Consider the following 144,179-nt stretch of genomic DNA (forward strand, 5'->3'; position numbering starts at 1 on the left):
TTGGAGTTCTACGAGTCCGTTGACAAGTGTTGTAGCAGCTACAAACACCCTCCAAAATTTTTCCTTAGCCTATTTTGGAGCCTCCCTACCAATCTTTCACACCACCTTGTCTTGCTTCATTAAGTACACAAGATTTGGTGTTTCTATGCACAAAGGCAGCCCGTCGATCACAGCTTGATGCATTTCCCTCACTGGCTATTCACTCGGACTTGGTCCAGCTACAGGTTGAGCAACTTCCCCAATAAATTTGTGCATTTATGGACAACAACTAACCTTCCCTCCAGAAATTGTGCAATTATTTCTGGAAGCCTGCTGGGCTCCAGAATTATGCAATTTTCCCAACCAACACTCCTAGCAGGAATTGCACAAATTTCCCCAGCAAGAACTGTGCAAACCTACTGGGTAGTAAGCCCAACTCCCAACCAAAAATGCGCATTTTTCTCAAGCAGTTGAGTAGCTGCATGCATGAACAATCTGATTGACAAGTTCCACCTAAGACCAAGGAAACTTGAATTTCATGTATGCATGACCTTCTCTTCCTACAACAGAAAAAGGCAACATGCAAAAGGAATCCCATGATTCAGGGATCTATTTTTAGCAGCCGGGGGTTACATACAAAGTTGTTTTAGAAACTTCCCTCCAAGTGTTGCTTTTTCCTATATTTGTGGCATGCACGTCATGAGCCAAAACTTTTTTATTTGATGAATTAGAGCTCATTCTTTCACATCGATCTTGGAGATCTGACATCCCATAGAATATCTATGACTCTTCGACACATCCAAAATAGCTATTCATGGGTAAGTGGCCTCAACTTGTATTTTTTAGAATTTCTATCGTTTTTTGTGTATTTTCTTGTGTGAATGTTGTTTTCTTGATTTATTTGAATGCTTGCTTTCATTTACATGCATACTAGCTCATCCTAGCTCTGCTTAAGTTTTCGTTGCTATCTCGTTGTTGTTGCATGCATGAAACTGTTTTGAACGAATGTTCGCCGAACTGGCGAACCACTTCACCCACATGCATGTTGATCTGTTTGATGAATATTTCATTCATGTTTTGCATACATTGTCAATCACTTCTACTATCACTCAGTGTCTCCATGCATTCACTATGTTATTTTCTTTTAGTTGCCCGTCGGCGAGTCGGGCCAACCTCGGCCCAGACTCTGCCTTCACTGAGATTGCATTGCATAATCTGGGGAAGGAAGGCTCTGACTTCCTCTCCAAATGAACATTTATGCCTAGAACTTCCCTCCTGGATAGTTTTGCACATTTCTGAATGGGAGTGACTGTTGGCCCAAAAAACTGCACAATGCAGTCCCTGAGTCAGCAGTCACTCCCTGCTTGAATTGCGCATTGTGAAATCCCAATAGCCAGCAACCAGTCTGGATTACGTATTATGCAGATCCAATAACCAGTATTTCCTCTGAGACAACCCATGCTACCTTTTGCGTAGTTTTGGAAGGTAGTCACCCAGCCTCCCAGAATAAATTGTGCAATCTTGCGCATTAGTTTCCTAGGTATGTGTTGTCTCATTCCCCGAATTTGCTTTGGTTCCACTAACAGATTTCTTTCCATGCATGTTGCTTTTCTCTGGACATTTAGGTGTTCATTTGTCTCAATGGATTCCATGAGAATAGGATCTCAGGACACTGATGGGAATGCAGATGGAGTAGTAGTTGACCAACTGTCCTCTAGTCTACCAATATATGAAGATACAAAGTTGTATCTAGACAAGGACAACAAACTAAGGTGGGAAGAGGTAAATGAAACATTTGTAGGAACCTTTTGGGAACACCTCAAATACTGTCAAGTGTATGTGAACATTCACAAGTCCATCTTGCACTGGATTGCATGTAGATATCTCGTGTTCCCATGCCTAGACATGATACACTAGATCATCTCCCACACTGATCCTGAGACAATGACCTTGAGTAGTCTTAGTGGGACGAAGCTTGCGACCTTCTGGGAATGGGATTATGATGAGATATATCAGATGTCAGAGCCTTAGACTATCATGGAGACTCCTTTCAACTTACCCAACAATAGTGCTAGCTCCAGAGACATTATGAAGAATTGTGTAAAGGAGCCAACTCGATTCAGGTTGACACCCAACCAGGTCTACAAGACAAAGATACTAAGGAAGGCATACCAATACTTGATCATATTGTATTGTCAACTGTATGGCAAAGCAAGGATGGAAACTATTATCACTCAGGTTGTTCCCCAAAATCTATAGAAAAGGGAATACGGCGGAGGTAACCATAGACCAATCTTTTAAATGCAGGTTCTAGCCAATCTGCATCCAAAGAGGGCTCTCTCTTTATGACTTAGCTTTGTTTTAAGGTATATTAGGCTAGTTATGAAGTGCAAGGGTTTGTTTGATTTTTGGATGGTGACATTCAATAGAACAGGGGTGCCAATCTGAAAAGTTCAGTCTATTGGGCTACTGGAGTCTATGATGATGAACTGCTAGATATGGTGTCTTTGACAGAAGGTGGTACTACAGAGCAAGGTAATTAATCATAGAACAATTTATAAGCTGGAATCGGATGGGATGGAGTTAGTGGGTGAAGGGAAATTAAGAATCCTTCATCATGTTGACAGAGGGAAGGTGGATGATTATTGCTAGGGAGCAGTTAAGAATTCCTTATCTAATATTCAAGATATACGAACCAGGGGAAACAGGAGTAGTTAAGAATTCCTGTTTATGCTAATTCTAAAGAAAACATTAATAATAATAGAGATTGAACTCAGAGTGCATGCAAAAAAATTCTGATTTATTCTTTTTTCCCTATTATTCAGATCATGAAACATATACGATATAGTAAACACAGAAAATTGAAAACACAAGTAAGAGAGACTTATTGATCCACAAAATGATTCAGGAATTCTGTAACATAGTCCTTTGCCATCAATTCCACATCCAGAGAGTCCAACAACAATGGATTCCAATAGCTTTTGTATTCAGAAGGTTTTCAGAGTTACAACGCAGTCTAAGAAATGTATCACCAACCCCTAATACTTCGCTTGGGGAGGTATTTGTACAAAAATGTTTACAAAATATCTCAATGAGATAATATCTAGCAATAACTCATTCTACCTACTTAAAAGGAGAAATAAATGATCTTGGAAACAATGAGAAATAAATGAAGAAGTAAATGCTGTTGTGCTGGCTGCTCAGTTGGTGAGATGTGTTGACTGTAAGCTCGGTGAGTCAGCTGGTGGCTGCTTCCACTAATATTCTGTGTTGCTGCCCCATCTTCCTCGGGTGCATTTAATTTTGATTTTATACACTGTTACCCCACGTAACTCTCATTCGTTTCCTCCCTCTGCTTTACGGTATCTGTTGTATCCTAGGTAAAATAAAAGTTGAAACATGCCTATAGGATTTCCAACATGCTTTGCCACCACTGCTCTTCTGGTAACTGATGTCTTTGTATCTTTCTAAAATTCTCATCAGCGTCTGTGTACCTATAGAAGTTAGGTTGGACTGTAAAAAGATGTTTCACTTCATGCTCAATATAGAAGATATTTTCCAAGTTGTTGTAGAGAGTTTGGCCAGACGGAAGGGTTTTCTCTACTGAAGTACTTGATGATGCATTTACTTGATCAGCAACATATTTATTCAACATGTGCGCGTACTCAACTTGTCTCAACAAGCATTCATTGTTTCCCACCAGACTTGGCAAGCCCCTTTCATGCAAAACTGCAAATCTTTCTACAAAAGAATTTACCTCCACTTGCATGTCCTGGCTCTTCCTCTCCAAATTCTGCATCAGGGTTCTCATGGTCAGAACTCTTTTGATTGTTAGAATGGTGCCTATCCTATCTCTGATGTCCAGTGCTGCTAGTTCTTCACTAGTCTTATTGTTCAAAAAATGTATTAACCTGTCGTCTTGTTCGGGCATATGTCCTAATAAATTTATGGCCTTTTGAATTTCCACCTGGGCTGCTGCTATCAAGTCAATTTGCTCATATATAATTTCAATAGATATCCACACATTACTAATGGATTGATGTTAGCCCACAAAATTCCTTTGATTTCTCCCAGAGGCTTATCTAAAGAGAGGTCCCTTTCCAATGTTTTTACCTTGTTCTCTAATGCTTTCACCTGTCTTGTCTTTTCTGCCACAGTCATTTTAGATTTGTCATAACTCACTTCTAATTTTTCCAATTTCTCTTTGGCCTCTTTTAATTCTGATACTTGGAGTTTTAATTCCTCCATAGCTTTTATTAACTCCTTAGTGGTCATGGTAGTGCTGCTGCCTGCTGCTGTTGTTGTTGCTGAAGTACCTGTTGCTGATGTTGGGCCAGTGGGAGGCACTACTGTTGTAACTATGGGAGGAGCAGTTGTGACTGTTGGAGCTATTTGAGATGGCTGGGAGGTCGACTCTCCCTGCTTATCTTGTAGTGCTTTCTCCAAGGCCTGCTCTGTCTCGCTTAATCTTTGATTCATTCTCATCAGCAAGTCCATCATGTCCTCCTCTGCTTTTTGTTGTACAAGCTCTGTAGTTTGTGGATGCATGGTAGTAGGCAGCTTCAATTGTTTACTGAGGGTGGCAATGTCCTGTTCCTTCCTCTTAATCAATGCTTTTATTCCTTTGGCATCCTTGGGATCATGTCCCAGCTCAATGATAATATCCTCCAAGGACTTTATCCTGTTGTCCTTGGCTAAAGAAGATGCCTTCTCCAAATCTAGTTGGGCAGATGTGTTGTTCAATGAGTTCTGCAATTTGTGAGCTAACATTGCCTTATCTGCCAATGTAGAGTAGACCATCTCTCCAGTTTGCTTATGCAGCTCAATCTGGTCCATAGGATGAATGTCTTTGGCAAGGACCTCCAGATTTGTTCTAATGTAGTCAACTGCTGACTGTGGCTGCTGCACTTTAGGCCTAAAGTGGCTCAAGATCATTTTTCCTTCTTTAATGTCATATGTAGACATTAGACTTTTCTAGTTGGCGGGGATCATCTTGAGAAATTGGTCATAAAGCTACAGCCTCAATGGATCACTTCTAGCCTTAATCTCTATGAATGTTCTTTTGACATCTGAGGCCCACCTGCTTGATGGTTTTGTGGATGAAACTTCCACACTATGTTGCCTTTCTAGGTCCTACCTATGAGAGTTGGTGGATGTTTCTATTACCGAGGAGATCTGTGGGCTGGTTGCCCTCTCACCTCTTGGGATTTCTATGGTTTCCTCAATAATTTCCTCTTTAGGTAGAGGATTAATTCTTTGTTTTTTTGCCCCTGGTTGCTCTGCTGGTCCACTTACACACGTGGCTTCTTCTCCCTCTCTTTTCCTACCCTTTTCCTCATTTAGAGGAGTCTGTAATGCTGGTGTCTCTGGTGCTTTGGTCTGGACAGGAGGAATTTGCCCTTGGCCCCATTCCTTTGATGATGCTGGCTGATATGTCATTATGTGCTGCTCTGTATCTAGCACTTCTTTTCCCTTTGATGTCCCTACAGCTGGTGTAGTGCTTTCTTGGGCAGGTTGTTGTGAAGTTCCAGCAGATGATGTACCCACTCCGGTCTGCTGAGGCAGCTCGAAAAATGCCTGTCCAAAAGAGTCCAGGTCAAGAGTCTTTTCTAGATTTTTCATAGCTTGTTCCATTTTTTCTTCCTCAGTGAGTTCTTCAATTAATGTGCCCTCTACCCACTCATCCTGATTAGAAAATTGCTCTATTTCAGGGATCCTACAATGTTTATAGGTTGATAGCCTATTTTTTACTTTTCTTTCAGTGATAAAGCCATTTGGGTCATAGGGTACCCACCAAAAGCTCCTCTTTAATTTGAGTTGTTCCCCCAATATTTTATCAGCATCTTGCCATGCTTCCTTTTTGTTAATGATAAAAGGGCCTAACTGGTTTCTTAATTTCAGCTGAGCTTTTTTCTTTGCACTGTAAAAGTGAGTCAAATATGAGTTGATAAATTCCCTGAAATATTATAGAGAAAACAATCTCATAGGCACATATTTGGGCAGCTTATAAGGGCATAGCTCACAACCATATATTCTGATTTCAGTGTGATTCTAGTAGAAGTACTAGTCACCTATTTTGTAGCTTTTGGAGAGCTGTGAAATTTTCTGCCTATCACCAGAGAGTCTAGGAGGAGGAGTTCTCATCAGTAGAGAGAAGACCAGATGTATAAAAAAATCAATGAATTCATAGTAAGTGTAAGGAGAGTTATGGACTTCATGGAAGACTGAGGTCCAAAAGATCACAGACCTCCTTTCTCCTTTAGAATCCAATTTTCTGATGGGAAACTGAAAACTGTCTATTTGGAAATACAGGAACAGATGATATATATAAGAGGTATACTTGAAGACTCCTTCTCTATCTAGATTCAAGAGTTGGTCATGGATCTTGTTGGCAATGAAAGTAGCATAGTCATATTTGATAGCAGGGGGCTGTCCTGGAGTAAATGTGGACAACAAAACTAGGGTGGTCTCATCAACATATTCACTTGTCTTGAATCCCAAGACATAGGATATCATATCAATGATGAATCTTCCAGCTTTATTGAACCAGACATGTAGAAAGGGAGGTGGGAATTTGGGCTAGCAATCTGGTTTCATGAATGTTTGAGCAATGCGGGTTATCTCTAAGTTTGGTATTTTAGGGCCCTGCTCAAGCAAGAATCCCATAGAAAGAGGAGCCAGAGGCAGAATGGGTTTGAAGTGCAACATTTCATTTATGGACTCAGGAGTTATATAAAAGAGGACAGTTCTAGATGGACTCTTGACTGCTCTTTGTACAGGTTCATAATTGGCACAGCATAAGCGGACTATATCAGGAAAAACATTGACTGAGGGGAGGTAGTACCTGGGTAGGTTGGATTCTCATATTCCAAATAAATCAGAGTTACTTCTGTGACTATTTCTAATTTCACAAAATGCTTGGAGGTGGTTTTCATTACTAGTTAAGTCTTGGATTTGAAAATCTCTATCGGCCAGGGGTAACCACTCCAGGTCTTTATGAGGTGCATTGAGGGGAGAAATGTTCAGGGCCACCAGAGCTTCCATTGCTCAATTTTTTGTGATTTTTAAATTGGAATTTGGGTTTTTGTAGCAAAAGTAGGCAAGAAAACAGTTCTGAGGCTTTCCTCTAGGAATTACAGACCAAAGTCGATTTCAATTTAGCTCACTGGGTGAAATTTGCAAAGGAAAACGAAATTTGCAAGGTTTTTGGCAAAAATGGGTAAAGAGCAGTGGTTCTGGTGTGCTTATTGGAAGACAGTACAATGAATTCAACTAGAATTTGGCTTCTTTGAAAACATTTGCAGAGAAAACTAAAATTCACAGGGTTTGGAAATCGAATTCAGGTAAATATTTGTCTATGAAGACGAAATGTGCAGTTTGCAGGTTGCGGGACAAGCTAGAGAACAGGACTGTGTATTTTGTTTGGCTGGGTGGAAGACTGTATAGTCAAGCAACTAATTTGGACGTGGTCTACATGCACTAGTTTTCACGGAAGAACGAATACAAAATGAGCGAAAATGACATTTCGGGGCTTTTTAACAAAAATTGACTTTACGGGGCTTTTTGGCACTTTTTAGTTGGGTGACGTCAGCATGACGAAATATTTTGTCACATAGCGGGGTGACGTGGCAGTGAAGCGAAGGTGATGTCAGTGGATGAGGTGGTGATCACGTCAGCAGGGGGGTCAGCAAGGTGGTAAGCAGTTTGGGCCCACACTGCTTTTGGGCCAAGCTGGTATTGAGTGGAGGGGGCGCGAGCATTGCGGGAGGGCGCCACGCGTCCCATGGTACGGGTGCGATATCGTCGTTCCCCAGGCGGTAAACATTGACAACGGAGAGGGTTGCGATATCGATCTGGGCCATTGGATGGGTGGGCCCAGATCCGACGGCTGGCGGTCAAAGGGATATGGTGGAGGACTATGGCGTGGGCCCAACACAATTTACAATAATTCTTAAACATATCGGGGCATGCGCTATTGGCTATGGGGGGGATTAATAGTTAAATAACCAAATGTTAATTAATGTGCAATATTCGCACGGGGAGGGTTATTACATGGTTCCGGTTGAACCATTAATTCCAAAAAATATAATGATATGGTTGATATTTCAATCGAGGCAGGGAATATTAAACATTTTGGGGTTTTTTATATATTAATAACATACGGGAAAGGGGAAATAGCCATAGGGAGTTAAATAATAAAGTTAAAATGTAATTAATGTGATTCATGAAATGGGAAGCGCTAAGTGATGATCTTAGGCTATAGGGAAAGTAAGGATTTTACACAAGAAATGTGTCTTTTTTATCCTAAGTAAAAACGGAGTTTCACTTAATCTTTCTCATGAAATGGAATGATTTAAGAGCATTGAGTAGATCCCAATATCTTTAGGGGGGAGGTTAGTAAGTGTTTTTGGGAGAAGAGTGAGGAGAAGTTAGACATGCTTCATTTGATCTGTCATCACATAGTTGCAATGGTACTTATGTTTAGAAATAAGATGAATCACCTTTGAGAGACAAAATTACTGATAACCCTACTTCTGCAATACCAAAACTGCCTACCCAGCCTATTATACCTAACATTTTTTCTTCCTTTTCCCTGGGTGCATTTAAACTAGCAAACCCTTACTCTCTTCTTTTCTTTTAACTACCATCCTATCTAAGTCTGCCCTTATTTCTTCTAGGGGCTCAAATTTAGCTGTTGAGCACCTTTGCTTCTCTACCTAACTACTTATCTGGCAAGCTTTAACTGTTTGGATAGATTTTTCTCTCTATCTCTAAAACAAGAAATTAAAACATGAACTGTAGAAGATTAACCTATTTGACCATCCATCAATTGTGACAAAAGTCAACTAAGTAGTGGCATTTTGAACTAGCTGTTATAGACATTTTTGTGCCCTACAACCCCAAGCATGAAATGTCCATAAACCAAGGGCTCCTAAGTCCCTAAAAGTGTTTTTCTAACCCCTAAAGGAACAAGGTCAACAGATTACAGCTTCTCCCAGAAGTTCTCCATGAGAAACTACTCAGAATTGGTCAAAACAGGATCATTGCAGCTGCTCCACTGGCTAAGTGCGTTGCATCTCACCTAAATACACTATGAGGGTGTGTTGCATTTCAAAAGTCCCTTCTGTGGGGTGCAATGGGCGAGAAATGACAAATTGCAGTTTCATTCCGCGAGGTGGAGAGGCAATGGAAGCTTCCAGAATCTTCTCCTATGACACTTGCCTCACTGAATTCGACCAAGTGGAAGCAAGAACTGTCAGAGAGAAGACACTAATCAAATCACAAGCTGACTCATCCCCCTTACAGATATCTATATATGGATCCCTCATCCCAGAGATCCAGAGGCTGGAATTTTGGATATTGTAAGGAATTGCTGTTGGTTTCTAGAGACAAACATCATATTGTTGGGTGATCTAAGCTTTGTTTGAGGTGAAGAGGGGCTTCTTTGCTGGGAGGTTGATGCTGGGTCGGAACAACTGGTTGTAACTCCTCCTGGATCTTTTCTTGTTTATCAATAAAAGCTATTTGAGTTTTCCTCCATGCTTTTGTATCATTGATGCTTGTTACATTTGTATGGTCAATTTACATCTGATCCTAGATTGTTTATGATTATAGATCCATGTCTTTGTATAGTGCTATGCTTCTATGATCTTACAGGTACTTTGTGAAGCTGGGCATGCAGGGGAGCAGGTAGCTGGGGACTATCAAGGAAGAGAGGGATCGAATCGAAGGATTAGCGCAAGACAGAGGTTGGTCTTTCTGTTCCTCTCTATCTATAATTCATAAAGGAAAAACAAAAGTAGTTTTTCTCTGTTTGTTTCTAAGGCAACTGTCACACCTTAGTGGGATAGAGCAGTTATAAATAGACACTTTTCCCTGTAACAAAATGGCGACTCCACTGGGGAACTAATTAGTTTGTTTGTTTATCATTCTTTGTTGTTTGTTTCATAAACTTACGAATAGCATTCAAACTGCATTTGCCATAACAAATGCAAAGTAGACAACTGCTACTTCAATCCATCTACTGGATCTGTTTATGATTTAAACAACTAATTCACAAACTATCTGATTGCCCTTGTGATAGCTCTTAGATCCTCCTTAGATCTACCCCTGATTGTTGCATTACTGATTGCTTTTTACTCGGCCAAAACCCAAGAACTGAACTGCAAACTGTGACCCGGAACCCAAACAGAGTCTCGTTTCTGGCCCAGCGCAGGTGTTGGAGAGGTAAATCCCCTCTACGGATAGAGGTGATCCCTACTAGCCCAGAATGGGTCTAGCAACAATCAATCAATGCTACTGTGCAAGTTCCTAATTGCAATGAAAAGAGAGGCAAAGAAACACCTACTTGGAGTCCAACGCTATTGTTTGACGAAGAGATGCCGCTCTCGCTCCCTCGCTTTGGCTGGTCACGATCTTCCGCGATCTCCGCGAATAGATACCTGCACACACGAAGAGAGAGACAAACAAAAGCGTGAAATATAATAAAAGCAATTATACATCAGTCAGAAAGGATGTAATTCACATTAACCATCACAAGACAAATGAGAATGGAACCATAACAGTAGTCATCTATTATTAAATCAATAACAGAGAAAGGTACAACCAATGTTCTGACGCTGAGTCCTTCTCTTGAGGGTCCAGCCAGCAAGTCTCTTAAGCATTCACCCTTGGAGGTAGATTCTCCCAACACAAAAAGCTCTCTCTCACACAAGCAATACTCACAACCTTCCTTAAGCTTCTTCTAGCAAAACCACACTTGTCACACCAACTACCTACTAGCAGCAGCAATCCAAGCACTATGAATTCCACACTATCCAAACTAGCTGCTCATGGTAATGGTGGAGGTTTAAGTAGAGAAGGAGTCTCCATGAATGGTGGGAAGACAAGCTTATCTTCAAGGAAGGTGGTTCCAAATGACGAACAGACATGCCATAGAAGGGAGGGCGATACTCACAAGGCTAACAACCAGGCCTGGAACCATCTGGAAGGCTGGCTGTTGGAACAAATTCGCCCAAATTAGATCAGCGCGGGTGCAACACTGAACTGATGCGCTGACAGCGCATCACAATAACAGTGGAGGCTGTGTCAGCGCGGCTTGATACTTTCATAGGATGCGCTGGCGCACAAAATTCGACCAGCGCGGGAAACCCGTGTGCTTCCGCGCTGGCAGCGCACCAGTAACACTATAAGCCGCCCGTCAGCGCGGTTATTTTAATAACAGACGCGCTGATGCAGTAAACTTTGGAAAAGTGGGTCATTTGGCCAGTTTAGAGAGCATGAGCATGGTGCATTTGGTTCCATGAGACATTAGGGAGACTGACAGGGAGACAGTGACAAATTACTGCGTAACAGATGCCCCCTAAAGCATGAGACCCGAGAGAGTGGGAGGGGTGAAATGCTTTACAAAACTACTGAACTGGAACACCGCCAGGAAGGACCTGCATGAATGTACAACTGATATCTCGATCACATGTAGTCTAGGCATGGGCGCAGCCATCCAAAAGACATACGAAGAAGGTCTGTGGTATGGACACAGCCACCCAGCTGAAGAGACCATAAAGATAAAAGGGTATGGTTGCAGCCATCCCGAAGACTCAGGTATGGGCGCAGCCATCCATCAATGATTCATGTAATAACAATCCACAAAATCACAGCCTGGTTCATAACAGACAAAAACCAGGGTCTTGCGCTCCATCCCAACCCGAACAAAGTACAAGTTCAAGCATGTGAATACATGAGCTGAAGTCGAACATGCAAGAACATCGTCTGATTACCAGTCAATGATGAAAACCGTTAACAAACGCGAAAGGTACCACCAATAATGACAATGGTCCTCAAGGTACTTATAGGTACAGTCCGCGGCGTGTGAATCAATGAGCTGGTGTCGAACACCCGCAGAATCATCTGATCGGAGGCCAATGATGAAAACCTCACGTCGAACACGAAGAACCTGCCATTGAGGCATGCAGGCTCTAAGGCACCTGAGGGGAGTCTCTAGGTCACTTTCCTAGATAATGAGCTGACGTCGACAGGAAGCAACCTTGATCGAAGGTGGGCCATGATGTTTCCCACATCATCGACACGAGACAGAGAAGGATAAAATATTTTGTGTGAGACATCAGAGGGAGGTGGTAATCTTGCAGAGGCCAACTTCTCTTGAACATATCGGCGGCACAAAAGCGGATTTGGCAGTATCTGACATCAAATGAGCAGAGGTCATGGTGACAAGGCAATGAGCAGATGAGAGGTCAAATAGGATAACCCAAACCCATGGAGGCTAGTGTAAAACAAGATGAGAAGTCCCCACCCAGACACGAATGCAGATGAGTGCCATGTTCAAGAGCGACATACTGCCGACACGACCATTATTACAGTTTCATTTTCCCCACCATCTCTGACAGTTACCCCATTTATTTTTGGATGACAAGCTTGACGGGGATAGCATATGCTTAGAGAGGTGTCATTTCGAAGATGTCCGATGTCATTAAGTTTTAACGAGCCTGACAAAGGAGGAGCTCGACGTCTTTTCTTGTTTAGAGAGTCTGAAAAGACAGCGGAAAAGGAGACTCCAGGGGGGTCCTTTTTCGTAAAGTTGTGTCTCTCGAGCCCGAAAAAGTATAAAACGATGCCCGAAAGAACCGCTCAACCATTACACTCGAGGAGTACTTTTCGTAAATAGTAGCTTCGACCCGAAAAAGTAAAAAAACGGCCGAAAGCACGTCGTTTTAGAGCCAGTAACGAGTGCGAAACGACAAACACCCGGCAATCTTTTTAAGTCACACGGTCGGAAAAAGAGCTTAAAACGACCGCCTCTCATTCCCTTTAACGAGCCGAAAGGAAGCTCGGCCATCTTTTCTTGATTCATGTCGGAAAAGAGCTTAAAGACGACATTTTTTGGGACCAAGTGCACGAAGAATCGTTATGACCACGCCAGTTACTAGTACCTGCACAAGAACACCACCTGCATAAATCCGTTCGATATGCATAAAAACATAGTAAAACATGCTTAAAGGCATAATTTAGTGACATTAGAGCTAAATCCATGGTGAAAATATGAAAAAAACCCACATTGACAGCAAATTATGAGTTTTTTACCATAAATAGGGGGGTAAAAGTCATTTTTTACCATTGTTACCATTTTGAGTTGTGAAGAACGTTGAGGAGCTGCAAGGTTGATGGAGCGATTTCCAGCCCGTACAGACACCATTCATCCGGCAGCTTGATCCAGGTAGGTTCTCCTCCTCCTACGCTTTAATTTAAGTCTTTTTGGGAGCAATTCCACGGTGGGAAGTGGCCCTTTGGGCAAATTTTTTGAGTGTTGGTTCGCTCTCGGTCAGCGCGGATTTCCCGCTCAGGTCCGCGCTGATCGATTTATATTTACACGTACCACCACATGGGTCAGCGGGGAAAACATGTGTGCTTCCGTGCTGACCCAGTGAAAAAACAACGATGCACCATTTTCAGCGCGACTGTTCTAAAAACAGTCACGCTGGCGCCGTAAAGATTTATTTTTTAAGAATTGGACGTACAAATCACAACGGTTAGCAACCTAATATTTTTTCATGGTCTTGCAGGGAAAAATGTCTTTTGTTTGGCAAGAGAGAGCTCACGATGATGAGGATATAGCCGCCTATGCACTTGCCGAATGCCGAAATGCAATGCGGGCATGCGGGTTCTTGAAATTCTTCCTGACTCCGCGCCTGAGGGCGCAACCTGACTTGCTGGAGCTCTTAATCAGAGCTTGGAACCCAGTGGATGGAAAATTCACGATCCGTGGCCAGGACATTGAGTTTGATTCCACGGATATTTATTTCTTGACTGGATTATTGCGCCGGGGCCGAATGCCCATCCTGGAGGGACAACGACCCAGCGGTGAGACTCTTGATGAGCTCATGGCTCGAGTGTGCCCACAGGCTGTGAAAACACGGAGCGGGAAAGTTGGTATCCCGACAGTGGCGGACATGCCTCTTCGCACCATACTCTTTCTAGTGACACGGGCAGCGGGTTCTTTGGCCAATCATGAGGCCTCGAAGACCCAACTACTACTAGCTCTGGAGTGCTTACAGCCCACCATTTTCAACTGGGCAGCAGCTGTGACCACTAGCATGAAGAGGCAACTGAACAACTGCCTACGCGGAGAGTCGAAGCAGTTTGCATATGGGTCACTTCTTCTTCCGCTCATGCTGGAGCGGGTGCCGGCCCTACAGCTACAGACCATGGCCGTGGATCCACCTAGAGGTCCTCGGGAGACAAGGACCAATTGGTGGGCCCGCGTCATGCCATGTGGAGGTGGAGACCGCCCAGTGTTTTGGGGAGTGTATATCCGAGAGTGGCCGGATCGACAGGTTGTCATCGTGGAGGACTGGCCATATGCTGGCATGGACTTCTGCAATGATCCTGACATGCTACTACCCACGGGAGAGCATTGGGACGATGGAGGTATGACACTTGATCTCTTTTCAATATTTTTTAATGTTTTTGATCTTTCATGTACATGTCTTAATAAATGTCATGGTGTGTAGATGTGGGACCCGTGAGACCCATTGGCCTAGCCCCAATGGCACAGAGAGAGGGGCAAGGAGCTGGAGCCTTGGCTCTAGTTGCTCCAGGAGTTGATATGTCGGAGACTGTAGCTCGCAACCTCGAGGGTTTGCTGGAGGGAGTGCCAGATTACCAGGGGGTCGAGGAGGTCCCTATAGAGCATCAGATCTGCACAGTGGGGGTGGCACCCAAGATGCACCGCCTTTTGAGGCGAGTGGCACGGGCAGCAGTATGCTATAGAGAGCATAACCCGGCTCAGTAGTCACCTAGGTTTTACTTCCACTGATGTTTTAAGAGACATATGTCTCGGATGTACCGAGGACACCGTCTTTATTTTTTGGACATATACACTTATTTTTGAGCGCCTCAGTGCGCCACACGATATATATATATATATATATATACTGTTTTTGGATGGATCGTTTCACATGTGATGACATTTTTTATATGTTATGCAAATGTCTAATACAAATGTGATCTAATGTATCAGTTGCACAACACACGACCCATGTATTTTAATTTTTATGCAAGCTTAAAACACATATGTAGGCACACATGCAAACTATGCTTGGAAAAGAAATTGACGTATGTTTATTCTTAGATGGATCTTTTACATATGATGATGTGTTTTATATGCTATGCGATTGTTCGACACACGTGTGATCTGATGTATCTACTTGCATAACAAACGACCCATCGTGAAATGTATTTACGCACACGCATATATTTTATTTTTATGAAAGCTTGAAAACACACATGACAATCACGTATGCAAACTATGCTTTGAAAATGGATTTTATTTTTGATGCAAGCTTAAAGGCACGTATATACATGCAAACTATGCTTGATGGGAAATTTTATTTTTATGCAAGCTTAAAAGCACATGGTACATATGCAAACTATGCTTGATGGTAAAGGAGACGGGCATGCCCCCAGCATCGTGTCTCAATTCGAGGTACATGCCCCCCAAGCTTCAAGCCATTGAAAATGGGTTGAAGGTTGACAAAATGGTTGTTGCGCTCGAATTGCACGAGCTCATTCTTCATTGTTTTAACGAGGTTGACACATGTACAAAATTATCCTCGGAACGTCGTGTTTCATTTTTTAGCGAGCTTGACACAAGACAAGGAACTGTGCTCCATCCAGACTTCATCATAATGAACGGGAATTGAAGGCCTCCAAGACATCTTGGAAATCAGGACCTAATGCCCCCAGGACACTATGCACGATGGTGTCATCACTGGGTACGGGCACGGGGTGGGTGGCCACGTAGTTGATTTGCGGTGAGGCAGATGCAACTTGTGGATGAAAGCCAGGAGGGAAGGACGAGTGCGCCGGAGGGGCTTGTGGACGAACGAACGATAATTGATCGAACGTCACGATTCTTCCATCGTGTGGAAAGCAAACCACACGGAAAAGTGAAGAAACAAGGGCTCCCATGGCATACACATAGTCGCGACCAAGGAGAAGACTGAAGTCTAAAGAACCTTGGGTAACTGAGACGTCTATATAGACAGTCTTGCCCCCCAAAGTAATAGGAAACTTTGGAAGGATCCCTAATGGCTGACTTGTCCCTCCGTCAAACGCGGTGAGATGCGGTGCGACAGGTACAAGTGATGGGGAACCCAAAGCTCGCCAAGTAGTAACGGGCATGAGACTAACCGATGCTCCCTCATCTAACACCGTGCCAGGCAGCGCCTTATTGCAAGCATAGGCGGTGACCCAGAAAGGCACATGGGATGGAAGGGGAGGGGTAGTCAAACGACTCCAATCAAAGGAAATGACCGAACTACTTGGTGGGGGAACCATATGGTTGCCCCCCTGCTCGGAAAGAACCGACTCTGAATCCTCTGGAGAGGTTGGGGTGGGAACACCATTATCAGGCTCCGGAGAATTTGACGAGACGAGAAGAACATGAGAATTTTGCTCTTCCGAAACAGAGTGCTCGAGAGGAGGTGAACTCGAATCAACACCCTTTCCGACCAACGACGGGTCTGGAAATGGATGGGGACAGCCAGGTTCGGGAAGAGGGGCCTGGACAAGAGAGGAATCTGTAGCAATCTCTTTGTCAACAGGGGCGCGATCTACAGCCGTAGAAAGACACTGATAACCAACGGGAAATTGGTTTGAAGGAGCCGTAAAACTTTCCAAGACAACAGAGGCTTCATCCATTAGTGGACAAAGGTGAAGGGGATGATTGCCTTCACAAAGTTTACAGGGGATTCAAAGCTTCCCTCTCTCCTTGTGTTTCCCAACTGATGAGGTAGCATCGCCATGATCGTCAGCGGACGATGAAGGGTGGGCCGGATCGTGGGACCAGACTTCTAATACCCTGGGAATGCCAGGACAATCACGAAGCAGATGGTCTTCCTTGCATAATCGGCAAGGAAACTTAACCTTCCGCGGAGGAGCAGGAGGTGGCCCTATCTCAGATGTAGTGGAGGGGGTAGCTGGATTTGAGGAGGGGACGGCGCGTGTAAGCTCTCCCTTAGGGGACTTCTTCTTCTTGGTCTTCTTCTTCTTCTTCTTAGCCACCTGGTTACTTACATTGAGAGTTTCACCAGGCGAAGTACAAGAGGAAGACGTAGAAGTAGGCGTCGAAGGGGAGAGATCCACCTTAAGGTCAACATGACGTTGTTCAGGTGGAGGGACTGATGGACTAACAACTGATACGGTAGGGACCAAAGAGGTTGAAAACAACCAAACAGGCAACCCAACAGTTAACCCTGGTAGGGACAACGTTGCCATATACGGAGCACCAACATTCCCAAGAGGAGGGAAGTGACCTGGATTCCCATCAAGTGGGGAACCTGGGTTGGTGAACCCTGGAAAAGTTGCCATTGCAAATGAGAAGGAACCTACTCAAGCTAACGCACACAAGATCTAACCAGGTAATGTTATCGTGGCCGAATAAATTTTTAAGACACAGGAACTGAACTTGACCTTTTCATGTTTCAAGAGTCGAGAAAAGGATGAAAAGATGACTCTAGTCTCCTTCGAATGTTTAATGAGCACGAAGTGACAAGAAGCTCACTAGCACCTTTTCATTTAGGGAGTCCGAAAAGGATCAAAAGTGACTGCTCTGGAGACTCTAGGCAAAAGGTTTACCAAGCAATCCGTAAAACTACTTATACACCTTGGCAATCGTATGAGAACCAAGGACTTTCCGTACTGCAGTCAATCTTCCCGAATGCTGTGTTCGGTGCGTTACGGCTCGCAGGGCGGCAAACTTGGCTTCCTATGGATCAAGGATAAAAGCCTAGTGGGGTCTCCCTATATACGCGACGGTACGTGGGAGCACAGTCCGTGTTAGACCACTATCGAGTCACAGAAGGAGGAATCACCCAACCGCAATGTGAAACAATAGTGACTATGTTTAAAGTCGTCGGAACACATCTCTAGCCTAGACCTCTACAATATGAGCGTTAAGTTCCAATGTGTTTTTAGATTTATTCAGTTTATTTTATGGTTGATCTTGAATTAAGTTTCGGTTTCAGGTCTTATCATATGATCTGTCACAATTTCCTAGATGCAAACTACATGCCAAAGAATACCATTTCGTTCGATGAATTCTAACTATGAGAAGGTTAAGAGCTTTCAACCAAACAAAATGAACTCAAACAATCAAACAATCTAATGCAGCTAATGACAAAGAAATGAAATTTTTCTTTCGAGAACACAAATCAATGAAATGCTCTTCTTTTCATTAACTATTGGATGCAAAAGATGCTAGTTTGATTTTCTCTTTCAATGGCACTATGCACTTTAAAACGAATTTTGAGAGACAACAACACTGAGCAAAAAGAATTAAAATCACTCAATGAAAAGCACAACAAGCGTGAAAAGAGCCGATTGAACCCTAGCAACTGTGATCTGTGCCTGGGTAGTGAAACAATCGAAGGATTGGTTCGACAACAATCACCTCAAGCAAACAAGCAAAGAAAGCAAAAAGAGGAAGGTTTCCGCAATAGCAAAGGCAAGCAGCAACGAACTTTTGTGAACAAGTGAACAAGTGAGCAAAACAAGGTCAATCCAGTGAAAACGGGATGATGGCACTAGGTCACGGGACACAAAAATGAAATCCGTTCAACAAGACTTCGCAAGCAAGTGTGTAACAGTTCAAGCAATGAATATCAAATCATAAACCAAGTAGAAAAAGCTGGAGATAGTGAAACCAATAGGCTCAGGAGGTAAAATTGAAACAAATTCAATTTTACAGGATCAGCGCGGGTAGCACTCAGCAACTGTGCGCTGACAAGAGGTCACGCGTAGCAACTTGGCGCTGTCAGCGCGGAAGGACACGGATTAAGCACGCTGGTTCGATTTCAGAACCGTCGCGACTGTTTTACGTACAAGCGCGATGACAACAGGTTCAAAGAAACAGCTATGCGCTGTCAGCGCAATTATTTTGATATAAACCGTGCTGAGGTTAAAAAAGAGGCAAAATCAAGCCAAAAACTCCCAAACCAAGGCCAGAACTCTTTAAACAATTAAGACACTTCCCAAATTGAACCAGGAGGGCTAAAAGCAGAGAACTAATCCCCAAATTTCAAAAAGAGAGAACAATCAAACTCAAACACAAAGATGGACAAAGGAGACAAAAAGGCCAGCTCCCCAGCGTAGTCGCCAAATTGTTGGAGAGGTAAATCCCCTCTATGGATAGAGGCGATCCCTACTAGCCCAGAATGGGTCTAGCAACAATCAATCAATGCTACTGTGCAAGTTCCTAATTGCAATTAAAAGAGAGGCAAAGAAACACCTACTTGGAGTCCAACGCTATTGTTTGACGAAGAGATACCGCTCTCGCTCCTTCGCTTTGGCCGGTCACGATCTTCCGCGATCTCCGCGAATAGATACCTGCACACACGAAGAGAGAGACAAACACAAGCGTGAAATCTAATAAAAGCAATTATACATCAGTCAGAAAGGATGTAATTCACATTAACCATCACAAGACAAATGAGAATGGAACCATAACAGTAGTCATCTATTATTAAATCAATAACAGAGAAAGGTACAACCAATGTTCTGACGCTGAGCCCTTCTCTTGAGGGTCCAGCCAGCAAGTCTCTTAAGCATTCACCCTTGGAGGTAGATTCTCCCAACACAAAAAGCTCTCTCTCACACAAGCAATACTCACAACCTTCCTTAAGCTTCTTCTAGCAAAACCACACTTGTCACACCAACTACCTACTAGCAGCAGCAATCCAAGCACTATGAATTCCACACTATCCAAACTGGCTGCTCATGGTAATGGTGGAGGTTTAAGTAGAGAAGGAGTCTCCATGAATGGTGGGAAGACAAGCTTATCTTCAAGGAAGGTGGTTCCAAATGACGAACAGACATGCCATAGAAGGGAGGGCGATACTCACAAGGCTAACAACCAGGCCTGGAACCATCTGGAAGGCTGGCTGTTGGAACAAATTCGCCCAAACTGGATCAGCGCGGGTGCAACACTGAACTGACGCACTGACAGCGCATCACAATAACAGTGGAGGCTGTGTCAGCGTGGCTTGATACTTTCATAGGATGCGCTGGCGCACAAAATTCGACCAGCGCGGGAAACCTGTGTGCTTCCGCGCTGGCAGCGCACCAGTAACACTATAAGCCGCCCGTCAGCGTGGTTATTTTAATAACAGACGCGCTGATGCAGTAAACTTTGGAAAAGTGGGTCATTTGGCCAGTTTAGAGAGCATGAGCATGGTGCATTTGGTTCCATGAGACATTAGGGAGACTGACAGGGAGACAATGACAAATTACTCCGTAACAGCAGGTACTGTTCAAAGATTCTGAATTTCAGCGCACTTCTCGAGTGGACAACCTGCGCTGCATTTCAGATTCTCTGTGTTACAGGTGCGTTGATCAGACTAGCTCTGTGCAGTTGTGGCTTCTGTGATTCATTCTTTCCAGTTCTATTCCTGAATTTTGCTGCCTGTGATCAGTATATGTCTGTTTGAAACCCATTTTCCTTACTGTTATTCCGCCTCCTTTGTACAAAAGAACTGTAGATATTTTTGTGTGTTTGTTCAGTCATTTACAGTTCTCCTTTGCAAAAGTAGCATAATCGTACTGTCGCCCTTTGATTTGAAACTGTCGCAAGTGTCGATTTCAATCCTAGGAAAGAGTTTGATTGCTATTGATGGTCGATTATCCTGTTACTATTGCTTTTGGTCTGAATTTGTAATTTTCTAGTGTCAAAAACAAGTATCCATTTCAAAATCGTAAGGTGTTGTAATCATCTCCATTTTTTGATTTCGAAAAGAAACTTGTTTATATTTGTCGCTTGAAAAGAGATTCAGATTTGTGAATCAACTTTCTTTTTAGCATTCATAAACTAAGAAAGTCGAAAAACAAATACATGCATGTGCATTTGCATATAGACAGTCTGATTGGCTTGATTTAGGAAAGTGCATTTAGAGTGTGCTCTTTGCTCTTTGTGAAAAGATTCTGGCTTTCTTTTCCCTAGTAGCTAGGATTTTCATTGCATAAAGGAGATAAAAAGTTTTTTTATCATCTTAGATTGCATTTTAGGAATTACATCTACATCTTGTGGTGAACCCGAAAGGCAAACTTCATAAACAAGATCAACTTAAAATAAATTCAATGAATCTAACAACGCTTTGGAACTTAATGCAAAACATTTAGAAGTCTAGGCTAGAGACGTATTCCGGCGTCGTAAAGCCTGGTAACTGTTGTTCTCACTGATGTTTGGGTGATTCCTCCACTTTGAGACGATAAGTGCCAGTACAGACTTGTGCTCCCACATACTGTCGAGTATATTTTGGGAGACCCCAATAGGCTTAATCCTTTATCTATAGGAAGCCGTGTCTGCCGCCCTATCGATCGCAATGCACTGAACACAGCATTCGGGAAGATTGACTGCCATACCATAAAAAGTATTCTGTAGTTTTGCGATTGGTTTGGTACTCCCTCTACCTAGATTTCTAGAGCAGTCCCTTTCGTTCCTTTTCAGACTCCTCAACGGAAAAGGTCCATCTGAGCACTTGTCACTTCAGGCTCATTAAAAATCGAAGGAGACTAGAGTCATCTCTTGTTTTTTCTCGACTCTTAAAAACTAAAAAAACTAGTTGTGTCAAAGCATCTAAAATTCATTTAATTCAGAAACATACTACCCCTTTATTTTAGTTGATCAAGTAATCCGCAATCATGGAAGAAAGTCAATTGAAACCCCGTCATTCGTGGAGGCTTGCGAGTCAATCGTCGTTGTCTCCGGAATCGAAGCCATTACGGACAAAGCGAACTCGTTTAACCGGTTCCAAATCTCCTATTAAAGTTAGAACAAGTGTTCCAACAACATCAGAGACTCCGGTTACTCCAAACATTTCTGGAACCCCTGCCTCTACAGAAGAAGTTCAGCAGCCACAGAAGGACAGTGATACTGATCCTAGTCTGAGAGTAAACACTTGTGTTACCGAACCAGTTCCACTTTCGACCGGTTCGGAGAGTCTTGCTCTTCAAACATCTGTCGCTGTCGATTCCATACCTTCTTCGGCACCAGAAATATTCTACGGACCTGACGGTCTTCCCCTTCCACCTGGTTTGATTGCCATAGAAGAAATTGTAGAAGATCCTCCAACAAGTACTCCATCGCAATTTGGAGTCGGGATCACTCTATATCCTTCTTCGTCAGAAGTTAGTCTACCACTAGTGGAATCTCCTGTAGAATCGATAGGTAATCTTTTGGATAGACTACAAATGTCTGAACAACCGTCAACATCTAGGACTCTGTCGTCTGACACAGCGATGGCAGAACTCCCTGCTATCACTCCGACAATGTTCGCCGGTATACCATCTGTCCCGACTAGCTCTCAACGGCTAGAAGGAGCCCACTCAGGGGCCATTTCGACAGTATGGTCGGTTCCTGTTTTTTCATCCCGAATAACATCCGGAAACTCTTATGTTGAGTCTCAACAAATTGATCCATTTGGAGGTCAATTTGGGCAGTCTGGTCCCCAAGGGCAAACAATTCCCTTGAGTTCTGGATTACCACCGTATGGGGGGTAGTATACCCTTTCATTATCCCCTCCGAGAGGATATCCATATGGGAGTTCACAAGAACATTCAGGTTATACTGGAATTACCTCAAGCGGTTGGGTACCTATACTACCTCAACAACCAAGAGTTGTATACTCGATGCAACAATGCTTACCTATGTCAAATATCCCAACTACGCCAGCTATTGTGACGGTGTCGCAAGTTCAAGCGCTGCCTGTTGTATGCCAACCTCAAGTTTCTCAGGTTGTAATGCAACAACCCCTTGACCCTGCGACTCAACCACAATTGCCGACCGGTGGAACGACACAGGTTCAGAAAGGTACAATTACCCCTCATCTTGGTCAAACTGTTAGTATCGGGCAACAACACATGGCTTCACAACCATGGCTGGTGCAATACCAACAACCGCAATTCCAACAAGTATACCAAGGTTCTGAGCAACAAATCTTTGCTAATAGTGGACAACCGTACATTCAAAACGATCAAAATCAACCATTTTACAATGGTCATGCCCACCAACCTTACCAAACATACCAGCATCAAATGCATTATGCCGGTATGCAAAGACCAACTGCTCAGGAAATCCCATCTTATCCTGGGTATGCTTCACCTAACCTGAATCAACAGTTACCCTTTGTGGAAACTTTGGAGTTACCTGATTTAAACCGGTTAACAAACGATCCAATCGATTACGCCCCTTGGTGGCCAGCAATTCCGCATAAACTTCCATCAGATATTCCTAAATTTAATGGAAATCTGGGTGAAGATCCATCGAATCACGTGATGACCTTTCATCTATGGTGTTCATCAAACACCCTAAATGATGATTCGTTAAGACTTCACCTCTTTCAGAGGACGTTAACGGGTCCGGCGGCAAAATGGTACATTGAATTGCTTAGAGCTTCTTTCGACAACTTCAGTACCTTAGCCACAACCTTTTTAACCCATTTTCAGTTACCAATAAGGTACGAAATGGGAACAGAACTTCTTACCAACTTCAAACAGACAACAACCACTCACATATCTGATCATATACATGAGTGGCGACGTCGTCGTAGAATGGTAAAAACGTATGTCCCCGATCAGCTCTTAGCTGAATGGTTTATCAAGTTATTACTACCTTCCATTACAAAAGATGTGGCAAAGGGGGGAGTCGTAACAGAAGAGAAAGTCATCACTCATGCGCAATATCTGGACTTGATTTACACTCAGTCCGGTACTCTCTATGATAAAATACCTGACGCCCCTAGACTGGAATTCTCAGTTCCTCCTCCTCCTAAATTGAACAATGACTCTCATGTCGGCGATGGCGTGATTGGCACAAAAGACACGAAATTGAAAAACGCTACATCCAAAAAGGCCCGTAAGATTTCAAGTCAAAATGCAAAAGATGAACTTCTTGCTTCGGAAGTAAATGCCATATCAACAGATAAAGGCAAAGAAACCAAACAACCAGGGAGCAAGAAAAAAGGCAAAGGGAAGAAGAAGAAACAGGACGAATCATCACCTGAAAAGTCTTCTTCGAACCCTCCTGGAGATAGGAAACCAAAAAATCCATGCTTTATATGCGATGAGGATCATTGGACCGCAAATTGTCCACAAAGGGCTGAACTTAAGAAATTCTTCAAGAATTCGAAAACCTCCGTAGTGTTAACTGATCCATTTCCAAATCCAGGAACTAATCTGGTTGAAAGCGGAAATGCTTCCCCGTCTCAAGTGCTAATGTTGTCAGTTTCAAAACAGCAAAATGATGCTTTGATATCGATAAGGAACAAAGATGATGGGAATCCACAACTGTTGAACAGCAAGGATAAAGATCAACCAAGTAGTTCGACAACAACTTCGATAGAAGTTGCGCCACCCACCATTCCTGAATTGACGGTAAAACCACCAAAGGGAGTAGTACACAAGTCGACGTTTAATCCCCACGCTAGAGTGGCATAGCATTATAATATAGTGGAAGATTTGGCCCAATCACCATCCGCTATGTTGACTCTTGAAGTACTGCAGAATTACCCATCCCAAAGGTAGGCTTTATTATCAGCCATTGGTGGGATTGACACAAAGGATTCCAATCTTCTATCCTTCGATCATAAAGGATACGACCCTCAATTACTAGCTCAACTAGCTTTCCTTATTCAAGTGAAAACCCTCAACAAAACTGTTCATCGAACAATTATTGATGAGGGGGCATCTACATGTATTATGTCGATGAGTTGCTGGAAAAATTTAGGCTCACCACCCTTGTCGAGATCATCAACGACGTTAAAAGCATTTGATGGACGATCATTCACTCCATATGGGATTTTAAGTAACTTGCAAGTTGAACTTGGGGGCAAGACAGTAGAAATTGATGTTGAAGTAATCGACGGAAACCTCAATTACAACATCCTACTGGGAAGGCCCTGGATATATGCCATGGCTGCAGTTGTGTCGACCTACTTCAGGAAGATTGCATTTCCATTTCAAGGAGGAATTACAATCGTTGACCAACAAACATTTCTCCCCAACAGTTCACAAGTTACGGGAAGCATTCCAATGATCCATGGAAGCAATCATTCACTTCAAAATATTGGAGTAGGTCTCCTAAAAGACCCTGTCTTAATGGGTACTTTTTCCCTACTGCCTCCGAGTAATTTGGCAGAAGTGGCCACAGTGAAAACCTGAAATATGAAATCTTCTATATCTAATGCATTCAGAAGATTCCTAAACATTTTTTCAGCATGGATCATCGCCATTTTAGAAATATTGTAGCAATCAATTTTCTTGGCCTGGGGGGCAAACCCAAATCAACGCTCATTGAGTGTTTGGATAGATAGGTCTAAGGAATATGGCACCTCTTCAGATCCTTGGTCGGATGTATATTCTACAGACGAAGGAATCATTCAATCAATGATGATAGGAGAGGCACCATGGGAATATTACCACCATTGCTCACATCTTCCGAATTGTAAGGAAGATAGTTCCAGTGACCTTAATCATCCTTCAGTTTTTTATTTTCTATCAAATACTGTAAACACAGTGGATTCCAAGGATGGTTATTATCTCGTGTCGACCTCATTAAAAAATGAAACAAGGAGTCATGAGGATAGTTCTTTTACTGTGTCAACCTCATTAAAAAATGAAACAAATCCCCTTTCCAAATCTCAAAGGTAAACCTTCATTCCAACCATCGAGTTGAATGCAATGAAGCTTGGGGGGCATGCACATCGATTTGCATTATTATGCTGGGGGCATGCAAACTTATCACGAGCAGTGTTACTGCAAGGTTCAAGCTCATTAAAAAATAAACCCGCCTCGAGCAGTTTTAGCACATAGTTCAAGTTTGTTAAAAAATAAACATAAGACATGAGCAAATGTTTCCCCCCGCATTTAAGCTCGTTAAAAAATGAACTATTCCCTGGTAAATAACCATCGTGAATGTAGTACTTCAGCCGTTAAAGCCTTGGTCGTGTTTGCACCGTCACCTCCACTTTTTCATTGGCTGATCATTCACCTCCATTTGATTGTTTACCCATTTTGAGGAACAATTGCGAAGAATGATTTCACTAGCGATCCTTGTGACACTGCCGTGATTGGAAAATTCCAAACCTTACCTGGAATTAGCTGCTACTCGTTTTATCACTCGTTCCTCAAAAGACGAGTCTCCTTTAAGATCTTTTCAACTGACTCGTAAAATATGAAAAGATTGCCGAGCCATTGGCCTCTCCAGCTCGTTAAAGGGACAGGAAGTGCTATCCCTCCTCTAGATTTTAATCTTTTTGGACCTGAGGGATTATTAGACAAAAAGACCAAGCGCTTGTTTTTTTCGACTCGTTAAAAGTATCGAAAATTCATCCCTTTTGTATTGTTTTATACTTTTTCAGACTTAAGGGATTAGATGACAAAAAATGAATTTTGGAGTTACCTTTACGTTCCTTTTTAGACTCTCTAAAATTGAAAAGGACTGAGTTATATTTGTCGTTAAACTCGTTAAAAATATTAATACCGACAAACTTGTCTATAGACGAGAACGAGTTTCACTATCGCTAGGCTCGTTAAAACATAGCGATGGGTTTGCCCGAAGGGAAAATTATAGAACAAGCATATGTTATCCTCCTCAATCTTGACAAAAATAAAGAGGTACTGGTCAGCAATGACTGGGGAAAAATTGGGAAGAAAACTCAAATAAACTTTGTTGGTAGCAAGTCACTCTTGAACATGACACTTCCACTCCGTGTCCGAGTCGGGTTGGGTTGTTTCATTCACCGGTCACATCACCATGGTGACGCCATACCATCCACATTTGGGGTTAATGCTACCAATCGATCACATTGGTGTCACCGATATGTTCAAGAGAAGTCATTCAGATAATTCACCTGTGTCTCACCCACTACCATACATTATACTCCATTCTTTCATGACCGCCACCCTGAACCTTATATCACCAGATCGTTTTCACCTCCATTAAAATCATTTGCTCCGTTCCATGTCATTGATGTGGGAGTCATTAAGGCCCTCCTGCGACGGATCACTTCTTGTTGACATCAGCTCATTATCCAAGAAGTTGATCTAGGAACACCGCATTCAGTACTTTGAAGCTTGCATGCCTCAATGGCAAGTTTCTCACTTCCGGCGACAGGTTTACATCAATGGCCTTCGACCGAAAGATTTTGCGTGGTGTTCGACGCCAAGTTCTTTATTCACACCACATGAATTGTACTGCAGTACCTTGAGGGTCATTATCATTATCGGTGATTCCTCTCGCGCTTGTTAACAATTTACATCATTGACTGGTAATCAAGCGATGTCTTTCCATGTTCGACTTCAGAACATTTCTCACATGGATCGACTTGTACTTCGAGTGAAGATCAGACGAGATTGAAGACCCCAGATCTAGTTTCATCCATCCGGGTTGCGATATATATTTAGGTGAATAAAGACATTAAATGTACATCATTGCCGCACAGATAATCATCTACTCAAAAGGATGATGGCTCTATCAGAATCATCAGTTTACACTCAGACGATTGTCTGTCCTATGTACATGAAAATGAATTTATAAAGCTGAGCATGGTAGTGCTCACCTCAGCTAGATCATGAAAATATTATGAAGATAATGTATTGTATTGTATCTTATTACAGGTCTCCTCCCAGCATTGAAAGAACTTCGGATCCTCATAATAAAGCATTTCACCCGACACCAAAAGGTTAATGGCCTCATACTTTAGGGGGCAACTGTTACAGAAATTTTTGTGCCCTACAACCCCAAGCATGAAATGTCCATAAACCAAGGGCTCCTAAGTCCCTAAAAGTGTTGTTCTAACCCCTAAAGGAATAAGGTCAACAAATTATAGCTTCTCCCAGAAGTTCTCCATGAGAAACTACTCAGAATTGGTCAAAACAGGATCATTGCAGCTGCTCCACTGGCTAAGTGCGTTGCATCTCACCTAAATACACTGTGAGGGTGCGTTGCATTTCAAAAGTCCCTTCTGTGGGGTGCGATGGGCGAGAAATGAAAAATGGCAGTGTCATTCCGCGAGGTGGAGAGGCAATGGAAGCTTCCAAAATCTTCTCCTGTGACACTTGCCTCACTGAATTCGACCAAGGATGAGTAAGAGGCCCTCAGTCTCCAAGTGGAAGCACGAACTGTCAGAGAGAAGACACTAATCAAATCACAAGCTGACTCATCCCCCTTACAGATATCTATATATGGATCCCTCATCCCAGAGATCCTGAGGCTGGAATTTTGGATATTGTAAGGAATTGTTGTTGGTTTCTAGAGACAAACATCAGATTGTTGGGTGATCTAAGCTTTGTTTGAGGTGAAGAGGGGCTTCTTTGCTGGGAGGTTGATGTTGGGTTGGAACAACTGGTTGTAACTCCTAAATTTTTTCTTGTTTATCAATAAAAGCTATTTGAGTTTTCCTCCATGCTTTTGTATCATTGATGCTTGTTACATTTGTATGGTCAATTTACATCTGATCCTAGATTTTTTATGATTATAGATCCATGTCTTTGTATAGTGCTATGCTTCTGTGATCTTACAGGTACTTTGTGAAGCTGGGCGTGCAAGGGAGTAGGTAGCTGGGGACTATCAAAGAAGAGAGGGATCGAATCGAAGGATTAGCGCAAGACAGAGGTTGGTCTTTCTGTTCCTCTCTATCTATAATTCATAAAGGAAAAACAAAAGTAATTTTTCTCTGTTTGTTTCTAAGGCAGCTGTCACACCTTAGTGGGATAGAGTAGTTCTAAATAGACACTTTTCCCTGTAACACTAGCACACTTTCCTGGTCTTCTTTTCGGTTCATTTCTTTTCTTTTTGACCATTTCACTCTTTTTTCCCTTTGATCTTTCTTTTAGGGCAAACCCTCTTTTCATTTTTTAATTTTTTGATTTTTTCAAAATATGGAACCTTTGTAGCATGGAAAGGATGAACATATTTGGGATTTTACCAGTAAATCATGAAATATGACACCTATTGGTATAGAAGCATAACACTGGCTCCACTTGGGGATGATTTTTCCTAGTGAAAAGTCAAAAATAGCAGGTCAGATGGCCTTATGTTCAATTCTTGCTGTATTCTGAAATTTTTCCTTTGCTATAAGTAAACAAAAATGTACCTCTATAACATATATGCATTTTTCATGAGCTCATTCAAACAATTACAACTCTATTTTGGATAGTTTGTTTGACTATTTGTTCTCATATTTTCAGCTCCCAAGTCTTCTTTTTCATCTTTTGTTTGAAGCAAAAGGGTAACACAAAAAGGTGGCACACTTCCTTGACTTTTTCTCAAAATTTGCTACATATTCCTTCCTATCTTGATGCTGTAATAAACTGCAAAAACTAAACACTCTTATGTACAAGTTAGAGTCCTGACATATCAAAAAAGTGGATCAAAATAATGCTTCAGCATCTGACCATTGACTGGTCCATCTTCTACTTCTGTACCATCCAGGATTTTCAAAAAGTAGGTATTGTTTCCTTGCGAGGCATGAATAGCAAAAGGTCCCTTCCACAGGAAGTCAAACTTCCCATGTTTTCCTTTATCTTCCCTTCTGGAATCCCATTTCATAATTTTGTCTCCTATGGAAAACTCCTTAGCCTTTGTCCTCTTATCAAATATCTTCTTAAGTTTTTTTGTAGAATTTGAGATATTTGATACACTTCTTCTCTAGTCTGCTGTAAATGAATAGTCTGATTTATTCTTCTCTGAATGTCATTGGGTTCTGCCTGCACTTCTTGTAGCAACATTATCAGAGGGATTCCCAAAGATGAAGGGAATACAACCTCCATGCCATAAACTAATTCCTAGGGGCTTGTTCCAATGGATCTCTTTGTAGTCAATCTGTCTGCAAAAAGTACATTGATAAGCTTCTTATGCTAGTTTTTCTTATTTTCCTCCAATACTTTTTTAATGATATTGATCAGGATTTTATTGGATGATTCAGCTAAACCATTACCTTGAGGATAATAGGTTGTGGAGTGGCCTAGGGTAATGTGGTACTTGTGACAAAAATTGATCATTCTCTTAGATTTAAAAGTAGCAGCATTATCAGTTATAATCTTTTTAGGATAGCCAAATCTAGACAGGATATTGGTCTCTAAAAATTGCATGATCATTGAATCATTAGCTTGTCTACAAGGTATGGCTTCTATCCACTTGGTGAAGTAGTTTGTGGAAGTCAAAATCCATTTATGCTAGCCAGAAGAGGGAGGGTGAATTTCCCCAATGAAATCTAAATCCCATTGTTGAAATGGTCTTTCAGTGGAAATTGGTCTGAGGGTTAGAGGTAGAAGTTTTCTCTTTCCTTCAAAAATTTGACATTTATGGCAAGTAGTAATGAACCTTTTGACATCAGCAAACAGGGTGGGCCAATAAAATCTAGCCCTTAGGATTTTATCAGCAGCTGATTTCCAGTACAAATGCCCACCACAGTCCCTTGCATGAAATTCTTTCAGCACTTTGTCAGTTTCATCCTTATTCAGACAATTTAATAGAACACCTTCATGATTTTTCCAAAATAGAACATTATCTAAGATACAGAATTTTGAAGCTTTCATGTTTAGAAATCTCTATTTAGTTCTATATAACCCTGGAGGAGCCTGCAGGTTTAACAATACATAAATTATATCAACATAGCAAGGTGATTGTAAAGAGGCCTGATTGATGTGTGGAGTCGCCATCTCCTATTCATTATCCAGTTCATTGATGTCAAGGGCTTGAAAGTTAGTTTCAATCATAAGTTTAGCTAATCCTTGTCCTTTTATTAGCTTTGTTGGTTTAATTTCAATGTCATATACCAAAATGTTAGCTATCCATTTGCCTTCTTTGCCTTCGATTCCTTCTTGAGTTGGAATATCCTTGACCACAGTACTTGGTACATAAGATATTATATGAGAGTATAAGATATAAACTCTGAAGTCTTTAATAGCTTTTACAAGTGCATAAACCTGTTTTTCCATGATTTGATATTTAAGTGGTGCATCTCTAAGTTATTTTCTGAGAAAAGCAATGGGTTTTTCACACCCCTGATCATCTTTTTGTAACAAAACAATAGTAATAGTATGTTCAGATGCAAATGAAAAGGTTATAAAGTCTCTGTAAAATTTTGGGCTTGTAAGGACTGGTGTTTTGGTTAAAGCTATTTTAATTTCTTCAAAGGCTTGTTTAGCTTGTATTGTCCATTTGACTTTGGAATCTTTTTTCAGCTTGTTATTCAACAATCTAATTAATTCAGCCAAGTTGGGTATAAATCTCCTTAAAAAATTGATTTTCCCTAGGAAAGCTTGAAGTTCTTTGATATTTCTAGGGTGAGGAACTTGCAAAATGGCCTGTATTCTGTCCGAATCTATTATAATACCTTCTTTGGAGATAATATGACCCAATAGTTTGCCCTATTCTAGGCTAAATAACGATTTCTTTGGGTTTAGTGATATACCATTTTTTCTGCAGATTAAAAACACTTGTCTGAGATGATCTAAATGTTCCTGATCTAATTTGGAAAAGGCAATGAGATCATCTAGGTATATGACCAGGAAATCATGAATTTCTTTAGTAAAAGCTATGTCCATGGCCCGCTGAAAAGTTGCCCCTGCGTTCTTGAGTCCTAATGGCATCTTTACATATTTGAAAGTTCACAAAGGTGTTGTAAAGGTAGTCTTATCTTGGTCATCAGGGTGAACTAAGATCTGGTTGAAACCTGAGAACCTATCTAGCAGTGAAATTATAGAGGCACCTACTACCCTTTGTAAAATGTGGTCCATCTTAGGTAAGGGGTAGTGATATTTTAAAGAGACTTTATTCAGATTTATCAAATCGAAACACAGTCTTATTTCTCTCGTTTTCTTCCTAGTGGGAACTAAATTGGAGACCCATTCTGAAAATCTAATGGGTGCAATTATCCCAGCTTCATACATTCTTTTGACTTCTTTTTCAATGAGAGGAAGGAGTACAGGGTTGACCCTTCTAAGTTTTTGCTTGAAAGGTTTTTGATTTTCTTTTAAGGGTATTGTATGCTGAATTACAAAAGTATCATAGGACTTGAGATCTTCATAACTCCATGCAAAGTCATCCTGAAATTCTCTGAACAGTTCAACATATTTCAGCTTTTGGTCAAGAGGCAATGCTTTAGATAATTTTATCATTTTACGATTGTGTTCAGTGCCTATATTACAGTCCTCAATTTCTGCATTTAATGGCTGCATCTTGGGTTTCCTTGGAATATCATTAGAATAAAAAATGTCTTCCAGAGGGGTCAAGATTGTGGGTAAAAAATTGTCCTTTAAATCTATAACTTCAGACTCTCCTTCAATAGTTTCATCAAATTCTATTTCTTTCAGCTCTTGCAACTCTTTGTTGGTAAAGTTTGTCAGATGTAGAATTTGAGTTGTTGTTTCAGCTGAAATATAAGTTTCAATTTTGTCTATTTGATCAGCTTCACAAACAGTGCCTGTGTCTATATTTGTGCTGGAAAATTCTTCTTTTGAGGTCACGAAATTATTGATGTGAGTGTCATTGTCAAACACTTGCCAGTTTTTAACATTGTCAGGTACAGTTGGCCTATGTTTAATTTTAGCTGTAAAATGATGATTAGGTTCAAATGGCAGTTTACAAGTGGTGGCAAATGTGGCTAAACTGTGAGCATGCAAATTGTGTTTCCTTGGAATTTTGGCAAGATGTGATTCTAGAAAGGTATTGAGTATTTCGATTGCTGCTCCTCTATAAGATCTTAGCCTGAGGTCATTTGTGAGGAAGTTTCCTTTCATTTGTTGAATAACCAAATCAGAATCTCCCAAAATTGATATCCTAACTGCCCCTAAATTTTTAAGCAGTCTAAGTCCAAGCAAAAGGGCTTCATATTCAGCCATGTTATTTGTGCATCTAAAATTAAGCCTTTATGCATGTCCTTCAGCATGATCATTTTGCATGTTATGTATCTGAATCCCTACCCCCGCTCCTAGTTTATCGACTAATCCATCAAACTCTAGATGCCATAGGATTTCTTGATTACAGCTAGCATCAGGAGTTATAAAATTTTGCTTAGTAGGCAGATTTGGATTTTTAGTTTCATGTGGTTTCCCTTGTGTGTCTGTTATATCAATTATTTCAGCAATTTCTAGAGTTTGAGCAATAGATTCTTCATTTATGCTCTTTCCTTGTGCTAATGCTAAAACCTTGACATCAGTTGGGGGGGGGGGAATTTCAGCATTGTCTAGGATGAAAGAGTCCATATAATAATGCATGGAATGTATGGGAAATTTTTTGGGTTTCTCTTGGCTGCTGATCATATATTTCATCAAAGTTTCCCGGTAAAATCTCTTTGGCTGACCAAATACTGAAATGGTAGCATAGGACATGTCCAATTGTAAAGACCCCTGGAGCTTTGCACCCTAAGATCTGGATAGTAACATGCCATATTGTGGTGGGATATCAGCTACCACTACATCCATTAAAATTGTCTTGGCAGGGTATTGAACTAATGATACACATAAATCTTTGATTAACCCTAGACATCTGACCTGGCTAGAATCAAAAGAGAATAAGTCTTTGTATGGCCTGGTGATATCTAGGTTCAATGTTTCCATCATAGATTTGGGCATTAAATTATGGGAAGCTCCAGAATCAAACATTGCATTGTGAAGTACTTTGTCATGCATATTCAAACTTACATAGAAAGGAGGAACTCCTCCATCTACTGATTTTCCATTTACTTCAGGGCTAAAAACTAATTCTGGTTGGTCATCTAGGATATTTACTGCATCTCTGCTTTCTGAAATTTGAAGTGATCGGCTGATTTGTTCTCTATAGACATCATGTTTAGCCAATTTGGACAATGGAATGGCTATCTTTAATTTTCCTATTTCGGTTTCAAGGTTAAAAGGTTTTTCTACTTGAACTTTTGCATTTTGGGTAGCAAGATTTTCTTTTTCTGCTGTGTTTTCAATGCTTTTTTCTTTATTAGGAGTGTTGTTATGAGCTGGATCTGCTTCAAACTCAATTTCAGGAGGTTCCTTTGCATTTTCATTGGGAGGAAAGGAAGTGGAAGGCTAACTATTTGATGGTTGACTGCCTGATATGTCCTCAACTGTTGGTTCTTTTGGGTTGAGGTCTGTTCTAGCAGGGAGTTGTATAGGGGGGTTATTAACCTTTGCTTTTTTAGGCTGCTTGGCATCTCTCTGCTTATTGGGTTCAGGAACATCTATTGTTCTGCTCCTCAACTTATACTTTTTGTGAACCTCATAGACAGTTGTATCATATCCCTCCCTAAAATCGAATGATTCCCCAGATTGGGTTTGGAATTGATTAAAAGTATGAGCTTCTTGGTCTTCTTGGGTCAAGAAAATTTGTTGTTCACTATTTAGACCCATTAAGTTAATTTGAGTGTCCTCTATTGGATCACTAGAAGTTGAAGCTTCAACATAGTTTTCCTGGAAAGGAGGCCTAATATTTTGGTCAGGACCGGCCTTCCCAGTATTGGGATTCTGATTTTTCCTGAAATTTGGGTTTCTTCTAGTGTTACTCGGTTGACCATCCCAAGAAGATTTCCTCTCAGTTGTCTCTACTCTATCACCCAGTCTATCCATTCCTTTAATTATTGCATCTAATTTTTGTTCAAATGCAGAAGCTTCTTCTTTGAAAGGTGTTCTCCTTTTAGCTCTAGCTCGAGCTCGTTTAGAGATCATATTGGCCTCTACATTGACAACTATACTCTGCATGTCTTCTAAGCTTGGAGGAGCTCTTTCCCTAAGCTGGTAAGCCATGTCAAAATCAAATCCATTAGGGAATTTGATTAAGGCTAGGTCAGGTGGACGTCTGAGATTCTGAGGGATAGCATTGTATACATTATTAAATTTGGCACAATAATCCTGAGCAGTTTCTTGTGGGCCTCTTTTCAAGCTTTCATATTCTGATAGGATGTGTAAAGGGTCTTTCTTCTTTTCCCATCTGTTCAAGAAATTTTGATAAAGGGCATCTGGGTCAGCAATAGTATTTATAGGGAGTTCCCTAAACCAGGTCCTAACATCACCAGTTAAACTCTGAACAAAGATCTTCATTCTCACATCATCAGCATCAATTTCATAGTTTTCAAAATAATCTGTCATTTTTTTAGTATGTTGTTGAGCTGTATAGGTTCTAGCACCATCAAAATAGGTAATTTTGCTTTGATAATCTTGAGGCATAGCCCCTGGATTTGCAGGTAACTGCAGGGGAGCATATCGGTTTGCCATATTTACAGAGAAAAGTGTAACAGCTGGAAGAACAGGGATAACAGTGGAAATATATGCTGTGGATGTGGGAGTGGAAAAGATGTTTTGAAGCACTGATGGTGAACTTGGGGAAGCAACAATAATGGTAGAAAGGACTGATGCTTTTGCAGGAGTAAGCTCAGATTGGGTAAGGTTCTGCTGAGGTGTGTCAAGGTTTAAATCAGCAGAATTTTCTTGATTATTGCAACTTCTAAAGTTCTTAGGGATTAAATTAGGATTTTCAAAGATAGGTGGGGGTTTTGGATCTGGATTTGATCTAGTGTAACAGATTTTCTTCTTTGGAGCCAACTTCTGAATATATTTTTTGGTTTTTCTTGAAATATTTTGAAGGATACAACTTTTGACAATATCTTTCTAGGAAGCTTAAAATATGGGAGTTTTGAATTTTCCTTTAGATATGTGGAAACAAGGAACTGATCAAAAATTTGAGACAACTATTCAACATCTAAAACTAGACTGGAGATAGACTGATGTAGCTTTTATTTACTCCTGAAATTGCATAGCAGAAACAGTTTCAAAGGCTAGCTGGCTAACTTCAGGCCCCATGTATAGCTTTAAAAATATGCAGCAATAACAAACAATTTATTTAGGTCCCCAGTGGAGTCGCCAATGATGTTATCACTCAGGTTATTCCCCAAAAGTTGTAGAAAATGGAATACGGCCGAGGTAACCACAGACCAATCTTTTAGATGCAGGTTCTAGCCAATCTGCATCTAGAGAGCACTCTCTCTTTATGATTTAGCTTTGTTTTAAGGTATATTAGGCTACTTATGAAGTACAAGGGTTTGTTTGATTTTTGGATTGTGACATTCAATAGAACCGAGGTGCCAATCTGAAAATTTCAGTCCATTGGGCTAATGGAGTCTATGAGAATGAACTGTTGGATATGGTTTCTTTGACAAAGGGTGGTACTAAAGAGCAAGGTAATCAATCATAGAACAATTTATAAGCTGGAGTCAAATGGGATGGAGTCAGTGGGTGAAGGGCAATTAAGAATCCTTCATCATGTTGATAGAGGGAAGGTGGATGATTATTGCTAGGGAGTAGTTAAGAATTCCTTATCTAATATTCAAGATGTAAGAAGCAAGGGAAACTGGAGCAGTTAAGTATTCCTGTTTATGCTAATTCTGAAGAAAACATTAATAATAATAGAGATTGAACTCAGAGTGCATGCAAACAAATTCTGAGTTATTCTTTTTCCCTATTATTCAGATCATGAAACATATACGATATAGTAAACACAGAAAATTGAAAACACAAGTAAGAGAGACTTATTGATCCACAAAATGATTCAGGAATTCTGTAACATAGTCCTCTGCCATCAATTCCAAATCCAGAGAGTCCAGCAACAATGTATTCCAACATCTTTCATATTCAGAAGGTTTTCAGAGTTACAATGTAGTCTAAGAAATGTATTACCAACCCCTAATACTTCGCTTGGGAAGGTATTTGTACCAAAATGTTTACAAAATATCTCAATGAGATAATATCTAGCGATAACTCATTCTACCTACTTAAAAGGAGAAATAAATGATCTTGGAAAGAGTGAGAAATAAATGAAGAAGTAAATGTTGTTGTGTTGGCTGCTCAGTTGGTGAGGTGTGCTGACTGTAAGCTCGGTGAGTCGGCTGGTGGCTGCTTCCACTGATATTCCGCGCTGCTGCCCCGGATTCCTCAGGTGCATTTAATTTTGATTTGATACACTGTTACCCCACATAACCCTCATCAGTTTCCTCCCTCCGCTTTATGGTATCTGGCCTTTTGAATTTCCACCTGGGCTGCTGCTATCAAGTCAATCTGCTCATATATAATTTGAATAGATCTCCATACATTACTAATGGATTCACTGATGTTAGCCCACAAAATTCCTTTGATTTCTCCCAGAGGCTTATCTAAAGAGGTCAGTTTCCAATGTTTTTACCTTGTTCTCTAATGTTTTCACCTCTCTTGTATTTTCTACCACAGTCATTTTAGATTTGTCACAACTCACTTCTACTTTTGCCAATTTCTCTTTGCCCTCTTTTAATTCTGATACTTGGAGTTTTAATTCCTCCATAGCTTTTATTAACTCCTCAGTGGTCATGGTAGTGTTGCTGCCTGCTACTGTTTTTGTTGCTGAAGTACCTGTTCCTGATGCTGGGCCAGTGGGAGACACTATTGTTGTAACTGTGGGAGGAGTAGTTGTGATTGGAGCTATTTGAGATGGATGGGAGGTCGACTCTCCCTACTTTCTGGGGCATTCCTCTAGGAATTACGGACCAAAGTTGATTTGAATTTAGCTCACTGGGTGAAATTTGCAGAGGAAAACGAAATTTGCAGGGTTTTTGGCAAAAATCGGTAAAGAGCAGTGGTTCTGGTGTGCTTATTCGAAGGTCGTATGGTGAATTCAACTAGAATTTGGATTCCTTGCAAAAATTTGTATAGAAAACTAAAATTCACAGGGTTTGGAAATCGAATTTAGTTAAATACCTATTTATGAAGACGAAATGTGCAATTTGCAAGTTGCAGGATGAGCCGGAGAACAGGAATGTGTACTCTATTTGGTTGGGTGGTGGATTGTATAGTCGAGCAACTGCTTTGGATGTGGTCTACATGCACTAGTTTTTGCGGAAGAACGAATACAAAATGAGCGAAAATGACATTTCAGGGCTTCTTAACAGAAATTGACTTTACGGGGCTTTTGGCGCTTTTTAGTTAGGTGACGTTAGCATGACGAAATATTTTGTCGCATAGCGGGGTGATGTCGTGGTGAAGTGAAGGTGACGTCAGTGGATGAGGTGATGATGATGTCAGCAGGGGGGTCAGCGGGGTGGTAAGCAGTTTGGGCCCACACCGCTTTTGGGCCAAGGTGGTATTGAGTGGAGGGGGCGCGAGCATTGCGGGAGGGCACCACGTGTCCCATGGTACGGGCGTGATACCGATGCTCCCCAGGCGGTGAACATTGGCAACGGAGAGGGTTGCAATATCGATATGGGCCGTTGGATGGACGGGCCCAGATCCGATGGCTGGCAGTCAATGGGATATGGTGGAGGACTACGACGTGAGCCCAACATAATTTATAATAATTCTTAAACATATCGGGGCATGCGCTATTGGCTGTCGGGGGGATTAATGGTTAATTAACCAAATTTTAATTAAAATGCAATATTTGCGCGAGGAGGGTTATTACATGGTTTTGGATGAACCATTAATCCCCAAAAATATAATGATATGGTTGATATTCCAATCGAGGCAGGGAATATTAAACATTTTGGGGTTTTTTTTATATATTAATAACATACGGGAAAGGGGAAATAGCCATAGGGAGTTAAATAATAAAGTTAAAATGTAATTAATGTGATTCATGAAATGGGAAGCTCTAAGTGATGATCTTAGGCTATAGGGAAAGTAAGGATTTTACACAAGAAATGTGGCTTTTTTTTATCCTAAGTAAAAACAGAGTTTCACTTAGTCTTTCTCATGAAATGGAATTATTTAAGAGTATTGAGCAGATCCCAATATCTTTAGGGGGGCGGTTAGTAAGTGTTTTTGGGAGAAGAGTGAGGGGAAGTTAGACATGCTTCATTTGATCTGTTAGCACATAGTTGCGATTGTACTTATGTTTAGAAATAAGATGAATCACCTTTGAAAGACAAAATTACTGATAACCCTACTTCTGCAACATCAAAACTACCTACCCAGCCTATTATACCTAACATTTTTTCGTCCTTTTTCCCTGTGTGAATTTAAACTACCAAACCCTTACCCTCTTCTTTTCTCTTAACTGCCATCCTATCTAAGTCTTCCCTTATTTCTTCCAGGGGCTCAAATTTAGCTGTTGAGCACCTTTGATTCTCTACCTAACTACTTATCTACCAAGCTTGAACTGTTTGGACAGATTTTGCTCTCTATCTCTAAAACAAGAAATTAAAACATGAACTGGCAAATATTAAGCTATTTGGCCATCCATCAATTGTGACAAAAGTCAACTAAGTAGTGGCATTTTGGACTAGCACACTTTCCTGGTCTTCTTTGGGGTTCATTTCTTTTCTTTTTGACCATTTCATTCTTTTTGCCATTTGATCTTTCTTTTAGGGCATACCCTCTTTTCATTTTTTAATTTTTTGATTTTTTCAAAATATGGAACCTTTGCAGCATGGAAAGGATGAACATATTTGGGATTTTACCAGTCAATTATGAAATATGACACCTATTGGTAGAGGAGCATAACAGAAACCTTCCCAGAGAGATGGGTTGTTGTACTTGACCAATTGTCTAGAGAAGGAAAGCCATGTAACTAGTCTAGCATACTACCTCATTAGCTGAAGGAACAAGTAACGAAGGCTCAACAGTCACACAGAGGTATGCATGCAGATATTTACATGTTTTCCAACATCTTAGATGTAGTCTATGCCCGACAGGAGTTCTCAGGCTTGGACTAGGCATGGTCACTGACAAAGACTATTTTGAACACATATTTCAAGTTGTTGTCTGAATGCAGCTTCAAAGGAGTAATCACACGGCTATCCGATAATTTTTTCGCCCCTGTGTACAAGATGATATTCGAATAGGATCCACCTTGCATGTTAAAGGAAGCATTAGAGGCATTTATATGCATTACAGATTGCTATGCCTCACTGTCTGACACTTTCATCTAAATGTTCCGTGCAGAGAAGCCTCCGCATGTTCTGCCGAAGTTTGCCTTGGATGTACTTGTCACGTATGAAGTAGCATATCACATCTTAGCTATTGGCATTATGATACAAGTTTTTTCCTTGATGTCAATTCACACAGATGACAGATCATAGTGCAGCAGGTCAGTAGCAAAGAGTTGATGATCAGACTACAAAGAATGAAGAAATAAGAGTATATACGTAGGTTCACTATATACCAAGTCACGTACATATGCAGGATATACGCAAGTTCACTATGTACCAAGTCGTGTATATATGCAGGTTCACTATATACCAAGTGGGGTATACACGCAGGTTATACATGCAGGTTCACTATATACAAAGGCATGTATACACGGGGGATTGCTGATCAAAAGTCGTGTATGAGTATGGACGCACTTTCATGCACAGAGTACATTTTTGGGTCCGTGGTATTTCGACCTATGGTTTTGGTCCTTGGTATTGTGTCCGAAGTGTTGAACCCAGGTATTGGGTCCCTAATATTAGTTCTTAATGGTTTTGGACCATGGTATTGAGTAAGGCCTAAGACTATAAAAGGAGAAGAAGATCATTAGGCAAAGGTATTGAGAAAGTCTTGAAGATCTGATGAAGGATGATATCCAGTATGTAGGCTATGGGTTCATGATAAGGAGGAATCTCAACGGTTGATGGAGAACAAGATCTAAGGATAGATCGAGATCTAATGGCTTGGAATGAATCTTCTCTATACTATTTGATCTTTTTTAGTCTAGATCTGTATAGTGACACATGTAATGTTCTGTAAATGTTATGATCTGGGTATAACTCAAGTTTGGAATAGCTGCAAATCATGAATGAATATTTATAGATGTATACATTGGTTGACTATGATAAAATCATGTAAATACGCATGTTAGATACATCTAAGTAGCGTATACCACATGAGCTATGATGTTTGAAGTTACAGGTGTTTCTGGTTGTTGATGAGTTCTGATGATTGTTTACTGGTGTTAGTATTCTACATATTCGGATTGGTTGATTATGTTTAGCTTCAGTATTGATGGATGAGATCTATAATGGATCAGGATCAGAAAGAATTATCTTTATGTGATCTGATGAACTAGATCTGGTTGCTAACATACATATTATCTTTGTATTGTAATGATCTGGGTATGTCTGAAGTCAAGAAGTGGAGCGAAGTTATAACTAAGTAATTAATGACATATACGCTGGTTCACCTTGGTGAAGTTACGTATACACACTAGTTCGGCAGTTCCAAGTAGCGTATGCACTCTAATGCATGATTTTTGATGATACAGTTGGTTCTGAATATTGTTGCAGAGTTCAGTGTTCTGCTCTATGTCCTAGTGACTACATTTTGTTGACAGGGTTTCAGTGATTTAGTATTGGGTGATTCAGAGATTGATGATGCTAGTGTTGATTGATTGTGTGCTTCAATGATATTGATGGTTCTAGTATGAAAATTAGATGAAACGTGGCCTTCAGATTATGGTTTTGTGCTTCAGAAGTATCCAATCTGAAAATTTATGAAACATGGTACCTGGAGGAAGAAAGAGAAGGTTGTAGCCTTCTGTAGGTCGGCACCTACGTACTAGTACATCAGCCAGTACAAGAGCTAAGGGGGTGGTAGCTCCCTTCCAGTAGCAGCTGGAAAATGAATGAAGATCGGAGCTTTCAGTAGGGCAACACCTACGTACTAGTAAAAGGATCAGCTAGTACAAGAGCTAAGGGGATGGTAGCTCCCTTCCAGGAGAAGCTGGAGAACAAGAGAAGGTTGTAGCCTTCTGCAGGTAGAAGCCTGTGTACTGGTATAAGACTGCACCAATACAAAATAATTGTAAAAAGAAGATTGACACGACTTGTAGCAGGTGGTTTTCACCCACATTGGGTTTCCACCTTACATCATGGTGTTCATGTGTGTGATGATCTGTTCTATTTTACTGCTCCTGTTTACTATTCATATGGTTAATAATGCTCTGATACACTCATTAAGGACAAACTAACTGAATCATAAGTCTACTGGATATACTCTTGTTGCATTACACATAGTTGCGTATACATGCAGTTTGCCTTAACTAAAGTAGCATATAGGAATCTTATTATGGAAATGAAAAAGTTATATTGATTTGGTAATACTGATTCACCCCCCCCCCCCTTCTTAGTATTACTTCCAACAATTGGTATTAGAGCAGGTCCTTTGGTAGAAGCTTGATCGCTTGAAGGAGATCCATAGATCAATGCGAAATAAGCTTAAGAAGAAAGCACCAAAGAAGAAGAAGACATCACAGAAGAGCTATGACAGTGGGAGAATTGATTGGGGAATATGTGGAAGAAGCACCTCAAATTCAGAATCACTTCAGAATGAAGATGAATAAGAAAGAGAACTAGCAGGTATGAATTTGTTATGCTCTGGTGATACATTTATCCATCCATTTGAAGATGATGAAAGTGATAGCGAAACAACTAAATTTGCTCTTATGGGCGAGCAACAAAGATATCAAATAGAGGCATAATTTAAAAGGCTTATAGACAAAATTAGAGATCAACAAGATCTATTGAACAAAAGGGAATGTGCCTTCAAAGAAGAAGCTACCAAAATAAAAGATCAACTAGAGGAAGGAAACAAGGTAAGGAAGTTATTCAAGGACAAGAAAGATCAATGTCAAAAGTTGTAGGATGAAGTAACATCATTAAGAAATGAAGTCAATGAAAGGAGCACAACAATCAAGAAACTCAGAGATAGATCTAGTTAGTATGAAAGTCTTGAAGCTATGATCCTCTCGCTAAAAGAAGATCTTGAAGAATCAAATAAGCAGAATAAAGAACTACTCCAAGCTCTTGAAAAACAAGAAAATGAAGTTCTTGAACCAAGACATCGGTTGGAAGAAGGAAGAAAAGTTGAAGAAAACATGAAGAAGCAGTATCATGAAAAGGAGGAGCAACATCAGGTTGAGGTAAATATTCTTAAAGATAGCTTAGAAGAAAAGGATAAGCTCTTACAATTTCAAGGTACTACTAAGATCTTGGATGATATTCTTAGTAGTCAAAGGCCTCTTGCTATCAAAACTAGCCTTGGTTTTTATGAATCTGTTGGGGATGAATCTAGATCACAAGGAGAGGCAAGGAACTCTAATGTAAAATCTAAAATAATCAACAAGGAGATGAGATGACAACCCCATCAACAGCCAAGGAAAGAAATTCTTCAAAGAAAACCTTTTACTCCTCCGATGAATAATGTTGAATGTTATGTATGTCATAATCTTGGACATGTTGCAGCCAGATGCAGAAGAAGAATGGTTCAAAGCCATCACACTCAAAGATCATCATGTTCCATGTACTTTAAGGGATATTTCTTTTCTTGCAATATGTTTGGTCATAGAGTTGTTGATTGCTACAGAAGGAATATGAAATATATGAGATGTTATGCACGTAACAAGCTTGGACATATAGCTAAGGAATGCAGGAACAAAGTACGGGCACCATACGGAAAGGACAAAAGATCATCACACTTGAAGATATGGAAGAAGAAGGAAGTACAGTCAGGAAAATGTGGCACAGCACAATGTACAAACATAATATAATCAGAGGGAGCCGAAAGTGTAAAACTTCAGTATCCTAGATCTCATACGCAAGTTTCATAAATGGAAGGCACGTATATATGTGAGTTAGACACTGCATAGTCGCGTATATGTTAGTTTGAGGAAAAGGAGTGGGACAGAATAGGGGAAAAGGGTCTAATATGATTCAGTCCATTATTTGCTCTGTTTGATAATGGTTACAATCTGCTGATGATTTTTGAAAATGTCTTGATACTTGTAAGATGTTTTAAAATTGTTTTGACCCTAAATTAATGATGATGATGCCTTGATACTTCTTGCTGAGATATGCATGATCAGATCTAACAATAAGCAAGATGGCATAGGTTCAGGGGGAGCATATGCTTTTAATAATGCATTGTTGGCATTATGGTTAGTAGTCCTTGGTGATGATGCTTATATGGCTAAATGATATATCTTGCTATGATATGAGTGTCCAGGAAAAAATATCATATGATTCTTGGGGTTACGTAGTTGATGTTCAAATCAGATTTGTGGTTGATTCTCTGATGATGCATATATGGTGCTTACACGGTGATCTTCATAAGGATAAGGAGAAGTACAAAGCTTGAATACACAATTTCATTACTTGATGTTAAGTCACTCATATGCTGCTATCGACACATAATACAATTATGATGCAGGATTCCTATAGTTCTTGGCGTTCACATGGATGAGGATTGTTGCTGTTGATGATATCAAGAAGTCTTGACAAAAGATCTTGAGCTCAAGATATATAGTGCTATATATAGTATGCTGGATACATGGATGATTACTCAAAGTTGCTTCATTGGAGACATGATGATGATGAGTTCTTACCTATATGATGATAGTTTGATACTTACATATGTTGATTGATGCAGATGTTCCCAAGTGATGGCACATGGATGATATACAAGATCATGCAGATCTTGATGTTTATGAGATGGCTATGGTGTTTTTCACATATGATATAATGTGAATGATGTTGTATGTCATATGGAGAATTAATTCATGGAAGGAAATGATAATGTTCAAAAGGATGAATTGATATCTATATCCAGACATAGTTGGTTATAGGTTGATGACTTATGCACTAATGGACATATACAGGTTGCTGGTCTAGATGCTATTGACAGACGCTTATGGGGCAGATCATACATGGTGTATGATATTTTCTGATGACTATCATGGTCTTATTTAGATGTTTGGTCTCTATTATAAATGTCATGTAAAGGTCATATCAAGACTCATGATGTAATAATTTGTCTCTATCTATTGTAGTCATTTGATGAATCCCTTTTGGTCATATGATGTAAATTGTACCCCCACTATGCATGGGAAGGATGATGTAATATTTCAGTCATGTACAAACGTTTGGTATCTGGCGTATCCCCACATGGTTGGGTGGATGAGTCAATATTGGTATATCTCCACTCGGTTGGGAGATGGACGTATGTATGAGTCCTTGGTGATAGGAGGGTCATTTATGATAGGGTCATGCTCTTCTTGTAGAACATCTTTTTGCAGACCTTGTTTACAGTCAGGGGTTGCATGAACAACACACTTTAGGAGAGCAAATATTTCAGCATGTACTCAGAGGGAGCATGGACAGCAGAATGTTTATCAAGGAAAGAGAATATCTTGGTCTGCCCTTTTCCCTTGATGTCAAAGGGGGAGAGTGATTTGGTATTGTTGCCATCAAGTCCAAAGGGGGAGATTGTTGGCATTATGATGCATGTGTTGTACTTGATGGAAACTCACTCGTAGAAGAACAACTCACTTATATATAACTAGATGAATCTACAAAAGAGATATCAGATGTGACAGAATACATGTGATGCAGGAGAGCTCAAAGGAATCAGATGACAGTTCTCAACACGAAAAGTTAGCTTTGTCATCAAGTCCAAAGGGGGAGATTGTTGGCATTATGATACAAGTGTTGTCCTTGATGGAAACTCACACAGATGATAGATCATAGTGCAACATGTCAGTAGCAAAGAGTTGATGATCAGACTACAAAGAATGAAGAAAGAAGAGTATATACGCAGGTTCACTATATACCAAGTCACGTACATATGCAGGTTATACGTAGGTTCACTATGTACCAAGTCGTGTATATATGCAGGTTCGCTATATACCAAGTAGGGTACACACGCAGGTTATACATTCATGTTCACTATATACAAGGCACGTATACACGCGGGATTATCGATCAAAAGTCGTGTATGCATATGCACGCACTTTCATGCATAGAAAAGTGCGTACATCTGGGAAAGCTTATTTTTGGGTCCGTGGTATTTAGACCTATGGTTATGGTCCTTCGTATTGCGTCTGAAGTGTTGAACCCAGGTATTGGGTCCCTAGTATTGGTTCTCAATGGTTTTGGACCACGGTATTGAGTAAGGCCTAAGACTATAAAAGGAGAAGAAGATCATTAGGAAAAGGTATTGAGAAAGTCTTGAATATCTGATGAAGGATGAGATCCAGTATGTAGGTTATGGGTTCATGATAAGGAGGAATCTCAATGGTTGATGGAGAATAAGGTCTAAGGATATATCGGGATCTAATGGCTTGTAATGAATCATCTCTATATGGTTTGATCTTGTTTAGTCTAGATCTGTATACTGACACATGTAATGTTCTGTAAATGTTATGATCTGGGTATAACTCAAGTTTGGAATAGCTGCAAATCATGAATGAATATTTATAGATGTATACGCTAGTTGACTATGATAAAAGCACGTAAATACGCAGGTTTGATACATCTAAGTAGCATATATCATATGAGCTATGATGTTTGAAGTTACAGGTGTTTCTAGTTGTTGATGAGTTCTGATGACTGTTTACTGGTGTCAATATTCTGCATATTCAGATTGGTTTATTATGTTTAGCTTCAACATTGATGGATAAGATCTATAATGGATCAGGATCATAATGACTTATCTTTATGTGACTGATGAACTAGATGTGGTTGCTAACATACATATTATCTTTGTATATGTAATGATCTGGGTATGTCTGAAGTCAGGAAGTGGAGCGAAGTTATAAGTATGTAATTAATGACATATACACTGGTTCGCCTTGGTGAAGTTGTGTATACACGCTGGTTCAGCACTTCCAAGTAGCGTATGCACTCTGATGCATGATTTTTGATGATACAGTTGGTTCTGAATATTGTTGCAGAGTTCAGTGTTTTGCTCTTTGTTCTGGTGACTGCATTTTGTTGACAGGGTTTCAGTGATTTAGTATTAAGTGATTCAGAGATTAATGATGCTAATGTTGATTGATTGTGTGCTTCAATGATATTGATGGTTCCAATATGAAAATTAGATGAAACGTGGCCTTCAAATTATGGTGTTGTGCTTTAGAAGTATCCAGTCTAAAAATTTATGAAACGTGGTACCTGGAGGAAGAAAGAGAAGGTTGTAGCCTTCTATAGGTCGGCACCTATGTACTAGTACATTAGCTAGTACAAGAGCTAAGGGGCTGGTAGATCCCTTGCAGTAGCAGATGGAAAACGAGTGAAGGTTGGAGCTTTCAGTAGACCGGCACCTACATACTAGTGAAAGGATTGGCTAGTGCAAGAGCTAAGGGGGTGGTAGCTCCCTTCCAGGAGAAGCTGGAGAACGAGAGAAGGTTTTAGCCTATTGAAGGTAGAAGCTTGTATACTGGTATAAGACTGCACCAGTACATAATCATTGTAAAAAGAAGTTTCTTATTAAAAATAAGATTGAGACGACTTGCAGTAATTGGTTTTCACCCACATTAGGTTTCCACCTTACATCATGGTGTTCATGTGTGCTTCTTGTGTGTGATGATCTATTCTATTTTACTGCTCCTGTTTACTGTTCATATGGTTAATAATGTTCAGATACACTCATTAGGGATCAACTAACTGAATCATAAGTCCACTGGATATACGCTTGTTGCATTACACATAGTTGCGTATACACGCAGTTTGCCTTAACTAAAGTTGCGTATATGAATCTTAATATGGAAATGAAAAAGTTATATTGATTTGATAATACTGATTCACCCCCCCGCCCCTCTCAGTATTATTTCCAACAACAGGTATCAGAGTAGGTCCTTTGCTAGGAGCTTGATCGCTTGAAGGAGATCCATAGATCAATGGGAAAGAAGCTTAAGAAGAAAGAACCTAAGAAGAAGAAGACATCACAGAAGAGCTATGAAAGTGGGAGAATCGATTGGGGAATATGTGGAAGGAGCACCTCAAATTGAGAATCACTTCAGAATGAAGATGAACAAGCAAAAGAAATAGCAAGTATGAATTTGTTATGCTCTGGTGATACATTTATCCATCCGTTTGAAGATGATGAAAGTGATAGTGAAAAAACTGAATTTGCTCTTATGGGTGAGCAGGAAAGATATCAAATAGAGGCATAATTTAAAAGGCTTATAGACAAAATTAGAGATCAATAAGATCTATTGAACAAAAGGGAATGTGTCTTCAAAGAAGAAGCTACCAAGCTAAAAGATCAACAAGAGGAAGGAAACAAGGTAAGGAAGTTATTCAAGGACAAGGAAGATCAATGTCAAAAGCTGTAGGATGAAGTAACATCATTAAGAAATGAATTCAATGAAAGGAGCACAACAATCAAGAAACTCAGAGATATATCTAGTTATGAAAGTCTTGAAGCTATGATCCTCTTGCTAAAAGAAGATCTTGAAGAATCAAATAAGCAAAATAAAGAACTACTCCAAGCTCTTGAAAAACAAGAAATTGAAGTTCTTGAACTAGGACATCAGTTGGAAGAAGGAAGAAAAGCTGAGGAAAACATGAAGAAGCAGTATCATGAAAAGGAGGAGCAACAGCGAGTTGAGGTAAATATTCTTAAAGATAACTTAGAAGAAAAGGATAAGCTCTTACGATTTCAAGGTAGTACTAAGATCTTGGATGATATTCTTAGTAGTGAAAGGTATCCTACTATCAAAACTAGCCTTGGCTTTTATGAATCTATTGAAGATGAATCTAGATCGCAAGGAGAGGCAAGGAACTCTAATGTAAAATCTAAAATAATCAACAAGGAGATGAGAGCACAACCCCATCAACAACCAAGGAAAGAAATTCTTCAAAGAAAACCTTTCACTCCTCCGATGAATAATGTTGAATGTTATGTATGTCATAATCCTGGACATGTTGGAGCCAGATGCAAAAGAAGAATGGTTCAAGACCATCACATAGAAAGATCATCATGTTCCAGGTACTTTAAGGGATACTGTTTTTCTTGCAATATGTTTGGTCACAGAGCTGTTGATTGCTACAGAAGGAATATGAAATATATGAGATGTTATGCATGTAACAAGCTTGGACATATAGCTAAGGAATGCTGGAACAAAGTACAGGCACCATACTGAAAGGAGAAAACATCATCAGACTTGAAGATATGGAAGAAGAAGGTAGTACAGTTAGAAAAATGTAGCACAACACAATGTACAGACATAACAGACTCAGAGGGAGCTGAAAGTGTAAAACTTCAGTATCCTTAATCTCATATGCAAGTTTCATAAAGGGAAGTCACATGTATATGTGAGTTAGACACTGCACAATCGCGTATATGTTAGTTTGAGGAAAAGCAGTGGGACAGACTTAGGGAAAAGGGTCTAATATGATTCAGTCCATTATTTGCTCTATTTGATAATGGTTACAATCTGTTGATGATGTGTGAAAATGTCTTTATACTTGTAAGATGTTTTAAAAGTGTTTCGATCCTAAATTAATCATGATGATGCCTTGATACTTCTTGCTGATATATGCATCATCAGATCTGACAGTAAGCAAGATGGCACAGGTTCAGGGGGAGCATATGATTTTAATAATGCATTGTTGGCATTATGGTTAGTAGTCCTTGGTGATGATGCTTATATGGCTAAATGATATATCTTGCTATGATATGAGTGTCCATGACAAAATCTCATATGATTCTTGGGGTTACATAGTTGATGTTCAGATCAGATTTGTGGTTGATTCTCTGATGATGCATATATGGTGCTTACATGGTGATCTTCATAAGGATAAGGAGAAGTAAAAAGATTGAATACACAATTTCATTACTTGATATTGAGTCACTCATATGCTACTATCGACACATAATATAGTTATGATGAAGGATTCCTATAGTTCTTGGCGTTCACATGCATGAGGATTGTTGTTGTTGATGATATCAAGAAGTCTTGACAAAAGATATTGACCTCAAGATATATAGTGCTATATACAGTATGCTGGATACATGGATGATTACTCAAATTTGCTTCGTTGGAGACATGATGATGATGAGTTCTTACCTATATGATGATAGGTTGATACTTACATATGTTGATTGATGCAGATGTTCCCAAGTGATGATACATGGATGATATACAAGATCATGCAGATCTTGATGTTGATGAGATGGCTATGGTGTTTTTCAGATATGATATAATGTGAATGATGTTTTATGTTATATGCAGAATTCATTCATGGAAGGCAATGATAATGTTCAAAAGGATGAATTAATATCTATATGCAGACATAGCTGGTTACATGTTGATGACTTATGCACTAATTGACATATACAGGTTGCTGGTCTAGATGCTATTGACAGATGCTTATGGAGCAGATCATACATTGTGTATGATAGTTGCTGATGACTATCATGGTCTTATTTAGATGTTTGGTCTTTGTTATAAATTTCATGTAAAGGTCATATCAAGACTCATGATGTAATAGTTTTTCTCTATCTATTATAGTCATTTGATGAATCCATTTTGGTCATATGATGTAATTTGTACCCCCACTATGCATGGGAAGGATGATGTAATATTTCATTCATGTAAAAACATTTGGTATCTGGCGTATCCCCACATGGTTGGGTGGATGAGTCAATATTGGTATATCCCCACTGGGTTGGGAGATGGATGTATGTATGAGTCCTTGGTGATAGGAAGGTCATTTATGATAGAGTCATGCTCTTCTTATAAAACATCTTTTTGCAGACCTTGTTTACAGTCAGGGGGAGCATGAACAAGACACTTCAGCAGAGCAAAGATTTCAGCATGTACTCAAAGGGAGCATGGATAGATTGGTACACCTTGGCATATACAAAGGGGCAGCTCATTAAGAGATTTTAGCAGGTACTCAAGGGGAGTTTGGACAGTGGAATGTTTATCAAGGAAAGAGAACATCTTGGTCTGCCCTTTGCCCTTGATGTCAAAGGGGGAGAGTGATTTTGTGTTGTTACCATCAAGTCCAAGGGGGGATATTGTTGGCATTATGATGCATGTGTTGTACTTGATTACAACCTACTCGTAGAAGAACAACCCACTTATATATAACTAGATGAATCTACAAAAGAGATATCAGATGTGACAGAATACATGGGATGCACGACAGCTCAAAGGAATCAGATGACAGTTTTCAGTACGACAAGTTAGCTTTGCCATCAAGTCCAAAGGGGGGAGATTTTTGGCATTATGATACAAGTGTTGTCCTTGATGGAAACTGACATAGATGACAGATCATAGTGCAGTAGGTTAGTAGCAAAGAGTTGATGATCATACTACAAAGAATGAAGAAAGAAGAGTATGTACGCAGGTTCACTATATACCAAGACGCATACATATGTAGGTTATACGCAGGTTCACTATGTACCAAGTCACTTATATACGTAGGTTCGCTATATACCAAGTACGGTATATACACAGGTTATACACGTAGATTCACTATATACAAAGGTGTGTATACATGCGAGATTGCTGATCAAAAGTTGCGTATGCGTATGCACGCACTTTCATGCAAAAAAAAATGTGTACATGTGGGAAAGCTTATTTTTGGGTCCGTGGTATTTAGACCTATGGTTATGGTCCTTGGTATTGCGTCCAAAGTGTTGAACCCAGGTATTGGGCCCCTAGTATTGGTTCTCAATGGTTTTGGACCATGGTATTGAGTAAGGCCTAAGACTATAAAAGGAGAAGAAGATCATTAGGCAAAGGTATTGAGAAGGTCTTGAATATGTGATGAAGAATGAGATCCAGTATGCAAGTTATGGGTTCATGATAAGGAGGAATCTCAATGGTTCATGCAGAACAAGGTCTAAGGAGAGATCGGGATCTAATGGCTTGGAATGAATCATCTCTATAGTATTTGATCTTGTTTAGTCTAGATCTGTATACTGACACATGTAATGTTCTGTAAATGTTATGATCTGGGTATAACTCAAGTTTGTAATAACTGCATATCATGAATGAATATTTATAGATGTATACACTGGTTGACTATGATAAAAGCACGTACATAGGCAGGTTAGATACATCTAAGCAGCGTATACCATATGAGCTATGATATTTGAAGTTACAGGTGTTTCTGGTTGTTGATGAGTTCTGACGACTGTTTACTGGTGTTAGTATTCTGCATATTCGGATTGGTTGATTATGTTTAGCTTCAGTATTGATGGATGATATCTATAATGGATCAAGATCAGAATGACTTATCTTTATGTGATCTGATGAACTAGATCCGGTTGCTAACATACATATTATCTTTGTATATGTAATGATCTGGGTATGTCTGAAGTTAGGAAGTGGAGCGAAGTTATAAGTAAGTAATTAATGACATATACGCTGGTTCGCCCTAGTGAAGTTGCGTATACATGCTGGTTCGTCACTTCCAAGTAGCTTGTGCACTCTGATGCATGATTCTTGAGGATATAGTTGGTTCTGGATATTGTTGCAGAGTTCAGTGTTCTGCTCTGTGTTCTGGTGAGTGCATTTTGTTGATAGGGTTTTAGTGATTTAGTATTGAGTGATTCAGAGATTGATGATGCTAGTGTTGATTGACTGTGTGCTTCAATGATATTGATGGGTCCAGTATGAAAATTAGATGAAATGTGGCCTTCAGATTATGGTGTTGTGCTTTAGAAGTATGCAGTCTGAAAATTCATGAAATGTGGTACCTGGAGGAAGAAAGAGAAGGTTGTAGCCTTCTGTAGGTCGGCACCTATGTACTAGTCCTCAACTAGTACAAGAGCTAAGGGGGTGGTAGATCACTTACAGTAGTAGATGGAAAACGAGTGAAGGTTGGAGCTTTCAGTAGGCCGACACCTACGTACTAGTAAAAGGATCGGCTAGTACAAGAGCTAAGGGGGTGGTATCTCCCTTCCAGGAGAAGCTGGAGAACAAGAGAAGGTTGTATCCTTCTGTAGGTAGAAGCCTGTGTACTGCTATAAGACTGCACCAGTACAAAATCATTGTAAAAAGAAGTTTCCTATTAAAAAGAAGATTGAGATGACTTGCAGCAGCTGGTTTTCACCCACATTGGGTTTCCACCTTACATCATGGTGTTCATGTGTGCTTCTTGTGTGTGATGATCTGTTCTATTTTACTGCTCTTGTTTACTTTTCATATGGTTAATAATGTTCTGATACACTGATTAAGGATCAACTAACTAAATCATAAGTCTACTAGATATACGCTTGTTGCATTACACATAGCTGCATATACATGCGGTTTTCATTAACTGAAGTAGCATATATGAATCTTAATATGGAAATGAAAAAGTTATATTGATTTGATAATACTAATTCACCCACGCCCCCTGCTCTCAGTATTATTTCCAACATTAGCAGGATTGATAGCTAGGTTGCATCAGAAGAAGAAGGCAGCTCGACCTACTCTTCCTTTGCGGATTGGGTTATATGACATCCGAAGTATCAAAAAAGTGGGTGTTAGAGCAGAACTGATGAAGAAGTATCGATTCAATCTCTGAAGCTACAATCTATATGCCGCACATTGCATTGTGAAATATCATTGCAGGAGAGTTCAGTTCGACTGGATCCATGGGGCATTTCATTGGGTTGAGGAAGACCCATGGAGATATTGGTATAGTTTCTCTAGACCCAATGAACCAGCCAGCTTTGCTATCCAGCGGTTAGCAAAGTAGTGTGAAGCAGCATCACGGAGAGCATCAACAATAGCAGCAGTGGAAACATAGCCAAGCATACCAGCACACAACAAAGGGAAGAGGAAGATTGTTGATCGCATGGAGGACGAGAAAAGTTGCAAGTTTCGAGCAGATCTTGTAGAGAAAGAAGCTATGGCTATAGAGGCAAAGAGGGAACATCGCAATAAGCGAATCACGTGAAGGAAAAAGGACAAGAAGAGAATGGAAGAAGCAGAGAAGGAGTTGTATGAGCTGAGGGAGCAACTCCAAAACAAATAAGAGCTGCTTAAATAGGAGAGGGAAGCGCATCAGCAACATATACAGTATGGGGCGCAACATGTGTAAATAGATGAAGCATCGCCCATATAAGTAGTGGATTCATCTGAAAAATTGGCATCAGGTGAATAGGGTGAGCCATCATAGGTGTTAGCTACCTATACCAATAGGTTTCATATTTCATGATTGGCAAAGAAAGTTCAAAATATGCTCTGCTTTGGTGATGCAAAGATCCCATATTTCCAAGAGAAGACAAGGTGTGTACACAGCTTAATGTTGACTAAATTTTGGATGGATGGTCCAACAGCCTAATCTGGATCATGCCATGTTTTAATTTTCTGTTATAGAATAGAGAAAGAAGTCTGTCCAAACTGTTTAATCTTGGCAGACCAGTAGCTTAGGTAGAGAAGTAAGGTTCCCAACTGCTTAATCTGGGACCTTGGAAGCAATAAGGGTAGTTCTAGATAGAAAATCAAAAGAAAAAGCCAAAAGTAAAGAAAAGGCAAATAAGGGTCTGCAAGTCTAAGTGCACCCTCCATGAAGAAACAAAAAATGCTAGGCAAGTAGATGGGTAGGTAGATGGGGTTGCAGAAATGTCATTCATTTCAACTGAATCTTGATGGTCTAAAATAAAGGAAACATCAGTGGATAGAGAAGCTCCTCTTCTCCATCATGTTGCAGCAAAGCAAAGGAGCATGACTAACTCCCTTTTCTCCCCTTTCACTTTCATTACTAACATCCCTTCATCAGTTGTGTTCATGAAAGAATTTAAGGTTTTATGTTGGTTCTTATTCCTTTAAAAGCCACATTTCTTGTCTAAAATTCTTTTCATTTTGATCTACTCCCCTTAGTGATATCACTCCTCATTCACCTCTTCCATTCATATTAACCCCTAACTTCTTATTATCTAAATCCCCTATGTTACCCTTTCCCTATTATTATAAACACTATGGTGTATAAACCCCAAGCATTCTATAAATATCCCTTCCCCTTGGCATTATAGCCATATGTTCACAGTCAGGGATTAAATTGACATCTGGTCAGTTTAAGAACCCAAACCCTACCCCTTTTCCCCTTTCAGAGGTTATCTAAACCATTAACCCCTTTATTTGCTAAAAAACCTTGTAAATAAACCCATTTTCACCCCTAACCCGCTCATTTGCAAAAATACATGAAAAACCCACTTTTTCATTTTACCCAAAGTTTGGGCGCTATGCGCGTTTTTATAAAAATACATTGAAAACCATACAAATCGCCGAAAGTCCTAAAGTCCCCGCCGGGCGCATCCTCCAAAGAAAAATATTATTTTATTCCCGCCCCCATCCGTATTGACCTGGCATCTCAACGATCCGTCAACCGTCGGATCTGGCCTTTTTCATCCGACGGCCCACATGCATATCGGAGCGGCTCCGACGTCCGAAGGATAGCTTCCGAAATTTGTCAGAGGGTGACGTCAGGCCTCTGCCACGCGTCACCCCCAAATCGTATCGGAGCACCCTCTGACAATTCCGCTTCCGTATATAAGGCGGTGCGATATCAAACCGCTTACTGTTTCCGGTTTCCGTTAACCCGCTATGCCAACGTCATTACCACGTCATTGCTGCATCACCGCCGCGTCAACGCCCCCGTCCGCCACTGCTCTGACCTGCCTGCCACCTCACCATCCCCGTGGACCACTCTTAAGCCGCCACGTGTCTCGATGACGTCATGCTGACGTCATCCGACCTTGACCCCACCTGATGACGTCATGCTGACGTCATCCAAAAAAGGCGCCAAATAACCCAAAAGTCTATATTTTGGCCAAAATTCATGTTTTTCGTTACTTTTGCAAAAAAGACTGTTACTCCCCCTGCATGCATTTTACGTCCAAATCCGTAGCCAACCAGCTGAAATCAACCAGGAGACCACCGACGCTTCCTTCCCACCTGCATTTGCAAACTTTGCCAAGCAATTCACCAGGTATTTATCAAATTTACCTCCCTTGCGCTCGATTGTGTCCGTAATTGTCTAAAACAAAATTAAAAGAGTGGGCAAGCTTATAATTTACCGGCAAATCCCCTGTGGCAAGCCTCCATTTTCAACTGTTAAGTCGAAATTCGCCTGCAGAGCCTTGTCTACCCGAGTTTTCACAAAACATACAGTTGGTTCACGCATTCATGAACTGAGAACCCAAGCTGCACCAATTCACCGTATAGAGAGTTTCTAAAGCCAAGCATTTGCCCTATCAGTGCTCTGTGCAGTATTTCAATTGCTACCATTGCCATTTTATCCTCTGTTCCTCAGTAAATCACCTCTCTTTCCAAGAAATACTCCTTTGTGTTGCTCTGCACAGTAACGCCAGTTCATCCCAACAAAATCCTAAAGTAACCATGGATGCACCAGTAGCTCCTATAGCCTTGAATATTGCTCCACTAAATGCCCCTCAGAGAGAATTGGAATGGCAACCATTAGCAGACCTGGATTATCAAATATCAGAAGAAATGCTAATGCACAACAAGTACCACATCCACTTGTTAAACGAATTGAAGATTAAACATGAGGCTGGAACAGATGTATTGGGCATTTGGGATTCTTTCCTCCCTCTCTTCAAGCTCCCTCAGGTCAACCAGTTCCCTGACCTAATCCACCTATGTGCTGAATGCTACGACGCCACTCAGAGGGCTGTGATTGACCCTTCAGGCTCAGTTGTTTTCTATGTCACCCCTGAAGCCATCAGAGAGATGCTGCACTTCAAAACTGAGAAGAAATTAGTCCCTTTATCACTGGTTGATCTGATAAAGCAAGGAGCTAAATTGACAGATGCTCAGGTCACCAAACTAAATCAATTATACATTGACTCTGACACTGTGAAGTACCCTCCCATTTCTCATGTTTACCTCAACCAATTGGGCAGGGACCTTGTAGATATGATCAGTCCCATTCTGGGCTACAATTCAATTGAATTTGTTGATGAAACTGTGCTAGTGATGATGCTCATGTTTTCCCCTGGCAAGTCTCCAATCTACTATGACTATGCCACCTACATATCTGACAAAATACATGAGCAATTAATGAACTTGGCAAGAGAAAGGGTGTTCAGATACACCTCTTACATCTACCACTTAATTCTGTATTATCAACATGAGAAGTTTCACTTTGCTATGAAGAGAGTGGATGCACAAGGCAATCCAAGGTCAGTAGTCTATTGGTCCTCTGCCTTCCACTGCAGATCTTGTTCTCCATATACTTATTGTGAGTTTATAGACCTCTTCATCCACCCAGCCATGTCTCTGCTTATGAGCTCACCTCCTCCCAGACTAACTGATGAAATGCAGAGGATTCTTCAGCTGTCCAAGGCATAGAGCATTGGGGATTGGTACTATTACCAACACCACATAGTCATCAGAATATATGGGTGTGAGTTGCCCCCATACAGATTGCCCAGATATGTGTCCATGAGATTGTTTGCCCTTGAATACTTCAGGCAGTTTGGGAACGCTGATGTGCTACATTTTTGAGGCAAAGGCGAGAAGGCATAGCTCAAAGTAAGAAACCAATTAGGCCACTTCATTTACAACAAAAGGGAGGAAGGTTGGCAAGAAGTAGACAGAATGCTAGAATCCCTTGGCCTACAGACCAGTTTCCTTTGGAAACCTTATGACCCCAATCACTTCATAACTTTAAGAAGGGTCAAGTATAGGCTGGCCAGTTATGACCACGTAAGGTTGCCTCATATAGAAAAATATGCAAATCAAATAAAGTGGAGGAGAGGCACCTTAGAGGAAGCTATCACACAAGAAGAATTAAATCAAAGAGCAGTTAAAAATCTCCAAAAGATGGCTGACTTAGAGCTTTGTGCACAGGTATTTGCTCTTACAGGCACTCAAGTGGGAGCAGCTGCCTCATCCTCCACAGCACATCAGCAAGCAGCCAAAGCTACTGACCAAACCTCTAGCAAAGGCAAAGAGAAAGAGATGGAGCCAGAGCAGCCACCTCATGAACAGGTACAGCAGCAGGAAGTGCAGCAACAGCCACAGGTACAACAACAACAAGGGGGGCAGCAAGAAAAAGAACAGCCAGTGCAGCAAGAGCAAACATCACAGGCCCCAGAATCCACCGGGCAGCAAGCTCAGGACACTCTGCCTCCTAGGCAAGAGACAACAGTGGAGGCCTCAGTCCTCCAAACCCCACAAAAGGAAGATATAAGTAGAAAGAGGGACAGAGAGACTCCCCTCACAACATCAACAACTCATGGGGAGAAAAGACACAGAATGAATCCCCTTTCTGAGGAAGAAATGCCAATAGGGCAATCTTTGGGCATGGGCCCACCTAGCATGGAGGCATCTGCAAGTTCCTTCCAGCAGGAACAAGAGAGGATAGTGGGAGGAGAAGTCAGCTCCTCAAGCCAGCAAAGAGGAGCTGAGGTGGGCATCAAGCAGCAGTTTATTGATATAAAGAAGAGGAATGAGCCCATAAGAGTACAACTATATAATCATTTGTTGAAAATGGCTCCCACTAACCAGCAGAGACTAATGTCTGCGTATGATGCCTAGGAGGGCAAGATGATCATGAGCCACTTTTTGCCGGCCGTGTTGCAGCCGCAATCAGCTGCAGATTACATAAGGACCAACCTTGAGGTCCTTGCCAAGGACATCCACCCAATGGATAAAATCGAATTACATAAGCAAACGGGTGAGATGGTGTATACCTCCTTGGCAGATAAGACATTGGAGAACTACAGGCTAGAAAATAGCCTAAATAATACAGCTGCCCAACTTGAGTTGGAGAGAGCATCCTCTCAAGCAAAGGACAACAGAATCAAAGTCTTAGAGGAGATAATCATAGAACTTGGGCATGATCCCAAGGACATCAAGGTTGTACAAGCATTATTGAAGTTACGGGACGCAGATTTGGCAGCACTAAGGAAAATGGTAAAAGTCCCAGCAACCATTCACCCACAAATTGGAGAAGTTGCCCAGCTGAGACATGACCAAGATGCATCAGCTATGCTGGTGTCCCTATACAAACAGCTGATCCAAACACAAGAGAAATTGGGAGAATCAGAGGCTGCACAGGCTGCACTGCAGGAAGCATTACAACAGAAAGAAGGAGGACAAACATCTCAGCCTCCTCCAGAAATAATTAACCTAGAGGAACCTCCTCAGACTACTGCTCCTCCTACTGAACAGACAGCACCATCTACATTAGCAACTGCACCAACAACAGAGCAGGCTCCAAGCCTGGACATGCAGAAGCTCAAGAATGAAATCCAAGCCCTGGAAGCCCAAATGGCAGAGCTAAATGAGGCTAGGGAGAGTCTAGCTAAGCTCAATGAAAGATATGATAAATCCAAGCAGACTGTAGCAGAAAAAGGAAGGGAAATAAAGGCCCTTAAGGATAAAATAAAGGAGCTGGAGAAGGAGCTCACACTTGACAAAGTGACAGTTGAGCTTAGGACAGTTTTATGGGCCAACATTGGCCAATCAATCACTGATCAATGGCAATACATTGAGACCATTCATGAGAAGATAGAGCTCATAGGGAAAGCACATAGAGAAATCCAAAGATCAAGGGCATCTCTAGGCAATATGCCTGAGGTTGCCAATAGAATGATTAATGTGCTTAATAACAGAACAAGTGCTCAGCTGGCAGCAATGGGAATCTCCAGTAGAACTGAAACCATCCAGCTGATAAAGAGGGTCCTCACACTAAGAAACCTGGTACAAACACTGGAAAGAAGAAGCCAGGATATGCAGACAGAGGTTAATAAGTTCACGGACAAATTTGTGGCATTACAAAACAGAGGTCTTCCTAGCTTACTGAACAGCGCAGGAAGACTACTTTCCCATGAACATTATGCCAAAAGGGTCAACACATTTGCTACAAATCAGATTACAGAAAGACCCAGCACTTCAGAAGAATCAGGGCCAGCATCAGGGCAGAGTCTCTACAACAGGGTTGAGAACCTATTTTTCATCATGAATGAGATCCAACATTTGTTTGAAGTGCCTCCAAATTTCTACAAATACACAGAGGCAGATGAGACTCTAGAGGCAATCCTAAGACATCAATTGCCCACACAGGAATTCTGGACCAAAATGATACAAACAATACTGTAAACCAGAGCCTGTATTCAAGTTTTTTCTTTTTTATATAAATTATCATGCACAGGAAAATTTTGATAAAATCAGCATGCATGGAGAAGAAAGGGCTGAGCCAACTCAGCAAAACTATTCAGCCACTAAAGCAGCACTGACAGTCACAGGTGACAGGGCCGAAAAGCTACAGGATGACAGAGCTACAAAGACACGTCATTCATCATTTATAACAGAACATTCAACCGACTCAGTGGCCTCCAAAGGTCAAAAAGTCTTCTGACAGAATTGAAGGGCATTTATGTTGTATTCAAAGCTGTAATAACTTCTTATCTGCTCTTCTGTACAAGTTGGTGAACGTATTTATTTCTCAGATGACTCAACACTTCAGATATTTTGTATCACCGTTTTTATATATTCCCCCCTCGCATAAGTTGCAGGGGTTGTTGTTGATTTCTCTTCTAGAGTTTCTTATGCTGTAAATTTCCAGAAGTATTAATACAAAAGTGATGGAATTTCCAAAGCTCTGTGTTGTCTGAGGCATTCTGGTGTTTTGCTGAAAGTTACAAAATTCCTACGTACTTCATGGCACAATAAGTTCTCCTCAAAAACTTTTCGTTTTGTGTTTTGTTATCTTTTCATAGCTCATTCATGTTTCTGTGTTTCATAAGTTAATGGCAAAGAAAAAGAATAGTTCCAGGATTTAGTCACAGAATACCCTGAACTCAATCTAAGCTGTTATAAATGTTTTTTCTTCAGTTATAGTCATAAGGTGTAATTCTTAACTGCTGCACCTCCAAGCTATATCTTTCACAGGGATTGTTGTTTCAGGAATTCAAGTTTGCTCCTGTGCAATATATCTCTTTCTTACACCCCAGCTTAGTGGAAAACTCTTAATTTCTTTTCACTGGTTAATCACAGCTCATAATCACAATTTAAATTTTGTTTCATGATGTATTTGAATGGCCCTGCAGTTTCAGCAACTCAACTTAATATCTCAGACAACCTGTAGCCACAGACTCCATTGCCCAATGGACTAGAACTATCTGAAGATTTCCACCTTAGCTACAGAAGACATCCTTCAACCAAAACATAAAAACAAACCCTGAACTCATAACTAGCCTAAAATCTTCACAAAACAGAGACAAACCTTAAAGAGAGAGCCCTCTCTGATTACAGTTTGGCTAGAAGCTGTAATCCAAAGATTGGTTAGTGGTTACCCCGGCCGTATTCCCTTGGGAGTCAAAGGAAACAACCTGGGTGTTAACAATAGGGGCAAGACTTTGCTCATGAGATAGAACAGGTAGTTCAACAATTTGATGAAGATATGGAGCAGTAGAAGTTGGAACAACACACCGACCTCATGCCTCACCACAAATATGTCGACTCAGCTGCTTCAATGCATCCATAAGAGGAGCAAGTCTCAGATGATGAAGGAGGCACTGAGATCCTTGGTGATCAACTGGAAGAAGAGATGCACAACATCTCATTTGATGAATTCCAATAGAGAGTTGTACAATCTTGCAGAGTGTAAACTTCGGAGGATCAAACATCTCCTACGCAAGTTGAAGAATGAGTGATCATGACTGATGTGGGTAAACATTTAGATGCCTTGGCCGATGCAACTAGAGTGTCTGTCGAAGCCATTAGATCAAGTGTTTGTTTCCTAATAGCTGAGAATGAGTGAATGACAAAGGAAATACAAACATCCAAGCAAGGAGGAGACTTGGTGACAATGTTCGCTTGAGATGAACTGAAGAAGGAAATACTAGATGAAGTATTGTCCCTTGACATTGTTATATGAGCATTATACTCCAAGTTTGGTATCGTGCACAAGGTAGTCATCCATCTCAACGGATGGCAGTATTGATGTGCTAAAAGAGCACGCATCTTGACGAACATGCATGCTACTATTGATGACATGCAAACATGGATGATGAAGTACAAGGGAGCCCCACTTCACTTGCCTAAGATGATGAGGGTCAATGTGGTCGAGTTGAAGGCACATATCTAGAGTTAGATCCCAAATTATGAAGATCTCCCACAGTTCATCACTAGCATATAGGCCTCCCATGCACGAGTATTCAAGAGTATGGATGTTGTGGTGTGCACGCATGTGATCCCATCAATCGGGACTCTCACCCAGGTGAAGACAAAGAAGCAGGTCCAACTAGAGCTTGACTCATACTTCGACAAGTTGATGTGCATCACCACCAGCCCAAACTTGCCTATCAATGCAAACATCATGCACAAGTATTTTGCTGGTCCAGCCACATTGAAGACAATGATGCACATGCTTTTAGATGAGTTGGACAGGGGAGCCAAAGTAGTGTACCCATATATTATGGAGGTAAAGGTCAGGTTTCAGACAGATGTCACTGCGGAATGCACTAACACTATCAGGGACTACAAAGCTTGGAATCAATATGTTACTATTGATGAACATGAGGATGTTGAGCATTTGGAATTCTATAGTTGTCTAAGTCAGATTGATGTCTAGTTTGGCTTGCTCAAGCCATTGTGTTCACATGGGTACATTTGCATTGTAATGTTGAGTCATGTCAAGTGTAGGTCAAGTGCCAATAGTGAATGTAACAGTCATAGAGTAGGTGAAGAGTCATGAGGGTAGCTGAATAATCACAAAGGGGAATATCAAGGGCCACCCCACCCTTTGCTATAAATAGTCCCTCATAACTCATTGTAGGAGCCTTTTGTCAGCCAAGCTTCTGATAAGACTATCCTGGAAAGAGCTTGGACAATATTGTAACATGCCTTGGCTTCTCCACTGCACGAAGATAGTTCATCTCTTTGGAGGAGCAGGCAAATTTGGCTGTAACGTTCCACTGTTGGGGCTAGAAATTTTACATGTATGTATTGTATGATTGGAACTTACACTTATTTATATAATAAGAGCCAACAAATTTTCATGCATATGTCGTTATTGTAGTTGGATTGTTCCAATTGTTGTAGCAACGTATGTTGTTTAACATACGTAGTTCTGTATGAACACTTTTGTATACAATTATATGAATCTTGTTGCAGATGTGCTGTTATATTAACCATCACTTTGGACTATCAGACTTGCTACTTTGCAGCTTGTGATGCATCTTCACTTGTGTGTTCCCTTCCTAGCTGAGTACACTTACAGGTTGCTAAAGGGGCACACTCATATCATACAACCTGTGTTAGGAACCTCTCATGCAACTTCCTTGACTCACTGCAGCGGTCACACCCTTGCTAGCAAAAAAAAATCTTACTTGCCTCTATGCAACATCATGGTCAAGGCATTGCTTTATGATCCACTGCTGGGACTCCTAGACCAAATGGTCCAAGGTCTAATTGGGACTTCTTATTGGGGAAATCCCCTTGACGTATTGACGGGTCCAGAACCATCAACAAGACATTAGGTAGTTCCAACATGGCTAAAAATGGCAATTGCAGATTGAATCGAATTAGGGTCTTTGAGCAGGCCCAAACTATGGGTTCCAAGAGTGCTGGCAAGGGTTCTACCCCCACGGTGGAGGATTTTGACCATACGGGATTTTATTTTTCCTACACTGAAGGGTACCTTGACCATAAGGTGTATTTTTTCCAGGGTAGGTTTGATATTGACCTACCACATGCCATTGATAAACAGTCTATGCGGCATATGGGTTGTAATGTTATTGGACCTATGGACCCCGGACCTAAAGAGAATGACCCTGCTGTTGCAAGGGTTAACCTTGTGTCTGCAAGGGATGACCTTGTTGATATAGATATTGAGCTTGCTACTGCAGATGTTGACCTTGCCGCTACAAAGGTTGACTTTGCTACTGTAAAGGTTGACCTTGCTGGTACAAAGGTTGGCCTTGCCGATACAAAGGTTGAGTAGGCTGCTCAACAAACTGATTTTGCTGCTACAAATGCTATTGCTACTATTGCAAAGGTTGCCCGTGGTATTGTAATGGTTTCCCTTGCTGCTGCAAGGGTTGTTGGACAATTCCTTTGAATAAACCCTGTGGGTATTGGTAATTTCTGAATTGAATATGACCATATCCATCAGGATTAATGGATTAACTAGGCTGGACATAAGCACCTGCTTGTGGAATGTAAGATGGATTCACTAAGGCTTGCGAACAATATCGGACATAAGCTTGTTGGAGTGGAATCTAAGCTGTAAAAGGCTGTTAATATTGGATATTACCTGACCTGAATGGACCAACAGGGTTAGAAATACCACCAAAATAAGTTTGATTGACTCCAACCATGTGAGTTTGTAATCCACTCACATGGGTTTCACCTGACGCAAGAGGAATGTTTGTATTTTTCCACCAAGGTGGTGGTACATTCTATCCAATTGAAAGAGGAGTGGAAGAACTAACTGAAACCTGACCTGAAACAGTTGGTTGTACTGGAATAGATGGTTTAAATGATGATACAGGTTGTGATGGGATCGTAGGTTGAACAAGAACTATTGTAACAGTAGTTTGTACAGAAATTTGAGAGGTGGTGTTTGGAATAAACGAACCAATAGTAGGCATGGAATTTGAAGACTAAATGGGATTTTGATACAAAGATGAAGCACTAGGAGTTCTTGAAACTAATTGGGCTAAGGTTGTATAACCAAGTGGAAAAATAGGCCCAATGGTTTCAGGAAGTGTGTGAGATGGGACTCTTTCCGTAAAAGGAAAGCCTTCTGGAGGAAATTCACACCCTTGTTGATCATCGACATAAGGAGTATGAGTAGTAGAAACTTTTGAAGGACCTGAAGAAGAGGTTGGGATATCACCTTCTAAATCCATGGGTGGAAATAATTGGCGAGGATGAATCTGAGATGTACGAGGAGATAACTCCATAGGAACACCAAGGTGATCGTAAGGACTGTAAGGACACTGAGGAGATATCACAACATGATCAAATAATGGATTCATAAGACAAACCTATGTGGAATGTCAAATGTTTCTGGATTAGATTATTGAGGTGACAAGGAATTCGAAGGTGGTGGATGAGAAGAAAGGGGTTGAATGCTCGGGACAATCCCAAGTTCAAAAAATTGAGCTTCAAGTGATTGAGGAAGTTCCGGATGAACTCCTTGTGAATACCTTTAAGCATAAGAGAATGAAAGGGAACATTGGGGTGAACTCAATAGTTCCACCACGATGAATTTCTCTCAAGAGTAGAAAAAGGAGAGGAGATTCATTGAGGGTTGATTAAAAATAAAATTTACAAGGATTTACTCAATATTGGGCCAAGAAGCAACTACATGGGTTCGACATGTTATCGTTGGCAGTTAATTTTATTGACACGAAATAACAAATAAATCAAAATGGGTAAAATCTAGGCAATAAGGATTACCAAGTATCTGTGAACCGCAATATACACACCAGTCTAAACCAAGGACTTAACATACAACGACCAATCTCCCTGAATGTTGTGTTTGGTGTATCACATTTACAAGGTGGCTAACTTGGTTACCTGTGGCTAAAGGGTAGAAACCTAATGGGGTCTCCCAATATATACGTGATGGTACGGGGAGCACAAGTCCATGTTAGCACTATCTAATGCAGAACCATTCGATGAGAGCATCCCTATATACCTTTCATACTAAAGTGCCTCTGATATAACCAAAAGTATTGGATAACCTTCTATATACTTCCATACTGGGATGGGATTTTACCCCCAGGATACAATGCAAGAAGTTAATGACAACTGCTATGTTTTAAGATGCTAGAACACATATCTATATTAGACCTCTAAATATTTGTGTTTGGTGACAAATGCTCCTTCGTTTAATTGTGGTAAATTTTAAGTTTAATCTTGAATTAAGTTTCAGTTTTGAGGGCTCAACGATGCCACCTATTCCTAGAATGAAACTAAATGATGAAAATGAAACTTTTCATTAAATTAAGGCTATTCTAACAAAGGAAGAGAAACAACCAAATCATGCATCAAGCAATCTAAAAAGCATCAATACAATTCTTTTTAATGGAATATGTAAAAAGTAAATCTAAACTTTCATTCTACTAACAACTGCAATGCCATAGAAATGAAAATCTTTTTCTTTTCATTAATTCACTAAAGATGCAATAATGATTTTCCTTTCACTTTAATGCAATCAATGCAAACTAATGCAAAAGAGTAAAAGAAAATTCAAAAAATTCATTAATCATGAAAAACACTTTCACTTTCCGATTTGAATGCAAGAAATGTTTCAAAAATACTTAAATGATATACACTTTCACTTTCCGAAACATAAGAATAACAAAAGAACTTTCTTTTAGTTCAATCAAAATAAACAATTTTGTAATATATTGCTTTCTAATGGAACTAAAGTGAGTTTCAAAGCATTTACCTGATTTAACACTAATGAAAACAACTTTATACCAAAGAACCAAAAGTGAATTGCAGAAGATGTCCAAACACAGAAAGACTCTTTGGACAAGGGTAAATGATCTCTGAAGAACATATCAATAAGTGAAGGAAGGGTGACTTAGAAACCCTAGGAACCCTAGAAAGAAAATCAAGCTTCAAACACACTTAAACCAAATCAAGAGGCAATTGCACTCAGAAAAAAATGTCAACCAAGACATTGACACTATAATCACACTGACAAACCACTGCCAAAATGAAAAATACTAAAATCAAGAAGAAAAAACTCAATTTCCTTTAACCTCTAGGATCATTGCACCTATCATGGGAAAAACAATGATAATAACGACTGTAATTAAAACAACCACGATGTCATTGTGACTGTAAAGAAGAAAACCATGATGGTCGAGAAAGATGAGATAAAACCAAAAGATCTTCAAGATCAGTAAAAACTAAGAACTTCTAGGCAATCACCAGTAAGTGAAAAAAATGACAGGAAAACAAACAAGCCTGAAAACGAACGATGTTATGCTCTTGACCTGTGAGAAGATTCCATAATACCAAACATGCGTAGATGTACAACCCGAAACACAGAACAAAATGAGAAAAACAACAAGTATTTTATTATTCAATGATGAAAGCAATGTTCACTTGCCTCTTCTAGGGGGCAACCTACAGTAGAGCATAGCTCGATTACAAAATAAGACATGATGCTCCTCGATGGGGAGTCTCTATCCTTTATATAGGATTCATACATACAATACCATGGTTGAATACCATGGTTCTCTCAATACCACCTATCTAATACCATGGCCCGTTTGCAACTAACTGTGGTCCCTTTCTTAAATGTGGGTCAACCACTTACAATTATTAATATGGGTTTTATTGACTCTTTAACTAAATATAACTTCGAATCGACCCTATTACATAAATAAAGGGGTTATGTTTGGACCCTAACATGCCATTCCCCATAAAAAGCAGCCTTGTCCTCAAGGCTAAAGCTGTAGAAACTGTTGAAGAATAGTGGATGGTTCCTAGGTGACATCTTCTGGAGAGGTGTCTTTCTACTTGACGAGGACTTCCGTGATCGAGTGGCCACACAGATGTCATTCTCACGTATCGATGACCTATTCAAGTTGGATCCAGAGTGAACCTTCTTCATCCAATTCAAGTAGACTGGTTTGCATTCTGCAATTTTTCCGCACCACTTTCATGAGGCATGATACATGGAATACTCGATGGATTTTTGAAGTTGGTGGAAATGCTAGCTTGTGGGCTACTGCTCCAATGCACTGAAGTATTTGATAAGGTACATAGAATTTTTGAGCTAATTTTTGACAACCCTTTTCTTTGAGTGATGTTTTCTTATATGGTTGCAACCTTAGGAATACCTGATCCCCTTCTTTAAACGTGCACTTTCAATGACGTTGGTCTTCTTGTTGCTTCATGAGATTTTGAGCTAGATGGAGATTATCTTTGAGATGGGCTAGCATGGTTGCACAGTTCTGTATAAGTTGATCCACTGCTTGCACTTTAGAGCATCTATGGATATAAGAAGTAGGTGAAGGTGGGAGTTGACCATACACTGCTTCATATGGAGTCATCTTGGCGGTTTCATGATAGTTAGTATTATACCACCATTCAGCTAGAGGTAGCCACTGTACCTGATGATGTTGCTTTTCTGAAGTGAAGCACCTTATGTATGTCTGCAAACATTTGTTGACTGCTTTAGTTTAACCATCAATTTAGGGATGATAGGAAGTACTTAGTTGGAGTTGAATGCCTCGTAACTTGAAAATTTATTGCCAAAATTTACTGGTGAAAGTCGAGTCACGATCATACACAATGGAAGTGGGCATGCCATGCAGTTTGAAGATATGGTACATGAAAGATTGAGCCACCAAAGTGGGGGTAAATGGGTGAGGAAGAGCGCAAAAATGATCATATTTAGAAAGTTTGTACACAACCACCATGATGACTGACTTATTGTTTGACTTCAAAAGACCAGTAATAAAATCCTTAGAAATATCCATCCAGATTGAGGAAAATATGGGAAATGGTTGTAAGGTACCTGGTGACTTGAATGTTTCTCCTTTGTGGCATTGACTCTCATCACATTCCGCTACAAAGGTAGGAATTTCAGTTTTCATGCCTGTCCAAAAGAAGGAACGATGAGTGTGAACATAAGTCTTCTGAAAGCCTGCATGGCCTGTAGTGGGAGATGAGTGCAACTATGCCAAAATGTGTGTTTTTAGGGAGGATGTCAGCGATATAACTACTCTATCCTTGTAGTGAAGAATATCATCCTTCCAAGAGTATCTAATTGAGGAATTAGGATCTGCTCTCAAGTTATTAATGAGTTGGGGGAGAGAGGGGCGTGAAAACCATTCCTTGCAGGCTTCTTCAATCCAATATGGTATGGGAAGAGAGATTGCTAGCAGGGTGCATTCATCCAAAAATTGGCATGATAAAGCATATGCTACTACATTGTCATGCCCTTTCTTGTAAATTATCTCATAATCATATCCCAACATTTTGGCCAACCATTTATTTTGTTGGGGCGAGGATAGACATTGCTCCAAAAAATATTTGAGGCTTTGATGGTCTGTGTGGATTAGGAAACACAGCCCCAATAAGTATGGTTGCCAGGTATCTACTGCATGTAAGATGGCCAGCATCTCCTTCTCACAGGTAGATTGTCCCAGATTTTTCCCACTCAGTTGTTAGCTGGTGAAAGCCAAGGGTTGACCTTCCTACATTAAGACAACACCAATACCAGTACCTGAAGCAACACATTCAATCACAAAAGATTTGTTGAAGTTTGGTAGTCGCAATACAGGAGTGGAACACATGGCCTGTTTGAACGCCATAACTGCCTATTGTGCTGCATCAGTCCAGAGGAATGAATTTTTCTTGAGAATGTTAGTGAGGGGTCTAACAATGCGACCATAATTGCGGAAAAGTTTGCGATAGTAGCTAGTGAGACCCAAGAATCCCCATGAAATCTTCAAGATTTTTTGTTGGGGCCAATCTTGCATTGCCTGTATCTCTTTAGGATCCACCCGGACACCTTCATGACCCATAATGTTGCCCAAATACTAGACTTGTTCCATGCCAAAAGAGAACTTAGAAAATTTTACAAATAATTTATGATTTCGGAGCAGTTGGAAGAGTAGGTCTACATGTTGAGGATGTTTTTCCTAGGTGAGGCTGTAGATGAGAATGTCGTCAAAGAAAATGAGGACAAAATTTCAGAGATATGGTTTCAACATGTGATTCATGAGGCTTTGAAAAGTGGATGGGGCATTACAGAGACCAACTGGCATAACCAAGAATTCATAATGGCCTTCATGAGTTTGGAAAGCAGTCTTGGGAATGTCTATTTCTTTCATGCATTTTTGGTGATAGCCATAGTCAAGATCTAGCTTAGTAAATAATTAAGCACCATGTAGTTCATCCAACAAATCATCAACAACCAGGATAGGGAATTTGTCTTTGACCGTGAGCTTGTTGAGGCCCTAAATTCTGGACACATGCACCATTCCCCATATTTCTTAAGCAACATGACCACTGGTGATGAATAAGGGCTGATGCTAGGATGAATGAAACCAAATTCAAGGAGTTCCTTGATGATTTTTTAAATTTCATTCTTTTGGGTGAAAGTATATCGATATGGTTGCACATTCGGTGGTTGCGCCCCTAGGACCAAAGTGATGCTATGACCATGCTTCCCTCTAGAGGGTGGAAGCTCTTTAGGTTTGTCAAAGACATGCTGGTGTCAATTCAAGACCTGTTGCATATCAGGATTAATATGAAGAGTAGTGGGCTTGATGGCCTAGATGGCATTAGACTAGGTGATAACTCCATGATGGCCCTTTTTCAACAAATTTTCCATGCGATGCCAGCCGATGATAGAAGGAGCACTTACCTCGAGTCCATGGAGGGTATGCATGTGGTCATTCTTCTTAAAGCTCATATATAACTCCTGGAAATCCATGGTGATTGGGCCTAGTTTGTGAAGCCATTCATTCCCAAGACAATGTCATAACCACCCATGTTAATAAAAAACATGTGGGTCTTGAGGTGGTAGTCTCCCATCTGAAGTTTGATATTCACATAACGACTTTCACATTTCATTGTCAACCCATCATCAATATGGACTTAGAAATTGGAGACTGCCCTAACAAAACAATGAACAACTATGACGACTCACTGATGGATAAAGTTATGAGTGTTGCCACTATCAATCAATACTACCTCAAGGTGATGTTTAACAAAGTCTCCGATTTTGAGAGTTTGAGGCACAGAAATGTCTGCCAAAGCATGTAGCGAGATAACTAGTTCCTCTGGCATAGCTGGGAGTTCATTGTCCTGCTGGGTTTCCTCAACTTCGTCCTCTGGTACCTCCCTCAAGGGGTGGGGCTTCCTCAAATGAGTTGTGATCAGTAATATCAATTTGAAAGAATTTGGGTTCCTTGCATTTATGGCCTGGGAGTATTTGTCATCACAGAAGTAGCACAATCCTTGTTTTCTTCTTTCAACCATTTCTACTGGAGACACCTTTTGAACCTTAAGTGTTTGGGTAGGGCCCTGACCTTGGTTGGGGCATCCCTTGGCTATGAAATTTGGATGAGGAGATTGGGCAGCTAAAGCACATTCAGACATGTGCTTGGATGGCTTCTTTGAGACCACTTATAAAACATTCCAAGTAGAATTCATCTCGCAGACCTTCTATGTGGATGGCCAATGTCTCAAAGGCTGAAATGTATTCATTTACTATCCCTATTTGTCAAATCTTAGTAAGTTGACCCAAAAAATTAGAGTCTATATCAAAGCGGTCACAAAGAGATTTTGAGAACACCTGCCAAGTTAGTTTCCCGAGATAGCATTTCTGATGCCACTGCCACCATTGCCATCTCTCTTGGTCCAAGTAAAGGGATCCCACATGTAGTTTAGTTGGATTGTCTTGGATATCATTCAAAATGAAATATTGTTTGATTTGTGCTACCCGTACTATCAGATTAGAGCCATCAAATTTATACATGTCCAGCTTGGGTGGCTAAGGGTGGGAATGTTGGTGATTTCCATGTAAGTGAATATGATGGCTAGATTCTCCTTCAAGGTCTTCATTAAAACCATGTGCCTCCGTATGCAACCCTGACATTCTTACTTTGAAAGTTTCCATGAATTTTTGCATTTGCTCTGCTAGGTTATGGAAAGAAGCCAACTGCTTTTCAAGGCTCTTAATCTTCTCATTGGCCATGGCTTGAGCTTCGGTTTCTACCATACACAGATCTTGGTCACTTCTTGTCACATTGAAAAGAATTGGGACGCCCAAAAATTGAAGCTGACAAGTTAATGGTACCACGAAGATCAGCTCGTCGTCCTAATTCTTATGGGCCAAGTCCCTTATAAGTGTCTCGGGAAGGCCTCATACTAGTTACTCCCCGCTTATCAATAATGCAATGGCAAATTTCCATAAAATTTAATCCTACCAATGTCCTACGAGAATAACCCCAGGATATAGGAGCCAGAAGCCTCACTGCACAAATGGTCAGATCTGCCTGTCAAACCCCCAACTGTTGAATGTGAGTTGGACTGCGGTGGTGACAAAATACCAACTGCTAGATCTGAATGGTACTATTATGGTAGAACCTCAACCAGTGGATCTGACTGTTGTGGCGGCGACATAACCCCAACTACTAGATATAATTTGGCAAATACGATAATGGGCAATCTTCAGAGAGTCAAGGGAAATATGGTCTTAAGGAGTGTCAGGTGCTACTGATCACAATATACATAAGGGTCCAAAAATACTACTCGACCCAATCTTTCAGGTCACTAACTAAGGAGGATCAACCATACCCTTAGCCATACTACCCGACTACCCTATCGTACGCATGGGTAATCTCCTCGAGTGTTGTTCTCAGTGTACTGTAGCAGCAAGACAGCCGAATGTTTATCTAAGGCGAGGTTTCAAGTGAGCCTAGGGGGCTTTCGATATACCCAGAGCGTATGTGGAAGATAGTCCATGTGTAGTTTTGTCTAATGTGCTATTACTCAAAGGGGTACCCAAAGGGGTTACAAGGGAATCCAAACAGCGTGACCACCTCTCCTGCATGCATACCTCCCTAAATCCGCAGGTTTATGCGCTTAATGAGAGATCCCATGGTTTGAAGATGTCAGAACATGTCTCTAGCCTAAGAGCATTTCTACCAAAAATGGAGATACCACTAGCCCTTGAAAGCACTCTGATAGCCCTTGTTATGCTCTTGACCTATGAGAAGATTCCATAATACCAAATACGCACAGAAATACAACCCATAACACAGAACAAAATGAGAAAAACAATAAGTATTTTATTATTTAGAGATGAGAGAAATTTTCACTTGCTTCTTCGAGGGGGCAACCTCCAGCAGAGAAGAGCTCGACTACAAAATAAGACATGACACTCCTCAATGGGGAGTCTTTATCCTTTATATAAGATTCATACATACAATACCATGGGTCAGTACCATGGTTCTCTCAATACCACCTATCTAATACCATGGCCTATTTGCAAGTAACTATGGACCCTTTCTTAAATGAGGGTCAACCACTTACAATTATTAATATGGGCTTTATTGAATCTTTAAATAACTATAACTATGACTCGACCCTATTACATAAATAAAAGGGTTAGGGTTGGACCCTAACATGGTAAAACTCAACACAAAAGCAAGATGAAGGATTGAGTGGAAAGGACCTACGGTGCCCAGTAGAGTCGCCATTTTTTTGTCTAGGTAAATGCTCTCTGTGGAAAGAGACAATCCCTCTAGCCTAATGAGTGGGATTAGCAACCTAAGTGACAATCTACTAGACACTTTCCTAAGTTACAATTGAAATGAGAAATAAAGAAGATGGCCACCCTCGTTCTAATGCTATATTGATATCCTTTGTTGAAGACCTTGAATTACTTGCTCACGGGCTCGTTCCTACTATTCAAAATGTTTATGCACCTGCACAAGAGATCAAGACACAACAAGGCATGCAAATACAAATAACATATTGAAAATAAACCTACTTAAATGATCAAGTAATGTTAAGATAGATGATACATGAGCATAAACATCAATGGAAAATGAAACAATAGTTGTATATTAATAGAAAAGAAGGGAAAGCATACAACCAAGCCTTGATGTTGATAGGCTCTCCTTGAATGAATGTCCAATTCCAAGCTAAGCTCTCCAAGCACTCCTCCAAGACAAATGAGTAGCATATAGGCACAATCTTAGCATAAGGGTAAAAATAGACATAGGCCAATAATTTGGGAATGGGAGAGGATGAATATATAGGCTAGGAAAGGGAGTTAGGATCTCTCCAAAGATAGTAGTAGGCCCTCATCTCAAGGAGGTAGCTCATAGGGATAAGACCAAGAGGCCAATTTGGGTGAAATCGACCTCATCTACGATTAACAACCTCAAGCTCGCCGCTCTGGAATCTTCTAGATCATGAAGCTTCTCATCCTCTTTGGGAAAATTGCCTTTTTGGGATCACTGTGGGTATAAAATTAAACAAAGTGATGCCATCACGGTTTGAGTATAATTCATGGAGTGATTATCACGATGTTCAGTCTCATAAGAGTGATGACTCTCAAATTAGGGTTTAAGAACTATTTTCTTTAGGGGAAGCTCAAGGAATTTTCCAATCAATGTCTTAGGGAGGATCTGAGATGCATATATGAATGAGTACACTACATGATGGTCATGTTCTGGGCACATAGGGGTATGTCACAAGGAAGTGCAAGAGGTGTGACAAAATACTGTGTAACAGGTGAAGATGAAGTTTCAATATGGATGTCTACATTGACTGGTGAGCATTCCAGATCTAAGTTAGAGTGTAGATGAGAGAACATCATATCACATGATGTGTTTGGACATTCATCACAACATATGGAGGCATGGGAGTGATGAAAACCCAAGACTGGAGGTTGATCGAAAGACTAAATTGTGCATGATGTTACACCAAGATTAGCAGATTGAGAATCGATCAAGAGTGGAAGCTCATTGTCTTGAAGTGAACAATTTTGAAGCATAGAAGAGGAATTGATTGTGTCTTCGCCTTTCTGCTCCTTTTCCTATGTAATCATACTTCCTTGCACATGGCCACAATTTGAGCCAACATATTGAGAATCAAGATAATGCATGCAACTATCTAGTGAAGCGGATTGATCAAGCGAGTTAGGGTGCAAGGAATTATGGCTTGTATATGATGGAGGATGGTAGATATGAAAATCAGACTCGAGACTTGGGTTATGAATGGTAATTTAATCTTGTGGAATGGAGGAATGAGTCTTCACCATAGGATTTCTGAGACATTTTATAATTTTCTCCATTCGAGTGGGAGACGACTAAGAATATGGGTTGGGAACATGTTGCACAAATTTCTAAGCTTTTCGACTACTACGATGGGGCACCCACTTCAGGACTAGAAAGGGAGGAGGATAAGGAAAAAACTAGGTGTTGGGATCCTCCTCTGCAAAATTAGGGGCCTCATGATCCGCAAGAGTTGAGGAATAAGGAAAACCAGGAGGTTCACCATGTCGTGGAACATGAACCAAGTGTTTCAAATCTTGGCTCATGAAGTCAAGGTCTAAAAATTGTTCAAGAATTTCATGACAAAGGTGAAGGAAGCATGTAGAAAATTCCTCAACTGATTCGCCAAGTTTCATTCTTAAACTACAGATTATTTCATAGACATATTGGTGGTTATACTTATCAAAGGCTTGATGGAGCTCCTTAAAGAGAGTAAGAATGGAATGGGCTGAAGCAGGTGGCAGGGTATGACACAACTGATTAGCATGAACTTCAATGGTGAGGAAGAAAAGTACACAAGCAAGCTCTTCACTATTGATTTCATGAGATTTGTAGAAATGAAGAAAATCATAAATGCGCTTGGTTACAGATGTTTTGTCCTCAACGTTAAACTTTAAACAGGACAAGTGATTGAGAAGCTCATCAGGGAGTGATAGTTGATTAAGGGAGAAATGGAAGAAACACCCCGAGAACATGATTTGTGTATGATCTATTCTGATAAGAAATTCAAACCAGATGCAACAAGCTCAGCTTTTCATCTGGACCTCCTTCTAGCTCCATAAATTTTGAAGGTGTTGGACCTGCCAACATTCGAGGGATCTCCTTGGTATGGAGTCCCAACTAGACCTCACAACGTTTGGTGTAGGAGTCGCATCTGGCATGATGGCCCAATTTCCATTATCTTAGATATTTTCCTTGGCTCTTGCTCTTCAACACATGGGAGTGATATACTTAGTCTTCAAAAAGCATGGTATGTGTGCCTGGTAAATGCATAATGTAACTTGTGTTTGGGTTCCTTCACTGTAAAGGGAGAGGGTGAAAGTGAGTCTCTCATTGAGAGGGAGTAGTCCCAACTCAGGAAGAGACACGCACAACACAACAAGGATCTAAGCAGCTTCCAGCGGAGTAGTCCACACAGATGCGTAAGTCACAAAGAATAAAGAAAATGAATAACAATTACAAAACCCAACGGAGTAGTCCACATGGATGTGACGGTCGTTATAGCAAGTATAGAAGATGAATCTGTCCAATGTCTGACAGAGTAGTCCACATGGGTGAGACAATGATAGTAACCAATACAACACATTTTCAACAATATATGCACTAAAATTACTGAAGTAGTTCAACTATCTTAGTAGAAGTTAAGAAAACATGCATTACAAGCGTTTAACGAGTAGTCTTACAAACATATACAAAACATGCATGAAAACATGCTGGCCTTAGCAGGATTTTGAATTAAATGAAATTTCCAAGACAGATCTGTATAGCAGACAACACTAGCCCTAGTAGTGGGACATTGGAGCCACTTCTCGCTCCTCAAATAATATACTACAAACTCTCAAGTCTAGGCGGGAGGAGCCAAGGTGAAAAGTCCTTTGCATGTACAAATGAGGGGTTATATATAGCCAAGGGTGAAACTAACCCTTGTGACTCTTCAAGTTCCCTCATGACTGTTCGAGTTAGATTACTCTTTGACTTAGATGACTCTTCAATTTCTTCCATGGGTCTCTTGGACTTCCATGTTACACTACATTGATTATAGCAAGTATGGCCCAAAATAGTGATGTGGACAAGACTACTCATGACAAAACTCGACATGACACTAATGACATGAACATGTTGATTATGGTGTCTGTGTCAATATGCTATGTCGCTGGGTGATGAGTATGCTCTTGGTGTATCATATCTTCACCTCCGCATGATGAAGTGTGTGGGGTCTTTGATGGTCTTCGTATTCACTTGATGGTTCATGCATGTGTATGTATCTCCTTCGCTTGTTTCTTGGTATGCTTCAAGTGTTTGTCCAACCATGAGAAATTCTTTTAGAGTGCACACCCACTTCTGCAATCACTCATGATGAGACTAACTCAAATCTAGAAATATCCTAATCTACCTTGATATATTATTTTCCATGATCGGTTCGAGTGACCATAAGGGAGGACAAGGTACTAAGAGTGCCTAGAGCATAACTTAGGTTGGGATGTTGGAATCAGGGGCACTATCAGAAAAAAATGTGTAGCGGTCACTAGTAGCCTAATTTGAGTAGTCCAAGACAATAATGACATCTATGGGAGAGGGCTCAACTAGGAGGTAGAATTGCATAGTTTTTCCAAGGAGGCAGTGCGAGCAGCAGGAAGCAATGGCATTGAAAACTGCTCATTTTTCCCGAGGAGGTTGAGATGAGGCTGCAAGAGTTACTGGTTAGAACTACACAGTTCTTGGAGACAGTCAAGGTACTACATGACTGCACAATTTCTGGGCTGAGTGAAGTGTTGGGAATTAGGAGGAATTTCAATGAAAACTACGTAGTTTTCAGTAGGAGAGTAAAACAACCTAGTAAGGGGACTGCTTGGAAAAATTGCACAATTTCTCGGGACAATGCAGTGACAGGAAGTAGAGGCATGTCCCTCATGTCTATGTAGTTTCTGTGGGCAATGGAGCAGGCAAACTGGACAACTACTACATAGTTTTGGGGATGAGTGCCAGCTTCGGTCACAACTTAAGTTAGATCTTCTGGTTGACCAGAGGGAGGCTTGGTGGATGGTCTTGCGGGAAGCACAAATTGGAATGGCTTCTTGGACAACTTCTGTGCAGTTTTGGGAGACAATCAACTAGCTCATTTCTAGAATTGTGCAGTGTAGACTACCCAGGAGGACAACATCAAGCTCTACGTAGTTCTAGGCAACAATGCAGGGTCACTAAGGGTTGAGACTATGTAATGCAGCTCAATGGAGGTCTGGTTGATGGAAGGTTGTCTGATCGACATATTTTTGGGAAAAATAGTTAAGTGTGTGAGAGAGAAAACTTGTGTATATATGACTTTGTGAACACACACTTAGCATGAATCAATGACAAGAAACCTCAAACCAATAAGACAACATGTGCTCAGTGCGATCGTCTAAAGTTGAGAGTGACAAGTGCGACACTTAAGATTGGTCACTGAACGATCGTGACAACATTTGTGCGATAGTTTCTACAACTTTGTGGGTGAGTACGATGGTTGTTTACATAGTCAGACAAGTCATGCACACAAAGGCAAACTTTTGATATCTCAAGAATAAGGTCGCAAGCTTGACATAATAATCAACATGCCAAAGATGAAAGTTGGTCAAACAAGTGAAAATGAAGCAAGACATGCAGAGATAATGCATGAAATGACTTTTGTGTTTGTACACATGAATTTTACTGAAGACAGGATGATATGACAATGGCAAGTAGTCCTACAGACTCAACTAAGATATGTACTTTGAAAGGTGTTCTTTACTTACCATACTTATCCTCAAGATGATCATGCATCCAACAGATTTTTCATGTGTTCCTGATATTTTTCCATCACGTAGTCTCTTGGTCCTTCTCCTCAACTCCTTGGGAGTGATCTTAGGTTGTCACCTTTTCTTGTAGTCACTAAAAGATAGATCATCGTATTTTTAGTGGGTAGTGACTACTGTTAGAATGAGGCCTTGAGAGGCCCATATGTGCCGTTTTTGCATGCATGGCAGACATGACATCTTGGAAAACACTACGTAGTTTTGAGGCACATGACACTATTGTGGGATGGGGTCCTGGAAGGACACCTCTGCATAGTTTCTAAGTGCAGTACAACCTAGGCAGCTGAGAGGCCATAGTGCACACTTTCTGGATGAAAGGCACTACTGCAGGATGGGTTATGGGAGGACACATCTATGCAGTTTTAGGTTACAAGGAAGACTAAGCAGCTGAGGGACAATATTGTAGAGTTTCTGATGACAGTGGCTTCAACTAGGGGAAAGACACTGGAGGAGCCCACTGCGCATTTTTGGATGCCAAGGGAGGTAGGGGTCTTTGCACACTGTGTAGTTCCAAAAAGAAAGGGAAAAGGCTTGAGGGATTCAAAAGAAAAGTGCACAGTTTTGGGAAGTTGGATGTGGCTAGGTTGCTTAGGAAATTAGCTGTGTGTGAGAGCAGGGAACATATGTAAACAATAGGACTTGAATATGATCACACATGAACACTTAGTAATTCAACGTAGACCATCCAAAATTTATAAAACATACTCTGCTTGATACAACAACCTTCACAAAAAGAGTGCTTTAAGTGAGTGTGAACCATGTCTATGTAATGAAAACAACTCATACAGACAAGATTCCCCTTGAAGCAAAACAACATTCCCTTTGCATGAAAAACAACAATCCCTATGCCTAGAAATGACACATGTTTCATAAATATGAGAACATGAACAACTCTTAAGAGCAAGGAGGGGAGCTTGAGATCATCAGCTTACCAACAAGTGACTAAGGAACAATCAATCGCAGGATCCAAGGTAGGCTCTGAAATTTGCGTGCAAGCCAAAATTTTGGAGGGCGGTTCTAACCGCTATAACATAACCCAAAATCTAACTTTAAGCCATAAGTCTTGGATAATTTTGATTGTTTGTTTGGTTTGTGTGGTGGTTTTTTTGTTTTGTAGGAAAAAAAGAGTTTTTCTAGTAAGCACACACCCTAAGACTTTAGTGAGCCAAAAAAAAAAAACGTTTCTCCTTTCCAACAATTTCTAAATCTTTTAACTAGATCACTTGGTCTAAAGTTACTTTCTCAGAATAGAGGTCTTGGGTTCAAGTATTTCTTTTTGTTGAGTTACTTTTTCAAAAATTAAATGTAACTTATGTTTTAAAGTTGCTTTGTGTAAAAGTGTTCTCACCCATTATAAAAAGTGAGTCACTTATAATTCTAAAGTCACTTTATCTTTTATTTTAGTTACAATTTAGTGGATAGTTCATAAAGTACCATTGTAAAAGTGACTCTCACTTATTTATAAAAGTGGGTCACATAAAGTAATATTTTTTTAAAAATGTGAGCAAATTAGATAATTTTGGAAAGGGGGTGATTTTTTTTAAATATAACACAATCATCAACTTCCCAGCATTCACATGTTTCGTTGGCATCTTCAACAACGTTTCTTCAAAAAGCCATAACTTCTTCGTCTAGAAGACGTTTTCAGAGTCGTTTTTTTTTTTTATCGGCCTAATTTTTTGAGATCTTTCCATTGGAAGATTTACTTTCATCATATATGGATTTGGTTTAACTTAAAATGGAAAGTCCATGCCTAGTTATTCTTGACAACGCCAACTACTTCCAATGACTATCCTACATGGTGTATTTAGTTAGAAGAAAAGGTCTTTATAGAATAGCCTCAACCCAAGAGTCTAAATCTTCAGATGAATATAAGCAAGCTAAAGGGGAAAATATGAAATGTCAAGCATGTGGGTTGATAGGGCTGTCTATTTCTCCATACATTAGATTCCATATCCCAAAAAATGATGCCCCTGATGAAGCAATGAAAAATACCAATACTTTTTTTGGAATTAAAAATGAAATTAGAGCCCATCAACATGAAAATGAGTTGCTTACTTTATACCCCAATAATTTTTCTTCCATTGAAGATATTTTGTCCAAGTTCAAGACGCTTAGACTTCTCTTGGAAGGTGCTAAGGTTAAGAAGGAATATGGTAGCCTTATCTATTCCATTCTTACTAAGTTAGGACCAACCTACTCTGTGTTTGTTTCCACCTTCCATTCTAATAGAGAAACCTTTATTTCTCAAGGACAAGACTACAAGTGCCCTTCTTTTGATGCCTTCTGTTATTATTTAATAAGAGAACAAGAGAAACTCTTACATCTTAGTCTTCTTAATACTGGAAACTCTTCTAAGAAAGCCTTAGTAGCCCAACAACAACCAATTTCAAAGAATCCTAAGAAGAAACATCCTAAAAATAATTGTCCAAAACCAAACAAGGGTCCTAAGAAATTTCAGTCTTAAAATGAAAAATCAACTCAACAAAATGACAAGGAAAATAAAAACAAAGGGAAGAAGAGTGGTAGACATTGCAACTTTTGTAATCATGATGGTCACTTAGAATCCAAATTCTTGAAGAAGATGGAAGCCTTGGAAGCAACAATGAAGAAGAATACCATCCATTTGGAGCACTCTTCAACTTCAACTTCATCTTTAGGAATAACACTTTCTACATGTGGTTGTCAAGAATATTGGTCTCGTTATGCACTACATGTCTCTTCTTCTTCTCGTTATCATGAGTGGCGCATTGATTCTGGAGCTTCTTATCATGTGGCGAAAAAAAAAGCCATGCTTTGTTCTTTAAACAATTGTAAAACCAAAAATATATATGTGGGTGATGAAAGATCTCTTAGTGTTCTAGGGACTAGAATTATTCATGTAGACAATGTTCAATTTAATGATGTATTATGTGTTCCTACCTTATCCTGCAACCTTCTATCTATATATCAGAAAACTCATTCGGGTGAAGGTGAAACCGTCAAATTTTCACCTCATGATGTTGTAATTAAGGACCTAAGAGATCCTAGACATATTTTAGCTACTGGGATTGTTGATGATTCTACAAGGTTGTATAAGTTTGACAACTTTGGTTCATCAACTCTTTCCTCAATATTTGCTTCTCATAATGATGAAGTGAGAAAACTTTGGCATGAGTGATTTGTCACTTAAACTATCACTCCCTTCAAAATCTAATTAAAGAAAATATGGTGACATGTCTTCCTATAGTATCGTGCAGAGATGGTGTTTGTTCGAGATGTGTACTCGAAAAACATCAATGAGACAATTTTGAAAAGTGTGCCTCTTGGCACGCCTCAACCCCCTTACAGTTCATGCATAGTGATTTATGTCGTCCACTTCTAGTTGTTTCATTCTCTGGTTACTAATATTTCTTAGATTTAATTGATGATTTCTCTAGGTGCACTTGGGTATACTTCTTAAAACTCAAGAGTGAAGTATTTAACATGTTCTTGACCTTTAAGACCTTTGTTGAGAAACAATTTAGACATTAAATTCTTAAGCTAAAATATGATAATGACGGAGAATATGTTAACAACAAATTCATCAACTTTTTCACTGAGCATGGAATTCAATTGCAACATACTATTCCATATACTCCACAGCAAAATGGTGTAGCTGAAAGGAAGAATCGAACCTTATAGGAAATGTCTAACTATATGCTTCAATCTAAAGGACTTAGTCTTAATTTTGGGTAGAAGCAATTAACTGTGAAAACTACATAGTAAATCACACTCCTACTAAGGTTTTAAAGAATATCACTCCAGAAGAAGCACGTAGCTCAATTAAACCATATGTAAGTCACTTTCATGTTTTCGGAAGTGAAGCATGGGCCCATATTAGAGATGAGAAACATAAAGCCTTAGAACCTAAGATTGAAAAATTTATTTTTGTTGGATATTATGAAGATTCCAAAGGATATAGAGTTCTTCAACCTAAATCCAAAAATATAATTATTAGAAGATATGTAAAGTTTGCTGAAAATATATCGGCCTACAAGCCTAGTTTAACCGATGTGCCACCTTTGTCTATCTCTTCTACTTCTGAAAATATTACTTCTTCAAATGATGACAGCAAGGATGACAATCCTCCCCCACCTCTCGGGATCTTCCTTCAACTCCTCAGCTTCCAAAATGGGTCCACGCTACTCGGGATGCAACAAGTTCTCTTGCAGGTGATCCTACGGATCACCGTCGTACACTTTCTCAGTTTGATAGAGCCTTTTCTTTACTGGCTCAAGTTTTAGCAAATTATGATCTTGGCACCTTTGTAGAAGCTTCAGTCCATCTATATTGGGACACAACTATGAATGAATAATATCATTCATTGTTGTCAAATGATACATGGGACCTTTTTCCTCTTCCAAAGGGACTAAAACTTGTTAGATGAAAATGGGTTTACAAAACCAGGTTTGGACCAGATGAAAAAGTTGATAAAAATACAACTAATCTTGTAGCTAAGGGTTTCTCATAAGTTGAAGGCATTGACTATACTGAAACCTTCTCCCTTGTTGCCAAAATGAACTCTAACTGTGTTGTTCTTTCCATGGCTACCTCTTACAAATGGGAAGTCCATCAGATGGATGTTAAATCCTCCTTCTTGCATGGGGACTTGCATGAAGAAATATATATGGAAAAACCTCCTGGATTTATACCAAAATACTCTAGCCTTGTATGTCAGCTTAAGAAATCCCTTTATGGTCACAAGAAAGCCCCTCATGCTTGGTATGCCAAAATGGATAATTTTCTTTTAGATACTGACTTTTATAAGTGTCATTCTGAAAATACTATCTACACCAAGAGAATGGGTAAGTCCCTTATCATTCTTTTTCTTTATTTTGATGATCTCATCCTTACTAGTAGTGATCCCAACCTTATAAACCATGTGAAGTCTAGCCTTAAAACTTAGTTTGAAATTGAAGACTTAGGATACTTGCATTATTTTCTTGGTATTCTAGTCTTGCAATCCAAAGAAGTTGTTTTCCTTTCTCAGTCCAAGTATGCCTGTAATCTTCTACGCCACTTTCAAATGGAAGACTGTAAGCCAACCCCTTCTCCCTTTCAATATCGAGTCAAACTTTCAGTCACTTGTACTTCCCCTGAAGTTGATGCTACCTTATACCATCAACTTGTTGGAAACATTTTTTATCTAACCCATACCCATCATGAACTTTCCTTTGATGTCGGTCTTATTTCTCGATTTATGAACAAACCACATGAAAGTAATTGGAAAGAAACTAAAAGAATACTTCATTATGTTGGAGGTATAATTCAGTTTGGGATTCATTACAGTGTAGGAGCATCTCCTCTATTGGTTAGCTTCACTGATTTTGATTGGGCTGGTGACCCTGATGATCAGAATTCTACTACAGGTTATGTTTTCACTCTTGGTTCTAGACCTATTACATGGGCTTGCAAGAAACAAAGTTCCATTTCTCTTTCTTCAACAAAAGTAGAGTATTGTGGTGCCTTTGAAGCTAGTAAGGAATCCCTGTGGCTTTGTTAGATCCTATCAGAGTTTGGTTTTCAGTAGTAGCATTCGATTACAATTTTGTGTGATAATCAAAGTGCCATTCAAATATGCAAAGATCCAGTACAACATTAGCACAACAAACACATTGAACTAGACATGCACTTCATCATAAATCTCATTCATGACCAAGTTCTTGAAATGTAATATTTTTCAACCGATGATCAAGTTGCATACATCTTTACAAAGGCTATCACAAAGGTGAAGTTTACTAAACTTTGATTTATGGTTGGAGTTCAGGAAGTTGTCACTAAGGGGGAAGAGGCTATAAGGCTTCCTCCCTTCTCCTATTGTGTCCTATTTGTACATCCTTCAATCCTATCCCAAGTTATTCTTAAGGGGGGATTTTAGGATATTCTGACACATAGGAAATAATTAAGTATAACTTGGTCTAATGTATAGTTAGGTAAAGTGTGTTTCTTTAGTATGTACATTTTGTAACTTACAATATGACGGTCCTGATATGTTCTAACCATGAATTTATCTGACGATTCATTCTGTCCTTGGTATTACCGATACTTGATACGTAGCTTAACACTCAATTGATCCATGATCTCTATTTTAATAGCTTGGAGGGTCAATTTTCTGGTGACCATTTATGAGAGAAGATTATGTAAATTTTCTTTATTTTATTGATAATATTGCATGAAGTGGTCTTGTTGGCTCAGGACGTGGAATCATTCCCTCTTTGCCGGTTTTAACCATGCTAAGTATACTGGTGTACTAATCTGTGATCTGTTTGTGAGCAGTTTCCTTTGGTGTTCAATCTAAGGAAGTTACCCTGTAAATTCCTACATTATGAATATAAGAAATGACATTTCTATATAATTTAAACGTTGATATACATCAATTGAGATAGATATCAAAACACTTAATGATACATCTCACATTATCAAACAAATTCTTAAAATAGACTAAACTATAACTTTATGTTAAATTATTTCTATTATTATTGATTATAAAAGGAATTAATATATAAGTTAAACATATGTACATTTAAAAGAATATGTAATATTTAAAAGAATATGTAACAATATTCTTAACCATAGAGATTCATTCCCACTTTATCATGGATATTTTAAATCTACAAATAAACTTTGTTACAATACCATGTCTTATCAACACCACATGCCCAAAAAAGCAATAACTCATTTCACAATCAAAATATTTATGCTCATAGCCATGTCTATTTTGGAATAGGGTTTTCAAAATTTTAATTTAAGCATCAATAATTATTAGGTGGATAGTATCAATTTAACCTTCATGGAATATTGTAAAATATTTTTATTGGTAGTCACAAATCAAAGGTTAAGATTTTTTTTAAAAGTAGTTACGCCCATTTTTCCCTTTTAATTAAATTTATTAATTAAAAAATGTAATATGAACACATGTCATATGAATATGAGTTCTGATTTGTTGGACATCTTGCATTATTAAACCATGGTATGGTAACAATACCTCTTTACAAGTTAAGAATGAATCTCCATGGATAAAAACCTTCTTAGATGTTTATATGTATGCATGTATTATTTTACAATAAAATTGTCTATCTATATATATATATATATATATATATATATATATATATATATATATATATATATATATATATAGATAACACTAATCATAAATATTAACTTTAATTATTATTTAATAAACAGTTAGTATATATTAAACAATAGCAATTAATAATATTAATTGATAGAAAAATAATATATCACAATTAATATTAACTATTATTAATTAACAACAAAATATCTAGAAATTACTAATAAATATTAAAACAATAATGTATTGAAATGAAAATGTTATAAATAGTATTCAATTCTTATTATTAAAAGAGATTAATAATAACTAAACAATTCAATAATAGTATTATCTTTTGGATTAATCACATTCTTGATCTTTGGTTGATATTTTGAACCAACTAATGTGGTTCAAACCTTTGTCCTAAGGATGAACCACATTAGTTGGTTCGAAACATCGACCAAATCTCAAGAATGTGATTAATCCGAAAGACAATACTATTATCAATATGGATCACAAAAGTCTAAGATGTAACTAAACAATTCCATTAATAATATTCTAAATCCAAACTTATATATATATATATATATATATATATAGATATATATATATATATATATATAGATATATATATATATATATATATATATATATATATATATATATATATATATATATATATATATATATATATATATATATATATATATATATTAGTTTGTCAAACTTCACTTAACTATGGTAACGACAACTTAGTAAGTGGCTAAATTTCAAAATATGAATGATGTAGCATTTATGGAAGCAACATAAAATTCATCAACAGTATGTGATTTTCCTCAGTTTTAAAAGCTTGAATAGTAGGATAATATGAAAAATCCATGTTGTTTCTGAACATAATATTTCTCTGTATTTTTCGATCTGATGATGAAATGGGAGACTGCCTAATGGGTTGATAATCAACATTCCATAAAACCGGTTAGCCATATCTATTCAAAGAGACTAAATGCAAATGTTTTTCGATTAGTGAAAAAAACATATAATAATATAAAAACGTATCATAATATTATCTCTAAGCGAAACTTATGTGATTCATATTATTTTGAGATAGTTTTTTCCGAAATAATCACACTATCATATTGTTGAATAATTTTCTCAAAATAATAATATTAGTTTAATCTAATTAATAGATAAATTTAGGAAAATATAAAACGATTTCGATAATAAGAAATAATATATATATATATATATATATATATATATATATATATATATATATATATATAGATATATATATATATATAGATATATATATATATATATATATATATATATATATATATATATATCTATATCTATATATATATATATATATATATATATATATATATATATATATATATATATATATATATCTGTATATATATATATATACACACACACACACACATACACACACACACACAAAATTAATTTTATTCCAATACAAATTATCAATGCAGAAGGAATTTACAAATACACAATTGAAATCTGCTACAAAAAATATGAATGGAATGGATTTACAGATAGTAATGCACACTCTACGTGGAGGGAATTTATAGATAACAATGCATATGGAAATCCCTTCCTGTATGCCAAATTTGATAGAAGAAAATTCCTCCTTTCTTTCTAGCTTTCACTTGCTAATCGTTCCATATTTTAGGTGTATTTGGTCCACATGCTAATCATTCCATATTTCATGTGTATTTGGACACCTGTTGATGCATTTACACATTTCATCATCAAATAACTTATAAGATGAGGCATATTTAAGATAAATAATATCAAATACTATGAGTGTAAACTATATATTTGTAATTATTCATATAATATCACAAAAAAATATAATTTTTGACTCTCTATATCAATAATATGAATGTAAATGATATATTTATAATTCTTAATATAATCTCAACAAAAAAGTTCTAATATTCCACTCTCTATATGTTTTATGTGCTCTACCCTTAAGTAGTTGATATGCCAACAACTTATGCAATTAGAAATTCTATGATTCAACAAGCACATCACCTAAAAGCAATTCTCAACATCCATGTTCTCGACCTAATGGATAAGAAAAATGTAAGTTATTCCCATGTCGTTAGGTCAGTAATGAGATAGGTAGTAGAACATGCATGGAGAGAAATCCATCATATCACTAGGGAAGGTTAATCCCTGCCCCTTAAGTGGAAATTATTTTTTCATAAAAATTGCAAAGTGATATATGAAATTTAAAAATTATTTTCCAAGTGAGGGGCAAGGAGTTGCATAAATTTTGGTGGGTAGTAACCACTAGTAAGTTTGCATGTTTACATGTTTTATTCGTACTTATTAAATTGCTAAAGAAAACACAAACAATGGTGTGAAATAATTTTCAGAATGTGTATTTATTTACATCTTATTACTATGCATTGTTTATGCAAATACTTGCTCAAACTTTCAAACTTTCAACTGCATCCAAAAATTATTGAAGAAAAATATGAGGCACTTATCCACATGATGCAAAGGCTACAATAAGATATTCAAGTTTATGGTCCAATCAAATATTTGAAAAATAGTTTTTGCAATAATATTGAAAAATAAATATTTATTTTTCATAGCTAAACATTATAAATTGTATTGGTCAATGCTAAACTAATAATGGTCGACAAACAAATCGATTGCTAGAGTCCTACCTTTTCAGGGAATAATACGCCTCAAAACATTTACTTCATGGTATGTCTCATGTTGCTAAAATTTAAAAAATCATAAAAAAAAACTAAAATATAACTTTATTATTATTATTATAATAGAAAGAATTAATATAAAATCTAAACATATATACATTTAACAAAACATGGAACAAGATTCTTAACCATGGAGATTTATTCCCAGTTTGTCATGGAGATTTGTAATCTGTAAATCAGCTTTGTTACAATACCATGGACCAATAACATCATTTATCAATAGCACATGTCTAGAAAACCATAACTCACCTATTACGACATTTTTTTAAGTAATCAATTTTGTTAAAAGGGAAAATACCATAACTACTTTGGAGATAAATTTCAACCTTTGTTTTGTTGATACTACTATGAATATTCTAGAACATTCCATGGATATTAAATCCCAACCATCCAACTAATAATTATTGAGAATTAAATTAAAATTATGGAAACCTTGTTCCAAAATAAGCATGCTTACTTACCTTTGATTTGTGTATATTACTATGAATATTCTAGAATAGTAGCAAAACCATATAAATTAAATGACTGGTATATGCCAATATACATCAATCCATAATAAAAATCAAAACACTTACTTCATCATACATATCAAGTTACTAAACTTAAAAAAATCATAACAATTACTTAAATTATAAGGATAAAATAAAGTTTAGGGGTAGCAGTGGAAATGATGGATCTATTCTCGGCTGCAACTAGGGTTAGATGTTTGAAGCTTTTATAGGGAGTTACAGTTGTAAATAGGTGAAGTAGATCGACCTAGGAGCTATCGACATCACTGCTTACTATCACAGGTAGCGATTAGAGAATGGAAGCAGGTGCTCACTATGAGGGAATGAAGGAAATATTGGATTTATTACCCAACCTCGATGAATCTGTAGCATTTTGGTCTTACAAGACACATCAACAGCCTATAGCTGGGGTTAGTCTTCCAGCTGGAGATCTGTTTATGGAAGCTAGAATGATGAGGGTTAGGCATAATGGAATGGCATTCCCCATTGTTTTTCCCCACACATTGTCTCTTGAACAAGGTATTTTCTCTCGAGCATTTTTTGGTTTTCCAAGTTCCTTTTCTTTGGAGGCCTTTCCCTAGTCTTGGTATTCAGGATTGCATTGTGGGAACCCATAGTAATGGTTTCTCAGGTTCTTTCTTAGCCCTCAGCCTTAAACACCCCGTGTCTCCAGTTAACGATAAAGGGTTTTATCAACATGAGGTTTCACCCAGTATCCAAATGCAGCCTATCCCCCACTAGAGTCAGGGTTCTGCAAGCACACTTTTTCCCCACAAGAGCCTAAGGGTATCTAAATAATTTTGTAACATTTATTCAACCCCCTTGAAGCCAATAAAGGAGCCACTAGTATTTCTGTGGATGGACTTCTAGCTAAAGATGAAACAATAGTGGGGGTACTTGTTAGTGAAAAAGTCTCAACCGAAGGAAAGAAGGTAAAGAAGAGGAAAAGCACTCAGGCACAAACTGATGAAGCAAATTTAGTTTTTTGTCAAGATGCAAAAATGGGAAAGGAAGTGTAGGCCTTTGAGTCTATAGTAGTTAGGCACATTAGAGGTAGGTCTTTCTCAGTGGATTTCCTCAAGGAATGGTATGACAAAGAGTGGAAGGGGGAACTTTTGGAACCAGTGAGGATCAAGACTGTGATAAGAGCCTGGTTCTTTGTCTGATTTTAAATGATTAAAACTGCAAAAAATATGTTATCAAATTCCCAAAGTATCGACTCTACTCTAACGATTTTAAAGAAATTATCCCACATTTTCGATGCCAAGAGACAAAATCTGGGTAATTCCCTACTTAGGGTGTGACTGCCATGTTTTCCTATGCATTATTGGTTAGAGGATGTCTTAAGGAGAATCAAGGATTGTTTTGGGGGTTTTGTAGAAGCGAGCCATTCATATGAAGTGATGAGGAGGATGGTCATAACCTAAATCCTAGTAAGCATTGAAATTAAGGAAGTCCTTTTCCTAGACATAAACTTGATTTTTAGAGGGATCACCGACAAACATAAGTTGGATTATGAGGCATCTTGTATAGGTGTCAATGCTATCAAAAAGTGGGCCATTTGATGGAGGATCTTCCACTCAATTGTAAAGGCAAGAGGAATGTTAGCTTCGCTACCCATGATTATATTCGTAAGGATATTGGTGAGGCATCCATGGAACAAAGCTAGTAAGTTCCACCCGTAGGGAATGTAGTATTTTCTGTTAGCGTAATGGAGATGATGGAATTGGGTAATCAGGTAGATCAAACAAAGAGGAATTTCAACCCTGATTCCCATGTTGATCCTCATGATGAGGTTGGTCAGGAACCTATGGAGTACTCTCAACAAATTAAAAACACAAGGAATGTAGTGATTACTGAAGGCCAAGTGGATATGATGGATTTGGGTGCCCAGGCTGACCAACGACAACCTCCTCAAGTTTCTAGATATGTACCTATTGTGGATATGACCCCATTGGATATGGAGAATATAGGTATAATATCTATTTCTCCCCCTATTTCTTCTTTAATAATGTTTATTTCATGTTTAGTGATGGATGAGGCCTGTAAGAAAAATTATGCATCCTAAGCTAGAAAAACCCACCCCATTGTTTTCCTTATCCCCTTGGCACTACTCTGTTTCACTCCATCCAATCCATCCCAAAGTAGAGCATATGTTTCATTTCCATTTTCACATTCCGGTTACTTTCTTCGCTTATTGTAAAAAAAAGCGTCACCCAAATCATAGTGTTTGGGTACTTTTCTATTGGTTAAACAATGTGGCAAGGGAGGGGGTTGAAAATGCTTCTTATCAAAAGCCAAGAAAGTTTCCATCTATGAGGTAGCTACAAGTCAAAAATCAACCATTCTTTGGGAACTTAGAGTAGTGTTAGCCCTTGGCCTTGGTCCACCATGATATGGTTATCTTTCAACTGTTGAGGTTTGGCTAGTGCCCCTAAAAAGCTAGCGCCGAAGAAATTGGTCAATTTGGAAAACATCGATATTTTATTCATGCAAGAAACCATGGGTCCCTATGACTATATCTCTTAGGCTCTGAACTGTCTTTTTCTAGGCTATCATTTCGTAGAATTTGATGCATAAGGAAGGTCTGGAGGCCTTGCTTTAGGAATAAATATGAGATCAATAAAACATTTATCAACATGGGGTTTTAATTTAGGGTTGGAAACTCACATCTTCTCCACAGGGCTAGGCATGTAACTAAATATTTTGAACATATATGGCCCTCACCAGGAGAGGATGCATTTTTCAGACTCTCTCTTGGGTTGATCCTTTATGAAGGAAACAAATATAGTATTGGGAGGGGATTTAAACTTCCTGATTGGGATATCTGAAATTTGGGTCCCTCAAGCCTATCTAGACCCTCCTTATGATTATTTCGCTCATAAATTGGAAGAGAGTGGTGTCTGTGATGTAAATCTGGGTAAAATTAGCCCCACATGGAGGAATAAGAGGACAGGGGAGACAAGAATTTCCAGAAGAATTGACCAATTCCTGATAGTTGATTCCCTAACTAAGCACATCCCCTTATTCTGTCAATGGATTGGGTAGGGAGGTGAATCATATCACCACCCAATCTTTATGGAATTGAAAGGTGATTAAAATAAACTTGGAAGCCCTTTCAAATTCAACACCTTGTGGATAAAAGTGGAACCTTTCCAAAATATGGTAGCAGAGAACTGGTCCAATCATGATATTGAGGTTGAGGGTTTTACAACCTTCTAATTTGTTGAAAAATTAAAAGGTTTAAAACAAAAATCCATTGCCAGGGTTGTGGAAAAAAGGGATGACGTGGAACTTAAATCTATAGAAGAGGAATTGGAAATATTTGAAGAGCTAGAAGGAAGGGGATGCATCTCTGATGAGTCTAAAAAAAGAGTGATCCATCTTGAAACAAGAAAGAAGATTTTTTTTGCGAGCAAGGAGGACATGTGGAATCTCAAGAGAAAAATGCTCTCACTTAAGAGCGAGGGAGAAAAAACTATTTTTTTCAACAAAATGAAAAGGGAAGGAAAGTTCATAATACTATTTGGGAGTTGGAAAACCTAGTACGTGGAAGAGATGTCTCATTTAAGGAATTATAAGAGCTCATAATAAATCATTTTAGGAGGTTTTATGAGGATCCTCCTAGGGTGTCCTTAGATGAAATAATAGAACTAGCAAGAGTTTTCCCTCATTTCATTGAATAAGAAGAGAACAAATCCATGATGGACCCCATTTCAGAGAAAAAACTTCAAAAAACCTCTACAAAAATTCCAAAAGGAAAAAGGTCCTTGTCTAGATGGTTGGACGATAGAAATTTTCATTGACTTATATGAAATTCTTGGCTAGGACCTATTGAACTTTGTTGAGGGATCAAGAATCAGAGGTCAAATTCATGATCTCTTCAATTCCGCTTTCATTTCCATAATCCCAAATTTGACAACCCCTAAAATTTTGATGGATTTAGGCCCACATCTATATCCAATGTTATTTATATGATTTTTTCTAATATCATTTCAAATAAGTTCAAACCTATTTTCCCAAGGAATATGAAAAAGGAACAATTTACATTTGTGGAGGACCAAAAATTTTATGAGGCTATTGGGGTGGCACAAGAAGGTCTCCACAACTTGAAGACCCATATGAAAAAAGTACTGACTATAAAACTGGATCTATCAAAAGAATCTGATATAGTCAATTACATTTCCCTTAGGGCATTGATGACTCATATTGGACTCGAAGTTCCTTTCATCAATTGGGTGATTAGTTTCATATTTTCAGTATTCTTTGCTGTGCTTATAAATGGATCAACAACTTCTTTCTTCCATGCTCAACAGGGTCTTTGCCAAGGATGCCCTCTTTTCTTGCTGTTGTTCTTGCTAGTCGATGAGGGGTTAAGTAGACTTCTATCAGATGCAAAATAAGGGGAGCTCTAAAAGGTATTACTAGTGTTGATTTCTATCATATATCTCGTTTACTTTTGGTTGATGAAATTTTGTTGTTTAGTGAGGGATCCCAACAGGATTTGATAATCATTCAAGAGCTCCTTTGTTTGTTTGAAATTGTACAAGAATGAAAGTCAATTAGATGAAATTAAAAATCAACTTCAACGAACTCTCCAGGGAAGAAACCATGATTGTTCAACAACTTTTCCCTTTTTAATTATTCCCCATCGATAAAGGACTCAAGTTTATAGGTTTTTAAGTCAAGCCTAATGGCTATCGGAAGGCATACTAGTAATACCTTATGAGAAAAAATGAAAATAGTATAAAGTCTTGGAGTTTTCCATGGTTATCGAGAGCTAGGAGACTAATTATCACTAAATTAGTGCTTGAGGTAATTTCAATTTTTTGGTCATTGCTCTCTTGGATTCCCAAAGGAACTCTTTCTCAAGTCCATAAAATTTGTTGTCATTATCTTTGGGTCATTCAAAAGGAGAGAAAGTTATTTGCATGAGTCAAATGGGGTAAAATTTCCCTCCCTAATGATTGGTGAGGCACAGGATCTGAAGAATATTCACTTGTTTGCAAGAGTTCTTGCAATGAAGGTTGGGTGGCACCTTATTTCAACTAACAGTTTATGGAAAAAGGTGGTATTCCATATGTACATCAGTGCTTGGACTGTCATGGAGTAGATTTGAGCCCATGATCACTCCAGAATGAAGGTCTCAATTATATGGAAGAAAATTCTCACAAATTTTGAGATAATTGGAAAAGGTCTAGTTTGGAAAGTTGGTAATATCGTACATGTCAGAATAGGTTTATACCCCTAGTTAGGTACTGGACCAGATTATCATCTTCCAACTAATTTCTCCCCTCCAAGCTCAAGGTCAACATAGATTAACACATATTAGTGATGAGGGTAAAACGAATTTATGGGATCAAGGATGGATGATGTCTCAAAAACTTCATCTCTTTGATCATTAAATTTGGCATTTGATATAGATTCACTGCAAAACTTAATGTAAGACACATCCGAATAAGAAACCACCAAATGTGTTGTGGTGGTGGAGGAAGCTCTGAAAAATTTCTATTTTGGTAAAGCTGAGGCTATTTTAGTGGTGCTTACTAGAAGAAAGTGTGCCCACAGGTAAAATTCTTATAAGGTGTGGCATCATTAAACCCTTCGTATTCATTTATTAAAAGGGAATGCTAAAACTATAAACCATTTTTTCCTCCTATGTTCCTTCATTGCCGCAGTTTGGGAGTCAACCAAGGTGGCTCTAGATATAATCTTTTAGTGGAATGACAAAACTTATAATGTAGCATGGGAATTCTAGTGGCTTTTTGTTCATCCAAAAAATCATAGAATTCTTCCTTTACTACTATCATGGGGCATATGGTTAGCCTGTAATGCATAAGGTGGTTGTGAATGCCTTGTCCATATATGCATTAATCTCAAAATTGAAAGATATAACTCACTGCCTATAATAACAGAAGAAGTCATTGATTGCTCATGACCTTAGACATATTTTGATGGGGCTGCTTCTGTTGATGGAAGCAGTAGGGGAGGAGTAGTTCTACATTTGTCCCAACACCACTCATTCAGAACGAAAGCCTATACAGAGATCATGAGCCTAGAATTGTTATTATTATTTGTAATTTAGAAGGGCTTTCATCACATTCAAATATTTGGGTACTAAAAAATTGTTGTTAACTGGTTTTCATAAATTTCTAGATGCCATATATACACTCTAAATCCTATATTAGAATATATCCTCCTCTTAAGGAAATCATTTGATGCCATATATGTATGTCACATCTACAGGGAGAGAAATAACGAGTTCGATGCTCTACCTAAAGAAGGTGTTGTTTTGGCTTTGGGCACCTGACATATCATGGAGTGACACAACTATTTTGAACATGTTTTCCTCCATAGGTCCTTTATGAAGGGCAATGTTGATATAATGTAATGTTATCCCTTCTTAATAATGCTGGACATTTATACAGGAAAATATGCAGAGAGCCCTTGTTTTTCTTTTAATCATCATGGATGTATTTTATATATGATATTTTTATGCACAAGCAAGCGTCTTGATGTCTTTCATGGGAACAACAGTAAGCTAACAAGTTATATGAAGCTCTTATGCTTACTTCGTTTGGCTGAAACCAATGCGGACAACAATTTGGTAACAAGATATGGACTTCTCTGTAGTATTCAGATAGTGTCAACTATGGTTTTGTGATAGGACATGGCACATACAAGGTGGTTTTGTGACTCTTTCATGATCTTCGTAGTGGGTGGGTGACCAAGTTTATGTTAGGCTATTGATAAAATGGTCTTTTGGTTTCTTTTTATTTTTTGTTTCTGTTGTTGTAAGGTTATGCTTCATTACAATGTAATTATGTTTATTTTGATAAGCTATATGGTTGGATGGACTTTTCAGAGTGCTTTTGGCACAACCATAATGTAATTTTTGAAATATAATAGAAAATTATGATTTTTGTCATTGGAAAAAAGATTGATTATAACATTATTATTATTGTTATTGTTAATCACAAAAGTAATTAATATATAAGTTAAACACATGTACATTTAAAAAATGTATTGATATTCCTAACCATGGAGAGTCACCCCCACTTTATCATGGACATTCTTAAATTTATTATAATATCATGACTTATCAATAGAACTTGCTTAAAAAAACATCACTCATTTCATATGGAACTTGTTCATATGTTTTTGTTGTATTTATTTTGAATTAAAAAAGTGAAAAAGACAACTATTTTGGAAACAAATCTCAGCCATGAATTTGTGTATACTAATAAAAATATTCTAGAATATTTTATAGAAGTTAAATCACTACCATCGACCTAATAGATATTGATAGTTAAATTAAAATTATGGAACCCTTATTTGTCCTTGCTAAGGCACAAATCTAGAAATCAGTTTTCTTGTTGACCACTATTAGTTTTGCATTGGCCATGGCAAGTTGTAATATTTAACGTAATAAATAATTAAAGTATTGTTTATTTCAATTAAAAAAATAATTTGTTAGCATTACATTGGCTTAAAATTTGTATGTCTTATTTCAAAGTTCCTTACATATGACCATGTCACCCATGGAATTTGTTCACTCTGAGATATCACCAGTTTTTAAGGGGATCCTATAACTTGATTAAACATATTGATAGAAGTTAATACATATATGAGTGTATATTATTAACCTGACACTTACAACCTTCTCAAGTTTTGAACCAAATTGCACACGAGGTCGTTACTTTGTTAATGTATCTGAAATACCATTTCTTTCATGTTAGCATCATTGTTAACTTGTTGTGTCTGTAAGCTTAATTTGTCCTTTCGATCATAATGAATTATGATGAGGCCAGTGGTGTGCCCTAGATCCCATATCAACTGAGCACATTGAGGACTTGATTAGGAAGTTGAGGAGGGACAAGGAGATGACAATTATCATGGTGTCCCACAACAACGAATAGATTCAAAGAATTTATGACCTCATATTTCTCTTGGTTGATGTGTGGATTGTACACTCTAAAATCTGACCAACTCTGCAAAACCAACAATCCCACAACTCACATGTTTCTAGAATTGAGCTCCCAATTTTTGTAGTTCGATGAATTCTTCTTGAATTGAGATCCTAATTTTAATGATTAGATTTTGCTGGTGGATGACATGGTGCATCTGAGAATTTTCTATTAAGTTGTTGAGTCAAATAACATTTTCTTTTTCTGCGCGACGAAGTCAAAATCATTTCCAATAGAATTTTCTTCATTGATATATAATTAAGTGTAAGATAAGTATTATCCCTTTAAATGTAATAAAGCTAGTAGTTTTTTCTACACAATGTTTTTGCTTTATATTTTTAATTTATGAGGTTACATTTATGGAGATATAAATTATAATTTGAATTGAACATAAACACACACACACACATACTGGCACAACCACATTAATAAATGTTGTTGACAAACGTTGATAGGCCCATATCAAGCACATATATCACTTATCAATAATATTAAGGATTCATGTTATTATCAATAATACTAATATCAATATAAGAACCATATTCATAATTAATTAATATTATATTATTACTGTTATACTAAATAATAATAATAATAATAAATAAACAAATAAGCAAATAAATAAATAAAGATAATAGCAATAATTATATTATTTAATAAATTATATTAATAATCATTTAATAAATAATAATGAAGTAATTATGAAATAAACATTTAATAAAAATCAAACAACAATTTAAATGTGGTTGATAGGAAATTCAACTTTAAACACTCCACCAAAACATAGTTATTAAATGCTAGCCTCTTCCAAAACACACAGAGACCGAAGAAAAAAGTTGCACCAATTCAAATCAGCAAGATCATAATCACGACTATTCACACTTTCCAACCAATCCCTTCTCACATTTTCTTTCATTTTTGCATAATGTTGAAAAGAAAAAGGCGGCAAAATTTTTAAATCATCTATTGATTTCAATCTTGATATAGTTGTAAATTTCAGACCCTAGAGTCTTTCTGTCTCCGATATCTATAGTAGCTCATTGAAAGGGAATAATATTAAACCCAAGGGATAAATATTATAAACAAAAGGTATAAAAACCCTAAGATAAATATTATAAACCCTAAAATAAACATGCTTGACCATGATTTACCATCATTGATTTTCATACTAAGACGATGTTTGTCACAATGTGATGTTGGACCATGGTTGACCATGGTTTATTTTCATATTGAGACAATATTTGGCACATTGTGACATTGGACCATCGTTGACCATGGATGACCATGATTGTAAACCAAAGCGATTTATATTAAACCCTAGGATTAATATTATAAACCCTATGAATAATATTATACCCTAGGAATATGAACCAAATAAACCCAAGGGATTGATATTATAAACCGAAGGGAATAATATCAAACACAAGGGATTAATATTATAAATGCAAGGTATATAAACCCTAAAGGGATTGATATTATAAACCCAAGGGAATAATAAACCCAAGGGATTAATACTAAAAACCTAAGGGATTAAAAACCCAACGAATTGATAATATAAACCTAAGCGATTATAAACCCAACAGATTGATTATATAAACCCAATGGACTAATATTAAACCCAATGGATTAATATTACAAGCCCAAGGTATATAAACCCTAACATAAATATTATAAAGCTAAGGGAATAATAAACCCATGGGATTATAAACCCAAGGGATAAATATTATAAATCCAAGGAATATAAACCCTAAGATAAATAATATAAACCCTAGGATAAATATTTGTCATAATGTGGCATTGGAATATGGTTGACCATGATCAATTTTCATATTGAAACAACGTTTGTCACAATGCGACATTGGACAATGACTGGCCATCATTGACCATGGTTGATCGCCATATTGGGACAATCTCTGTCACAATGCGACATTGAGCCATGGCTGACCATTGATGACCATCATTGTGACAATGTGATGTTGGACCAACAGATAGTATTTGTCACAATGTGACCATGATTGACCATGGTTGACCATGATTGAACCTAAAGGTATTATAATCCCGAGGGAATTATATTAAACCCAAGGGATAAATATTATTAAATTCAAGGTATATAAACCATAAATGGATTAATATTATAAACCCAAGATATTAATACTAAAAACCCAAGGGATTAAAAACCCAATGGATTGATAATATAAAAAAAGGGAATAATATTAAACCCAACGGATTAATATTATAAACACAAGGTATATAAACGCTAAGATAAATATCATAAACCGAAACGAATAATAAAACCAAGTGGTTATAAAGCAACGATAATATTTTTAAACCCAAGGGATAAATATTATAAACGCAAGGAATATAAAACCTAATATAAATATTATAAACCCTAACATAAATATTGTCATAACGTGAAGTTGGAATATGGTTGACCATTATTGATTTTCATATTGAGACAAATAAACCCTAAAATAAACATGGTTGACCATGATTTACCATCATTGATTTTCATACTGAGATGATTTTTTTCACAACTTGACATTGGACCGTGGTTGACCATTGTTGATCATGGTTGACTTTCTTATTGAGACAATCTTTGGCACATTATGACATTGGACCATTGTTGACCATGGATGACCATGATTGTAAACCCAAGGGATTTATATTAAACCTTAGGATTAATATTATAAACCCTATGAATAATATTATACCCTAGGAATATGAACCAAATAAACCCAAGGGATTGATATTATAAACTGAAGGGGATAATAAACCCAAGAAATTAATTCTAAAAGCCAAAGGTATTATAAACCTAAGGGAATAATATTAAACCCAAGTAATTAATATTATAAATGCAAGGTATATAAACCCTAAAGGGACAAATATTATAAATCCAAGGGAATAATAAACCTAAGGGATTAATACTAAAAAGCTAAGGGATTAAAAACCCAATGAATCGATAATATAAACACAACAGAATAATAATAAACCTGAGGGATTAATATTATAAACCAAATGTATGTAATCCCTAAGATAAATATTAGAAACCCAAGGGATTATAAACCAAATGGAGTAATATTAAACTGAAGCGATAGATATTATAAACCCAAGGAATATAAACTTTAAGATAAATATTATAAACCCTAAGATATTTGTCACAATGGAACATTGGAATATGGTTGACTTTGATTGATTTTCAAATTTAGACAACATTTGTTGCAATGTGACGTTGGACAATGGGTGACCATAGCTGACTATGGTTGAGCTCCATATTGGGACAATCTATGTCACAATGCGATGTTGGACCATGGTTGACCATGGATGCCATGGTTGTGACAATGTGACATTGGACCAAGAGTCATTCTTTGTCACAATGTCACCATGGTTTTTGACCATGGTTGACCATGATCGACCATGTTTGACCACGATTGAGACAACGTTTGTCAAAATGCGACATTGGAACATGGTTGACCATGGTTTATTTTCATATTGAGACAATTCTTGTCATACTGCGACATTGGTTGATTTTCATGTTGAAAATATCTTCCTCGCAATGTGACGTTGGACCGTGATTCACCATGGTTATAAACCCAATGGATTTATTTTAAACCTAAAGATTAATATTATAAACCCTATGAAAAATATTATACGCTAAAAATATAAACCATTAGATTAATAGACCCGATAAATTATTATTTTATAGGTTTTTTAAAGGAAAAAATAATTCAAAATATAGTGCAAAAAGCTTAAAAACAAATGAATAATAGATATTGAAATTTTCAAAAATAAATTCATATAAAGTAAAATAAAACGAAATAAACATTTGTAAATTCATAAATTCATTTAATATAATCTCATTTGAATATATTGAATTTTTAAAAAATATATCATGTGAAACATTATGGATGTAATTTAAATCTATAAATTTACAATTTTTTAATATATGATATACTTCAAAAAAAAATCCAATTTTGTATTTTTACTTCATCTATTTTACTTATAATCAATTTACAATATAATGCATTTCAAATTTTAAAAATAAAAATACATTTCAAAACATCAACCATAATTTCTAAATTTCATAATTTATTAATCATATAGGAACTTATCATGGAACTTATTAATATAAACAATTTACTTCATAAGTAAAATATTTCAATGTCAACTGATACGTATAATGAAAATAAATAGGTTTTCATGGTTAAACAATTTTAAGCATTTCAGGTAATGTTATTATTTTATATTTGGGTGATATTTTTTTGTCAAATTTATCTTTGAGATGAAAACATTTTTTTTCAAATTTTTCGTTTAAAAACAAATTACACAAGAAGAAATTATATCACTGTAAACACTTATTATATTTGTGATTAAAATATATCAATACTAATCTTTAAAGGAAAAACTAATAAGATCAGCTTGCAATTTGAAAATTTGTTATTGAATGATTGCTAACTAATTTTAGAACACAAATTCATTCATGCTACTTTACCCAATTCTACACTAATCATACATTGAAAACCTAGGACAAGCCAAATTCATAGCTGAGCTACTTTATAAATTTGTATTTGAAAAGTAATCAATCTTCCATAGAACACTCGTTCAAACCATTAACATCTAAATCACATTCAGTTACTAAATTTATAATAGACACATAATTGATCTCATGGAGATTCATGGCATAAGCTGGTCAAACTTTGTACTCCTCATTTGTATGGCGACACATATTCCTCTCGAGAGTCAAGGTCTGTTAATTTGGCCTCGTGATCCAATATAAAATTCCCAAACATCTCATAGAGGTTGTCCATGTTAAATTTTCCACTATCAAACACCCGTGGCAACGTACAAATATATCAATGTTCATATATTAGTAAAGCATAAAGGGAAGTAATCCATTGCCACGATCATAGGAAAATACCTTGTTATATATGGTATGGAGAACTTTTTATTTAATCAAAGAAGATGTAGCATTCACAACTTGTAGCCCACATTCTTCTGGCAATAGCAGAATATTGGAGTAGACAATATGATCTTCGAACACGTTGAGGGACATCTTAATGCCAGAATGGATGGAATTTATTTGCACCATAGTGAAGACGTAAGAAAATACCTTGTTATATATTTGCTTATATAAATGAATGTTACAAATAATAATGAGGAACTTATTAGAATTGGAATAATAAAAAATCCCTAGGATATTGGTGGGTGGGGAGCCACATGGCACAAATCTAATTTTTTTAATTTTCTAAAGGAAATGGACCATTTTGATAAATACAATTTTCTTATCTATATATATATATATATTAACGTTATTAATAATAATGACGAACTTATAAGAATTGCAATAATCTCAACATGGAGGAACTTATTAGAATTGGAATAATTTCAAATCCCTAGGAAATTGTTGGGTGGGGTGCCACGTGGCACAAATATAATTTTTTAAATTTATTAAAAGTAATGGACCATTCTTCTACATAAAATTTGAAAATGTTAAACCCAAGGATAAATATTATAAACGAAAGGAATATAAACCCTAAGATAAATATTATAAACCCAAAGATAAATATTTGTCACAATGCGGCATTGGAATATGGTTAATGTTATAGACATTTTTGGGCACTGCAACCCCAATCATAAATGTCCATGAACCAAGGGCTCTTAAGTCCCTAAAAGTGTTCTTCCAACCCCTAAAAGAACAAGGTCAGCTGATTACATCATCTCCCAGAAGTTCTCCATGAAAAACTACTCAAAACTGGTCAAAATTGGACCATCTCACCTGCTCCATGGTCGAAGTGCGTTGCATCCCACCTAAATGCACACGGGAGGTGCGATGCATACTGAAAAGCCCTTCTATGGGGTATGATGGGCGAGAGTGGACAAATGGGAGGGTCAATTCGCAAGGTGGAGGATCATGGAATCTTCCAGAAACTTCTCCTGTGACACTTGCCTCTCTGCATTCACCCAGGGATGAGTAAGAGAACATCAATCTCCAAGTGGAATCAAGAACTATCAGAGAAAGGATACTAATCATATCTCAAAAGCTAACTCACCCCCCTTGCAAACATCTATATATGGATCCCTCATCCCAGATATCCAGGAGGCTGGAATTTTGTATCTTGTAAGGATGTGCTACTGGTTTCTTGGTGTAACATCATAGTGTTGGGTGATCTAAGCTTTTCATGAGGTGAAGAAGGGCTTTCTTGCTGAGAGGATGACGTTGGGTCATAACAATTAGTTGTAATCCTCTTTGCTATTCTTGATTATTAATAAAGCTCTTCAAGTTTTCCTCCACATTCTTGTATGATTGATGATATATGCATTTATGTGGTTAATATATATCTAGTCCTATATTGTTTATGATAGTAGATCTATGTTCTCGGATAGTGTTATGTTGCTTTGATTCTACAGGTGCTGTTTGAAGCTGGGTAGACAAGGAAGCGAGTGGCAAAGATCTATCAGAAGGGAGAGGAATCAAGCAAGGAATCAAGCACAAGACAGAGGTTGGTCTCCTTTGTTCCCCTCTTATCTACTTCTCATAAAGGAAAGCGAAAGTGGTTTTAGTTTGTTTGTTTCTAAGGTAGCTACCAGCCTTAGTGGGACTAGCAGCTCTGCATAGACACTAGATTTCCCGATAAAAAAATGGCGGCTCCGCTGGGGAGTGAATAGATTGTTTGTTTGTCTATATTTGTTTGCTTTATAAACTTACAGATGGAGCCTGAAGTCAAGCCAGCTAGCCTTCGAACTGCATTTGCTATGCAAGTGCAAAGTAGATCAATGCTGCTTCAGTCTATCTCCAGGTTTGTTTATGAACTAAACAATCGATTTACAAACTCTCTAATTGCCCTTTTGGTGGCTCTAGTAACCTCTTTAGATCTAACACTGTGATTTATTTACTGATTACCACTTGCTCGGCCTAAATCCCTGAACTGTGCTGCAAACTGTGATCAAGAACTGGATCAAAAGTCTCGCACTGTACCATCGCACCCTCTCTTCAAGGATCTCAATATGCATTGCACTTCCCATGTGTTGTAGGTGGGATGCATACTGGAATCCCCGTGTAATAGGTCTGTTGATCAGAAAGGTCTAATTTTTCCTTCAAACTTTGGGTTTTTCACTCTTTTCAGCTCTATTCAGGAGTTTTGCTATCTGTAGTCAGTATACCTCTATTGGAAACCCCCTTCCTTGCCATTATTCTTCCTCCATTGTGCAAAGAAATGTAAATGTTTTTATGTATTTTGAGCCATTTTCAGTTCTCTTTTACAAAGAGGTAGCATAATTGAACTGTCGTTTCTTGATTTGGAAGTGTCGCAAGTGTCATTTTCAGTCATAGAAGAGAATCTGATTCTTCTTGATAGTTGATTACACTGTTACTCTTGTATTCGATTTGAATTAACAGTTTTTCAAGTGTCAAAAGCAATTTTTCAATTCCAAATAACAAAGTGTCATCATTGTCTTCATTTTGTCTTGAAAAGAAACTTGTTAGTAATGTCTCTTTGAAAAATAATTCAGATTTGTGCTTAGCTTTCTTTTTATCATTCACACATTAAGAAGGCTGAAAATAAATACATGCATGTGCATTTGCATTTAGAATGTTTGTTGGTTTGATTTAGGACAATGCATATAGTGTGTGCTCTCTGCTCTATGTTGAAAGAATATCGTCTCTCTTTCCTTAGTAGCTAGGATTTTCATTGCAAAAAAGAAGATTAAACGATTGTTTATCATCTTAGATTGCATCTTAGGAATTGTATATCTACATCACACGGTGAACCTGAAAGGAAAATTTCTTAAGCAAGATGAACTGTAAAATAAATTTAATGAATCTAAAAATGCTTTGGAACCTAATGCACAAGATTTAGAAGTCTAGGCTAGAGACGTATTTCGGCGTCATAAAGCCTGGTAACTATTGTTTTCATTGTTGGTAGGGTGATTCCTCCACTTTGAGATGATAAGTGCCAGTACAGACTTGTGCTCCCACGTACCGTCGAGTATATATTGGGAGACCACAATAGGATTTATCCTTTATCCATAGGAAGCCGTGTCTTCCACCCTATCGATTGCAATGCATTGAACACAGCATTCAGGAAGATTGACTACCGTACAGTAAAAAGAATTCTGCAGCTTTGCGATTGGTTTGGTAATCCCTCTGTCTAGATTTCCAGAGTAGTCTCTTTCGTTCCTTTTTAGACTCCTTAAAGGAAAATGTCCATCTGAGCACTTGTCACTTCAGGCTCATTAAAAATCGAAGGTGACTAGAGTCATCTTTTGTTTTTTCTTGACTCTTAAAAATTGAAAAAACGAGTTGTGTCAAAGCGTCTAAAACTCATTTAATTCGGAAACATATTTCCCCTTGATTTTTAGTTGATCAAGTAATCCGCAATCGTGGAGGAAATTCAATTGAAAGCCCATCGTTTGCGGAGGCTTACGAGTCAACCATCTTTGTCTCCAGAATCAAAACTGTTATGGACGAAGCAAACTCGTTTAACCGGTTCCAAATCCCCTGGTAAAGTTAGAACAAGTGTTCCAACACCATCGGAGACTCCGGTTACTCCAACCATTTCTGGTATCCCTGCCTTTACAGAAGAAGTTCCACAGCCACCAAAGGACAGTAGAACTGATCCTAGTGTGAAGGTAAACACTTGTATTACTAAACCAGCTCCATCTACAACTGATTCAGAAGGTGTTATTCCCCAAACATCTGTCGCTGCAGATTCTATACCTTCTTCGGTACCAGAAATATTTTACGGACCTAATGGTCTTCCTCTTCCACCTGGTCTGATTGCTATAGAAGAGATTGTGGAGGATCCTCCATCTAGTACTCCATCGCAATTTGGAGTTGGAATCACCCTATATCCTTCTTCATCAGAAATTAGTCTATCGTTATCGAAAGCTCCTATAGAATCGCTAGGAAATATTTTGGATAGACTAGAAATGTTTGAACAACCATTGACATCTAGGACTATGTCATCTGACACAGCGACGACAAAACTTCTTGCTGTCACTCCAACAATGTTTGCCGGAATACCATCTGTCCCATCTAGCTCTCAATCGCTAGATGGGGCCCACTCAGGGGCTATTTCGACAGTATGGTCTGTTCCTGTTTGTTCATCCGGAATAATATCTGGGAACTCTTATGTTGAGTCTCAGCAAATTGAGCCTTCACGGTGTCAATTTGGGCAGTCTAGTCCTCAAGGGAAAACCATTCTTTTAAGTACCAGATTACCACCATATGGGGGGAAATATACCCTTTCATTGTCTCCTCCAGGAGGACAACCATACGAGAGTTCACAACAAAATTCAGGATATGTTGGAATTACATCTAGCAGTTGGGTTCCAATACTGCCTCAACAACCAAGAGTTGTATATTCGATGCAACAATGTTTACCTATGTCAAATATACCAACTACACCGACTATTGTGATGGTGTCACAAGTACAAGCGTTGCCTGTTGTATGCCAACCTTAGTTTTCTCAGGTTGTAATGCAACAGCCTCTTCTCCCTGCGACTCAACCACAATCGCCAACTAGTGGAATGACACAGGCCCAAACGGGTACAATTACCCCTCATCTTTGTCAAACGGCCAGTATTGGACAACATCACATGGCTTCACAACCATGGCTGGTGCAATATCAACAACCACAATTCCAACAAGTATACCAAGGATCTGAGCAACAAATCTTTGCAAATAACGGGCAACTGTATATTCAAAACGGTCAAAATCAACCATTCTATAATGGTTATGCCCATCAACCTTACCAAAGTTACTAGCATCAAATGCATTATAATGGTATGCAAAGACCAACTGCTCAGGCAATTCCATCTTATCCTAGGTATGCTTCACCAAACCTGAATCAACAGTTACCCTTCATGGCGACTTTAGAGTTACCGGATCTAAATCGGCTAACGAACAATCCAATTTCTTACGCCCCTTGGTGGCCAGAGATTCCGCATAAATTTCCGTCAAATATTCCTAAATTCAATGGGAATCTCGGTGAAGACCCGTCGAATCATGTGATGACATTTCATCTGTGGTGTTCATCAAACACCCTAAATGATGATTCGATTAGGCTTCGCCTTTTTTAGAGAACGTTAACTGGTCCGACAACAAAATGGTCTGTCGAATTACCTAGAGCTTCGTTTGATAACTTTAGTGACCTAGCCACAACCTTTTTAACCCATTTTTAGTTACCCATAAGGTACAAAACGGGAATAGAACTTCTTACCAATTTCAAGCAAACGACAGCCACTCACATATCCGATCATATTCATGAGTGGCAACGTCGTCGTAGAATGGTAAAAACGTATGTTCCTGATCAGCTTTTAGCTGAATGGTTTATTAATTCATTATTACCTTCCATTACAGAAGATGTGGCAAAGGGAGGAGTCGTCACTGAAGAGCAAGTTATTTCTCGTGCACAATATTTAGACTTGATTTATACTTAGTTTGGTACGCTCTACGATAAAATCCCTGATGCTCCCAGGCTGGAATTTTCCATTCCTCCTCCTCCTAAATCGAACAATGACTCTCATGCCGGCAATGGCGTGATTGGTACGACAGACACGAAATCAACAAAGGCTAAATCTAAAAAGGCCCGTAAGATTTCTAGTCAAAATGCAAAAGAAGAACTTCTCGCCTTGGAAGTAAATGCCATCTCAACTGACAAAGGCAAAGAAACCAAGGAACTAGGAGGCAGGAAGAAAAACAAAGGGAAGAAGAAGAAACAAGAGGAATCATCACTTGAAAAATATTTTGCAAACCCTTCTGGAGATAAGAAACCAAATCATCCATGTCTTATATGTGATGAGGATCATTGGACAAGAGATTGTCCATATAAAGCTGAGCTTAGAAAATTCTTCAAGAATTCGAAAACCTCGGCGGTATTAACTGATTCGTTTCCAAATCCAGGAACAAATCTGGTTGCCAGTGATAATGCTTCCCCGTCCCAAGTGCTGATGTTGTTGGTTTTGAAACAACAAAATGATGCTTTGATAACGACAAGGAATAAAGATTATGGGAATCCACAGCTGTCGAACAACAAGGATAAAGATCAACCTAGTAGTTCGACAACAACTTCGACAGAAGTTGCACCACCCATCATTCCAGAGCTAACAATAAAACCGCCAAAGGGAGTAGTACACAAGTCAACATTTATTCCTCGTGCCAGAGCAGCACAAAATTATAATATAGTGGAATATCTGGCCCAATCACCCTCCTCTATGTCGACACTTGAGCTATTGCAAAATTGCCCCTCCCAAAAGCAGGCTTTATTATCAGCAATAGGTGGGATTGACCCAAAGGATTGTAATCTTGTGTCCTTTAATCACAAAGGATATGATCCTTAGTTACCAGCTCAACTAGCTTTCCTCATTCAAGTGAAAGCCCTCAACAAAACTATTCATTGAACAATTATTGATGGAGGGCATCTACACGTATTATGTCAATGAGTTGCTGGAAAACTTTAGGATCTCCAACCTTGTTGCGATCTTCGACAACATTAAAAGCATTCGATGGATGAACATATACCCCATATGGGATTCTAAGTAACTTGCAAGTTGAACTGGGGGGGAAAACAATAGAAATAGATGTTGAAGTAATCGACGGAAACCTCGATTACAACATACTACTGGGAAGGCCCTAGATATATGCTATGGCTGCAGTTGTGTCGACCTACTTTGGGAAGATTACATTTCCTTTTCAAGGAGGAATTACAATCATCGACCAACAAACATTTCTCCCCAATAGTTCCCAAGTTATGAGAAGCATTCCGATGATCCATGAAAGCCCCCATTCACTTCAAAATATCAGAGTAGGCCTACTAAAAGACCCTATATTAATGGGGACTTTTTCCGTCTCGCCTCCAATCAATCTGGCAGAAGTGGCGATGGTAGGAACCTGCAATATGATATCTTCTATTCAAAAGATCTCAGAAAATGATATTAACATGGATCATCTGTAGGTATTGCCTCCAAGCCCAATAGAAATATTGTAGCAATCAATGTTTTTGGCATGGGAGGCAGACCCAAATCAACGCTCATCAAGCGTTTGGATAGATAGGTCTAAGGAATATGGCACCCCTTCAGATCCTTGGTCGCGAGTGCATTACACCGACGAAGGAATTGTTCAATCAATTACAATTGACGGGGCACCATGGTAAAATTACCACCATCATTCGCATCTTCCAGATTGTCAAGAAGATACTCCTAATGACGTTCATCATCCTTCAGTTTTTTATTTCCTATCAAATACTATAAACACGGTGGATTCCGAGAGAAACTTGTCCAATATCGAAGAGACTATCGCCATAAATATCTCGACGAAAACAGATGTCGTAGAGAATATTTATGTTGGAAAATGTTGTTTTCGTTCAGAACTGGAAATATATAACGCTCTTTTTCGCGAATTTAGAGATGTCTTTGCTTTGTCGTATGATGAAATTCCAGGCATTGACTCGAATATAGTTGAACACAAAATCAAGATGTATCCAGATGTCAAACCGGTACAACAACGGCTACGGCAGGTGCACCCCGAGAAAGCCGCTACCATCAAGGCAGAAGTTAAGAAACTTCTCCATGCTAGTTTTATTTACCCGGTTCCTCTAACTGATTGGGTATCGAACATTGTTACTGTAATGAAAAAACAAGGAACGATTAGAGTGTGCGTCGATTATAGGGATGTAAATCAAACTTGTCCAAAAGACAACTACCCTACACCCTTTATTGACCAGATAATTGATGAATGCGCCGGATGTGAAATCTTTTCATTTATGGATGGATTCTCCGGGTATAATCAAATAAATATCTGCGCACGGGACGAGTCAAAGACTGCATTTATTTGTCTGTGGGGCACATTTGCATATCGCAAATTACCCTTTGGTTTAAAGAACGCAGGGGAAACATTTCAGAGGGCAATGAATTATGCCTTCCATGACATCAAAAACATCGTTCAACCATATCTCGATGATCTTTCGGCTCATTCGCGAAAGCAGAACGATCATCCGCAGCATTTGAGAGCGATATTTCTATGTTTCCGACACTACAAGATACGACTCAACCCACACAAATGTGTGTTCTGTGTCAGTTTTGTTCGTTTTCTTGGATTTGTAGTCTCGAAGGATGGGATCTATCTCGACCCCTGTAAGGTTTAGGCAATCATAAATTTTCCTCCACCTTCAAATTTGCTTCATATTCAGAAACTCCAAGGGAAAGCAAGCTTTCTGAGGAGGTTCATTCCAAATTACACCAAACTAGCTAAAGGTTATACACGTCTATTGAAAAAATAATTACCCTTCGTCTGGGATTAGGTCGCGCAAGCTTCCTTTGATGCTTTAAAGGAATCGCTAATGAAAGCATCATTAATGTATGCTCCTGATTATCAAAAAGACTTTAACATGTATCTGGCTCAGCGGATACAACCATCGCAATGGTTTTCGTTCAAGAAGACAATGGAATTGAACATCCCATATATTATTTGAGTAGAAACTCAAATGATATAGAAAGCAAGTATTCCTATGTTGAAAAGCTAGCTCTCGCAGCCGTTCAAGCGATACAGAGATTTTGACACTATGTCCTCTTTCGAAAAACTACCATTTTGTCAGATTGCAACACCATGACTTATATATTGTCGTGACGGTTGCTGGGGGAAATATTCAAAATGGATAGCAATTCTTCAAGAGTTTGATCTGGAATTTGTAAAATTCAAATCGAAGAAATCCCTGGTTTTCGCGGAATTACTATGCAATCTCCCATCGTCGTCCAACGATGAAACATCCGAAGAAACCATCGTGGATGAATCTTTGTTTCTGATATCTTCAAGCAATCCATGGTATGGAGATATAATCATCTATCTCCAAACCCAAAAATATAGGTCTAATACCTCTCGCTCGGAACGAAAATGTATTCGATACCAATCAAAAGACTACATGATTGTCGGTGATACACTTTACCGTCATGGTGTCGATACAGTTCTAAGGAGGTGCCTCACCCATGAGGAGGCCAAAAAAGTGTTGAATGATTTCCATTCAGGCGCGTGTGGGGGGCATCAATTTGGTTATGCTACGGCACAATTTTTTTTACGAGCAGGATACTTCTGGCCAACAATGTTCAAAGATTGCATAACTGCAATCAGAAGTTGCCATGCATGTCAAATTTTCGATAGCAAAACCAGAAAACCACCCGCACCCCTGCAACCGATAGTTGCTGTTGGGCCATTCGCCAAATGGGGCATTGATTTCATGACATGTAACCCCACCTCAATCGGGGGGCATGGGTATATCATAGTCACAGTAGACTATTTTACCAAATGGGAGAAGGCGATGCCTACATTAGATAACACCGGTGAAACAACTGCCCTTTTCTTTTTCAATCATGCAATCGCCAGATTCGGCATTCCACAAGCTATAGTCAGAGATCATGGATTGCATTTTTGCAATCACATGATGGTTGAATTGGCTGTCAAATTGGGGTTGTCCCACGACAGCTCTACTCCATATTACCCGCAAGCTAATGGACAAGTTGAAGCAATCAACAAAGTCCTGAAGCGGATGCTGCAAAGGATGATTGGAGTCCACAAAAGGAGTTGGCACCTGATACTGTACTCAGCCTTGTGGGCATACCAAACATTGGTAAAGAATGCAACCGGGTTTACACCTTTTCAACTGGTGTATGGCCTAGAAGCAATCTTACCAGTTGAGTGTGAAATCTCGTCCCTCAAACTCGCACTCGACCTTGTCCCCGAAACTTCAGAAGAGGAGGCTCGTTTCATGGAACTAATCCAATTGGATGAAACCCATCGTGATGCCGCTTTGGCTAATGAAGCCCATAATAAAATAGTCAAGGCACAGTTCGACAAGAATGTCAAACCCCGTGTCTTCTCAATAGATGACTTGATCCTACTTTACGACCAGGAATCTGATAAATTGGGAGGAGGTAAATTCAAATCCTTATGGATGGGCCCCTATATTGTTAAACGTATATTAGCAAAAGGAGCCTACGAATTAGTAGATTATGATGGTATTCCACTGGCGCAACCCCATAACGGGTTGTACCTTAAGCGTTACTACGCATGATTCAGTGTAGTAACCCCTATGCTTTTGTTACATTTTTGTTTTCGCTAAGGGTAATTGTTTTGGTCAAGTAATCCACTTTTTACATTTTTTGCAGATGTTGAACCTATTGGAATCGTTTGTTGGATATGCCGGCGGAGCGAGTCGTAGTTCGCGGAACCTATCTTCTGCAGCCTAGGCCATTTTTGATCCAAGTGGCAAGTTAGTAAGTTTCAGAGGGGTATGTATTGGTCGGTAAATAAATAACATCGCTGAATATAGCGCATTGATAGAAATCCTCTCTGATGCCATCACACATGGCATACACCGACTTGTCGTCAGGCTAGACTCACAACTCATCATACTACAACTCACTGGTATCTACTCTGTCCGAAATCCAGCTATCTATCGCATGTTCCTAAGGGTAAAGATTTTGGAAAGGAAATTTGATTTTATTCAATATCAGCATATTTCGAGAAACTTAAACACATTAATAGATTCATTGGCAAATTATGTGTTAGATAGACATTTTCAACATTTATAAAAAGAAGCATTTCATCAGTATTTTCATTAGGATCATGTAACTTAACCAAAATAAAGCTCCAAAAATCAAAAATATATATATAATTTTTTATGGTTTACACATAATGTTCTATAACCAAGACAAAATTGGTAAAATGACCCAATACTCAAAATGCTATGGGGCACCCTAGTCTAATGATGCTGGTGATAACAAGTCACCACCTGTGAATCATGCGTAAAAGCCTAGTCCATCGACTCGGCACGCCGGTAGTATGTCGCTGCAACCTCAGGGGCAGCTCGTCAGTCCTCATGTCTGGAATACCAAGAGTGAGGCCTTCGACCTGATCCTGCAATGCTGAGAGAGTCTCGGCCACATCAAGGTCTCGAAGGATAGCCCTTCCCACAGCCTCTCCTGCTGGAGCAGTAGCTGGCACTCTCAGGCGTACTACTGGCCGAACTGGTCCAAAATCTGCACGAGCACAGGAGTTTTGATTAGTCCTGATAGAAGAAAGAACAAGAACATTATAAAAGAAACGATAAACAGAGATATGGTCAGATAATTTACCGATGACACCCCACTCCTCGCCAGCTGGCAGTACCAAATCCGGATCACCCCGAAAATCCATACCAGCATATGGATACTTGGAAAAAACCATTTCCTGACGGTTGAACCACTCGAAAAAGGTACCAGAAAAGGAAGCTTGGGACTGACAAGCATGTTTGGCCATAAGGTCGACCCATCTATGCATTCGTGGCTCAGTCGATGGAGGTAAACCAAGTGAAACATAGTGTGGCTGCATTAGCGAGATCTTTTCCAAGGCAAAAGTGGTCAAAATAGAACCATATCCAAATTTCTTCAATCTTCTGTTTTTCACCTTGGTCAGTTGTTCTTTCATCATAGAGAGTACTGCATCACACCAGTTGAACACCTTTTGTTCAAGGCATTCCGGGGCATACTGCATATAAGACCTGTTGGCCACATGAAGAGCCGCACTACCAGCTAGTCTAGCATCCCAGGCATCAAGAAAAGATTGCAACAAGTTGATTTGTTGCCTCATGCTAGAGATGCGAAAAAACATGAACAGGCCACAGTTCCGCAGTGCATTTACCATAACTGGATCATGTAAAGAAATCATGTCCTCTTCTTCAAGCTCATGTTCTCGCCATGTAACAGGAATTTTGCTCCAATGAATCTCTAAAAACAAACAAGAGAAGAGTCAGGATGCTAATTTGGCAAAAAACAGGCAAAAATTTCCATGAAAAACTGTGCACAAATTTCCCTCCTTGTGCCCATCGCACCCTGAGAAATGTTCTGGGTGGGATGCATGCTGACTGGCCAATGTCCAAGCCAACATGCATTGCACCTTTCGATATAGAAGAGGTGTGATGGAGCCAAGGCGCATTTTTAAAACCCTAGAGGCTCAGAAAAACCAGAAAACATGCTCAGAATTCAAAAAGGAAAGAATGAAACTAAAGAGCTCAAGTTTAGCTCCTACCTGGTCCAGACGACGCCAATAATCGTCCACAGAATCTCTCGGAATCAGCTAGTGAAAATCAAAGGGGAAAGCACCTCCAAAGCTCCAACAAACCAAAGTTCAAATAAAATGGTAAAATGAGAGGTAAAAAACCACTTTTAAATTACTTTTCACATAATTCAAGTAAAATATTAGTGTTTTGACTCATTTTTTCAAACATTTAGTGTTTGTTTCTAACTAGTTTGATGAAGCAATTGAGCAGGCAGTACAACCTTTGAAGGAACAAAAGTTGTCAATGGTAAAATCAAGATAATCAATGACCACTATATCGAGCAGTTTTAACGCGGAATTCAAGCTTGTTAAAAAATAAACATAAGCAATGAGAAAATGTTCCCCCAGAGTTTAAGCTCATTAAAAAATGAACCAATTTTCGGTAAATAACCATCGTGAATGTATTATCATCAGCCTTTGAAGCCTTGGTCATGTTCTCATCATCACCTCCACTCTATTTTGGCCAATCATTCACCTCCATTTGATTGTTTACCCTTTTTTGAGGAACAACTGTGAAGAGTGATCCTGTTAGCCATCCTTGTGACACTGCCATGATTGGAAAATTCCAAACCTTACCTGGAATTAGCTGCTACCCAAATTTATCACTCGTTCCTCAAAAAACGAGCCTCCTTTAAGCCCTTTTCAACTCACTCGTAAAATATGAAAAGATTGCCGAGTAATTGGCCTCTCCAGCTCGTTCAAGTGACCGAAAGTGCTATCCCTCCTTTAGATTTTAATATTTTTGGACTTGAGGGATTATTACACAAAAAGATCGAGCGCTTGTTTTGTTCGGCTCATTAAAAGCACCAAAAATTCATCCCTTTTGTATTGTTTTATACTTTTTCAGACTCAAGGGATTATATGACGAAAAAGGATTATTGGAGTTTTTTTTATGTCCCTTTTCAGACTCTCTAAAATTGAAAAGGACTGAGTTATCTTTGTCGTTAAACTCGTTAAAACCGAATAGCGACAAACTTGTCCATACAGACAAGAACGAGTTTCACTATCACTAGGCTTGTTAAAACATAGCGATGGGTTTGCCTGAAGGATAAATTATAGAACAAGCATATGTTATCCTCCTCAAGCTTGAAAAAAATAAAGAGGTACTAGTCAGCGATGACTGGGGAAAAATTGGGAAGAAAACTTGAAAAAACTTTATTGGTAGCAAGTCGCTCTTGAACATGACACTTTCACTCCGCATCCGAGTCGGGTTGGGTTGTTCCATTCACTGGTCATATCACCATGGGTCCGTCACACCATCCACATTTGGGGTTAATGCTACCAATCCATCATGTCAGTGTCACCGATATGTTTAAGAGAATTCGCTCAGAGAATTCACTTGTGTCTCATCCACTGTAATACATTTACGCTCCATTCTTTCATGACCGCCACCCTGAACCTTATATCATCAGATCGTTTTCACCTCCATTAAAATCATTTTCTCCATTCTGTGTCATTGATGTGGGATTCACTAAGGCCCTCCTATGAGAGATTGCTTCTTGTCGACATCAGCTCATTATCCAGGAAGTTTATCAAGGAACAACCCTTTCAGTACTTTGAAGCTTGCATGCCTCAATGGCAAGTTTCTCACTTCCGGCAACAGGTTTACATCAATGGCCTTCGACCGAAAGATTTTGTGTGGTGTTCGACGCCAAGTCCCTTATTCACACCACGTGAATTATACTGTAGTACCTTGAGGATCATCATCATTATCGGTGATTCCTCTCGCGCCTGTTAATAGCTTACATCATTGGCTGGTAATCAGGCGATGTCTTTCCATGTTCGACTCTAGAACATCTATCACATGGATCGACTTGTACTTTGAGTGAAGATCGAACGAGATTGAAGACCCCGGATCTAGTTTCATCCATCCGGGCTGCGATATATATTCAAGAAAATAAAGACATCAAATGTACATCATTACTGCACAGATAATCATCCAACCTAAGGGATGATGGCTCTACGAGAATCATCAGTCTGCATGCAGACGATTGTCTGTCTTATGTACATGAAAATGAATATATAAAGCTGAGCATGGGAATGCCTGCCTCAGCTAGATCATGAAAATATTATGAAGATAATGTATTGCATTGTATCTTATTACAGGTCACCTTCCAACTTGAAAAAACTTCGGATCCTCATGATAAAGCATTTCACTAGACATCAAAAAGATTAACGACCTCATGCTTTAGGGGGCAACTGTTATAGAAATTTTTGGGCACTGCAACCCCAATCATAAATGTCCATAAAACAAGGTCTCTTAAGTCCCTAAAAGTACTATTCCAACCCCTAAAAGAACAAGGTCAGCTGATTACATCATCTCCCAGAAGTTCTGCATGAAAAACCACTCAGAACTGGTCAAAATTGGACCATCTCACCTGCTCCATGGTCAAAGTGTGCTGCATCCCACCTAAATGCACATGGGAGGTGTGATGCATACTGAAAAGCCCTTCTATGGGGTGCGATGGGCGAGAGTGGACAAATGGAACGGTCAATCTGCAAGGTGGAGGATCATGGAATCTTCCAGAAACTTCTACTGTGACACTTACCTCTCTGCATTCGCCAAGGGATGAGTAAGAGATCATCAATCTCCAAGTGGAATCAAGAACTATCAGAGAGAGGACACTAATCAAATCTCAAAATCTGACTCACCCCCCTTGCAAACATCTATATATGGATCCCTCATCCCAGAGATCCAGGAGGCTAGAATTTTGTATCTTGTAAGGCAGTGCTGCTGGTTTCTTGGTGTAACATCATAGTGTTGGGTGATCTAAGCTTTTCATGAGGTGAAGAAGGGCTTTCTTGCTGAGAGGATGACGCTGGGTCAGAACAATTGGTTGTAATCCTCTTTGCTATTCTTGATTATTAATAAAGCTATTCAAGTTTTCCTCCACATTCTTTTATGATTGATGATATATGCATTTGTGTGGTCAATATATATCTAGTCCTATATTGTTTATGATAGTAGATCTATGTTCTTGGATAGAATTATTCTGCTTTGATTCTACAGGTGCTCTTTGAAGCTGGGTAGACAAGGAAGCAAGTGGCAAATATCTATCGGAAGGGAGAGGAATCAAGAAAGGAATCAAGCACAAGACAGAGGTTGGTCTCCTTTGTTCCCCTCTTATCTACTTCTCATAAAGGAAAACGAAAGTGATTTTAGTTTGTTTGTTTCTAAGGTAGCTACCAGGCTTAGTGGGACTAGTAGCTCTGCATAGACACTAGATTTCCCGATAACAGTTAATCATGATTGATTTTCATATTGAGACAACATTTGTCACAATGCGACGTTGGAAAATGGTTGACCATTATTGACCATGGTTGATCTCCATATTAAGACAGTCTTTGTCAAAATGTGATGTTGGACCATGGTTGACCATGGATGACCATTGCTATGACAATGTGACGTTGGGTCAAGAGATATTCTTTGTCACAATGTGAGCATGGTTGACCATAATTGAACCCAAAGGTATTATAAACCCAAGGGAATAATATTAAACCCAAGGGTTTAATATTATAAATGAAAGTTATATAAACCATAAAGTGGTTGATATTATAAATCCAAGGGAATAATAAGTCCAAGGGATTAATAATAAAAACCCAAGGGATTAAAAACCCAATGGATTGATAATATAAACACAAAGGAATAATATTAAACCCAAAGGATTAATATTATGAACATAAGGTATATAAACCCTAAGATAAAGATTATAAGCTCAAGGGAATAAGAAACCCCAGGGAATAATATTAAACCTAAGGTAAAAATATTATAAACCCAAGGAATATAAACCCTGAGATAAATATTATAAACCCTAACATAAATATTTGTTACAATGCGACACTGGAATATGGTTGTCGATCATTGATTTTCATACCGAGATGATGTTTATCACAATCTAACATTGGACCATGGTTGATCATGGATATTCCTATTGAGAAAATCTTTGCCACATTGCTACATTGGACCATCGTTGACCACGAATGACCATGATTGTACACCCAAGAGATTTATATTAAACCCTAGGATTGATATTATGAACCCTATGAATAATATTATACCTGAGGAATATGAACTAAATAAACCCAAGGGATTGGTATTATAAACCTAAGGGAATAATAAGTTGAAGGGATTAATTCTAAAACCCAAAGGTATTATAAACCCAAGGGAATAACATTAAAACGAAAGGATTAATATTATAAATGCAAGGTATATAAATCCTAAATGGATTCATATTATAAACCCAAGGGATTAATACTAAAAACCCAACGGATTGATAATATAAACCTAAGGAAATAATAGTAAACTCAAGGGATTAATATTATAAACCAAAGGTATATAAACCCTAAGATAAATATTTGTCACAATGTGACATTGGAATATTTTTGACCATGATTTATTTTCATATTAAGACAATGTTTGCCACAATGCGACGTTGGAAAATGATTGACCATAGTTGACCATGGTTTATCTCCATATTGGGAAAATATGTGTCACAATGCGATGTTGGACCATGCTTGAGCATGGGTGACTATGGCTGTGACAATGTGACATTGGACCAAGAGATAGTCTTCGTCACAATGTGACCATGTTTGACCATGATTGACCATGTTTGACTATGTTGAGACAACCTTTATCACAATGTGATGTTGGAACATGGTTGATTTTCATATTGATATAATGCTTGTCACAATTCGACATTGGTTGATTTTTCATATTGAGAAAATATTGGTTGACCATGATTATAAATCCATTGGATTTATATTAACCCAACTATTAATAATATGAACCCTATGTATAATATTATACCCTGGGAATATGAAGCCTTAGATTAATAAACCCTCTAAATTGTTATTTTATAGGTTTTTTTTAATGAACAAAAAATTCAAAATATAGTGAAAAATCTTAAAAACAAATGAATAATAGATAATGATTTTTCAACAATAAATTTATATAAAAAAAAAATTTCTCGGTAAAAAAACTAATCTATTAAAATATATACAAAGGTCGAAAATACATCATGGCGAAACCAGTGTGAGACAGGCTCTGGGTATCCCACCCGAGAGCCGATAATGCATCAGACACAAAAGCATGCTCTAGCCCACGCAGGGGCACCAGATTGAGACCGAGACTGAGACTGACCATCGCTGCAAGCCCGCGCAGGGGCGACAATCTAAAAAACCAAGGCTGACCATAGACGTAGGCCCACGCAGGGGCATCAGACAAAAAGGGGTGCCATCCATTTCCTCCCTCGCAGGGGAGACTGCTTTTGCCCACATCATTAACAAAAATTACATGACAGAGATAACAAAACAGAAAACGCCAAAGACTATAACTGAACCTTGAGCGACCAGGCGAACCTTGAGCGCGGGCGCCTTCATTCATCCGGTTGCTCTTCCACAATTGGGCACCATCCATAGTATTCCCGTTCAGCATCAGTTGGAGAGGTCGCTGCCTCTTCCCCAATTTCCGCCTTTGGAACATTCTGAGTATGCTTGGCATTTTCCGGGTCTGTAGTCGGTACCTTTGCTTCCTGCTCCATATCAGCTTCCGGAGCCTGTTCTTCTTCCCCTGGGTTGACTTGCATCCTTTGCCCCTGAACCTCCATGGGGTCGTCATCATCTGGAGCATTCTCAATAAACAAAATTGAAACATGCGTGCTGATCCTTGGGTCATTTGTTGAGCTGGTAAAATTAAAGATGGTGGAACCAAAGGCTGGCAATGTGGCCGAGACTAATGCCCCTGCATCCATGAATTGACTGGAGTGTAGGGGCGTGGCTCCAATAGAGCTGGCAAGATTGCAGTGGCAACAATGCCCAACACTATCCCCTTCATTCCTGCGAGAAACCCCTCCTCTGGAAGAGCCTCGACGGCTGAGCATACGTTGTCGAGGTCTCACCATTGAGGGATGAGAATTCCAGCAGACCACAAAATGAACCAGACTTTCTGCTGCCAGAGCCGACCACGTGATGAACCCGTCCGTCTGAGAAGGAATCTCAGCAACGACAGAGAGGCAAACCGACTGCATAATTACCAACATTCCTTGCTCATACCCTATTTTATTCTCAGCCTTCTCACCTACCCTGCTCGGGATCCCATCTACCATTACTGCTGCCTTCCGCTGGGTCAAATACGTTCTCCGGGCATTAACTGTCCCAAGTCCCCTCGCCTTAAACCTCCCTCGTCCTTTCCAACTGTTCGCTGTGGGTGCCACGTGATGGCCGAGGGGCGGCATGTGTCCAGCCACCCACTCCTGTCCCGTCTCACAAATCACCCGCATCCGGGGAATAAATTTATATAAAATAAAATGAAATGAAACAAGCATTTTAGATTTCATAAATTCATTTACTATAATCTCATTTGAATATATTAAATTTTAAAAAATATATATATCATGTGAAACACTATTGATGAAATTTTAAATCTATAAATTTACAATTTTTTAATGTATGATATATTTGAAGAATTGATAATCAAATTTAAAAAAAAACAAATTTTATATTTTTACTTCATCTATTTTACTTATAATCAATCTACAATATAATGCACTTCAAATTTTAAACATAAAAATACATTTCAAAACATTAACCATAATTTCTAAATTTCATAATTTATTAATCATGGTGAAACTTATCATGGAACTTATTAATATAAACAATGTACCTCATAAGTAAAAAATTTGGATGCCATACTAAGTAAAATATTTCAATGTCAATGAATATGTAAAATGAAAAGAAATATATTTCCATGATAAAAACATTTTTAAGCATTTCAGGTAATGTTATTATTTTATATTTGGGTTATACTTTTTTTTTGTCAATTTTACTTTTGAGATGCAAATGTTATTAATAATATTGAGGAACTTATTAGAATTGAAAGAAGCTCAAATCCCTAGGAAATTGGTGGATGGGGAGCCACATGGCACAAATATAATTTTTTAAATTTATTAAAAGTAATGGACCATTTTGCTAAATATTTTTTCTTATATATAAATCAACGTTATAAATAATAATGAGGAACTTAAACAAGCCTTTCAGTAGAAATCACATGAGAGAATTTTTTTTGGCCAACGTGTTTCAAACCAAGTGTCGTTCATCATCAGGACCAGATGAAGGGGCAGACCATGGCAAAGGCTTAAATAGAGAGGAATGTAGAGACATAATTTCTCTCTATTTAAGTCTTTGCCATGGTCTGCCTCTTCATTTGGTCTTGATGATGAACCACACTTGTTTGTTCGAAACATGTCGGCAAAAAAAAAATTCTCTCATGTGATTTCTACCTAAAGACTTTGTTTAATTCATTATGGATCACAAAAGCTTGAATACAGATATGAGGAACTTATTAGAATTGGAATAATATCAACATGGAGGAACTTTTAAGAATTTGAATAATCTCAAATCCCTAGGAAATTGGTGGATGGAGAGCCAGTGGCACGAATATAATTTTTAAAATTTATTAAAAGTAATGGACCATATTGCTAAATAAAATTTGATTATATATAAATGAATTTTAAAATAATAATGAGGAACATATTATAATTGAAATAATCTTAACATGGAGGAACTTATTAGAATTGGAATAATCTCAAATCCCTAGGAAATTGGTGGGTAGGGAGCCACTTGGCACTAATATATTTTTTAAAATTTATTAAAAGTAATAGAGCATTTTGCTAAATAAAATTTTCTTATATATAAATAAATATTATAATAATAATGATGAACTTATTAGAATTGGAATAATCTCAAGATGGAGGAACTTATTAGAATTGAAATAATCTCAAATCCCTAGGAAATTGGTGGGTGGGCAGCCATGTAGAATGAATCTAATTTTTTAAATTTTATTAAAAGTCAATTATGCAACTACAACCATTGATAAACATTAAGAAGAAGCATATGCTAAGCATATTCCCTTGAAAATCAATCTAAGCCCTCAGGAAAAAAAAGTCAATAAACCTCTTCAATTAAAATTCATATATATATGCCTATGACAAATAAAATTATATAAACAATCATTTTTTTATTATCTTATTTTTTTAAAATTAGTAGTGAATGTGTTTAATTATAGTTATATTTTCTTTTACCCAAATATATATATATTCCTCGTAGGGAAGTTAGTGAACATCAATCGAAATGAGCAATATTTAAAAATGGGTTATAAGAACATTTAAAAGAATTGGAGATCAATATTTAGAACCAAAAACAAAAAAATATATATATATTTTCAGTTTATTATACCAGTTTATTGGGAAAGTAATAATTTTTTCTTAGTTATTTTTATTGTGAACGACATGGTGCAACTGGGAATTTTCTGTTAAGGTGTCGAGTCAGACAACATTTGCGAGGGGAAGTCAAAAGCATTTCCAATATCATTGGCTTCACTGGTATATCATGTAGTGTAAGAGGAGGATTATCCCTTTAAATCTTGTAAAGCGCGAGAAAGAGTAGTCTTTTCTGCACGATGTTTTTCGCTTTATATTTTTTTATTTTATGTGGTTACATTTGCGGGGATATAAAATATAATTGAATCTGAACATAAATTTACATATATATCTATATATTAAAAGTAATTAAATAAAATTATATAAATAATCAATTTTTTTCGCCATTCATATATTTAAATTGATGTTAAATCTTTTCAGATTTATGGAGTTATGGTTATATTTTTTATATCTTAATTTTTAGGTAAAAGAAAATATAATTATAGTTAAATTTGAAAATTATAGATTATTATTATTATTATTTAATTTATACCAAATTAATGTTATTATTATTATTATTATCTCATTTATACCAAATTAGTGTATATATTAATTTCTCTAAAAAAATAATTAACATCAATTGAAATGAGCATATCGGCATATTTAGAGATAGGTTATAAGATCGCTTAAAAGTATTGGAGATAAATATTTAAACCCAAGAAAATAAGTAATTTGATATTTTCAATGTATTATGTTTATTGTGGAAATATCAATTTCATTTTTAATTAATTTTTCTGGATTTAAGTTTAAAATTTAATGCAAATTAGTTTATTGTGAAAGTATTAATTTTATTTTTAGTTATTGAGAATAGATATAAGCTTAAAATTTGATGTAAATTTGTTTATTGTGAAAATATTAAATTTATTTTTAATTATTTAATTATTAGTCTTTTTTAAGGTATGACTTTAGCAATAGATTTTACATGAAAGTTTAAGTTACACAACCATAAAGTGAATATATATATATATATATATATATATATATATATATATATATATATGTGGGGCAATTGATCTTAATGATAATAATCATGCAGTTTCTTGAATCAAAATAACATAAATTAGTATACACGAGGACTAATATTCATTTATGTATGGACATTTTGAAAAAGCTACAACTTAACTTTTCCACTTCATATATAAATTTACATTTTTTCTAAAAACATGACATCCACTTAAGCGACAAGGACTACATTGCCCTGCAACACTTGTTCCAAAATAGACACATCTATAGACATAATTTAGGAGAGGTTGGATCCCTACTATCCACTTAATAATTATTGATAATTAAATTAAAATCATGGAAGTATTATTCCAAAATAGACACACCTATAAGTGTAAAAATCCCTCGATCCATTTAACAATTATTGGTAATTAAATTAAAATTCTAGAAACCCCAATCCACAATGGAGACATTGAAGATATATATATATATATATATATATATATATATATATAATTTAGTTAATTTCATGACTTTGTTTTAGTGTTGAGAATGTAAGATGTACCATGATTTTGGTGTCTACGAGAATTTACTAACCATTTGATTCAAATGTATGTGTTTCTTTTTTTTGATAAGTAAGAGATGAACCTTCTATTAATCTAACCAAATTACATAGTTTACAAAGTGTCCCAGTCAGCAAGGATGACAAAAAACTAGGGACCTAGGTCCACAAAATCCCAATAGGCATCCCACCAGGGGTCCACAAAGGGACCCATAGTGGACAACTCTGCACCCAACAAACGGACCCGACAACAGCTACAGAATAAGTCCACTAAACAAATTCGGGTCAGGGACCCTCAAGCAATAAGCACAACAAATCCCCGCTATTGAATACCCCACCCCGATCCAATGGCCATCATGGATACCATGCAGACAATAAGCACAGAGCTTAACCACCCAATGAGGGCAGTTTTCTCTCACCTCCCATTGCAACATGTCACACAATGAGTGGAATTATAGGTAGCTTACAAAAAACCAAATACCAATCTTGTCCTGTGTGATATACCATTTATGGTTTTGTGTGCGAGGTTTCGTGGAAAAACCAAAATGCTCAGATGCCGAGCGAAGACCATCCAACCATTCCCACAGACAATTCTGAGCCTTCCACCTAGAGTATCCATCCAAAACCCGTTGAGCCAAATGCACATAGGCAGCCAGATCTGTGGCGTTGCCCAAATCGTAACCTTCATCATTCAACTAAAAGTGAAAAGTGTTGTGGAGAGCAGCGAATAACCAAAAATCATAGACTAATTAGGTGATTCCATCCTCCCGCCTATCTCCTAAATCCCTTCTATCAGTATCGTTCATCCACAGTTCCAAATCTTTGGTTGCCATGATGTAGAAACAATCCTCTCACAGTTTTCTGGTAGGTAATGACTCCAAGGCATGCCGAGAATCCCTGTCCTTATTGGTCACTCCTTCATTGGCCAACCGATCTGCTAACATATTTTCCTTGCTTCTAACATGAATAAATCTTATTATTTTAAGGGTTTACAAGTGAGAGTGGATATGGTAAAAAACCTACAGTAGCTTCCAGTGCTTTGACAATTTATCCTGGCAAAGTTCCATTTTGATTTTTCTTGGCTGCTCTAATGACCAATTCTGAATCTGCTTCAATGATAGCATTTTGTAAATTTGCCTCCACCAAGATCTCCAAGCATTGTTCTAATGCCAGGAGTTCAACCATATTATTGGTACCCTTTCCCAAGTGGCCATGGAAGATGTATTTTGTTTGCCCCTGATGATCTCTTATGGCACCCCAAAAACCAGTTACCCCTGGATTTCCCTTAGAAACTCCATCAATGTTTACCTTGAAGAAGCCCTGTGGAGGGGGCTTCCAACTACTGGCCCTTGTATTTATTGTTCTCACTCCCTTTATTATTCCTTGAGGACTGATGGACTGTAGTCCCAAATTTAGTATAATATTCTCCTCGTGAGGCAGAGGAGGATCCTTGGGATTTGACCTCAAAAGGATTTTAACTATTTCTTTAAGCTGTTTTAGAATTTTATTGATTATGTGATGGGGCTCGCTAGCTTTATTTTTGAAGATCCGCTTATTACGCTCTTTCCAAACATTCCAAATGACAAAGCCTGGTACTAGCATCCAAGCTCTATTGATGATCTCATTCTTTGAGAAGTTCTCCCTCCATTTTTTTAGTGTGTTGGATATGTTGAGACTGTCCCTATTGGTTTGTCTGAAGATTGAGGCCACCCAATTCCACACCTTAGCAGAGAAAGGGCAGAGGTTGAGAAGGTGTTCAATTGTTTCCTCATGTGAGCCATAGAGGTGACATTTGGAAGGGCCAATGAAGCCTTTATTTAGTAGGTTTTCCCAAGTTAGGATCTTTCTTTGATGCACAAGCCAAATGAATAACTTTATTTTCATCCAGTGAGGAGTTTTCCAAAGCTCCTTCTAGACTTGTTCTGTATTCACAAAGTTAAAACCTGTGACTGCCTGTTTTGCTTCTTTGAGGTTAAAGTTACCTTCATTGTTCTTCCCCCATCTTAGTTGGTCAGGTGAGAAGGAAACCAGAATCTGCCTATGCTCTAAATCCTGGGTAAGAGCATCTGCCTTGGCCTTCAAAGGACTCTCATCACTGTAACCTAGGTCCTTCCATTTTCTCCATTTTACATTATTACTTCCCTGGTCCCAGAAATCTTTTACCAATAATAGACCTTTTCTCTCTGTGTCTCTCTTAAGGGCTGCTAGGTCATTCCTGTTCAGGATGGGTTCCTGTTGCCAGCTGTCCTCCCAAAATCGGGCACGGTCCCCTGCTCGGATTTCCCAGAAACAGTGTTGTTGAACAATGCCTTTATTCTCCCAAGCAAGTTTCCAAATGTGTGATCCCCTAATCTGTCCTGACATTCTGATATGATCCTTTTCCTGCCAATCCTTCGCATACTTTTGTTTCCAAAGTTTTGCCCAGGGGGCATTCGGCTCCTTGATCCATCTCCACCAGAGCTTAGCTCCCAAAACTTTGCTAAGAGTTTGCACGTCATGCAGCCCCAAGCTACCATGGATTTTGGGCCTGCAGAGCTTGTCCCAGGCCACTAAAGCCAACCTCTTCTTCTCCTCCCCTTTGCCCCATAGAAAGTCCCTTTGTATGCTCCTTATCTATTGCTTAATACCTTGAGGAGTAGGGAGAGCTGCAAACATGAAAATGGGAATGGCCTATAGGACCGCCTGTGTGAGCACAAGTCGCCCTGCTAGGTTTAAGGATCTACATGTCCATTTTATGATCTTGTCCTGAAGTTTATTTAAAATTGATTCCCATATTTTCTTGCTTAGAGGTTTGTCAGTAAGAGGAATGCCAAGATATTTGGACGGTAATAGTTCCCTTTGAAAACCAAGAATCCTGTTAATGTTTCTTTGTATAGCAATATTGGTATTAAGGAAAAAAATTTGATTTTTTGAGGCTTACCTCTGTTCCTGCTGCCATAGAAAATTAGTTTATTATGTTTTTGATTACTCTTGCTTCCCTAACTTTAGGTGTGCCCTACAACATAATATCATCCACAAATTGTTGATGACTGTTAGCCTCTCCATCTGGGGTGAGCTTGATACTCTGAATTCGACCTTCAACATTTTCCGCTTTGATTACCCTACCTAGCACTTCCATCATGAGGACGAATAGGAATGGTGAGAGTGGATATCCTTGTTTGAGCCCTCTGGAAGGTGAGAAGGGAGTTGAAGGAGCTCCATTAAGAAAAATGGAGAAGCTAGTTGTAGTAACTAGTGTCATAACCCATCTAATCTAGTTTTGGTCAAAGCTATAGGCTTTTAGAATAGCTCTAATATAAGACTAGCTAATTTTGTCATAGGCTTTCGCAAGGTCCAACTGAATGATCATGCCTTCTTGCTTGTTGCATTTAAGAGAGTGTACCACCTCAGGTGCTTGGATGATGTTGTTGAGAATTTTTCTTCCTTCCACATAGCTTGTTTGCTCTTCCGAGATGAGAGAAGGTAGCAGGGGCTTGAGTCTATTAGCTATCACTTTGGAGATGATTTTATACACCACATTGCATAACGCTATGGGTCAAAATCCATCTGGAGTCATAGCATTTTCCTTTTTGGGGATTAAAGCTATGAAGGAGGTGTTCAGTGCTTTTAGAACCTTTTGGGATTTTCTCGAGTCTTCCACAACCTCGAGGATGTCTTGCTTGATTGTATCCCAATAGGATTTGAAGAAGTCTACATTGAATCCATCTAGGCCTGGTGTTCTTCGAGTTTGTATTTCCTTAATTACCTCACTGACCTCCTCTTTCGAGACTGGTCTATTGAGATTGTGGTTGTCCTCCCTAGTGACCAACTTGGGAATATACTGGGTGAATTGTTCAATGAACTTAGATCAATCCTCTTGTGGCTCCTATGAAATATTAGAGAAGTGTTGAACTAGACTTGATTCCATGTCCATGTGAGATATAAGCTCAATAACTTGAGAATCCTTAATCTTTGTGATTCGATTGTGTGACCTGTGTGCCATAATGGATTTGTAAAAGAACTGTGTGTTTCTTTCTCCCTCTTTGATCAATTGAATTCTAGATTTCTATCTCCAGAAATTTCCTCTTGCAGACAGCGATCCTTCCAATCTTCCTGCAGAGAGTTAGTTAGTTTTTGCCTCTCTTCATTGAAGCCCTCTGTGATATTGATCTAATTTATTGCCTATAATTTCTACTCAGTTTCTATTCTGGCCTTGAGGATATCACCAAATTCCTTTTTGTTTCATGCTTTGAGTTTTGATTTAATACGTTTGAGTCTCTGCTAGAGCGTGAAAATTTTGGTACCCTTAATATTTAACTCCTCTTTCCACCATTTTTCAATGTTACTGATGAATTTGGGGTGAGAGAGCTAGGCATTTCCGGATCTAAAGGGCTTTTTCTCGGAGTGCCCATAAAGGTAGCTTCTAGCTAAACTGGCCATTGATTTGACCCTCCAAAGGGCATAATGGTAGTGGTTATGGCTAGTCCAATGAGGAGGAGATCCTCAGAAATAATAAATCTGTCAAGTTTGGAAGCCACTTGAGAAGCCCCTCCGCTTTTATTTTTCCAACTGAAGGTTCCATTTACAGTCTTAGTGTCCACTAGGCCCATGTTCCTAATGAAATCATGAAAGGCTTCAGAGTCTCTACCTAGCTGTCTAGTGCCTCCTTTTTTTTTTTCCGAAAGAGCTCTTATCATATTGAAATCACTTGCAACTATCCAAGGCATATTGGGATGTCTTGGTCTGAGACGTCCCAGAGAGGTAAGAAGCTTGAGTTTGTCTGCTTGCTTCTGAGGTCCATAAACATTTGTTATCATGTAAGTCTCCTTATCACCTACAAGACTACACACCAAAGATAGATAGTTCCTGGATGCTTCAGCCTCTAGGATTCCAAATTTCTGTGGATCCCACATAGTTAGAATCCCCCCTGCCGAGTTGTTTACCTTAACCTCTAAGTACTCATACTTGATTGACCATTTATTATGAATTTATCTTATTTTATCCATTGAACATTTAGTCTCCTGAATAAAGACCATATTTGTTTTTCTTCTTTTATTCTGTTACATAGATTCCTTTGTTTCCTTCTATTACCTAAACCTCTAATATTCCATGTTGTAAGCTTCATTAAGAAGGGTTAGTAAAGGAATCGTTGGTAAGATCTTTCATCTTACCTGAGTTAATCAGTATTTTTGCACATTCGTTTAGTAGTTCATTCTGTCTTTTCCTTCCTCTTTTCCTTCTTGAGTTCTTTGGAGATTGTGCCTATGAGTTCTCCATCATTTTGACCCCACTTTGCTCCTGGTTTTCATGGTTTCTCCTGACACCAGTTCCCTTCGATTGTGCCCTCCATAGAAAGAGCTATTGAACTTGATCATAGTCTTGTTTTGCCAAGGAGTCCACTCCTTTGTTCCTACCTTGTTCCACAAATAGTTCTAGATCCAGATTTTCCCAATCTAGAATCTCCTGTAGTTCATGGTCCTTTGTTCCTGCCTCACTTGGAGTCATCTCATAGTCTTTACTGATCTCATTGCAGCTTGGTAGATCCCCCCTTTTGCTGGTTGTTTACTATGATATCCTCCATTTTAGCTTTCGTTTCCTACTCCTTAGATGCATTCTCCCTATCCTGGATTGTCTCCACGTTCTCCTCTACTTCCTCTAGGATTTTGAAACTATTGTGTCTTGTATTTTTGTCTTCACTGCTTTTTTTGTGTGGCTGTTTACCCCCTTTCCCTTTGGCCCCAACCTTGGTAAAACCCTCGTGATATCTATCCAAAGAGGTTTTACCATTGCCTTCCATATTGTTTGTTGGGCAGTCTCTAAGTATATGGCCATGCTCATGACATTTGCGGCACCTGGAGGTATGTGATCATAGTCGACCATTTGCACCCAATCTTCATCATATACCTCTAAAATTATTGCTTCTGGAAGAGATCCAGATAGATCCATTTCCACACATCTTCGGGAAAAAGAGGTATATTTAGCTCTTAGAGTGGCCTCTGATATCTTCAGAAAATGCCCCAGCTTGTTGCCTATGGTTTTCAAAGATTCTGGTAGCCAGTGATCCAAAGGTAGTGAGTATAGTCTGATCAAAACTCGTACAAATTTAAATGTTTTATGTTCCAGGACAAAGTTCATCATCCATGGCCACATGTAGAGTCCTGCAGCAAGCATAGAAATAAGGCCCCCCTTCAAACACTCTATCTTTGTCCTCTAGGTTCGCGAACACCACCGTGAAGAAGCCCTTAGAACTCAGATGTAAATGTATTTATCCCTTTGGCTTCCAATGGCTTCTAATCCAGATGTGTAATTCCCTCTCCGTTGGCCATAACCGTATGAACTTGCAGATGATCACATGTTCTTTCATATGGTCCCTGTGTGCTTGAATCGCTAGATCACTCAATATGACCCGGGGAGTGATGCTCGATTTGGGTTTGGAGACTCCCATGGTTCTTGTGCAAGTCGTTTTTCCACTGCCACCTCCCTTCTCCTTTTCTTTTCTTGTTTCTTGTTGATTCCCTTCCTGATCCTAGGATTTTTTTCTTCCAACTGTCTCCTTGCCTCTTGCTTTTGAAATCTTTTCTGACGGTTTTTTGAAATGCTTCCCTCCTACTTCCTTCCCTCCTTCTGTGACTACCTGACTGTAGGAGGGAGTGATGCTCCCCCTGCGCATCTCGCCATGGAACCCTAATGCAAAACCCTAGCGTCAACTTCGATCCTCAATCAAATTGGCATGGGGTGGGAAATTTCTTTTGAGCTCTATACAAATTATTTGGCCACAAGATCTGGCTCTCCGACTCCCCTTCAGATGTATGTGTTTCATTTTATATACTTTATTTTAATTTCATTCTATCACATTTTTTAATTAAAATACAAATAAAAAATAGGATAAATACCTTTAATATAAATCACAGCCCTCTTTCTCTACCATTATTAAAAATATTTAGTAAATATTATATAAAGATTAAATCCCTAACATTCATTAATTAATTATTAATAATTAAATTAAAATTATGAAAATATTATTCCAAAATAAATAATCTTTCCAACATAATTAAATATGAAACTATATTTATTGAAACTTCTCTTATTTATTTATTTAATAATACTATAACAACCCTAGTGAAAATTCCATGCATTAAAGATGATAAATTGGAAAATAATAACCACGGTTGATGGGACACTTTTTCCAAGATGAATGTTGGGAAAAAGATCCTAGTGTGGGTGTTCATTGGTTTATTATGGCTAAGGAAATTGGCAAAGACAATGGCTAAGGCTTTGGAAAGGAAAAACAACATTTTTGGCACATTTATTTATGAAAATAATAGAAATTAGGAGAAAAGGAAGGTGCAGGGTGACAGGTTGCATGTGAGGAGGAAGTTGAAGGAAATAATGGAAAAATGAAGAAAATAAGGGCCTAGTTGACAAAAAGGCTTCTGAGGATTAGTTTGCAACCTTTTGTTAGTTCAGTTTTGGAGCTCTCTCATTATTCTCTCTCTCTCTCTCACGCTTGGACACTTAGAGTTTTCTTGGAGCATTTTGGCATTGGATCAAGAAAGGAAAAGAAGGAAAGAGCAAGCACAGATCAAGCAAGGAAGAGAAGGATCAAACAACTTCAATAATATTCTTTGTAGGTATCAATTTGCATGTGTGTTTTCCTTGCTAGATTTGGCATGCATGGAATTGCATGTGGTTCTTTTGTTGTTATGGCATGGGTTTTGCTAGGTATGTCAGTGTTTTCAGCCTGGCCTTTCCATTTCTAGATAGTGATGGTGTGATGGGGTTCTCATGTTTTGGTTGAGTTGGACTGCCACATGGATTCGAAGATGAGCAAGTTGAATCTCCGAATGATAGAACACATGGCCTAGTAACCCCTGAACTGGACTATGGGTTGTTGTAAGGCAGAACTTTGTGTTTCCTTGGTGGGCCTAGGAGTCCTTTTTGGTGAATGACAGGATATATGACAAAGCCAAGAGGTGTTTTTCTCTTCGTTGGGCCTAGTAATCTCGGGTTGGTATATGTGGTAAAGCCTGGAGAGCGGGTATCGGTTTGGGGCCTAGTGATCCAATGTAGATTAAAAAAATTCCTCACAGTGTAGGTGGAGAAATTCAGTGGCATCCATACTTATCTGGCCTAGTAATTAGGTGGAGATCCTGATAAATCCTGTTATGACATGTTCATTGTGTTGGCCTAGTGATCCAATATGGATTACGGTAAATCCTAGTTTCTATTGATGAGGGTGAGGTGGTTTAGCCTCGAGATGCCCTGGTTGGTTCTTTTGGTTTGAGTCTCACATTCATGCTTGGAATATGGCATAGGGGTGAATGGCTGAAGAGATATTTGGCTCATCCATTCTATGGTCAGGTGGAATGGGGTAGTCCCATCCTTGGTTTGGATTTTTCATCATCAATATGAGGTTATTTCGCCTTGTATTTCTATGACTATTATATTGGTTAATATGTGGATCATATGGCTATGATTTCATTGGTATTTTTGTTGCTATTATGCTAGTTATATATGTCTTTTATGCCAATGGCTATGTATGGATCTCATCATGTTTTTACTTGTAAATGAATGGAGAATGTATCTATCACCTAATAGATGATAATGAAACAAATGATATGAGGGAACAATGGTTCTTAGCAATTTCCAGATAAGTATGAGATCCCTATGCTTAAATATTTTTTTACACATGTAGATTACATATTTGTGATAAGTTTGACGAAATTTCTATCATGGCTAGTTGAAGTTTGATTAAGGTCTTGTTCAAGTATTTACAATTGCATCATTGTTTCTATGCTATTTTACTCTTCTGAAGGTGTCATTCAATTTTGGGCAGTGATCTGGGCTTTGGACCTGAAAAGGTGGCTTGAATTCTAGGGATTCTCGCACAACACTCAGTAAAATAGTCGTTGGATGTTGGCATGCCTTGTCATGAGAATGTCCACAGCCTTCTAGATGCTATCAGACCTATCACATGAGAGCGTCCAAAGGTAAAGTGGTCAAAACTTTCAGTGGGACCCAGGGGCTAGCTACTTGAGTGGTTACAATGGTTCCTAGGAGTCTTGTAGTTGATGTGGAATATATGTATATTGTGTTTCCATCGATTCCACTTCCTTAAGGTCACATGGGAGGTTGAATCTAATCATATCCTCTCGTCACATGTTTACCTCATTTGGATGGTTACTTGGGTAGATGTGGGAGGAGGGTGTTATAGATTGGTATTAGAGCATGGTTCACCCCTTAGACTGGATGGGCGGTGTGTTGGTCATTCATTCATGTCATTTGCATGTGTGATTAATCATTCTTGTTTTCTATATGTTTGTTGCATATGCATGATATTAGTTGTGGTTGTAATGATGTGTTCATGTGAAAGAGGATGTTGTTGTTATGAAGTATGTCATCATGAGTGTATGATTGGTTACATGTTTTTATTCTTGCTAATTGTTAGTGTACACCGGTATGGTTGTTGTTGTGATGTATGAGGTTATGGTATGTGTAGTTGAGATGGTGATGCATTGATGACTGGACTCTAGCTATACTGATGGTTACATGGTTATGTGCTTATGTATTCTATGTCTATATTCTATTATGATTATGTTTATACATGTATCACCTTGATTTGATGATATTTTCAGATGAGATATCTTCCTTGAATTTTAGTAAGTTATATTGGTTTATTGTGATTTAGTTTAGCTAACATAGTATACCTTGTAGGAGAATGATCAAAATGTCTATCAAGATGGTAGGATACAAATACTCTCCCTATGAATCATATGAGAAACGTGGTGTTTGACACTCTTCTAATTTGGTAGAAACATTGACAAGCTTGAAGGAAGAAATAAGGAGTTGTAAGGCAGACAATGATAGGATCATACATGAAGAAGAAAAAGAAGTAGAGGTTAATGCAATACTCCTTTAGAGTTTGTTAGAATTGCAGTGATAGTGGCCACTTCAGATCAGCCATGGACAAGAGGACAAAACTAATCGGGCATATGGAAGTAGGTCTCATGGTGGTAACATTTCAGATAAATATGACATTGTTAGAGATGGAATATGGTTGGATACTTCAGATAGAAGAGGTGATGGATACAAGTGTTATTCAAGTTATGGTTCTGACATGCATCATGATCGTCATCGTTACCATCCTTATAGGAGGAGTGATAGGGGATACTTGCCAAATGAATTTAAGAAATCAAAGCCACCTACTTTTTATGGAGATGTGAAGAATCTAGAAGAAGTAGAGGCTTGGATACTTGGAATGAAGAAGTTATCTGATTTGAACAATTACATAGATAATATGAAGGCCAAAGTAGCTATCTGTAGCCTGAGAGATAAAATAAACATATGGTCAAAAGATGTGAAGTAGGTTAGAGACATCACGATCAATGAATTGAGTCAGCATGCATTCAAGAGGATTTTCAAGAAGAAATACTTTCTAGATAGGTACTACGACAGTAAGACCAAATAATTTTATGAGCTAAAGATGGGATCAATGACATATGAAGAGTACATGAACAAGTTGCTGGAGCTATTAAGGTATGTAACATATATTAAAGATGATAAGGCTAAATTTCAAATATTTTTTAGTGGATTTCCATTAGAATTTAGAGATCGGATTGAGTATGATGAGCCTCGGTCACTTGAGGAAGTTATTGGGAAATTGAATCATTGCTATGAATAGTCAAAGAATAAGAATTAATCTCAATAGGTTGGAAAGGGAAAGACAAAGGTAAAGGTAAATGGAAACCTAAGAGAGAAAGGCCTCAAAATGCATAAGAGAAAGAAAATGTGGCACCACAAAAGAGGTTCAATGCAACTAGATAGGGACATGGGTCATAACAGTAGCGACATAGAGGTGAGGTTACTAATTAGTTGGAGTGTTGGACATGTGGTAAGGAGAACCTTAAGAGATATTGTCCATAGAATCAGGGTGGTAGGCCTCATATATATAGTGCACAAGAGGCACAGACTGTTGGAGATGTTGGTTAGATCATTCCTCATATTTATGTAGGATTGGATAACAAACAGGAAGACCATTAGGCATCTATCATTGAGATGGAAGATAAGCCTTGTGATCAAGTTATTTTGATTTTGATTGACCCTAGACCTAATTATAGCTATGTTAGTCCTCACTTCGTGGGTAATTTTAGTTTGAGTAAGGAATTGCATGTAGAATCTTGGTTATTGCAGTTGGATACAGGTACAAAGAAGTGAGTTCGTCATTGGGTAAGATCTTGTGCATTTGATTTAAATGGTATGCCTATCACAACACATTTGAATTTATTGCCATTTGGATCATATAATATGTTATTGGGAATGGATTGGTTGTACCCTCATAAAAGTAAGGAAGATTTTTATAAAAAACCATTGAGTGTGTTGATGACAATTGGGAATCAAGAGTCTTGCAGGGAAAGAAGAAAGCCACTTCAGTTAGGATGGTCAGAGCTATGCAGGAAAAACACAGTTGTAAGAAAGGGTGTTTGTTATTTGCTGTATAAATTTCTAGTGACAAAGGTAAGGAAGTTGAGGATACAAGTATTTTGAGTAGGTACCCAATTCTACAACAGTTTCAGGATGTGTTTCTCGAGCAGATTTCAAAGTTTCCACCTCATTGGGAAGTATAATTTTCTATTGAGTTAGTGCCAGGGGAAACTCCAACATCAAAAGTGCCTTACAGGATGAGTAACCCTAAGTTGGTAGAGTTGAAGTTGTAGTTGAAGGAAATGTTGGAAAAAGGACACATTAGGCCAAGTGTGTCACCTTGGGGTGCACTAATGTTGTTTTTGAAGAAGAAGGATGGTACTCTAAAATTGTGCATTAATTATAGGTAGTTGAACAAAGTGACTATCAATAATAGGTACCCATTACACAGGATTGATGGTTTGTTCGATCGACTGAAGGGAGCGACATTGTTCCTTAAGATCGACTTGAGGTCATGATATCATAAGGTATGCATCAAAGAGGAGGATATTTACAAGATATCTTTCTGGACCAGGTATGGCCAATATGATTTTGATGTAGTTCCACTTGGTTTGACGAATGCCCCAACTAAAATTATGTGCTTGATGAATAGTGTGTTGCATCTGTATTTGGATAAGTTTGTTATTGTGTTCATTGATGATATATTGGTATATTCTAAAAATGAGGAAGAGCATTCCGAGCATTTAGCAGTAGTGTTGAGGTTGTTGAGAGAGCATCAGTTTTATTCTAAGATTAGCAAGTGTAGTTTCTTTTAGACTGAGGTACATTACTTGAGACACATTGTCTCCAAGAAGGGCATTACAGTAGATCTAGAAAGATAAGGGCCATCATGGAGTGGGTATCTCCCAGGAATGTCGATGAGATGAGATCTTTCATGGGGTTGGCATACTATTACAAGAGGTTCATCAAGAAATTCTCACATATTTCTTATCCTATTACATCATTGCAGAGGAAAGGTACAAAATTTGAATAGACACAAGAGTGTGAGGCCAGTTTTGAGAAGCTTAAGCAATTGTTGGCACATGTTCCAGTGTTAAAGATTGAAGATCTGGCCAAAGAGTTTGTAGTATGTACAAATTCTTGCAAGTGATGACTTGGTGGAGTCCTTATGCAAGATGGATAGGTGGTATGCTATGAGTCATGAAAACTAAAAGAGCATGAGCAAAACTAGCCGACGTGTGATCTTTAGTTAGCAATGATCATACATGTATTGAAGATGTGGAGGCACTATATTCTTGGTAGGAGGTTTGTAGTGATAAGTGATCATATTGGGTTGTGTGTTGCGGGTGGGAACACCGTAGCGTCTTGGGTTGAAAACCCCAATAGAGTGGAGGGCAAACAATAGCAGGAAATGCTTAGACAAACAATCTAAATGCTTGTACTGTTGAACTGGGAAGAAGTGTCCTTACCTGTAGGTACTACATTTGGGTAGATCCCACAGGGTTCAAACCCTATGTTTCCTCTCATGCCTTTGAAACTTGTAAATTATCCAAGCAAAGCATATACAAAAGCAGTAACATAAAGCATATCCGTGATATATACATTAGATCATATAAGCAAATGAACGGTTACGCATTAATATAATATTTATAAACAAATCACAACATGTATCAATGCATAAACATGATAAATATTGGGAACAGAACAAAATTTCTTTATTGATGTAAGCTACAATAAAGGTGGAAAACCACAACCTGAGTCTTCCTCCAGCTCCACGAAGAACGTCCTCCAGATCCATCATGTCCCGACCTCAGAAATCTTCCTCCATCAATGTATGCAAGGATATCACAAGAGAGATGAAGGATATATCAAAATAGGAAACAAGAGTTTCCTAGAGCTTGGGGAGTGTAGGAGGCACGAGGATTTCTTCAAACTCGAACAGGGGTCAATCAACTATAATTTCAATAGCTCATCTCTTCTCCCATTTAGGCCTTCCCATGGAGGTTTATTTATACTTTTCCAAATTAGTTTTTTCAATTGGGAAATAGTTGGGCCATGGGTTATAGTATGTGAGTAACAGGTAAAACCCGTAAACTCCACCTGAAATTAAGGAGATTTATTATTTTTAAGTGTTTTAACACATATACGTGGGTTCGGTATATGATGACCCATGTGTACATGATTTTAACACAGGGAAAAGTATCATGTAGGAAATAAAACATTATCTTTTAGGTTTTGGACCAAGTCTGAAAAGGAAGGGTTGCCCTAGGCCATAACCAGAGCATCAAATCTAACACGAGTGGTAAATGGTTCTATAATAGATGCCCCCTAGTATATGAGTTCAAAAGGGGTACATGATGGCTGAAATTTATTAAGTGTATGGAAGGAATCATGTTGAGACTGAGGAGGAGTTCACCAGAATTCTGCCTACCAAGCGAGTGAAAGTGATCAGAAAGAAGCTGTTGTCTGAGGTGGGCATGCCCATGCTTAGAGACAGTAAATCATGTCTGAATTTCAAGTACAAAAGTGGATCCAACATACATACAAGTATAAAGGAACTGAAAATACGTTATAGAGCATCCGATCATATCAAAGTAACTACATGTCTGAATATCACATATAAAGAGCTGATTAATGATGCTGAAGTATGAAGCTGATCACTGAAGTCATAAATTTGATCCAAAAGGTACCAAGTCAAATGGTGGAATAATTGGTACTACACTACAAATCAGGTGCCAACATATAGGATGTCGTTGTAAGGAACTGCAACATATAAGGTGGATGGTTTCAACTAGTAGTAACAGGAGCAACTAACAAGTGAACCAAGAAATGTTGGTGCAAACCCAAGGTCTTCACAGACCATCGTGGTATATTTCTACACAATGGGAATAAATGATATGAAATCAACTATGTAATAAATCATTTTATTACCAATCATTGATGTATACCATTAACAAACACGAGACTACCCACCGATAATGATGATGAGAGCCAAGGTACCCAATACAATCTAACAAGTGCAAATAAATGAGTTGTAGTTGAACACTTGGAAGAATCTATCAATCATGAGACAATGATGTTTTCCCATTGTTGATAGTAAAGTAGACTGTCGTTGATGACTGCAAACCCTAAGGTACTACCAATATTCACTAGAAGGAAGTAATTAAGGCATCCTTCATCAATCTAGTGTGAGTGTAACCCGTAGGCCAATAATGTGGAAGGAATCAAATGAATAAAGATGTAGTAACCCAACCGAAGCACATTTACGACATACACAAGATGTAGCTAGTGCATGATAGAAACCCCATGAACCAACCAATAACGAAAGCTAACACGGAGGCGAGGAATCCACCAATAGGTTCAAATGGAAACCAAGGTACTACAAGAATCCCAATGTGTGATAATGAAAGATAATGTTGAGCACAAGTAAAACCACTTAGTCAAAGACCCATGATACTAATCGATGTTGAGCACAAGGTGACCTATCAATAATGAAAATAGGGCTAGGGTGCAGCTCTAGATTTGCTCTTAGAGCAATTTGTCGTAGTTGATGAGAGAAAGACCCACCAGCAAGAAGTTAATGGAAACCTTCTCAAACTGGCATGAGAAAAGGACCGAATAGTTGATGTGCTAATGAAAATGACTCTAACAATTAGGGATGGCCGACGAAAAAATAGGCCAAGAGACACCACAGAGAGGCCAACTTAGGTTTACATCCGTTGAACAAAACCACAACTCAACTGTGACTACATGGCAGCATATGATAACTTTGTATACGTTTGTCATGCAGGAGGCATAAGCAAAATCTCCATATGATTTGAAGATATAACCAATCGAAGGAGTACTGGATCAATAACAAGGTTAAGGCTTTCCTAAGTCAAACTAAAGCCCATCCCAATGGAGGAAAGACTTACTTTTCGAGTGCTTTGTTCAAGGGTGACACAACTGACTCGAGCTACCATCAAATATGGAAATAATGTCTCGTTCCTGCTCCTTTTTGGGATATATAATTTTTTTTCTATTTCATATTTGTGAAGCCTGAAAAGGAATTAAAAAATGCTATATTACAGTGGAAAAAATGAGTTTCGAACATGAATATGCTCTAGTTACTAGGAGGCGAACATTCCTATGCTCAATGCAAGCTGGCGAAACTGGTTAATGACACTTAAAGGAATGTTATTTCCACGGGTAAAAGGGGATGTCAAGTTGCAGACACTAAGTGATTGCAAGGTTGATTTCACAGAAGACATGGTCAAAAAGTGGCTTAAACATGAGTCCAAGTGAAGAAACTCAAGGCCAAAAAGCGCAAATGGTTAATATGCAATGTAGCAGTAAAACTCAACACAAAGGAGCCTCCAAGCTATAAAGCAAGAAAACAACGAAGAAGAAAGAGAACGAGTCTCCAACACACAATTCATGGTGAGACTAAAGAGGACTCTTGAGCCTACTCAATATAGCAGCATGGGCAACATATATCAGTGAGGATCTAACTAAGATGCCTATGTAAAGGTTCGCCCTGCCATCATATCATGATTTTATAAGTCGGCGAGTGAAAATGGTTTTTGAATAAAGACATGATGGGGTCGACCCTATGGAAAAAATATCACAGTATGGAGTCTAGTATGAAACATGTAGCAGAAAGTGATATTCCCTAATCTATATGCTGGTAAGAAAGTGATACCTACCATGATGGTTATGCAGTCATGGAACCGAAGCAATATCTCAAAAAATTCTCTAAAATATCCTGTAAAAAGAACCCATTCCCAACACTCCAAGCCAAAGGGTCAAAAAGTCCATAAGGTAAAGTCAAGTTTAGAAAAAATAATTTTCATTTTTTAACCTATATAAGGACTTTTGGACTCACAATTTTCTTATTTTCATTTCGAGCAAGGAGCTGTGGAGAAAAACTCAAGCAAGTTTCCTCTGTCAGATTCAATTGTTCAAATTACTTCAAATCTTCTAGGTAACCCTCCAATCATACCTTTTATAATTTTTTATGCTTTTTAGATGTTTTTTCATAATTTTGACCGTAGGAAATTATTTTTAAAATTACAACTCTGCGTACAAAGGCCCTATACGTGACTATGTAAAAATAGAACCCATGTGTGCGTGAGTTTAAAATTTCAAAAATGGATTTAATGATATGAAACATCTTTTCTTGCAAGATGAAAATTACTTGGTGTGAAAGAGAGCATAGTGCCATTGATAACCAAGTGATGGAGGATCAAAATGCATTAGATGCTTTGAGAGGATGTGGTTTGTTAAAATTATTCAAAATGCCAAACATGAAGGCAAATACTCGATTGCGAGTTACTGATTCACTACTTGGAGTGCAGAATATGATCCATTCGTGATTGATCAAATTCCCCAAAGGATAGAGATAGAAGACATTTATTTCATTACAGGTCTTTCCTAAAGGGGGGAGAGAGTGCACTCAACTGACAGGACGAGAGGTAGTCTCAATGTAGAAGACTACGTCTGTATATGCTATCTAGGTAACCCTGAAAATGTTGGAAGTCACATTCCAATCAAGTATGTAGAGAGTTTATCATTGAGAATCCTACTATTTACCGTAGACAGCGTAAACAGTTTTGCTGCTCTACATTAGGCTTCACATGTTTCCATGAGCCTAGCAGTGGATTGCCTCACTACTATCTTTGATTGGTGTACACCTCTACTAACCAACATGAAGAAACAACTCACTTCCATTAGAAGGGTTAGACGAAGAATTTTAGATACAAAACTATCTTATGTTCATGCTTTTTTGAGAGAGTACCTAGGCTTCGTCCCAAGGTATTATCTACCATTAATAGCTCGAGAGATCCACGGATGGGCAGATGGGCTAACTTGATGAAATGCCTAGGGGGAAGTGAGTTCCATAGGATGACTTTAGATGACAAGTTTTTCCTTTAGTGGGATCAACAGGTCATTACAATCGAATACTACCCCTATGCCAGAATGGATTTATGAGGAGATCCGGATCTAGTATTGTCACAAGACGCAACATGGGGTGCCATAGATATAAATGATTTTTTAATTTTAGAATTTTAAGATTTAATTTTTTTGGATTTTCAATATAAATGAATTAAAAATATTTTTGATGAGACAAGACACTCATAAAATTATCGATCATGTTTCAGATGTGGGACCAATGAGACTTGATGGACTTCCTCGACATAGGCGTCGTGGAAGAGATGCCAAAGGTGCTATACTTGAGACTGAGAGAGTCCTCCATGCAGTCCAAAGAAACGCAGTGAGATTAATTGACCAGGTACCCATTTATGGTGGCCTTAGAGGACTTACCAGAGGACATGCAGCGACGCATGGTGGGAGTACCACGGGACTGGGTGTGACTATTTCGGCAGGGGGCTAATGTCATCATTTTCATTCTAGCTTCTCATCCTAAGTAAGATAATTAGATAGATGATCACATCTTTTTGTGATTAGACATGATGATGGGCGTAAGCCCAAATTTTGTACGGAATTTTGTCCTGATTTTTGTATATTATTTTGGACACAAAAAGCTCCATATATATACAGATGGATTTATGATCATCATATATACAGATGATACTTTGATTAGTTTTTATGTTTTAATGTGATGAATGATTTATATGCCAATCCAATGCTTGATTAGCAATAGAATATGCTAAGGAATTTTCTAATCGTGGAATGTGAACAAATGTGATGTAAACAAATGATCTTTGCACTAAGCACTCTCTAAGAAATTGGTGATACAAATAAGGATCTCATACCTGATAGATGTTATTCAGTTGATATACCACTAGTTGTGAGTCTAAATAAACTACTAATGAATCAATGTCAAGAGATATCGCTTCAGGTAGTAAATTAATAACAATAGTATATTTGGCAATATTATTTGAATCGGGACCAATACATACTCCTATTGAAACCATCAACTGTCCAGATGGATAATAAATCACCCAAGTCACGAAAGCAAGGTTCTGGATGTGTCTACTCACACCATCGGTGAACCCTAGATGTATCAAATCATCCATCAATACTTGCCAAAGCAGATAAAAAATATTGACATCACTAAAACCGATCGATAGATATGTACAATCATACAATAAATAGAAATAATTAAATGCTTGGCTGAAGCCTAAGAAAAGTACTTCTTAAGGTAGAGCACATTCTTTAGCTCTGCCAACTTGTTTCCCTAAAAATTAATCAATTCATAGGTTTCCTTTTTCAAAAATCGCTTGACAATGAAGGGACTGTACCACATAGACTTAAAATTCCCTACCCCCAAGGCATCTTTGTCTTGATCGTAGACCAAGACAATGTTTCCTTCAGAAAAATTTCTAGGATGGGAAGCTTTATCATATTAAGTTTTTACCCTCTTCCTATGAGCCTTGTTTATTATGGCGGCATCTCGACACTGCTCATCAAGATGTTCCAAATGAATGAGGAATTCTTCGAGAATAGAAGTCTCAAGAAGATGTTCAACACCTGGTTTAAGGGAAGGAATTTCACATTCGACAGGGAAAATAGATTCCAACTCATAAACCAATTGAAAGGGAGTAAAACCATTGGTTGTTTTAATTGACGTTCAGAATGCCCAAAGTGCCGGGTATAACATGATGTGCCAATTGGATATAGCTTTGTTAATCATCCTTTGCATGGTGATTTTAAGGGATTTGTTCACGATTTTGACCTGCCCATTGGCTTGAGGATAATATGGAGATGAATGCTCATGCCAAAAACCTAGCTTGAGAGCTAATTCATACAACAGTTGATTTTGGAAATGATTGCCATGGTCAGTGACAATCTCTTTAGGAATATCGAACTGGGAAATAACTTGATTGAAGAGAAACGAGGTCATTGTTTCACTTTCATTCTTGGAAGTAGGCATAGGTTTAGCCCACTTAGTAAAGTATTCTATGGTCATGATGATATACTTGTGATTTCCTCCTGAAGGTGGATTACAAGTAGTAAAATCAATGCCCCACTTTGTGAAAGGAGTGACAGTAATCACAAGGAAACGTGGAGCTGGATGTGCACGCATTTTCCGAGTATAAACTTGACAAGGATGCATCTCTTGACCACTTCAATACAATATCTGAAGATCGAAAGCCAAAAGTAGCCTTCTCACAAATTTTTTTGGGTTGTAGCAAGCCTAGATAGATGACTGCCAAAAGCTCCACTATGGCAATCATTGACCACTGACTCAGCTTCTTCCAAGGATAAACACCGTCTAAGGATTGAATCAATCCTACGACGATATAAAGTGTCACCTATAATAATATAACTTTTAGCGAGGTGATGCAATTTTCTATGCTCATCCTTGGAAAAAGCGGGTGGAAACTTTGAAGTCTAGAGATATATAATGATATCTCCATACCAAGGATCTTGCAAGGAAATAAGAAATAGACGTTCATCAGGAAAAATTTCATCGTGAATGATTTATTCCTCACAAGCCAACTTTGAGATCAACTCTGCACATACTAAATATTTCTTAGATTTAGTCGACATGAACTCGAGGTCGGATTCTTGTAAAATGACAATCCATCTATTATATTCCCCCCTAATCACTCGCCTATTGAGAATAAAGTGAAATGAATTGACAACTTGTTATAGAAATATTTCGGCACTGCAACCCCAAACTCATATGTCCATAAACTAAGGACTCTTCAAGTCCCTAAAAATGGTGTTTCACACCCTAAAGGATCACGGTCAACTGATTACATCATTCGCTAGAAGTTCCACTTGAAAAACTACTCAGAACTGGCCAAAACTTGACCAGACAGACTGCTCCATGGGCAAGGTGCGATGCATACTAACTTCCTAATTGGCCAGAAGTGATGCATACTCAAATGGCCTTCTGTGGGGTGTAATGAGAAAGAATATACAAATGGTAGAGACAGTTTGCAAGGTGGATGATCATGGAATCTTCCAAAAAATTCTCCTGTGACACTTGCCTCTCTGAATTTGCCTAGGGATGTGTAAGAGATCATGAAATATCCAAGTGGAACCAAGAATTATTAGTGGAATGACACTAATAAGAAACCCAGAGTTGACTCACACCTTTGCAAGACATCTATAAATGGATCCCTCATCTAAGAGATCTGGAGGCTGGAATTTTGTATTTTGTACGGAAGTGTTGTTGGTTTGGTGAGAAGAGATATCGCATTGTTGGGTGATTTGCTTGTTCATGAGGTGAAGAGGGCTCCTACAACTAGGAGGATGATGCTATATCAGACAACTGGGTTGTAATCCTCTCTTACATTACTATTAATAAAGATTTTTTTAGTTTTCCTCCATATGATCTTGTATTTGTGAATCTTATTGTTTATGAATGCAATTGTATGGTCAATGTGTTTCTGATTCCGCATTGTTGATGATGTTTTAGATAGAGATGCTTTGGTAGTTTGTTGTTACTTTGACTCTACAGGTACTCTTTGAAGTGGGACAAGTAGGAGAGGAGTGGTAAATTCTATCAAGGAAAGGATAAATCAAGCTAGGATCAAAGCAGAAGATCCAGGTTGGTCCTCTTTTCTTCTCTTCCATCTATCACACTTAAAGGAACTCTTGAAAATATTTCATTGTT

The sequence above is a fragment of the Pinus tabuliformis genome, chromosome 9 (assembly GCF_031772625.1).
Source record: "Pinus tabuliformis cultivar Carrire ecotype Pingquan chromosome 9, CPIR1, whole genome shotgun sequence".
NCBI classification, from domain to species: domain Eukaryota; kingdom Viridiplantae; phylum Streptophyta; class Pinopsida; order Pinales; family Pinaceae; genus Pinus; species Pinus tabuliformis.